The sequence below is a fragment of the Sinohyriopsis cumingii genome, unplaced genomic scaffold (assembly GCF_028554795.1).
Source record: "Sinohyriopsis cumingii isolate HCF-2022 unplaced genomic scaffold, ASM2855479v2 utg000198l, whole genome shotgun sequence".
Classification (NCBI taxonomy): Eukaryota; Metazoa; Mollusca; class Bivalvia; order Unionida; family Unionidae; genus Sinohyriopsis; species Sinohyriopsis cumingii.
This window is the reverse complement of record NW_028315875.1, coordinates 4,861,676-4,986,717: the sequence shown is the minus strand read 5'-3', so window position 1 is coordinate 4,986,717 and position 125,042 is coordinate 4,861,676. Positions and strand designations below refer to the sequence as shown.

General features: G+C 34.9%; 1 protein-coding gene and 1 long non-coding RNA gene across 2 annotated transcripts; one reads left to right on the top strand and one right to left on the bottom strand.

The window, feature by feature from the left end:
- Positions 1 to 8,532: 8,532 nt before the first annotated feature.
- LOC149774607 (uncharacterized) lies at positions 8,533 to 86,753 on the bottom strand. The gene is made up of 15 exons (XM_089945065.1): positions 86,642 to 86,753; positions 76,340 to 77,001; positions 72,525 to 72,689; positions 63,590 to 65,083; positions 56,850 to 56,998; positions 51,698 to 51,931; positions 47,726 to 47,947; positions 36,738 to 36,822; positions 30,663 to 30,788; positions 29,912 to 29,977; positions 27,672 to 27,851; positions 20,750 to 20,929; positions 17,018 to 17,217; positions 14,666 to 14,810; positions 8,533 to 11,594 (listed from the first exon to the last, which is right to left on the bottom strand). Exons 1-15 carry the CDS (start codon positions 86,662 to 86,664, stop codon positions 11,569 to 11,571), a joined length of 3,957 nt encoding a protein of 1,318 aa, XP_089801191.1. The 5' UTR covers positions 86,665 to 86,753; the 3' UTR covers positions 8,533 to 11,568.
- A 3,085-nt stretch (positions 86,754 to 89,838) lies between these two features.
- LOC149774606 (uncharacterized) lies at positions 89,839 to 117,439 on the top strand. Its single transcript, XR_016416785.1, has 4 exons — positions 89,839 to 89,973; positions 111,013 to 112,269; positions 115,489 to 115,602; positions 116,860 to 117,439. It is a non-coding gene; the product is annotated as an uncharacterized LOC149774606 (long non-coding RNA).
- Positions 117,440 to 125,042: the final 7,603 nt, after the last annotated feature.

The following is a 125,042-nucleotide window of genomic DNA, read 5'->3' as shown; positions in this document are numbered from 1 at the left end:
GGAACATGCTATCTTACACCAATTCCAAGTTCAAGAAATTCACAATATTCTGTCTATATCATTATTGGCTATGTATGTATTTATGTAAGTGTGTTGTATCTGTGCATGGGAAAGTAATGTATGTGTGTATGTATGTATGTATGTGTGCATATGTATGTATGTATGTATGTATGTATGTATGTATGTATGTATGTATGTATGCAATTTCACCTAGTAAAGCAAGCTGTGGTGGCTCATTTGATAGGGAATCAGACATGTAATCCTAACATTCAAGCTTTGACAGGCTGCTTAGGCCAGCATTGGGCTAACTGTTTTGGTGTGTCCTTGGGAAAAGTATTTGGTCATAACAGTGCTGACAAAACCAACAAAAGCAAAACACAAAAAGTATCTAGTAAAATCCGGCCCTTTGGGTCAAGAATATAATAGCTAATGAAGCAGACTAAAGAACAAATACTTAAAATAACAAGGAAAACAAAATTAACCTCGGGGTTTTTATCAACTCATTATAATACCTACATTAATATCATATAAAAGAAAGTTATTTTTTGCCATGCCCTGTCTTATCACTGTGAAGAGCATTTCATTGTCTAGATAACTTGCATATGAATTTGTTTTCTACTTCATAATTTTTGTTCACAATTGCATCTAGAGAATACTTTTCTAAAAGATTTGCAGTGGTAGATATATTGATTATTCTCTGGCTACTTATGCCTGCATAAGTACATTTATGGTTGATGTGATGAGGTTGGGTCTCCTTTTTACCTTACTCTGTTATGACAATGAGCAAAGCCCAGAAGGGCCAATGGAATTGCCCCATAGTGGTCACATGGGTTTCATTGGCCAATCATTTGGCAGGGCTTGCAACTGCGCACAGTTACTTGAATTGTAATTAGTGTCACTTTCAAATGAACTGCAGAAGAGCAGAGACTCAATCCTGGTTTCAGTAACATATTTTGTGTGGAATTTTAATCCCACCTCCACCCCTACACAGCTTCCCTTTTTATCTTTAAATAATAATTACATGTATTTCTATGTTTGTGTTCATATGGATATGAATACTACACACACACACACACACACACACACACACACACACACACACATATATATATATATATATTGGATTGTAGTGCATTCAATTTTTATGATGTGAATATATATATATATATATAAATATATATTTATAGAGAGAGATACAGTGACATCGTATGCTTCAAATTTCATGAACAATAATGAATTTTGTTACTGTTGATTAATGTAAACTCTTGACTTAATAGTCAATCGTTCTTCCTCATTGTGTATTTCATTATTGATATTTCATGGGGATATTTATATTGTGTGGCAGCCGGAGCCCAAAATTTCAAGCACTTGAGCTTCATTATGTATGTAAAGTAAGGCTAAAGAATGTATGAAGTGTGCATAGAGAAGCTATGCCGTCATAGCAGTAACTTTGATATGTACTTGTATATCTTTTGACTTATGTTTTATTTCTATATATAACCTATACTGAAGTCACTAAAAGTGACCTGCAGCAACAATCATGGTGTATGTTATTATTTCTTCCCTGATGCCTAACTCTAAACACACTCACCTTGCAGTATCATTCCTGATTCAATTTCTGTCTCCTCAGTCTTGCTGTCCCTCGGGCTATAAACAAACACCTAACCATAAAATGTCATTCCAATGATGTATTGAATTATGTCTTAGGCTACACACATAAAATGTGATTCCAATGATGTACTGAATTATGTCTTAGGCTACACACATATAATGTGATTGCAATGATGTACTGTACTGAATTATGTCTTAGGCTACACACAGATTTAATGTGATTCCAATGATGTACTGAATTATGTCTTAGGCTACACACATATAATGTGATTGCAATGATGTACTGTACTGAATTATGTCTTAGGCTACACACAGATTTAATGTGATTCCAATGATGTACTGAATTATGTCTTAGGCTGCACAGATATAATGTGATTCCAATGATGTACTGAATTATGTCTCAGGCTACACACATATAATGTGATTCCAATGATGTACTGAATTATGTCTTAGGCTACACACATATAATGTGATTCCAAATATGTACTGAATTATGTCTTAGGCTACACACATATAATGTGATTCCAAATATGTACTGAATTATGTCTTAGGCTACACACATATAATGTGATTCCAAATATGTACTGAATTATGTCTTAGGCTACACACATATAATGTGATTCCAATGATGTACTGAATTATGTCTTAGGCTACATACATATAATGTGATTCCAATGATGTACTGATTTATGTCTCAAGGTACACATACACATATACACTGCAATTCTAATGATACACTGAATTATGAAAAGTAATATAAAGAACCTTTCCAGAGTGACCTGTAAATTGTAGCAAGGTATCTTTGCTGACTTTGTAAATAGTTCCCAAAGCTAGCCTGTTAAGTGATAGAGATCACACTAGGTCAGTGTGTTTGTCTAATGGTGCCATAAAATTGAGAAACGATCTGATAAGGACAGAGGCTGGCTGGTACGTGTTCTTTAGGCAGTGATATTGTTATAGGCTTTAGATGTAAGGTTAATGACCTTGTGATCTTAGAAAAGATTGTAATATGTCACTGTCAGGAAAAGGTATAGGGAGGATAGAAAAATCTGAGAAAATCTAGACGTTAGATTAGTATAAGAGAGTCCATTGTAAGATCTAGACCAGGTTGCATGCTACACAATTTGGTGGCAGCAATGGGATTTTTTTTCTTGCAAAGTAGCTGCAAACCTTGGAAAATCTTAAGAATAAATGAAAATGGTGCAATCAAAGACAGTCTAGTCAATGATGGATGCACAAGAAAGAATTAATCATGAAATTCAGCAACTGGAACATGAAGTAGAAGAAAGTACATGCAGGACTATCGGAATTGAACATCAAATGATGTAATCAAAACCCCAGGAAAGAAATCAAGCTCCCCAAAGAAGATTAGAATTTTTGAAACAAAATAAACTGAAATGACCACTTGTAACACCACAAACATATGATGCTGGTACCACACCGCTGATGGACGTTCAAGTGCATTTTAGTATGTGTGCCGAGATAAACAAATGGACTCAAGAAGAGAAAGGGATTTATCTAGCAGTGAGTCTCAGGGGTCAGGCCCAACAGCTACTTGGGGCTGGAACTCCAGATTATGACAGGCTGATGGATTTGCTAGAAAGAAGGTTCGCGCCATAAAACCAAACAGAAATTTACAGAGTACAACTAAAAAGCCACCTGAGAAGGGAACATGAAACACTCCCAGAATTGGGACAAGCAATACACCGACTCGCTTCCCAAGCATATCCAAAAGCGCCAGAAGAATTACTCGAAACATTGTCGAAGAAGCAATTTATCGATTCTTTAACTGACAGTGACCTTAGGTTAAGAACACAACAGGCACGCCCTAAAACCCTTGATGAAGCAATTCAGATTGGAGTAGAACTCGAAGCCTTTAACAGAAATGAACTTCTGTGAAAGGATTTGGGAAGACATGCACAAACTGTGACAATGTCTGATGCAGGGTTAATTGATATCCAGGAACCAACTGTATACAACACCAACTGCACTGTGATGACTTCAACACCAACTGCATTCTGTTGACTTCAATACCAATTGCATTCTGTCGACTTCAATACCAATTGTACAACACCAACTGCACTGTGTTGACTTCAATACCAATTGCATTCTGTTGACTTCAATACCAATTGTACAACACCAACTGCACTGTGATGACTTCAACACCAACTGCATTCTGTTGACTTCAATACCAATTGCATTCTGTCGACTTCAATACCAATTGTACAACACCAACTGCACTGTGTTGACTTCAATACCAATTGCATTCTGTTGACTTCAATACCAATTGTACAACACCAACTGCAGTGTTCACTTCAACACCAACTGTATACTGTTGACTTCAATACCAATTGTACAACACCAACTGCACTGTGTTGACTTCAACACCAACTGCATTCTGTTGACTTCAATACCAATTGCATTCTGTTGACTTCAATACCAATTGTACAACACCAACTGCACTGTGTTCACTTCAATACCAATTGCATTCTGTTGACTTCAATACCAATTGTACAACACCAACTGCACTGTGTTGACTCCAACACCAACTGCATTCTGTTGACTTCAATACCAATTGCATTCTGTTGACTTCAATACCAATTGTACAACACCAACTGCACTGTGTTCACTTCAACACCAACTGCATACTGTTGACTTCAATACCAATTGTACAACACCAACTGCACTGTGTTGACTTCAACACCAACTGCATTCTGTTGATTTCAACACCAACTGCATACTGTTGACTTCAATACCAATTGTACAACACCAACTGCACTGTGTTGACTTCAATACCAATTGCATTCTGTTGACTTCAATACCAATTGTACAACACCAACTGCACTGTGTTCACTTCAACACCAACTGCATTCTGTTGACTTCAATACCAATTGTACAACACCAACTGCACTGTGTTGACTCCAACACCAACTGCATTCTGTTGACTTCAATACCAATTGCATTCTGTTGACTTCAATACCAATTGTACAACACCAACTGCACTGTGTTCACTTCAACACCAACTGCATACTGTTGACTTCAATACCAATTGTACAACACCAACTGCACTGTGTTGACTTCAATACCAATTGCATACTGTTGACTTCAATACCAATTGTACAACACCAACTGCATTCTGTTGACTTCAATACCAATTGCATTCTGTTGACTTCAATAACAATTGCATTCTGTTGACTTCAATACCAATTGTACAACACCAACTGCATTCTGTTGATTTCAACACCAACTGCATACTGTTGACTTCAATACCAATTGTACAACACCAACTGCACTGTGTTGACTTCAATACCAATTGCATTCTGTTGACTTCAATACCAATTGTACAACACCAACTGCATTCTGTTGACTTCAATACCAATTGCATTCTGTTGACTCCAATACCAATTGTACAACACCAACTGCACTGTGTTCACTTCAACACCAACTGCATTCTGTTGACTTCAATACCAATTGTACAACACCAACTGCACTGTGTTGACTCCAACACCAACTGCATTCTGTTGACTTCAATACCAATTGCATTCTGTTGACTTCAATACCAATTGTACAACACCAACTGCACTGTGTTCACTTCAACACCAACTGCTTACTGTTGACTTCAATACCAATTGTACAACACCAACTGCACTGTGTTGACTTCAACACCAACTGCATTCTGTTGATTTCAACACCAACTGCATACTGTTGACTTCAATACCAATTGTACAACACCAACTGCACTGTGTTGACTTCAATACCAATTGCATACTGTTGACTTCAATACCAATTGTACAACACCAACTGCACTGTGTTGACTACAACACCAACTGCATTCTGTTGACTTCAATACCAATTGTACAACACCAACTGCATTCTGTTGACTTCAATACCAATTGTACAACACCAACTGCACTGTGTTGACTTCAACACCAACTGCATTCTGTTGACTTCAATACCAATTGCATTCTGTCGACTTCAATACCAATTGTACAACACCAACTGCACTGTGTTGACTTCAACACCAATTGCACTGTGTTGACTTCAATACCAATTGCATTCTGTTGACTTCAATACCAATTGTACAACACCAACTGCACTGTGTTCACTTCAACACCAACTGCTTACTGTTGACTTCAATACCAATTGTACAACACCAACTGCACTGTGTTGACTTCAACACCAACTGCATTCTGTTGATTTCAACACCAACTGCATTCTGTCGACTTCAATACCAATTGTACAACACCAACTGCACTGTGTTCACTTCAACACCAACTGCATACTGTTGACTTCAATACCAATTGTACAACACCAACTGCACTGTGTTGACTTCAATACCAATTGCATACTGTTGACTTCAATACCAATTGTACAACACCAACTGCACTGTGTTGACTTCAACACCAACTGCATTCTGTTGACTTCAATACCAACTGCATTCTGTTGACTTCAATACCAATTGTACAACACCAACTGCACTGTGCTGACTTCAACACCAACTGCACTGTGTTGACTTCAATACCAATTGCATTCTGTTGACTTCAATACCAATTGTACAACACCAACTGCACTGTGTTGACTCCAACACCAACTGCATTCTGTCGACTTCAATACCAATTGCATTCTGTTGACTTCAGTACCAATTGTAGAACACCAACTGCACTGTGTTAACTTCAACACCAACTGCATTATGTTGACTTCAATACCAATTGCATTCTGTCGACTTCAATACCAATTGTATAACACCAACTGCACTGTGTTGACTTCAATACCAATTGCATTCTGTTGACTTCAATACCAATTGTACAACACCAACTGCACTGTGTTGACTTCAACACCAATTGCATTCTGTTGACTTCAATACCAATTGTACAACACCAATTGCACTGTGTTGACCTCAACACCAACTGCATTCTGTTGACTTCAATACCAACTGCATTCTGTTGACTTCAATACCAATTGTACAACACCAACTGCACTGTGTTGACTTCAACACCAACTGCATTCTGTTGACTTCAATACCAACTGCATTCTGTTGACTTCAGTACCAATTGTACAACACCAAATGCACTGTGTTGACTTCAACACCAACTGCATTCTGTTGACTTCAATACCAACTGCATTCTGTTGACTTCAATACCAATTGTACAGCACCAACTGCATTCTGTTGACTTCAACACCAATTGTACAACACCAACTGCACTGTGTTGACTTGAACACCAACTGCATTCTGTTGACTTCAATACCAACTGCATTCTGTTGACTTCAGTATCAATTGTACAATGCCAACTGCATTCTGTTGACTTCAATACCAATTGTACAACACCAACTGCACTGTGTTAACTTCAACACCAACTGCATTCTGTTGACTTCAATACCAACTGCATTCTGTTGACTTCAGTACCAATTGTACAACACCAACTGCACTGTGTTGACTTCAACACCAACTGCATTCTGTTGACTTCAATACCAACTGCATTCTGTTGACTTCAATACCAATTGTACAACACCAACTGCACTGTGTTGACTTCAACACCAACTGCACTGTGTTGACTTCAATACCAATTGCATTCTGTTGACTTCAATACCAATTGTACAACACCAACTGCACTGTGTTGACTCCAACACCAACTGCATTCTGTCGACTTCAATACCAATTGCATTCTGTTGACTTCAGTACCAATTGTACAACACCAACTGCACTGTGTTAACTTCAACACCAACTGCATTATGTTGACTTCAATACCAATTGCATTCTGTCGACTTCAATACCAATTGTACAACACCAACTGCACTGTGTTGACTTCAATACCAATTGCATTCTGTTGACTTCAATACCAATTGTACAACACCAACTGCACTGTGTTGACTTCAACACCAATTGCATTCTGTTGTCTTCAATACCAATTGTACAACACCAATTGCACTGTGTTGACCTCAACACCAACTGCATTCTGTTGACTTCAATACCAACTGCATTCTGTTGACTTCAATACCAATTGTACAACACCAACTGCACTGTGTTGACTTCAACACCAACTGCATTCTGTTGACTTCAATACCAACTGCATTCTGTTGACTTCAGTACCAATTGTACAACACCAACTGCACTGTGTTGACTTCAACACCAACTGCATTCTGTTGACTTCAATACCAACTGCATTCTGTTGACTTCAATACCAATTGTACAGCACCAACTGCATTCTGTTGACTTCAACACCAATTGTACAACACCAACTGCACTGTGTTGACTTGAACACCAACTGCATTCTGTTGACTTCAATACCAACTGCATTCTGTTGACTTCAGTATCAATTGTACAATGCCAACTGCATTCTGTTGACTTCAATACCAATTGTACAACACCAACTGCACTGTGTTGACTTCAACACCAACTGCATTCTGTTGATTTCAATACCAACTGCATTCTGTTGACTTCAGTACCAATTGTACAACACCAACTGCACTGTGTTGACTTCAACACCAACTGCATTCTGTTGACTTCAATACCAACTGCATTCTGTTGACTTCAATACCAATTGTACAACACCAACTGCATTCTGTTGACTTCAACACCAACTGCATACTGTTGACTTCAATACCAATTGTATTCTGTTGACTTCAATACCAATTGTACAACACCAACTGCACTGTGCTGACTTCAACACCAACTGCATACAGTATCCAAAAATTATAGCTAAATATACAAGAGAGATACCTCTTTCTCTCATTATGGTTTTGGTGAGACAAAGCAGATTAATTTTGTAATAAATATTGGCTTGTAGATTTAAAACAAAATATGGTGACTGACAAATTAAATGAATTGGTACTCAATTCACTAATTATTTCTTCATCAGAATATCTGCATTTAATCTTTACACATATTTAATATTACTATAAAATAATTCATAAAATTCATCAAAATGAGGCATCTGTTTTAAAAGATAAAAGTTTTCAATGTCATAATCACAATCACAATTTTAAATAATATCTGAGTACCCATTCCCTTTTAAAGTCATTATTTCAACTCTAACACAAAGATGAAATAAAATTTGGATTGTGTATGCTGATAGCAGCATTTACCTCATAATTCAGCATGGAAATGTCTTCCTTAACCACTGAATGCACATTCCTATGATGATGTCACGCTGTTATGTGTCACTGAATGTTAATTTTTTTTATATGCGTATCCAAAAATTATAACTAAATATACAAAATAAATACCTCTTTCTCACCACAGACAAGATAAATAAATCTTTTGAACTATGTACAAGATAAATACAACTTTTGAACTATGTACAAAATTAATACATCTTTTGAACTATGTGCAAGATAAATACATCTTTTGAACTATGTACAAGATAAATGTACAAGATAAATACATCTTTTGAACTACATGCAAGATAAATACATCTTTTGAACTACATACCAGAGAAATACATCTTTTAAACCACGTACAACATGAATACATCTTTTGAACTACACACAAGGTAATACATCTTTTAAACTACGTACAAGATAATACATCTTTTGAACTACACACAAGGTAATACCTCTTTTGAACTACACACAAGGTAATACATCTTTTGAACTACACAAAATGTAATACATCTTTTGAACTACACACTAGGTAATACATCTTTTGAACTACACACAAGGTATACCTCTTTTAAACTATGTACAAGAATGAATACATCTTTTGAACTACACACAAGGTAATACCTCTTTTAAACTATGTACAAGAATGAATACATCTTTTGAACTACACACAAGGTAATACCTCTTTTAAACTACGTACAAGATGAATACATCTTTTGAACTATACACAAGGTAATACCTCTTCTGAACTACACACAAGGTAATACATCTTTTGAACTACACACAAGGTAATACCTCTTTTGAACTACACACAAGGTAATACCTCTTTTGAACTACACACAAGGTAATACCTCTTTTGAACTACACACAAGATAATACATCTTTCTCACTCTGTTAAAATTGGAGATAAAGCAGATTCATATTAGGATATATCTTTCCAGTCTGTAGTGTTCTAAATTTGTTTGAAGAAAAAAAACTGAATCAGAGATGATAAGTTTTTAACAGACTGCAACATGGTATGAAGGATAGACCTTGAAATATGACAAATATTTGGGTATTAGTTGTATTCTCTGTCACAGAGTCATAAGTGCATATTAATATTTATTTAACAGAATGAATATGGTATCAAGGATAGGCCTGCATATCATAAAAGATGACAAACATTTGGGGATTGGTTGTAGTGTCCATGGTAGAGCCATAAATGATGTATGGGTAACGAGGATCCATGGGAGGAAGAACAAGGGTCCCAGGAACTATGCCATCCCCTATCTAAACATTGGCCAGGTAAAAATGATAATGACTGCTTTTATCAGGAGGACAGTAACCAAGGACAGAGTGAGGCGTTAATGGCATAGTCGGTACCAGCACCATGGATACATGACCAAAGGGAGTGTAGTGTGAGAGAAAAAAATCCTCCATTTAGTAAGGATAAAGAAATCATATTTTGTAGGTAAGGGAAGTAGGTGTTGGTATGTGATATATATATATATATATATATATATATATATATATATGCAGAGGAAGGATAGGAGCAGTGAAATAAGAGAACATATTAGAGTGGAGAGAGACATAACAGAAAAATACATAAATAAAAGTGTTTGTAGAAAATTGGAGAGGTGGACAGAACCTTATTATGCATATATATAGGTATAAATAGTAATTATCCAAAATGTCCTAACAATTTAGTATACACCTCTGAAGTCCCCCAACCCCTCATCCACATAAGGTTATATGGACAAGATGAAATCCTGGGTCAGACAATGAGAAACCATTTGGGTCAGAGATACCTAAATAAGGAGAAAAAAGGTCAAAAACTCTGTACATTATCTACAAAATTACAAAAACATACATATTCACTTAAATGCACAAAGATTAACAAAATCTTCCATAAATATAATATTGTAATCTAATTCAATATAGAATAGCAATGAAATGAAGGCATATACACACAATTAAAAAAAGTAAATACAGTATACACAATGGTTTTTAAATGTTGCAGTGGTATTGGCAATTTTCATTAATGTTTACTATTTTAAATTATGCTCTTAGACTGTCCTATTTGTAAGTTTCATATAAAACCTATTATACACTTCACACTGTGCATAGAAAACCTATTATACACTTCACACTGTTCATAGAAAACCTATTATACACTTCACACTGTACATAGAAAAACTATTATACACTTCACACTGTACATAGAAAACCTATTATACACTTCACACTGTTCATAGAAAACCTATTATACACTTCACACTCTACAAAGAAAACATATTATACACTTCACACTGTACATAGAAAACCTATTATACACTTCACACTGTTCATATAAAACCTATTATACACTTCACACTGTTCATAGAAAACCTATTATACACTTCACACTGTACATAGAAAAACTATTATATGCTTCACACTGTACATATAAAACCTACTATACCTTCACACTGTACACAGAACACCTATTATATACTTCACACTGTACATATAAAAGCTAACAATAATCCATTGCTATGTGGCTCCATATAACACTGAAAATTGCTTAATTTTGCCAAAATTTAAGATCACAAGAATAGAAATGTTTTCATTTACATTCAATGAGTCAGAATGAGAAGACTTTCATTCTAAACCCCGCCCATCAATCTCACCTAATATAAAATAAAGGATACAGCTTTAAAGGAATTTAAATTATGAAACTGAATGCTGGTTGGAGAGTTAAGTCATCCAGGACAATTACAGCTTCCAGATATTGCTGAATCCACTGTTATTCATATTTATAATACTGACTTCAGGAGTTCCATTCTACACTTCCCTCTCATTTGGCACTTGATTTTTATGTTGTTCCATGGGTCTCTGACCTCATTTTTCTGGTACATGAACCTGTTCTGCACTCACAACAAATGAAATTAAGTAAGTCTATCAAGTGTCATTTAGTTATTGTGAATGGATTTGAAGTTGTGCAGTATAAGAGAAAATGTGTCTGGTACTTAAAACATTGACATGTGATAATATATAATTATACTATGGAAATGTGTTCAATACTTAAAATATTGACATGTGATAATATATAAGTACAGTGTGACCCCGCTATTATGCGCTCTGTTGTAATGCGAATTCGACTATAACGCGGTCGTGGTATGGCTCCCGAAATTTCATATACATGTATTTTTCTTGTGCACAAATTTTTTTCTTAAAAAGTACGAAAAAAAACTGTAAAAAGTTGCTTATCATTTTGGGACAGAGATCATGTATGAATAAAAAAAAATGCAAGATGATCATGGCTTGGCTCCTGAAATTTTACATGTATTTTTCTCGTACATGAAAAAGTACTTTTTCTTTCTTCTTAAAAGTAAGAAGAAGAAAAAGACGCATAAAAAGTTTATTCTGGGATCGTGTAGGTCTTCGCCAATGTTGCAAACTTGGATTGTTTTTCTTTATTGGCTGCAAAACATACCATGTGGCTTTTTTTATTTGTTGGTGACATTGTTGGCTGTTTAAACTTTTATATACAACCATTGGTTTGTAGTGCAGAAATTCAGAGGCCCCATGAAAGGAAGCCGCAAACTAGATATAAAATGCACTGAAATTTATCTATTGTTACATAAACAAATTCTTTGTCTATACTGACAAACCATCTAAACAGTGCATTGTTATATCATAATCTGCTTATCCTGACATCTAGCATGAGTTCTGTATGTTGTGAAATATCCAATTTTTTGTTGTTGACATTTCTGGTAATGGAGATCAACTGGATGAGGCATTCTCTCGTAATCTCTCTTTCATCGGATTTTCGGCCGCTTGCTAGTAATTAATATATTTACAAAGACTGGCATTTGTGTGTGGATGGTAAGTAAAATTCCTCTACTTTTCACTCACAATTAAATCCTTCAGAACACTCACGTTTTCTGTTATAATCCATGTTATCAGAACACCTGCGTCTCTGTCTTTTGACCCTTTGTTAATATTCAGACACATACATAGAAGGCAGCATCACGCTGCTACCACAAACAAATGTAAAAAAAAAAAAAAAAAAATCTTATTGGTTTATTCAGTAGGCATGGAGGGACAATAACTAGAATAGTCTAAATGATGGCCAATTCCTTTTAAAAGTGTATCCGGATAAAACAGTTTGCTGAAATTTCAAAGGAAACAGATTACCATTGAAGCACCGACTGTTATGAAAACATACTCAGCAAATGGAAAAAAATCCCCGTCTCAATCATGCAATACAATTATTTGATGTTGCTGCCACAATAAGAAATGGGCATTCGTTTGGTTCTCCAAAGCTGTTCTTTAGTGGTGACTTCAAAAGCGCATGCACCCTTCATCAAAGAAAGCCGACTACAATCTTTCAATAACAGCAAAGAAGTTTTCTTCAAAGGAAGTCAGTAACAAACTTAAATAAAAGTGATGGAATCTGATGGATTTTTGCATTTTCCAATGTGACTGGAACACTTTAACTGTGCTGTGAAAGTTTACTTTTTGTAGGGGAAAAGTTTATGCCAACGGCGGCTTAAAACGCAAACTAACTTTTACCAACTTCGAACGTACTTCAAAGTAAATGTGCTTTGTCATTCGTTACATGATTGTGCCATGTTTTTCCACTGAATTCAGACCAATATGACCTGTTACAAAATTAATGAATATTTTAAAGCTGTGTATGCATATTTTCGATGGAATCACTTGTATTGTGAATTCAATGTATATGATGAGGTTCGCAGGTGAGTACACTGCATTGATACTCCGATCATGCTATACATTAGACATTTATATATAAACAGTATTCACGTATATGTACCAATTCATGGTTCTCTAAATAAAGTAAACTATTATATGACGTCTTCTCTCTTTTCACTACAGGTGTATTTCTCATTTAATATGCATTAATTCAAGATAGCAACTGTGCTGATGAAGCACGTATTTTACCGCCTGCATTTATTACCCACCCCCACAATATTTTTTTTTTGGGGGGTGTACATTTTCTTCAGCTAACTGACTTGGTTGCATATAACATGGTTCGGTTCATAACACGGTTGGATTCTATGGCTCCCAACTACCGTGTTATAGCGGGTTCCCACTGTATACTAAGGAAATGTGTCCAATACTTAAAATATTGACACATAATAATATATAAATATACTAAGGGAATGTGTCCAATACTTAAAATACTGACACATGATAAGTATACTAAGGAAATATGTCCAATACTGAAAATATTGACACATGATAATATATAAGTATACTAACGGAATGCGTCTGATACTTAAAATATTGACACGTGATAATATATAAGGATAACAAAGAAATGTGTCTAATACTTAAAATATTGACACGTGATAATATATAAGGATAACAAAGAAATGTGTCTAATACTTAAAATATTGACACGTGATAATATATAAGAATACTAAGTAAATGTGTCCAATACTTAAAATATTGACACGTGATAAGTATACTAAGTAAATGTGTCCAATACTTAAAATATTGACATGTGATAAGTATACTAAGTAAATGTGTCCAATACTTAAAATATTGACACGTGATAAGTATACTAAGTAAATGTGTCCAATACTTAAAATATTGACACGTGATAAGTATACTAAGTAAATGTGTCCAATACTTAAAATACCTAATTGCCATCATCCTTAAAAATGTGTCCATTACTTGTCTTAATGTCACTAGGGCCATAAACAAATTCATTATTTCTATTTTATTCAAAGAGAAACTGTTCTGAATTTCTTTACAACACAAAATTAATATTTACATGAAATATGACAGAGTAATTACAAAATGAGAAACCTATTAAAACATTAGGAAGGATCTACTGACGAAAACAAATACAGGGATGTGAATACATCACTGCACATGCAGAAATTCTGTGCCATAAAATTTCTCAAAGGTTTTGAAATGAAAGACTTCTTTACTTTCTGTATCTTATGACCTCCCTTCATCTTACCTCGCTCAATCTTATGCAGATATTTCAGGAGGTTGTCATAGGTATCTAACACCTCTCTGTGAGTTCCAGACACCTTGATAACACCTTTCTTCCTGTTTATAGACACCATGGCACTTCCCTGACCCATTCCCTCCATCTGTGTGACCTAAAATATTATGGATTTATCAGACTGATGTACAATGAGGCAACTTTATAGTCGATGATGATCCGAGAGAATTCATATTTGAAAAGCATAGATGAAATAGTGGATTGTTGCAATGCAAAAGAAATTTTCAGCAACATAAACTAAATTGTTTCCATTTGAAGAATGGATAGACCAGTTATAATAAACATTACAGTTGCAATCAAATGAACCAATTACAAGCAACTACCTGCAATTATAATTGTGGCAAAAATTCCTACTGTAATCTGGGGTGTGTGTGTCTTTTTTTGTGCAAAAAACCTGTTTAGATACTACACTGTCTCTTGGCAGCCTGAAAATCTTTATAAGTTTACAAAGCATAACTTTATTTAATTGAAAAGTATTTATTGCTTCAGAAAAATTGTTATGAGAACAATATTCAGCAAAAGTGAAAAACATTACTAGATCTCAGATCCTCCAATTTAATGAATGATCTCAGGATGAGGGTTTGTTTTTAAATACTGCCAGCCAAATCCATCAATAAGTAAAACATTCATTTGCTGATCCATGCAACTCAAAATCCTACTGTTAGGGCTATACTTACAGTCCTACACTTAGGGCTATAGATACAGTCCTACACTTAGGGCTATACTTACAGTCCTACACTTAGGGCTATACTTACAGTCCTCCACTTAGGGGTATACTTACAGTCCTACTGTTAGGGCTATACTCACAGTCCTACACTTAGGGCTATACTTACAGTCCTACACTTAGGGCTTTACTTACAGTCCTACACTTAGGGCTATACTCAAAGTCCTACTGTTAGGGCTATACTTACAGTCCTACACTTAGGGCTATACTCAAAGTCCTACTGTTAAGGCTATACTTACAGTCCTACACTTAGGGCTATACTCAAAGTCCTACTGTTAGGGCTATACTTACAGTCCTACACTTAGGGCTATACTCACAGCCCTACACTTAGGGTTATACACACAATCCTACCATTAGAGTTATTCTCAGTCCTACCATTAGGACCATATTCACAGTCCTATCATTAGGCAGTACTCACAGTCCTGCCCTTAACAATGAACTAACTGCCATACCCTTAGGGATATACTCACTGAATCCTATCATTAGAGTTATCCTTATAATCCTACTCTCAGGGCTATACTCACAGTCCTACACTTAGGTTTATGCTCACAGTCCAACCATTACAGCCATACTCACAGTCCTACCCTTAGGGCTATGCTCACAGTCCTACCCTTAGGGCTATCTTCAAAGTCCTACCCTTAGGGCTATACTCACAGTCCTACCCTTAGGGCTATGCTCATGATCATATCATTAGGGATATACTCACAGTCCTATCATTAGGTGTACTCAGTCTTATTCCTAGGGCTATGCTCACAGTCCTACCATTATGGCTATGTCCTACCCTTAGGGCTATACTCACAGTGCTACCCTTAGGTCTATGATCACAGTCCTACCCTTAGGGCTAATACTCACAGTCCTATTTTTAGGTCTATGCTCACAGTCTTACTATCAGGATAATAACTCTTATGAAAATAAAAAGATATTCAATAATTTACTTTTATTTCAAAAAGGCCTAATAATTACTTCAGTATTCTTAGAATGCTGAAATGTTTTGTGACTTAAGTAACGTGTAATTTCCAGGAATGAGACATTTTAATTTACTTTACCATTTCTAAGTCTGTACAAGAAGGAACATGGTTTATTTCTAATCAGTGTAAGACCAGAAAAGGTCTTTATACTTGCTTTAGGAAAAAGCAGGTATATTTTGGAAAAGCTAGTGTATTTCTTGCCTCTCTGTTTCCATCTATCTGTTTGTCTGTATTTATGTATGTCAGTTATGTTATAAATTCAAAAGCATTTAACTATCTATGATACAGTGGTCAAACTTGATGTTCCTACTGTATATGCATTTGAAGCAAGGTTTAGTCATTTCTCTGCAACCAAACAAGGTCCCTTGGGGAGGTACAGCAGGGATGAATAGAATATTCCATATTTATAATTCACATGGCAATCAAAGAAATGTGCTATCTTTTTCATCAGTTGTTTTTTCTTTGTTTAGAAAATCTGGGATTCTACATGTACCTAGAAACAGAGGAATATATTGTATTCCTACCAAAACACTGAAACCTAATTACTATGGGTGTATAGAGTAAGAATAATTTGCATGAGTAAGAACAAAGTACTTATAAAAACACACCTACCTGCAAATCAAGCAGTTTTGAAATTATTTCTCCAGGAGAATTAATTTCTTTCTCTGTGAGTTCATTCTTTATAAAGCCCTCAAGGTCTCTGACTGCTGCTTTGAAATTCAACTCTGAATCTATGGTTATACAAAACACCAAATTGTTTTGTCTGGTCCTCTCCTTGACTAATGTCCCAGCCACTGTAAGTTTTTCGCTCACTGGAAACACAGAGAGAATTTTTTACAGGACAAAAATATGTGCATCATATACCTTTGACAAAATGCAGCCTGAAGAACTGTTGATAGTGATACCAAATTCTAAGTAATGAGAGCCAGTGATTGCAAACACATTGCTCTCATCAGACAGTGACTTTTACACTGGATCAGATTTTCTTTTCTGACAAATATACTAGACATTATCAGTATATCAGGCTGTATTTTCAACTTAGTCTTATCATTATTTACCTTCCTATGAAAGAACTGCAACATTTCAATAATAAATTTCAAGAACCATAAAAAAGGTACAGTACATTTTGAGTGCAAAACAACATACTAAACATTCAAACTCTATTGCAGCATTGGAAAAATTAGGAAAACTCAAAAAATATTGCCAGTGAAACAAGAGGCCCAATTTGGCATGAGATCACTCAAGTCACCTTGTGGACATTGGCATCATGGCCAAATGCAAGAGCCGTTGGCCAAGGTGTGTTTTGGTAGAATGCTGAAGAAGTTTCCTTTAAACACTGGTGACTGCATATATTAGGAAAACAACTGTTCCATGTTAATTTTTTAAAATATTTTTATCCAAATATTATGGTACACCAGCATAATTTGTTCAATAATGAAAGGCCTTTCTACCAGTCTTCTGTCTCAGTTGGTCAAATTCTGTTTAGTAAATTGTTTTAGATAAAGTTTACTTTGCATTTTTCTTATTAGTAATGCAGCCATATTTAGTAGGAGATGGGCATCATTTGCAAAAATTTGAAATGTCTTCAAGCTAGGATGCATAATGTTAAATTTAGAAATATTCTGTTGGACTATTCCTTTGAAAAGTTTTTAAAATTTTTTCCTATTTTTAGCAACAGCAGCCATACTGTACAGTATATAGGCATCACTTGTATAACTTTGAAAACCTTTCATGTCAACATGATTTATGTTAAATTTGATAAAATTCTGTAAGTCTGTCCTGAGAATAAGTAATAAATTTTATCTTTGGCAATGGTAGCAAAGTGTAATGCAGATCTCCACCTTTTACATAATGTCAAAACTCTTTACACTAGAGTACCTTTGTAAAATTTTGTCAAATTATGTTCATCAATAATATTTTCGAAGAAGGTATTTGAGTGTTTTCTTTATCTACTTTTAGCACCTTGAAAGCTGACCAGTACCATTTGATCATTTGTATAAATTTTACACTCTTTCATGTAATCTGCCATGTGTCAGAGATGCTAAACTTCTGCCTTTTTCTTTTAAACAATATGTCAAATAATATCTTTTCAGAAATTATTTTTTTCATTATCATTATTTTAAGAAAAATCAGTATCCTTTGCTAAACATAAAGCCCATTATGATGTGATGCTGACTCAAATTTAGTCAAGTTCTGTTGAGCAAAATCTGAAAATAAATAATATGATAAATTTCTACTTTTAATAATGGTGGCTGTATATGATACAAATAATACAGTGCTGAGGACCCTCTTTATAATAATTTTCAGTGAAATAAAAGGAATAACTTGCATTAGAAGTGAGGAACCTTATAATGAGGGATGTCCAAATAAAGTGATTGGCATAATAAGTGAGGGATTCATAATAATGCACTAAAACATTAGTGAAAAGGACTATTAAATGATGGGAAATTACATTATACTTGGTTGGTTTTTATTATCCAAAGATTAAAGTCAAGTGAAATAATTCCAGCAGCACAGTGAATTCCACATTTATTACATGAGAATGGTGAGCAATTTGTCCAGGTAAATATACACCTGCCTCTCCTGCATCCCACCCATACCTCATGATGAAAAAGAATCTCCAGTAACAAATGTGAATACCTCTTCTGAAATCAAAACAAGTGCAATGAATTGCTAGCATACAAATTATTTTGATAATGACCATGATATCTACTAAGTGTCACAGCATTCCTGAAATCTGTAAGAGTAGGTGGTGGCCATAATATTTAACAAGTTTCAGGACTAACTATCAACAACTGCAGGACAAGCATGTGCCATACACTAAAATAATAATGAAGGGTCAAAGGCAACAACTCTAAAATAAATAGCACATTCAAAATGATTTGTTGAGGTGTGCATCTGCAGGTAATGAATTATGGTAATCCATCAACAACTGCAGGACTAGCTGTACTAGCAAACTGTGTCATACACTACATTCAGCTATGAGACATGAATATAATTAAATCACATAAAATTTGCTGCAGTAAAGTAATTATTCAATATATACTTGTTCAGGTGATAACCTTAATATAGACCTAGTATCATTGTAAACCATTCAAAACTGGGGACTAGTTGTGCTAAGGTCATGTACTGCTACAGAATGGCAAGTCTTATCAAAAACTGTGGAAGCCAAGAGACAGGTCAAAATATGTATGCAAGGCTAGTTGTATTCACAAGTGCCAGTGGTCCCAAAAACTAAGATGTTGGCCCTCATGTGCATGATATGGAAGCTCTGACATTTTACTATTTGAACTATTGGTGACATGTAGTGCATTCTGGGTCAGTCAACCCTGGAACTAGAGGCTTTCTGTAATGCCTCTTTCCTTACAGAAGTATACTTGAGCACAATCAAGCGACGCTGGGTTTTTCAAACTTTACTGGGTGCCATTTCAGTTGGTTGAAGAGTTATGGTACCCAAGAAATGGTAAAGTCAGTAACTTAATGGTTTCTTTTCTTTAACAAAATGAACATGGATAATCATATTTTGCCAAATGCTCTCAAATATATTCACTTCATCAGAAAATACATACCACACAGTAAGTAATGACAAAGTCATTAAAGTAAGTGCAACTCTTTGAGATATTCTTGCAAATCTGGCCCCATTAAATGTTAGACTGCAAAACATGCTTGATAAAACCAATTGAAGGCATCAACCCTCCCCCATCATGCATGGCAAGGTCAACCCTCCCCATCATGCATATTGGCAAGGTCAACCCTCCCCCATCATGCATGGCAAGGTCAACCTTCCCCATCATTCATATTGGCAAGGTCAACCCTCCCCCATCATGCATGGCAAGGTCAACCCTCCCCCATCATGTATATTGGCAAGGTCAACCCTCCCCCATCATGCATGGCAAGGTCAACCCTCCCCCATCATGCATATAAAGTCAATTCTTTACATTGTGTAACTAAAGTGATGGATGGATGGATGAACACAAAGATTACCATATACCTCTGCCTCAGTAGGGGTTGGAATATAACAATTAAATGGGATCCATCATGAGCATATCCGTGCTATAGGTTGGATAGTTATATATCGAGGAACTGTATATTGAGGAACTGTATATTAAGGGATTGTGCTGTGAATATATTGCTTTGCATGGAGTTTCTATCTTCTTCAATTATTTCACTGCAACAAACCACAATTTTTGACTCAATAAGTAATTATAATCCTTCTGTGGAAAGAGAAACTTCTTCCCCACTCCACCAATTTCAGTATCAATGAAAATGCTATTTTTGAAATAAATACAGAAACTGATACCCATGTCAGAAACAAATTCACGAAAACTAATTAACATGTCGTACATCTGGATTCCCGTTGACCAGGGCTGTAATCTTTGATAGCTTGAACAAATGCCGTGAACATTGTCTTTTTGAACACGACCACACGAATCTTCTTCAGACAAACTGGCTGAGAACTGGTAAAGTCTGTGCATGCAGAATAAATGGCTTGTGCAATCTTCTTGGGTGAAAGGCCTTTGCCACCTGAAATCAAGGTAATACATTTTTACCAAAACAAGTCAGATTTTCTGATAAGTCTATTTTAAATCAATTTAATTAAGTATCATATATATTACCACAAGTTTAAATTTTGTTTTCAAACATTGCAAAAGAGATGAGTAATAAAAGATTTTAATCTAATAGTTGGACATGATTAATAATCTGTCACATTAAAACACAACTTGAAACAACTGTTATGTATGTCTAAATTTTGTGTCATTTTTGTTCTTTGGAATTACAAAGCACTCATTTGACTAAAATATTATTCTTGGACTATTATGAATTTATTTAAATGAATTCTGGACAATGTCATTTTGATCCATCAGAACTGTTGGTAGACCAGTACACTGGAGGATCTGGAATTTATTTGGAACATTTGATTCTTTAGAACTTGTGACAGAACTTTTTCAGGATTAATTTGATTGTAATTCATAATAATGTAAGTTCCTCTTAAATTTTCATTTCATAACTTTTATAACTAAAATATTTTGTTAAGTTTCACAAAACTTGTTGGTTTTGCTCCTTGCATTTATGTGTCATAAGGCAACCAACACAGGCAATCGATATTAACTGTGGCAAATGTTGGATTTTCCTGTCAAAAATAATTTTTACAAAAGCCATAGAATTGTTGTCTTAGGCACTTATCTATTTGACATTTTCTGTTGTTCTTTCTGCTTGTATCTGTAACAACTATATACAGGGAAGAAACACCATTAAGTATGTCATGAATTCTGTATGTTCAAGATGAACTTTAACTGGTTTTAATCACAATTCTTGATGTGATTTTTTTCTTCCATAAAATGTATTTTTAAGTCTAAAACAATTCCTATTTTAATGATAAGTATCATACATAAGAGCATGTAGAAAACCATTCCTTAAAGTCTCAAAGCAAACTAAATAAAGTGAGTATCTTTCATGATCTAAAGCCCAACACTGCATTACTGTTTCCTTTGATTTGTCAAGATATATTCCTTTTGATGTTTGAAAGGATATTTATCCACAAATAATCCAATTATGACCAGGTATGACTCTAATGTAATGCTGACCTGAATGATTATACTCCATTGTAATGCTGACCTGAGTGATTCCACTGTAATGCTGACCTGAGTGACTATATTCCATTGTAATGCTGACCGGAATGACTCCATTGTAATGCTGACCTGAATGACTCCATTGTAATGCTGAATTGAATGATTCCACTGTAATGCTGACCTGAATGATCATACTCCATTGTAATGCCAACCTGAATGACTCCATTGTAATGCTGACTTGAGGGACTTCATTATATAATGCTGACCTGACAGACTTCATTGTAATGCTGACCTGAGTGACTCCATTGTAATACTAACCTGAGTGACTATACTTCACTGTAATGCTAACCTGAGGGACTCCATTGTAATACATGTACTGACTTGAGGGACTTCATTGTTTTGCTGACCTGAGGGACTACATTGTAATGCTAACCTGTGTGACTATAATCCACTGTAATGCTAACCTGACTCCACTGCAATCCTGACCTGAGAGACTACACTCCATTGTAATGCTGACCTGAGTGACTCCATTGTAATGTTGACCTGAGTGACTCCATTGTAATGCTGACCTGAGGGACTCCATTGTAATGCTGACCTGAGGGACTCCATTGTAATACTGACTTGAGGGACTTCATTGTTTTGCTGACCTGAGGGACTCCATTGTAATGCTAACTTGAGGGACTTCATTGTAATGCTGACCTGAGGGACTCCATTGTAAAGCTGACCTGAGGGACTCCATCGTAATGCTGACCTGAGGGACTCCATTGTAATGCTGACCTGAGGGACTCCATTGTAAAGCTGACCTGAGGGACTCCATCGTAATGCTGACCTGAGGGACTCCATTGTAATGCTGACCTGAGGGACTACATTGTAATGCTAACCTGTGTGACTATAATCCACTGTAATGCTAACCTGACTCCACTGCAATCTTGACCTGAGGGACTACACTCCATTGTAATGCTGACCTGAGTGACTCCATTGTAATGCTGACATGAGTGATTATACTCCATTGTAATGCTGACCTGAGTAACTATACTCCATTAAATTGCTGACTTGAGTGACTCCACTGTAATGCTGACCTGAGTAACTATACTTCATCACTATATTTAGATTAATAATTATACTTTAATATGAGACTTAAAGAAATGCATAAAGGCTTCTTGACAGGAATTCTATATATCTGTTTAATATCAAGGAAGCATTCAACCTGGTAGACTATGAAATTCTTCTGCAAGAGTTTCAAAACAAAATGTTCAGCCACCTTTCATTAACATGGTTCAGATGACACCTAGCCCAAAGGTCTCAACAGGTTTTTATTGGCAGAATGAAACCAGAAAATATGTTTAAATTATGCTTTGTCTGATTACTTTTCTTGTGCTGTTAGTATACAAGAAGCCAAGAATCTCTCCCAACTGTTGTTTTCTGTCTGGTCTAAAGAAATGTTAAAAAGCAAATGGTATCTATGTTATAAAATATAATGCCAACAATGTAGAAATTACTAAGATGATGCAGATGACATGTGAAGGTGCAGAGGATATAAAGAAAATTTTAACAGTTTGGGAAACACAGTTTGTAAGCTTACAGCTCACGCTGATCAGAGAAGATTTGGTCTTTATAGGCACACAAAAAAAGGTAAACATTACACTTTTAGTTATATGACTGCCAAATTAGAAATAGTACATAAATATATCTCTGCATATATTTTAGTTAAAGTGGATTGTTTTCTACTGCTAAAAAGCACTTCTATGTACAAGATACAATGCCAGGTCAAAGGTAAGTATCCACCTGAACAAGAAACGTCAACATCATTTAGCAAAATGTGATTTCAAATGCCCAATTTGTGGATATTAATTATTCTTGAAGTTTAATTTTATCTGTGTGTGCTAGTGAACATTTTGATTGAAGTCTGAAGCTGCAAATTTGTAGCAAGTACTATGTAAGTACCAATCTCAAGTCATAAACAAACCATAATACATCATGGTATGGAAATGTCAGGAAGTCCAAACCATACTGTCTCATGGGAAGGAATTGACAGGAAGTCTGAACCATGCTGTCTCATGGGAAGGAATTGACTTGAAGTCAAAATCATTGTGCCTTATGGGAAGGAATTGAGAGGAAGTCCGAACCATGGTGCCTCATGGTAAGGAATTGACAGGAAGTCAGAACCATGGTGCCTCATGGTAAGGAATTGACAGGAAGTCCGAACCATGGTGCCTCAGACATGGTAAGGAGCTCTCAGGAAGTCAGAACCATGGTGCCTCAGACATGGTAAGGAACTGACAGGAAGTCAGAACCATGCTGCCTCATGATTTAAGAACTGACAGGAAGTTAAAACCATGGCGCAATAGTTAGTAAGATACAACAGGGAAAGAGCATTTGAGTTAGCAGGATGCAAAGGTAAAATAGTATTGGAGATAGTTAAGAGTCAATGGTAAAATAGTATTGGAGTTAGTAAGAGGCAATAGTAAAATAGTATTTGAGTATTTGAGTTAGTAAGAGGCAATAATAAAAGAGTATTGGCATTAGTAAGAGGCAATAGTAAAATATTATTGGAGTTAGTAAAAGGCAATAGTAAAATTAGTATTGGAGTTAATAACAGGCAATAGTAAAAGATAGTGTCTGAGTAGAATACTGTTATTTCAAGATTATGTTTCAATGATGATTTGGAAAACTGGCACAATAATATAAAAAATATAGTAATTAGATGGAATTTGATAGCGGAAAGCAAGTATGCAAATATGGTAAACACATGGTTGTAAAGGGGCCAAGCAGCTGTGATTCTCAAAAAATATATTTTGAATAATGTTCTGAAAATAGCCTGCAAAGGAATAAATTTGTGTTGGAATTTTCAGAGAGAAATTAATCAATATGTCATATGCCAGACTGATTTACTAAATGCATCATTTGTCAATTCTAAATAGTACTGTCATATTTTAACACAAAGTGTTTTGAATCTGAGTAAAAACGGTGGCATTTCAGTAATGCTTTTTTATATACAGATATCCAAAAAAGCTGGAAAACAAGAAATATAAGAGTCATAGCAGTCTACCAATCAAGCTACTATTTCAGTATGCAGGAACTTGATGTGCTATTGGAAAGAAAACAAAAGGAATTGAGTTGGTTACTCAAAGTCTGTTGCTTTATCAAGCATGATTTGATCACGCTACTGGCAGTATCAGACTGGCTGCTCAAAACAATGTTTAACCAATCAGAATTTGAGTGTGCAGGAAAAGAGCAAGGAAGTGAGTTAGAAGTTCAAATTTGTGAAAAGGAGTTTCTGAGCAAGCTTTTGACATGGAAATTGTAAGGAAAGAGTTGGCTGCTCCGTAACTCTAAGGAGAATTTCTCAACTGCTTAAACTCTAAAATTTTATCATATAGGATATGAACATGTATTACATTCAAAGGGCTTACACTCTTTAACAAGAAAAGGTAAACCCATCAAGCCATTAATTTTTCCAAGATATAAATCTATTTCCCTAAAATTTATAATCAAACAAGAAGTGAAAGAATTTTTATAAAAACTTACAGCATGGTATGAATTCCAACAATATTTCCTAAATTTATTGTCAATTTCACAGTAATCCAGAAACAATACAAAAAGTTTTTGAAATGAATGTTCTAATTAATATGCTAATGTGTTATCACCACAGAGGATAACAGTTCTAATATCCCAATCAAGGTAACTCCAATGAAATAGAATATCAAAAATGTCCTTGAATGTTTCATGTCATCCAAAAAAATTATTAAATATCCAAGTCCTTAAATGTTTCACAGTAATCCAGCAAAGTACTGTCTGTTTAGAATAAATGATTTTCCTCTCTGCAATTTCAACATTCAATAAATAAATAAACATGAATCCTCTCGTAACTCTAACAAAACAAAACCATAACTAAAGAATGAAATGCTGCATATTCAGTTCCTTTACACATTTATATATGCATCAAATCAGCAATTCTGAATCACTAGAAAAGATTTCATGTATTTAAATTATTCTGTACTATGATATATCTTTAACAGTCTTTGTCTGACTTTTATTATTATTGAGCCAATCAGCAACTCGGCATGCATAATAGCTATAGGGTACAGATGTTCTCCTATTATCAGATGATGTTGACATGACCCCCATTCAACTATTTTAAGGCAAAATTTGATTGAATTAGTTGTTGACATGAACTTGGCAATACCTTTGATTCATGAAAGAAGAAAATACATACATACACTCTTCTTATAGTACAGGCCAGCCACAGAATTAAAGAATTAAATAGAAAAATGTCATTAACCAAACAACTCAAATAAAACTTTATATATATACATGATGTGGATATCCATAATACATGATATTGGCAGAAATAAAGAATAGAACGAGTTGGCTGGCTTATTAAAATATGTTATTTTAACAATCAACAGTTGATCACACTATTACTAGTAACACTGTAGAGAATGAGTCTGCTGATTATAACTACTGTTTTACCAAGTAGGATTTGAGTGCTTTTGGCATACACATGGTAAGGAAAGAATTGTCTACTTAAAATCTATTTTTTTGTCAAGCAAATTTTCAACATGGTATTGGTAGGTCAACAATAGGAAATGAATCACTGTTCAAAAGTCTACTGCTGTAGGAAGTGAGATTTGGTTACCTTGTTAGCTGTATTACTGTAGAGACTGAGTGGCCTACTTGGTTACCTTGTTAGCTGTATTACTGTAGAGACTGAGTGGCCTACTTGGTTACCTTGTTAGCTGTGTTACTGTACAGATTGAGTGGCCTACTTGGTCACCTTGTTAGCTGTATTACTGTAGAGACTGAGTGGCCTACTTGGTCACCTTGTTAGCTGTATTACTGTAGAGATTGAGCGGCCTACTTGGTTACCTTGTTAGCTGTATTACTGTAGAGATTGAGTGGCCTACTTGGTCACCTTGTTAGCTGTATTACTGTAGAGACTGAGTGGCCTACTTGGTCACCTTGTTAGCTGTATTACTGTAGAGATTGAGTGGCCTACTTGGTCACCTTGTTAGCTGTATTACTGTAGAGACTGAGTGGCCTACTTGGTCACCTTGTTAGCTGTATTACTGTAGAGACTGAGTGGCCTACTTGGTCACCTTGTTAGCTGTATTACTGTAGAGATTGAGCAGCCTACTCAGGCAGGATCTGCTGGATAATTTAGTACAGGAAAGTTTTAAATCTATTCTTTATCAACCAAGAAGACATTTCTGTCAGAGACAGATGAAGGAACAAGAACTCATTAAAGGGAAAAAAATACTTTGAAGAGGCAATCTGTGATCTTTTGTAGTACCATGAAATCTATCCTTTAAGCCATATATTTCACTTTAAAATGCAGACCCAAAACATGATGAATAAGCAATATTCATTAAAATGACACATTAAACTAAACAAACCATTATTAATGAAAAACTACTATAATAACTGCATTTTATTAGCTAAGCTATCTAACTACATATTCTTGCTTCATACAATAATGCAGGTGCTATGGTATCTTGGCATTCAAAGTTTTCAGCAGTTTTCTACAGAATGCCATCTATCTTTTGCTTATCTTTTATATACTGCATTACCATTTGATTTCAGGAAATGTTTAGGATTGCTGCTGAGTACACTATTTTAAAAATGCACCTATGAATATTATTGTTTCCAGACATGGTCTTAACCTCTGTATTTTTTAGTTTTTGAATATTACAAACCTGTGCCAAGGGCAGGAAAAGAGATGGACTCGCATTTTAATTGGTCAGCATGATGGAGAACTTGTCCAATCATATCTTCCCACTCTTTTTTTTTATTTTGGGCTGCCATATGAATTATCATTTTGCATAGCAAATTTCCAGCCTTTGTGACCACAAATCCATCCTTCTTCAAATCTGTAACTACAAAACATTGAACAAAATACCAGTAATGTATACTTTGTTGTTGAAAAGGAAAATAGGCCAACTTGATAAGTATATAAGAAACAGTCTCATATCTTTATTTAAAAGAAGTAAGGTCTATTTGTAATTACATGAAATCAAAACATTAGTTTTTAACATTAGTTCAAGAAAGCAACTTGATCTTTAAAACTATAGCTATTAGTCTTCAAGGGTCTTAACCAAAATCCTAGATGAAATTAACCCTAAAAATAAATAAAAATAGGTACTTACCAAGTACTGGACATGTCATAAGGCAATTTTAAATATGAAATAATTCAGCTGCTATGACTGCAGTCACAAAAATACACAATAACGGTATCTTGAGATGAAGATTGTCAGAAAACTGTAAGTACCTTGTTGCATAAAGGTTTATGTCTGATTTGCAGCCTGAAAAGCATGCATTGTATAATGGTACAATAGCTGCCAATCAGAATGCATGTCCCAATCAGTTTTGATACAGTAGCTATTAATTATAATGCTAGGCCTAAATCACATTTAGTACAGTAGTTACCAATAATAATGCATGCCCTTAATCACACTTGGTACAGTAGTTACCAATAATAATGCATGCCCTAAATCACATTTGGTACAGTAGTTACCAATAATAATGCATGCCTTAATCAGGTTTTAGGAATCTATTTGGAAATGTGAACCCAGACACAAGTTGTATATACCAGCCATATTTCTGGATAGTCCTAAGTGGGTTTTCAGAACCTAATGGGAGATATTTGTAATAACATGTGTGTGGGTCAGTGGGGAGTGAGTATCATAGCATATCATGTCATTCACTTTTCAAAATGAGCTGAAGTAGCTAATTTAATTATTTATATTTAAGTATAATATAATAATATACAAAGAAGATAGTTTACCATGATAAATTTGAAATGGCTATTACTTCTGTTTGTATTACTTTATGTTTATATCAATATCATTTCTATCATATTTTATTCTATATTCCTGTAAGAGAAAGAACCAGTTTTAGTGTAAATGTATTGTTCAGTTTCTTCTGTCATTCTTTTTAAGTGTTTCAACCTGTATTGTTTGCAATAATAATCCCACCAGTTACCTCCCCTAGCTTCCATTCATTGTTAAATGGATATAACCTGAACAGCAACATCTCTGTATTCTGCTGAGTAAAGTGTGCAATGAAAAATGGCTCTATGCTTGGTAATACCTTGCAAAATGTATGAATAATGGCCCAAACCTTTCAAAGTTGAAAGTAGATACCCTTTAGGAGGAAATTCAATTAATAGTGATGGACTTTAAATCATCACGATTTCATTAAATCTGCAATTTTAATAAAAGAATTTTAAAAAATGTTAAGTGTGTCCCTTCGTCGAAAACCATGTTTTCCATGTGACACACACAGAATTGGCAAGTATGATGGGAAAGAATAAAAAAATTGCCATCAATAATTAAAATTTTATAAAGTCACAGTGAGTGTGTATAGAGTATTTTCTTATTCTGCTATTTAGACATGCTATACAAACATATATCATCACAAAAATATTTTTGTTTTAATTATTCTTGTTTTCTCAGCACTGTTGTTGGATGGAATTTACTTCCGACTAATGCAATGCTATCTTTTTTAACCATTGTCACTTGTGACTTCCCCCACATGTACAATGTGAAACTGGTATTTATTTTTATTGTAATGAAGGGTTACATTATAAAACAAAAAGATAAAGATGAAAAGAAAAGAATGAGTTTATGATAGAAAATTTATGAAGCTGAGTTTTCTCTAAACGATTAGTTCCAATCTGTGCTAAAGCTCTGATTCATTCTAAAAATTAACATAACTATTACTATCCTTACAAAGTTTGTACAAACAAAATTGTGTATCACTAAATATCAACACAACTAACTGGTAATGTAGATTTACTTTGGAAACTGAAAATGTTAGAACATACTATAAAGAGATTTCTTATTTCATGCATATATTATTTATTGTCAAGTGAATGTTTAAAAATAATCAAATCAATTAGGACTACTGTATATCCAACTGAAATGTTCTCTCTTACCCTTCTCCAAACATTCTTGTTGGATGGAAATGCCACCAGCTTTAAGAATGGCTTTGGACACATTCCCTTTAAAGCAAAGAATTTCAGTTTAATTTGCTTTTAATACTAAAATTATACAATGATATTCATTTAGTATATACACCTTGAAAGCTATAAAACTTAAGTTGTTTTCGTATTATGAAATTTACTTTGAAAAATTCCTCTCTCACTATCAGTGTTTAAAACATAGAAAGTACTAAAGATAATCCCAACTTCACCATTGTACAATCTCTTAATGCAAGGATTTCATGTAATTAAAACATAATGCTATTATTCTTATTCTTTACTTTTGCTAGTAAAATATTGAAATTTAATACTGAACTTAGAAAAAATATGTGCGAAGTCCTATCATGGATTTGTGAATACTTTTGCCAAAATCATTAAAATCTGCTACAGATAATTTTCATTCATTTTCCATGTAATGGACCTTACTCTTAAAAAAATATATAACCAGCCTAGTGTAACAAAATGCAAGTAACATATGAACTTCTTGCTGTTAGATTGCTGTCAATGGCACTTAAATTTATGAAAATGTCAGTCTCTGATGATGTTAAATACTACACTGGTCACATACAGCACTAATCTTTGCATGGAACAATTTTCATATAAATTCATTTATTGGAAACCATTATAGATGGGTTAATATTTGCACATCAAGGAAACAGTAATATTTGATTCTAAGAATCTGATCAAGTAAAAGACATATAGTGACCTTGATTGAGATTCAAGTCTGACAGGACACTGTTTACAATAACATCTGTAATCTCCTTGGTGATATCCCCCTCAATCATCTCCAGGACAACCGAATAAGGAAAGGTGCACTTGCACATACCATGATCTGCAAATATAAAAAACAATATCTTTCAATGTGTTTTATCAGGATCAATCTGCTGAAAATATGAAATATAAAAATAATAATCATCTAGGGATGATGTGTGCATGTAATTTGATCTTTCAATGTAGCTTTAACAATTTTAGTCATATTGCTATGATGTCTGCAGTGTGGCAGTTTATAGTGAATGTCTAGCACTAGAGCACCATGCTGCAGACATGTAGTATCATGTTCCACCCAGTCACATTATTCTAAGACCAGGCCAACCAGTCCAAATACCAACTACCTAATGAAGAGCTCCAAGTGATGCAGCAACTAGTACCATTTTTAGGTGTTCATATGAGATGGCCAGGGTCTAGAGATGACATATTGTCAGGGTCCCCAGACTATGTAAAGATTCCTGTTCTCACATTATGTAGTTATATGCTATACCTTTTGCTTTCAAAGTACCATAAAACATATTAAATGTTCAAAATTTTAAGTGTTGAAGGGCACCTATATACAACATGCTTGACAGTTGGTTGAAATACTGTTAAAATATGATTGAAACCAAAGTAATCATGAAAAGGTTCTATTCAGATCAACGAAAAGTTCCATATACATTTAAAAATATAAAAATATACAACAGTCCTGATGTGTCAAAATGTCAATTGCCAGAATTTCTTTTAATAATATACAATAATCCTAGAATAATATTAGAGTAGAAAAGGAGGATCACAGTGATCAATACCTTTTGATTGATCATTACTAGAAGCATAAATGAATTTATCAAAAACTTGATCAACATATCTGTCAGCCAAAGGAATAATTTCCTGATCAACTTCATTTTCATGAGCTCTTTTCACCATAACTATATTAAATGCACCAGCTGGGTACAAATCAGGGATTTCATTTTCAGTAGGATCAACCTTTTGATCCAAACAAGGCTTGCCAGTTACAAGTGGATTAATCTTATCTTCAGCTAGGTCAATGCTTTAGTAATAAACGATTACCCTCGATGGGTAAAGATTCACTGTTCTGACTGTCATGGGTCATGAGACTGTCTGATGACAAATTTAAACAGTGAAGAGGAACATTAACAAAGCTGCGATCTACACCCTGAATAGGAACACTTTCATCAGAAGAAGACAAGAAGCTTCTGTGACCCATAACATTTTAATAGGGATAGGTTTGGCAGAATCACTAATAAGTGATATATATAGAACCTTTTGACATAAATGGTTAATAATTCTCCATAATAAGATCAGACTGGGGTTTGTTTGACCAAACAAATGTACTGTTTCCAATATATGACCTTGATCTTGACCTCTGAGAAACAATAGCATTTGGTAAGCTGTTTTAAATTGTCTAAACAAATCTGTCATTCTTTAAATAAATCAAAATGTAAACATTTTTCTTTGTGAAAATTCATTTTAAATATGTCAATATTCAGTTTATATTGATAGCTTGTTACATTTTCAAGACATAAGATCTAAACGTTACTGATAACAGTTAATTTAAATTGCATTGAACCATCCACAGTAAAGCTAATAACTCTTCTTTGTATTCATCATGAAAGTATTGTGTACGACTATTGTTCACTCCTCATACCATTGCATAAAACAAATGCTGCAGCTAAGTATAACAAAGATTAAAAAACAAGAAACACTTCCATAAACATTTTGCTTGGTCATGTCTTCAGCCTAACTGCCTTCATGAACACATCACTTGGATGTGTCTTCAGCCTAACTGCATTCATGAACACATGACTTGGTTGTGTCGTCAGCCTAACTGCCTTCATGAACACATGACTTGGTTGTGTCTTTAGTCCAACTGCATTCAGGAACATATGACTTGGTCGTGTCTTTAGCCTAAATATATTTATGAATATTTGGCTTGGCAGTGTCTTTATCCTGTCTTCATGTGCATAAAGTTTGGTTGTCTTTAGCCTAAGTGCCTTCATGAACATATGTCTTGGATGTGTCTTCAGCCTAACTGCCTTCATGACCATATCACTTGATTGTGTCTTCAGCCTAACTGCCTTCAAGAACATATGGTTTGGTTGTGTCTTCAACCTAACTACCTTCATGGACATATGGCTAGGTTGTGTCTTCAACCTAACTACCTTCATGGACATATGGCTTGGTTGTGTCTTCAACCTAAATACTTTCATAAACATGTGGCTTGTTTTTTTTCAGCCTAATTACCCTGAAGAACATTTGTCTTGGTTGTGTCTTCAACCAAGGATCAAGATATGAACTGAACAGTAGCTAAGTATCAGTATGTTCTTTGCAAAACATAGCAACTCTACTATCGATGACTATCCACAAATAAGTAGTAAGAGATATATTGTGAATGTATATAGTATATTGTAAGTAGCAGTAAGAGATATATTGTGTATGTATATAGTATATTGTAAGTAGCAGTAAGAGATATATTGTGTATTTATATAGTATATCGTAAGTAGTAGTAAGATATATATTGTGAATGTATATAGTATATTGTAAGTAGCAGTAAGAGATGTATTGTGTATGTATATAGTATATCGTAAGTAGTAGTAAGATATATATTGTGAATGTATATAGTATATTGTAAGTAGCAGTAAGAGATATATTGTGTATGTATATAGTATATCATAAGTAGTAGTAAGATATATATTGTGAATGTATATAGTATATCGTAAGTTTGTTAGTGTTTACCAGCACAATAGGTTTCATAACACAATGGAACCATTTGAACCGCTGAGTGGCAGATCCAATATATTTGTTTTATTTGTCATATGATTGGCTTTGGTATTGCAAACCAAGAAAGGTAAAACCTTATTTTCTTTTATTCATATTCCATGAAAGCTCAAAACTGTATTCATTTTCTTTTAGGGGTATATATTGTCATGGAATAAGGCAAGAAAATAATTTGGTATGCCTTAAGAACAATTTGGTTTATTAACTTTATTGATGCATACAGTGTTACCTTGGGTGGTTCATTTGTTTTTGTTTTGCATGACTGAACAATCGTGCATCTCACCGTAGGTCACTTGCAGTGAGATACTCATATATTACGGTATGCACGGGTACTTCACCCTTGGTTGTGTGCATTTTTTGTTCTCATGTATTTATAGAAGGCTTATTGTTATATGCAATACAGTGATCACTCTGATCTTGTCAGTGAGTATCAATACTCTTACTTCAAACTAGAGCCATAGCGGTAAGTGTTAAATTTTATACAAATCCAGTTTATAAATGTATTTTTATAGTTTAAATGCCTTTCTTCAATTTACTGCTCTATGTTACAGTTTATCTCTATGGTCTTTATTTGACATAAAACAATTCAGTAACCAATATTTATGGATCTCTCTTCTGTACTTTGTTTATTCCTTGTTATGACCAGCTTAATCTGTTTATAGTTGTCTGTCTGTATGTATGGATGGACGGATAGATGGATTGACTGACTAGCAGAACCAGGATGGTGAATCTAGTATCTGTAGTGTGGCAGTGAAGACATTTTTAACTGATGGTGTATCTGTTTCGTGGTGGGAATTGATGAATATGGACATGTAATTGTGGAGAAGGACAATGACTTGTGATGTAAATTCTCTACTCCTGGATAAGGACCATTACAATGTGTAATGTATACAAGGACACATGGTTGTGAACCATATTTAATTTGCTTTGTAACACATGGTTATTTGAGCCATACTCAATTTTCTTTGTAACACATGGTTATTTGAGCCATACTCAATTTATTTGTAACACATGGTTATTTGAGCCATATTTTTCATTGTTAGCATTATGGTTGTGTGAACCTTACATATTTTTCTGTTGTTATCATATGGTAGTGTGAACCACTTTTTTTTCTCCATTATCATATGGTTGTGAGAACCATACTTATTTTTCATTGGTATTACACCTCACCCTTAATAACTCACACACAATGGGGCCCACAAATATAGACCACACTATAAGTGAGGTGTGAGTTACTGAGGGACCTCAACAAATTGGGAAAAAATTGCTTTGACATCGAGAAACCGTGGAGGGGGGGGCAGGGAAGCATTGTTAGGGAACTGGGCTGTTTATAGACTGAATCCTCATTTTACATCCACGTCGATAATAATTTTTAATAACGCACTCTTTCTAATGAAGTTGTTCATTATTCTGTTTAAATAACTTTTATTTATAAAATGTATAACATATGAAAGATCGTTCCAACTAGTTTAAACAACCAACACGTGTGCGTAAAAAAAATCTGTGTATTACATCACTGCTTTTTGTTTTCTTGATGAGTCTGGTTCCCATAGTGGTGTTTAATATTATCCTGCTAAATCGGGAGTCCCAAGAGCAGGGAACTAGACTAACTGTTGATACACTGTCAAACAAGATTCCTTTTTTTTCTTCAAAAACATGCAACATTTATTTCGTGTGACAATTGTCTGTGTCAAAACTCAATTTTTGTATTGTTCTATTAGTACAATACTGATGTCATGATTTTATTGGAAATAATAATGAAACTTATTATCATCCTTGAGGATATCTCAAGGATGATCATAAGTTTCAGTTCAAGAATTCTCCAAAACTCGCTTGCCAACAATGGAACGTATCTGTGAAATCAAGCTCTTTATTTTACGAAGTATTCATTTCGCTTGGCTGCCTTGTTATCTTTGATCACAGTAATGAAAGAGTCGGTTAATTTAAGGCAGTTTATGTAACATACACAATAACATTTATAAGTGTTTGATTGATCAAATGAAGCGAGTTCATCCAACTTATGACCGGGGCCGCTAGATTTTATGTTTGTTGGATTTTTATTCCTTTTAACTTTTCTTTTATCCCACCTACTTTATTTGATTCAAAACATATAATTAACGTGATAATACAGAGGAGGCCAGTTTTTAATTCAGTGCAACAATACAATAAATACTTCCAGATGTCTGTTATCAAAACAAGGTTGGCACCTTTAGGTTCTCAGAGAAACGCTCGCAGACATAGCTGTTATGGTTGATTGATGCATTTTACGTTTCATTTCAAGAGAACACATTGCATTTATGACGATTACACTTAAAAGAAACTAAAAGATAGAACTAGAACACAATTTCAATGGATACAACAAAATATTTAGTTTATATTTTTTAAAGAACTGCCTCCACTCAGTGCATTTGACATTTTCATTGATCTAAATTTCCTTGCATATCGTTAATTACGGTGTACTAGGAATGTCGTTTTGGAAAGAAAATGTCCTATCTACCATTTTCGATGATAAAATGAGATACATCAAAATTTCCGTTACCAATTTTGATAGCGATTTTCCTCAAGTTCAACAAATAGGGATCAATTTTTGGGATATTTTCTGGTTTTAAAAAATGGGAGAGACACCTGACCCACGTTATAAGCAGGTTTACGAGTTATCAGGGCGCGAGTTATCGAGGGAGTGGTGTATATGGTTGTGTGAACCATACTTATTTTTCATTGGTATTATATGGTTATGTGAACCATACTTAGTTTTCATTGGCATTATATGGTTGTGTAAAACATACTTATTTTATTTTGCATCCTACGATTCCATGAATCATACTCAAGTCTGTTCATTTTACTCTATGAAACATATTACTTTCATTGTGCATGTTGTGAATGTAAGAACCATACTCATATTCCTGTTACACATACGGGTATCTGTAACATGTTCAGTATAGTACAATTCTATTATTTGTAGTGGGTGTGTGTGTGTGTTTATTTATTCATCTTTTGTTTGTTTCATAAACTTTCATACCCTCACATTGTGTTGCGTTGTCATTTAATCCAATCATCCAATCAGTTTCAGTCTTGTTACACCATCATATTATAGCAGGTTTCCATGGTAAAAATTGTATACATAAAACACAGATAAGAGGTATTTCCTCCTTAAATGTGCATGAGGTTCCAGTACATTTGACATATTATTCAAAGTATTTAGAAATAAGAATAAAGTTTCACAATAACAAATTACCCATGGATATGTCTGAAGGCAATGTGACACTCCTTATCTTGCTGGCAGAGGGTACTGCAGCTCCAACAAACAGAGCAGTAAAAGCCTGAAAAATATGCAGACATGTGAAATGTTTGTATGCTTGTTCTCTTTCTGGCACATTGTCATGTAAAGGCATATATCAGATGCAAATTAAGAAAATACCATATGGCCTGGAATGTTTCATATCCTAATAATAATTTATTCTACACCATCAACCCTTAACAATTCCTTTCATTTTCATACAGAGATTATCATATTCTAATTAGAATTTTGCAAATAGTTGTACTTCAAAGAGACATCTAAAGTTATCGCCACTTTTTAATTTCTATCTTTAGCTTATTCATATTGTACAAAACAGTACTAAATTAAAAAATACAGCCCAGTGTGTACCAAACCCATGATCAAATACACTACCTTGACCACAAGGTCAAATTTAGACTAAGTGCTGCAAGATGAATTGTTTTGGCTTCATAATGATTCAGGCTGACTTTATAGAAAATTCATCAAAAGAGTTTAGGAAAGAGTTTACACATGAAGAAACTAAACCAAAACATGACACAAGTTTTCCAATAATGTGACGTTGACCACACTGTGAAAGGGGGCCCAGCATGTCACAGAACGATCTGTCCTATGTTGATACTGATGCAACCTGTGTATGAAGAAAATGCTTCTAGTTGTTTTTTCATCAAACATACCATTACAAGATTTTAAATAGAAGGTGAATACAAATTGAATCTGACTATAATTTTGTCTCCCAGGTCAAAGGAGTGAGCAAGCATGGTATAGGATGAAATTCACTTTTCCATAATCATTCATTCCAAGTATGAAATTATCCTTAAATTGTTTTAGGATATATAAGAAAATAAAAATCTATAATCAAACCTTAATGCATTAATTTCCTGTGACATCAATCTCAAGGACAAAGAAGTATGTTGTCGAATGAATTGTCTTAGCTTCATAATGATTCATGTCAAATATAATGAAAGTCTATGAAGGGTAGTTTAGGAAAAATATTCAAATGAAAAACTTAAGTCAAAACCTTAACAAACTGTTGGCAATGACAACAGTGCTAACATCTGAAAACCAACTGCTATATATTGCTTTCCACTAATGTGGGCTTCATAAAAATGCATACAAAAATGACAGGCAAAACAAACTATTGATAGAAGATGGGAAAATAACAAATATGTTATCCGTTGCATATGATACATTTTGCAAGATTTAGCTACAAATTATTAATGTATCATGATTAAACAATCACCAATTTATTACTCAGTTTTTATTTCCACCAGTGGAAAAAAAATGCAAAGAATTTGTTTAAATAGTGTTTCTAGGTAAACAGTTACGATGTGTGATGTGATATATCATCTTAGAAATAAAAACATTCACCAAATGTACCAGCACACTCAACTTGAAACCTATCATCTAAGACTGTCTCTGAATCCATCATGATTTTCTATTTCATTAATTTCTGTAATGTGATTGTTGTATTGTTGCAAAAAGTGAAGCATTAGGCTGATTAAAGAGCAGGTTATAATTTACATATAAATCATAATGGGTCTCACTAATTGCAACTTCCTCAAGAGGGCTTTAAATAGAAAAAAAATTATCCTGAGAAACAATGTTAGAGAAATAGAAATGCAGGTGCGATAACTCCTCTAAATCATCATATGAAAATACTGAATGAAATCCAACCAATCGCAGGCCTTATTAACATAAAACAGGTCAGATGGTTAAAATTGAACATTCCTTAGATTAGTATAGTTACAGAGGCCCCCCAAAAAGGGGACGGACAACATAACTATTGTGAATGATGTAATGGAGTGAAATTAAAGTTCTTCATAGTTCCATCAACATAATCCCACATTTGGTTGAAACTGCCCAATCCTTTTATAAATATAGAAATCTATTTCATGAGGATGGACAACCAGGGGACATAGCTACTGTAAATGATCTCATGGAGGGAAATTAAACTTCAGAGTTTCGTCAAGATAAAGCTATATTTGGTTGAAATCCAGAATCCTTGCTAAAGTTCTGCTGCATAAATCAATTTCAGGAGGATGAGCAATCAGGGGGGATAACTCCTGTACAGTTTGCTAAGGAACACTGGACACTGAAGTCATTCAAGGTCAACATAAGACCAAAAAGCAAATTTGTTTTAAATTTTGGATCTTCTCAAAAACGTAAATATCATCAAGTATGAGTTCTTCAAATGGATCAAATCTCTACTGACAAAAACAACTTCCAGATCCCTACTGGAGCATAAGGTATGCACTCTATGTATATAATTGGTGGGACGCTGGGAGGGTACATGTGTATTATGATTGGGAAAGCATCCACGAAGAAAGATATTTTACTAGAAAAAGGTTAGTTTCTTTTTATACATTTCCCAATCATAATAAATTTGGATATAGGTAGGAGGTGGAGAAAGTACATCTGTTTACATGGAGATGAAAACTTTGGTACCCTAAGGTATGTGAGACAGCCTCAAGGTAACCTGACTGGAGAAGACTCCATCTGTTGGGGAGCGGCTTCCAAAAGGGAAAATGTATTCTTCCCACAAATCCTGCAGAAGTTGTGAAGCTTCATCTTAGTATACAGAGTGAATAATTAACTTAATCCAGGATGAGAGGGTCTGTGCTGTTATATCATCCTAAGAAGTAAAAATTGGTGTGATCTCCATCCGCACAATGGCTGTCTTTTTAAGGTACCACTACAAGGCTTTACTGGATTCTGTAGGTGGTTTTGAGTGGAATAGACAATGATTTCAGTACAAAAGTCTGGTTGCCCATGAATGGAAGTCTGTTCTTGGCAATGAAGGAAGGAATAGGCATAAATAAAACTGAACATATTTCCGGAACTACATATAATTCAGGTTCCATGATAGGGTATGTATCTCACTGATACTGCTTGCTGTTGCTAAAGTGGTAAGGAAGCAGGTCTTGTATGAAAGGTGAGCCGAAGGTGCCTCTGAAAGTAGTTAAAATGATATTTTGTTCAAACAGGTTAGTACCCAAGATAGGTTCCAATTTGGGCACAAGGCCAATGTTTTTGGCCATGTATAATCAAAGTTGGAGAGAAGGTCAGATAAGTCTTTGTTTTATCTGATATCTTTTCTTCCATGTTCAGCTATTATGGGGCAGTTAACTTTGGTTGTGCTTGGTGTTAGCTTTTTTGTATCTGAGAGCCAGATGAGGAAGTCATCTATTTCATATATAGATGCCTGTAGTGGTAGAATGTGTCCTTGTGTACACTGCTGTGTAAAAACTTGCTTCTGCCTGCATACACTTTGAGAGTGGAGGACCTTCTTGCTTGAACAATTCTCTCCATGACTGGTTGTGAGAACTGTGTCTGAGGACCTGTTTAATATGATCCAGACATGCAGGTTTAGTAGCTCTGGGCTGGAGTGAAAGAACTGTCATCATGATTGTTTGAGTAGATTAGGGAATATTTGCTGTTATTCAGGAAATTTCCATAGTGAGATTGAGGAGGTTATTGATTCACAATTTCTGCCATCTGAGTGATGCAATAAGAATGAGGCAACACTTCACTGCTCTTCCTTTTTGTATCATCTTTGGAATCAGAGTTGCTGGAGGGCAGGCATATGTGTCCACGCCATTCTAATCTATGGATAGAGCATCAATTGCCCAAGCTTTGAGTTCTGGAACTGGTGAGACAAAGGACGGGAGCTTGGTATTCCACCTTGTTGTAAACAGGTCCACCAATTTATCAGTTCCATTTGGGTCATACATGAATGAAAACTGAGGAATGGAGAGACCATTCCGTCTGTGTCAGCTGATTGTTCCAGGACAAAGGATCTGCTTTTAAATTTAAGGTGTCCAGGAAAATGACAAACTTGGATGTGGATTTGTTGTTAACAACACCACTTTAGAAAGTCCCACACCAGTATGCCAAGATCAGGAGACTTGCTTCTGCTTTGCCATTTAAGATAGGTCACCATCGTAGAGTTGTTGGACAAAATGAGGACTCACTTGCCAGTCCTGGAGCACCCAACCAAAAGTGGCTTCCTGAAAAGACAGTTGTAGATGTGCCCTCCAGCCATATGTACTTGCCTCTGTACAGATTGTGATCTCTGGCAGTTGTATTTGTAGAGGTATTCTCACTGTGAGCCAAGTTAAGTTGCTCCAAGTCTGCAGATGATACCTCACATTTGTGCAATTATGGAGAACAGTTGGTCCAGTGGGCACACTTTTGGCCGCCACTGGGATAAAAGTATCATCTGTAATAGAAGCATACAATGGCAACCTAGGATGATGAAGTCCACTGCCATGTTGAGCAAGCCTAGAAGGTGAAGGAATTCCCATGAGGGAGAGAATTATTTTCAATGCCTGCTCCTGAGAGACGTACTCTGTTTACCTGTGTGTTAAATTCCATACCTAGATGAACAAATCATTGATAGGGCACTAGACTGGATTTGTCCTTATTAGTAAGCAAACCCAGATTTGTAAGCAGTATGACAAGGGTTATCATATTGTGTTTTAACATACAGCTCACCAAACAATTTTGCAGGATGTCATCTGTAAACATGATGTTGCCACATTTGGAGATGGTCTGAACATGAACGGTGAAGACCCAGGGACTGATGTTGAGTCAAAATGGGAGTGCTTGGAATTGGTAAACAACATCATTGTAGGTGAAACACAGAAACTTACTGGAAGCCTTGTGAATCAGGGCATGAAGATAAGGTTCTTTTAAGTCCATGCTGACCATTAAGTCTACCTCTTGAACAGCATTCAAAATGTGTCATAGTGTTTCCATCGAGAACCAATGAGCATAAATGAATTAACTGAGATTGCTTGGGACAATAACAGGGTGCAGAATGATGTTTGTCTTTGGGACTAAGAAAAGTCTTGGGATAGAATCCTGGGGAATTTATAATTTACACGATTTCTACTGCCCTTTTCTAGAGAATTTCTTGCTGCAAGGTGGTGGCTTTCAGTGGGTCTGTTGGAATGTTTGTAGCTGATGGGACTCTGGATGGAGGAGCAGATGTTTTGAAACTGATGCAGAGTCCTTTGGAAACCACCTGTTTTGAGTCTTGTGATCATCATGGCAAATCTTGTCCCATTCAGCAGCAAAGGACTGAAACCTTCCTTCTACCAGGATCTGTGGGAAGGGCGACGTGGAGACGACGTAAATTTTTGTGAGATGGAGGTGGACATGTAGAGGAGCAGGCATAAGCAATCACTACTTTTCTGTCTTCTGTTGGTCATGAGAATGGTAGTTTTCAAAGTGAGTGACTATGACTGGATGTCTTGCCAGTGGTTTGTGTTTGAGTTGTGTCCCTTGGATCCTTTTGTTGATTTTCTGAAACGTCCCTGTATTAATGTTGTGGTTGCGGGTAGGAAAATGCATCTCCTTAGTGGCTTGTTTGTGAACTTCATCAATCTGGCCATTAAAAAAGTTGGTTAGAGGATAACAGCTATGATCATAGTTTGGCCTTATGATGATCTTTAAGGAAGGTGGAGGTGGAGAGCAGTGAATCTTGTTCTGCCAGTCATAAATCTGCAGCTGCTGTGATGGCATTGGCTACGGTATGTTTAGCAGCTACGTTCAAGACCCATACCATTCTGGAGACTGACTCCCATGCATGTAACATGGAATTCAGAGTAAGAAATCATGCACTCTGTTCTTCCTGTTGAAAGACAGCCATCAATACCATGTCCAACATAGATCCCACTGCAGCTGTGAGTGTCATTGAAAGATGTTTGATCCATATGAATAGGTTATGGTTTTGCCATCCCCAAAGCTACAATGTCCCTGTCAAAAGGTGGGGCTTCTAAATGAAAAACAGGTGTATGGCAAGAAAAGAACCACTGATGAAAAGTTGAAAGAAGGCATCTTTGTTAGAAAAAGAGACAGTTGATGCTAAGGTCTTTCAATTGATGATATGAACAGTTCAAAATGTCTGTGATTCTGCCAGACTGCTTAAGTAATTTGAAGTTGGATTCTTCACTTTTCATGACAAGATCAACAGATGCTGGAGCTCTTGTCCAGGTGGTTGATAAGGTAGGAGGAGGAGAGCAGAACTCTGGAGGTAAAAGAAGTTAAACTTCTTCAATGGAGCTCTGAAGGCTGAGTCTTCTCATGACATAGTGAGATCGAGATGTGAAGAGCAAGCATCATTGTCTCTACTTGCAAGAAGTGAGGCTGACGTCTCTTGAGTTGCCACTGAACAAACTTGTGGAGCACTCAAATTAGAAACAATGATTAGCAGATGGTCATCAAGTAACGAGTCCCTTCTACTGACCAAGGATTGAGAGAAATGAAAGGTGGCATCTGTCTGAGGCTGAGATACTAAGCTTGGCATCATAGATAGAGAGTGCAGTGAGGCCATATGTGAGTTAGAGACTGGTCTCCATAATTTCCTTTATACACCAGGTTTGACAATTACCGATGATAGACTGATTTCCAGGAACTCATTGGGTTGAGGACTTTGTCACTGAAGATCCTCTGTAGTGGGCCTAGGCCAGTCACAGTGGAAATAGGCCAAGTTTGGAGGGAGGATGTGATCTGAGTCATAATGTTGGGATGGGTTATGGGATGTCTGATCCTCGGAATCAGTCCATGTAATGGAAAAGCAAAACAATGCTTTATTTCGTTCATTTTCTCATTGTTTATCATCAGGAACTGTAGAGTGGAACCCTGAAGAGGCAAGGCCTAAAGGTATAGCCAGCAATGAGGTGTCCTGTGGTGGTGACATAGGTACCAGGGCTGTCTCTGACCTAGAGTTTTGTAACTGGAGAATCCTTTGATGACTTATCTCCCTTATCTGCCAACAATTCCTGCCCTGAGGCCATGTCAGCATGAAGGCTTTTAGTATCTTCATCCTTAGTCATGCATTTCTGTGCTTTGCTCAGGGTCTGATCTGTCAGAGTAGAATGAATAAACCTGTTGTAGCTCTGTATCTGTCTCTTGCTGAACAGAAAGCAGGTGCAAAGCTATGCTACACCTGGACAAGAGTAGACAAATTTTGCCCATATAATTCACCATACTGCCTGTAAGTGGTTCAAGGTTGACCTGTACTGGTAAATTCAATAAAGTATGGCATCCAGACATTACATGTTATAGCAGAGAATACACACCTCTCTTTATCCCATCATTGTGGAATTAAACATATATTAAGAGTTTTCTATAGGTCTCAGGGACGTTAGCATAATACAACTATAGCCCAAATTTATTTGCATTGTTGTGCAGGCTATCCATGCAAGTACCCAAGTACAATAAAATGCATAAAAACAACAAAGTGTGGCTAAAATTGTAAAGGTAGAACTTTGTTGAGATAGAAAGAGAGACAAATTGGAAAAATAGATGGAGTAAACTTTACTTGTGAAAAGTGAGAACTCCAACTAGTATCCAGACTGATTCTGGCTATTGTGAGGCATCTTGTGTTGAAAATGGGCTTCTCAGTACAAGTGGAAGTAGTGACTGAGATATTCAAGGGTATCGCCAACAATCCCTATATCAAGGGGAGGTAACTCTGCTTGACCCCACCTTTGCAGACAGATAACTTTTAGCTCTTTTAGATAGTGGATATGGTGCCATCTTGATGGTCAGATAAATATTGTTTCCATTCAGATCTAGTTACATATTGCTATAGTTTTTTAGTGAAAGCCCTATAATGATAATCATCTATTAAGGATAAGATGCCATAAAATGATTTTTTTAAGATGACTGTCAAGACAGTCATTTTGAAGGCTGCTTCATTTTAATATATGAAACAGCTAAATATCATAAAAAGTTAATTTTTATGTGTTTTATTTCCTTTTTATAAATATTGGTGTAGACACCCGATGACAAGAAAGAGCTGTTACAAAATTGGTCATATTTTGGGAAGTTGCACTGGCATCATTGTTATTTGGGACCAATTTACATACAGTAAAGAAGTGTTTTAGTGGAAACCTAAAGTCAATACGTCCATCCCATTAAGACGAGATTTTCAACATAGCCATCAATAATCAGCATTAGTTTTTTTAGTATCAACAAGATACCCCTAAGTGGCCAGCCTTGATTGGCTGTCTTTTGGAAAGGCACTTAGCTTCCATTTCCTCTGCATGATATAGCTAATAGTGGTCCAACGTCTTCAACACTGTGGGCCACATGGACCAAAAATGTTAAGTTTGTGGGCCATACAGATATACATTATACTATAATTATAGAATTAACTTTTTGCATGGTCATGAAGCACAAAAAATGACCCATGATTCTATCATGTATCATTTCTAGACATATTAGATTTTCATCTAAGGCTAACTAGACATAATAAAAGGATTATAGATTAATACAAGTCTGTAAAATATATTATTATATGTTCATTTTTTCTCCATTAACTTACATTGTCAGAATCGTGCAATAATACCCATTACTGAACTTGCATGCAAATACACATATTGCACTTGCATGCATAAAGGAATTGCTTTCTATTGTCACAAACAATGGATGTAGATGCCAGCACTTTTGATTTTTTTATTTGTCTGTGGATGAAGTAAACCAACTGTTTGAGTGATTTTAAAGTAGAGATGCCAAAGTTGACAATGTGGATGAATTCATAGAATCACAAAAGAAACTTTCAACAAAGCAGGTGACTGAACGTGATATCAGAAATGTGCAGCGATGGCTTTATCATTTAAACACGTATTTAGCCGAAATGTTTATAACGATTCGCAAAGCCAATGGTTCTGAGTATGAGCCATGCTCTTTAGATTCTATAAGAAACAGCATAGAACGACATCTTAAGGCTAAAGGGTATCACATCTATCTTAGAGACTGTCCATTTCAGAAATCAACCAAAGCACTAAATTCTAAAAAAATGCAAATGAAGAAAGCTGGTTTTTGAAGAAAAGCAAGAGCAACAGAGCCAATAAGCCACAATGATAAAGAAGCTTTATAATCAGCCAGTGAAATGGGCTCTCACACGCCAGCTGCTTTGCAATTTTCCCTGTTCTATGTTTTTGGAAAAATGATTGGATTTAGAGGCCGAGACAAGCACAGAAAATTAAAGTTTGGAGATGTATCAGTTCTTACAGATTCAACTGGTACAAAATATCTTTAATATGCTGAGAGGGATAGCAAAACCTTTGATGGTACTGGGAAGGATGACTACAGATCAACAATACCTCACATCTTTTCTACTGGAACAACAATGGAGCAAGACCCTGTTCATCTTTACCTGCAATATTTGAAATGAAGACCCTTGGAAATGATGGATGCCGACAGCCCCTTTTATTTGACATCAATTCCAGTGCAGAAACTAACAGAAACTTCCCAGATATGGTAATTATATTTCTAAAGATTCAGTTAATGTCCTTATTTATAAATAAAAAAAAGTAAAGAAAAAATATTCGTATATTTTTTTTCTGAAAATAAAAAGAAAATAAATAAAATTATATCAAAGTAAACAAAAAATATGGGAAAAATCTGAAATAAATTGTGTACTCTGCAAATACCAAACAATTTTTACAATGAAATGCATCAACTAACCTTGTGAAATATAAGAAAACTGATTTTTATGATGTTGTTGTTGTTGTTGTTGTAGGGTTTAACGCCATTTTTCAGCACACGATAGGCTATACATGGCAGCCAGTATTAATGGTGGAGGAAGAACCCGGGAAAACCCAGGAAAGAATCACCAACCCATGAGAAGCCACTGACAAGCTTTCTCACATACCCACATTAGCCGAATCCGAGACTCGAACCCATGCAGACAGAGGTGAGATGGCAGTGATCCGTAATGGAGAGCACTTTAGACCACTCGGCGATTTTTATGAACATGTGCATTAAAAAAAAATATAACAAATATATTTTACTGGACAAAATATTAAAAGTTGCAGGCATTATCTGAGACCAACTGGGAACTGACGAAACAAGCCACAGAAAGGGCAGAATCCAGGGGAGAATTAGCAACCAGTTAGTAAGGAAGACTACTGTAACAACCCTGTTGAAAGCTGGTGTCCCTCCAACAAAGATCATGCAAGTGACTCGGCATAAAATTATGTTATATATAACTGGTAATATTAATGAGAATAAATCTACTTGCCTTTGTACATCTTTAATCTCCTCAAAATGTACTTTGTGGGCTCTTTCTGGCAATAAGAATTAAGTTGTTTTCCAAATACTGATCCACATCACGGAAATGTACTGTAATATGTAGGTCTATAATCCAGACTACATTTTTGAAATCGAAATATTACATTACAAAGTAGACTTTACTGCACTCCAAAACGAAAAGAATTTGTTGTTCTCTAAAAAGCAATGTTGAATCCAGCATCTTTTTGAGAATTTAGATTTAAAATATTTCATATTTTTCCAGCTTATGATTCCAAATTATCCATGGCATAACAGAAACAGCTATGCAGCTTGTTGTCAATGCCAGTCCCTCAAGTCACAAAAACATTGTGCAGAAAACTCCCAGAAGGAGATAATCAGAATTAGCTGGATTGACAGAACAACTAAATTCCTGAATTTCCTGACCAGCTGGGAACTTTGTTCAGTGGTGCAGTAACTTCATAATATGACTTTAAATTTAAATTTTAGAAAGAGCAAAATGGGACTTCTTTTTCAAATGAAAGACTGAGTGCATGGTACGTTATGAAGTTAAAAGGTTGGCAGGCGGAGCTATGTGCTCATGAAATACTGTTATTGTGTATTGAAGAATCTATGGTTGTGAATTTATTTTGGAATAGAGCATAAATCAAATACATATTTCTTGTAATGTATTTTATTATTAAGCCTTAGGTAGTTAAATAAAAATGAGCATATAATAAGAAGGTTACTGCCTTTGTATGGGAAAATATGAACTCACTTTGTCGGATGGATATACTACACTCCCAAGGTTGTGCAGTATTCCATCCGAAAAAACTCATTCATAATTTCCCATAAAAATGCATTAACCTATAAAGACACAACTGTAATCATTATGACATCATACAGTAACTTTGATGACCAACCTTAATAGTATCTATATCTAAAGGGAACACCACCAAGGTAATTTCTTTCAGACTTGTTTTTGGTGTTTTCTTCCCAAAATTCTCAATACACTGCAATATTAGCTTCCCAACTTCATCAGCAGGAAATCCGAGTTTTCCGGTCCCAAGGGCTGGAAAGGCCATGGACTGGAAGCCAGTCTTATCTGCTTGTTTAAGGCAATTTTTGATAAAAGTCTTCATCACCTGAAACAAAACAAATTATAATATCTTAGTTCTAATAATAGTTCCTAATTTCTATATACTGTACCAAAGACTAATACATTAATTAATTAATCCATGATGACATAGAACATTTTATGGAACTTGAAAGGAAGAGAGTGAAGACTAGCTTAAATTTATACATGTTATGTATATATCAACACTAGCCAAAGGGACAGACCACCAGTTAATGAGGCAAATTTTATAGTCTGATAAACTCAAAATCACAGATATTATTATGTAATAAATCAAACAGAATCCACCTTAACACTAGTCACTGATCAATTGGAATGGTGACTCAGCAATGCTGCACCAACAATTGGTGACAGGTAAGTGAAGCTTGTGAATTTGTCAACAGATCTGATTTTAATCTTCATAGTTTGGAGATTATTATTTTCATCCAGTAGATATCTCTGCATCCTTTTAGTATACTGTAATGTTATTTCTTATGTCAAATCTATCATACACTTAAATGTGTTTTTTCATGGAAGATGTCTAACTTATTCTCTCAATATGCTGTTGGTACAGGATAATGAAACTTTACCTGGCATTTATGGTTTCCTACAAATGGCATAGCTCCAAAGTGAAGAAACAAAATGTTATCATCAGTCGATGTAATGTAAATGTCAAAAGCCTTATGAGTACTTTCTCTGATTACCTCCCTTAATCAGAGTTATGGTTCTTGCTCTTAATATTTTACATGTTAGGTCTTTTTTAAAATTGATGTAGCTCAGCAAATATTAGATATATTGACTTCCATCTTCTATGATGATGAAATGGGAAAGTGAAGCATATGGTTGATGCAGAGGAAAGTTGCTTGCTCTACAATTCTAACAACAGCTCAACTGAATCTGCAGATAAAAGCTGGATTCACAAGCTTTTTAGCTCCATCTCGGGATCTTTGGATTGGTGAAATATTATTTGGGCATATGTTAAACATATGACTTATCATCAAGTTTTTGAGCACTTAGCCAAAAGCAGGAATCCAAAACATAGCCTGGATTTATTAATTTGATTGGATTAAAGTATTTTCATCAACCAATCTTCACCACAGACAGATATCTGGATGATATTTTGGATCTACTGTGCACACAATCAGCCATTTCTTTTATTGCTAAAAATCAAAACAACAAATAGTTATACTTGATTTGTCAGCATATCGTGCAGGCCATTGGGCTTTTTATTTGTCAAGGAAAAGCCAAAGGCTCAATTGCATCAACGATGCAGTATTGGAAAGGAGTAAGTGTCTTTGACAGTCATTTTTTTTATGATTTATATTGTTTGTACAGGTGGAATACAACATCACTGATACATTACAGTAAACATATATAATAGAAATGAGCGAAAGCGATACTTCTGAAAATGCATGTGAACCAGATAAATGACCGTTGAAAGAGAGCATTTGTTTTAAGAGCCCACCTCTTGCCTTTCACAACACGGATTTCAGACCAGGACAACATCTTTTCACTAACCACACCTACCACTGTCATAACATCAAGCAATGATAATTCATTTTCTGCAAGATGTTGACATTTCCTTCTTGCAAATAAACATGCCTACCAAATCTCCAGACAAAAGACAGATACTAAAAAATCACAGGATTTCTGGCGGAAAAGTTTCATCAGGCTTGTAAGAGTGTAAGGAAAGTTGATATCTATTATGTCTTTCACCTATATTTACTTTAACTAACATTTACTTCTAATCAATATTAGGAATACTATGTGCTGGCTGAAGCACAAAACTGATAAAAAACGATTGTGGATGGTTAATACAGGTAAACTCTAAGGTTATGGGTTTAAGTCATAATGGCAGAGATATGTTTATTTTCATGCCTTAGTTAAAGCAGGGTTCTAAGATCCTTGGCAACAACAAGAAGAAGGCAATGTTTTTACAAATATGAATGGCCAATTTCAAAAGCCATCAGAAGACAGCATTAATCACATATACACCAACATTTGAAAAATACCAAATTGACAGACAATTACTTTTCAAAATTCTTTCATGAAAAAATGGTTTGACATTACAAAGCCCTGTTGACATCATAGCTTGTCTTTTGGGGAAAGAATAACTAGGCATTTTGTATTCAAATTTCAGAAAATAGCAAAATCATGTGAATGGACAAATAATGTATTAATACAGCATTCACCAACTAGAACATATCTGATTTCTACTCGCCATGATGCATAGATTGACATACACACAGTCATATACCTGTAGAGTGAACCATGCACAACATACTGATCCCAACAATTTGGCAAAAAGACAGCAAAGTGTCAAATATAGGTCGCAGTGGTGTAAATTTGGAATGATGGTGTTATACCAACCACAAAAGGATCCACACAAAGATAAAGACCCACACCACTAAGAATGCTTGAAAAATTCACCTAACAGAATCGCTCATAACCTAAATGGGTGAAATACTGGCTATAGTGGCCTAGTTTATCTGTGTGGACATTTAGATAAAAGTCACATGACTGTACACTCAAAACTGTATTTCAATATCCAGCACATGTTTACCTCATCCAGTGTATTAGCAGATTTGTTATCTCAACAAAAAAATATAAGAAGTGGTTCAATTTTGCATTATGTAAACAAAGATTTTTTTTTTCAAATTTGATAAGCAAAATATTAAAGTTTATCTTTTTAAAAAAATTGTACATTTTTTAACAACAGGCAATAGTGACCCATTTGAAGAGAGTAACTTTGGTGACAGACACATTTATTTTGTAAAATCCTTGAAATATGTATCTTTGATAGTTGAAAATAAGTGATATGGACAGACATAAATGGGAAGACACCAATGAACAAACTGATGCACAGACTGAAAAAATATTTTATGATTGATTAGAAAATGCTTGGCTGTTCTGAATTGATGATTTAGAAAATGATTTAGGAAATTGTCCAGTGAGCTGATATAGTTTCCTCAAGACAGCTTGTTTCAATTTGACACTGAACAAAACTTAGAGAAAAATCTGTGTAATAATTATACATAATTTTGCAACTGCAGCAATATTTGATAGTAGATGGGTAATACTTTTCTCAATTAAATGAGGTCTAATTTTGATGAGCTGTTGTTGAGAGAAGAAAATTGTGTGCAACTCACTATATATTTAATAAACAGTGGCAACATTTTTAATAAATCTGGGGGGATTTGATGCCAGTCCAGCCCTTGGTCCAATATGGTCAACTTCTGTTTATGATATGAATCAGAAGATGCTGAAAGATTTTACTATTAATAGTAACATAAAATTTTCTATAGTGTATAAGCATTATTCATAAAATGAGAAAGTCCTTGATGGTATCTGTCAAATTTGATCAAGTTCTGTTGAGTTGTTTTTAAGAAGCCATTTAAATGTGTTACGATTTTTGAAGTGATGGGGTCTATCAATTTTAAATTAATATTTAGAGGCTAACAAGGATTGGATTAAAAAGTGGAATCTCTCTGTAGACAAGCCTCTCATTTGATCCTTTCAATATGAGACCACTTCAGAGGAATATTGATATTACCTGGTACCCACTCAAAGGCATACTGGTATTAAATGGTACCCACTCAAAGGCATATTGATATTACCTGGTACCCACTTAAAGGCATACTGGTATTAAATGGTATCCACTCAAAGGCATATTGATATTACCTGATACCCACTTAAAGGCATACTGTTATTATTTAGTACCCACTCAAAAAGATATATTTGATGGTAACTGAATTTGTGCTCAAACGTTTAAACTATTTACCTGTAAGGAATTGCCTTTGCCGCCATCATACACTCTTAAGCAGCCATGATAGACTTTTGTACAATTAAGCAAGCCTCCATTTGTGACAGCAACTTTTCCATGACTGATTCCACTGGAATACTGTTGCCAACACTCTCTCTGGATGCCATCACCACCATATTTCAGGATTGTCTTTGAAACTGCCCCAATGCTGAGGTCTAATTTCTGATTGGTTGAATTAACAATTACATCCACCTAGATGTAAAATAACAAACATATTTATTTATTTACTTATCTTACAATATTCTCAATAATCCATTCATTTATTCATGTGTTCATCCATCTTTCCATTGACGCTTTCAGCCACCATTATATCCATCTTCAAACAAAATACTTTAAATTCTTCATTGTTCATATGGTACCAAATTTAAGTACTGATAAAAACGTATTTTGTTTTGCAAAATCATAAAAACTTGTATCCACATAAATACACTAATTGATCATACAATTAATGCACTTATAAGATCATTGAACACATAAATACAAATATGATGGAATAACCCATGGAATAACCCAGATTTTAACTGTATAGAAAGCACACTGAATCAGGAAGCCTTCCCCATTACATTCATGCTTTCTCAGTTAAAGACTTTGTTGAGTCTATTTGAAAAGTCAAAGTCACGTGGGACAAGTAAAGTAGAAACAGAATAGTATGGTGTTTAAGGACATAACAAATAAAATATACTTTCTTGGCATGCCTTCTTCTTCATATTGAATGATGCTAATATAATTCGGTAGGTTTGAGGGTTATGATTCCCCCTTCTAAGCAAGAACCTAACATATGCCATAAATAATGGCATCTATCTCGTGCACCCACTTGGCCATGTACACATCCTCTAGAAGGGTGAAACAAGGTAGAAGGAAAGGGCTCAAGAATATACCTGGTAGGCTGCAAGGAGAATTAAAAACTCATCTAAAAGCCCACTGGATTTTGTCTTAATATAGACAGGTGCTCTCTGAATGCAGGTTCAGCTCTCAAACTAATGGTTCATGACAAATTTATTTACTATATGAATTAGCATTAATATCAGTAGTATCATCATTATTATTATTTCACAAGTATTATTATTATTAGCAGTAAGAAAAATAACAACATTTAATAAAACAAGTGTTCACACTTCAAACAATTGATCGATAACCATAGAGAATATGATGCAGTGTGTGTGTGTGTGTGTGTGTGTGTGTGTGTGTGTGTATATATATATATATATATATCCAAGTGTTATACAATTTGATTTTTACTTGTAACCATGTTGTAGTAATATTTTAAAGGACTCGTTTCCCATTTCAAACAATGCACTAAGTTCAAAACAGTAAATGAGTCTAATGTTGATTATATCATAAGTTATATTTTAAATTTCAGCTAAATTTTTCGAAGTTTAAGGATAATATAATAACAGGAAGACAAGATCAAAATAATAAATCAGCATCTTCAGTTTAATAACTTACTAATTTACGAAGAGTGGCAATGTTGTTGTGATTACTAAATTTTAAACTGTCACAGGTATAATTTTAGAATATGAACTTCTACAGCGCAGAATATCAACGTCATTAATATTAAAGTAAGAGTGAGAAAACTTTTGTGAACTAGTATTTATAGGTTACTGCCTTTGTATGGGAAAATATAAACAAGTTTTTTGGATGGAATACTGCATGACCTTGGGAGTACAGTATATCCATCTAACAAAACGAGTTCATATTTTCCCATACAAATGCAGTAACCTTTTTATTACATGCTCATCTTTTTATTCTAACTAAGGCTTAATTATATAAACAAAATACACTACAAGAAACAACGTATATGAATGTATGCCATATTCCAAAAAACTAAATACACAAGCGCATATTCATCATTACACAACAACAACATTATTACTGCGCACATAACTCCGCCCAGATAAATCTGAACTTAGTCATGTGCTCAGCATAGCTTTCGAAAGACAATGGCGTGTCTAGTTAAAATTGAAATTTGGAGTCATATTATGAATGAATGTGCATTGCAACAACTTTTCCATTTGATCTGGAATGAATAGATTTTGGTATATTTTCGATTCTACAAAATTTCATGATTATGGACTGGATTTGTATGTGACATTTCCACAAGAAAAACATTGGATTGAAGAAGCTAGGGAGAAGTGTGCTGATATCTACAAATGTGTTTCTGTTTCTGTCATTGAATGTTTGAAATCATAATGTGGGGAAAATATAAAGTCTTTCAATTGCAATTATCAAAAAGATGCTATGGAATTTAATGCTTATTTCATTTTGAGTGCAGTAAGGAGGATGTAATTGCACTTGTCATTGAAATTACAGTACAATTTCGAAATGTGTAATCAAGATTGAGAACCTATGACATGGCTCATGTAATTCAGATTTGCAGAACTAAGAAAGTTTATTTTGAGGAAATTCAGGATTATAAAACTGTAAGTAAATTTTTTTTGCCATTCTTATCACCAGCTAAAGAAGACAGTATATGACTTGTCACTTGTATGTTATTTGTAATGACCTTTTCTTGCATCTGTTGTATACTGAAGCAAGCCTAAATCCAAAACATTGTATCAGCGTGGAATGTGTCAAAGCAGCTGGTATGTGGCAGTCCACAAAACATCTGTTATAGTTCATTCAGAAACAAATTTAAACAACCACAACGTAAAGCACCTCTTACGTGAGTGTACATGATTTGTTTACAAATCAAAAGTGCTAGTGTCTGCGTCCATTGTTTGTTTACAACAGAAAGTAGTTCCTTTATGCAAGTGAATGCTATATGTGTATTGGAACATGGGTTCAGTATCAGGTAATACTGCACGATTCTGACAATGTAAAGTTAACGGGGACAAAAAAATGAGCATATAATAATTCAGTATACTGTCTGTCTTGAAAGACATTCATAATGTTGGCTAGGATTTCAGTATACGGTCTGTCTTGAAAGACATTCATAATCTCGGCTAGGATTTCAGTACACTGTCTTTCTTGAAAGACATTCATAATCTAAGCTAGGATTTCAGTATACTGTCTGACTTGAAAGACATTCATAATCTTGGCTAGGATTTCAGTATACTGTCTGTCTTGAAAGACATTCATAATCTCAGCTAGGATTTCAGTATACTGTCTGTCTTGCAAGACATTCATAATCTCGGCTAGAATTTCAGTATACTGTCTGTCTTGAAAGACATTCATAATCTCAGCTAGGTGTGCTTCATTGACAGTTGAGACCTCTGATGCTGTGCCTAATTTGCTGCCATATTCAGGTTCAAAGCTAGTCAAGTCAACACAGTTGAGACCTCTGATGATGTGCTTGATTTGCTGTCATATTCAGGTTCAAAGTAAGTCAAGTAGTAGCCAGTGTTACTCTTGCCGAAGCTGCCATACCCTAATTCATTACCTTGTTTATTGTAAAATCAGAAGGTGTGCAGTCCATGTTATCTGGTGATTATTTACAAGCAGATGATTATTATATTGATTTTGAATTAATGGGTATAGGCACAGAATTGTTCTTGTGTTTAACAAAGAAAGTGTGTGTGTGTATGTGATTAGGGTTTTTTAACGTAGCTTAAACAATTTTCAGTCATATCGCTACAATGTCTGCAGCGTAGCAGTTTATAATGTTGTCCAGTACTGGGGCATCATGCCACAGACATGTAAGATGATGTCCCACCCAGTCACATTATCTTGATACCAGGCCAAACAGTCCTAACACAAACCTCTTAATGCTGAGGACCAAGTGAGGCAGATGTTAGTACCATTTTTGTAAGTCTTCGGTATGACTCAGCCGGGGACAAAACCCACAAGCTACTGCATCTGAGATGGATGCTCTTACCACTAGGCCACTGGAGCAGTAACAAAGAAAGCACACTGCATTATCATGGAATGATTGAGACAGCTCAAGGACAGGAAACTAATTTTGAATTTAACCTGTTTGGTTGAAATGGCTTGGCTGCACTATGTCATTTTATCAAGCGGAGTACGTGGAATTTTAATTTAGACAGTTTATGGACTCAATGGTAAACAGAAAGGATATTCACCATACCCTGTATTTTATACTTTGTTTATAATGAAAAGAATCCAATACAAATTTTGGTCATTTATTATTCTTTACGATATGTGGACTATGTATGTCCATGGGTAATTTTTTTGCACACAATAGAAAAATTGCAGGTAATACATGACTGCATGTTATACTTGAATGCCTTTTATATTCGTTAATTTACAGTAAGCAGTTGCTCAAACTCACAGAAATCAAAGGATAGTCAACTTTTGTTTTGGGAACTTTGAGGATTAAGGAATCAAAACAAGCTTCCTTGGGCTATTGTTAGTAGGGCCTACATCATATGGATATCACTAGTGTAGTGTACTTGGGCTATTGTTAGAAGGGCCTAAATCATATGGATATCACTAGTGCAGTGTACTTAGGCTATTGTTAGTAGGGCCTAAATCATATGGATATCACTAGTGCAGTGCACTTGGGCTATTGTTAGAAGGGCCTAAATCATATGGATATCACTAGTGCAGTGTACTTGGGCTATTGTTAGTAGGGCCCAAATCATATGGATATCACTAGTGCAGTGTACTTGGGCTATTTTTAGTAGGGCCTAAATCATATGGATATCACTAGAGCAGTGTACCTCTAATTGGAGATTTTTTCATTTTTTTTCTAGAGATACCTTTGATTCAAAAACTTAAAATAACATTACAATTCTCAAAATTGACCCTAATATCTTGCTTATGCTTAAATCTCCCTTGGATCTGATTTCTCCAGACTCCCATTTCTGCTGCGACTATATATAAACTACTGTTTTTACTACCCAGCAAATGAATTTCTTTGAGCCTCTCCTCTAAGGATAAAAACTTGCTTTGCTTTGAAGCTGACATGTTGGCACCTTTCAGTTTCACTGGATTATGGTAAGTACAATCAAACAATGAAATAATATTTAAACATCGATTACTGTATATATATATATATATATATATATATATATATATATATATATATATATATATATATAATTGGGATGCTGCCACAACTTTTGAACTTGTGAACTCTTGTTTGGCAGATGAGACACAGAAAGACAATAATGGCTGTTTATATATAAGATATATCGTGTGTATTGCCTACCCTCTGTAGTGCAAGTTCCCCTTGAACAAAAGAAACCTTGATCCCACAAACATCAATACTTGTACCACCACTGCCTGATGAGGGGTGCCTGTCAGTTGGCTCATTAGTTTCATCAGCATCTTCTTCACTTCTGTAGCCACCACTGGCCCCTATTATGGAAAAATATTAAGTATTCTGCAAGTACAGTGTGTGTGTGTGTGTACAATAATTTCTTTCAAAATTCTTGTATATGCCAAACATGACTAATTGGACTGGTTTTTGACCATCTAGAAAATGCCCCAAATTTGACACTGGGAGTTTTAGATAAAGGAAACTTGTAATCATGTTTTACTTAACTCATATGCATGTTTTAGCTTCATATTAATATTTAAAATATATACTACAACAGGTCTGATGAAACGCAGCCTTAGGGCTTCTGTAAAGACTCAGCCTGAATGACAGTACAATATAATCTCTACCTGGTGATTAGATCTCTGCTTCAACCAATTTGGGAGTAGATCATTTAGTGAAGTAGTATCAACAGAAAATGGTTGAGCTATTTTCTGTAAAGATGATGAACAGTCTTGATACAAACCGATAAACTATTTTTGTAAAACAACTGAAAGTAATAAGTGTAATTATATAACAGTAGACCCTTCCAGTCAAAGAACCTAAATGGTTCAGTTCCAAATGACGACCCTGACTGAAATTTTAGGAAAACGGAAAGGATTGTGATGGCCTGGCCTAAAGCATGTTGAGATTTTAGGAAATTAGAAAGGACTGTGAGCATACTCAGATTTAAGACAACAATAAGGACTGTGATGGACTTTAAGTATATTGACATTTTAGGAAAACAGAAAGGACTGTGATGGACTTCAGCATATTGATAATTCCATACAGTCATATATAAAGTACATGAAAGATGAAAATGTGGATGTATACCCATCATTAAGGGTGCCTCTGGAGATTAATAACCAAAGGGTTTCAATGACCTGGATTTGTGATCAAGGTATGCAGTCTCAAAACTTAATTGTATTGTGCAGAAAACATTATTTTCGTATAAGGATTATCATGACCATGACCCCTGACATACAGACTGTTGAATCTATAGATGTATCTTTATTACCCATGGTACAAGTCATTCATAAATCTTAGCAAACTTTATCCATAATTACACAGATGTTTCTTTGAGCTACTTTGACCATCATTTCTGACCCTCTGACCCCTTAATGAAAGGACTTTTTCCATGTTGTAAATACAAGCCTTCCACAAACATTGATCAAAGTAAATGGACTAGAACTAAAGTTATGATGCAAAAATCTTTATTGTCTGTCACACTGACCTTCACCTTTAAAAGTCTGACCCCAAAATCTACATGCTTCTTGAGTCCTACTAAACATGTGAGTCATTCATAAACTTTTATAGAAGGTACATGGCTAAGAACTAAAATTTTCATGTAAAATCATTTTTCTTGTTTCAATCACTACATCCTCAATTTTGACAGATGAACCCAAAATAAAGAGGCTTCTTCATTTTCTCAAGTACAAGAAAATTGATCTGGGTACATCATGTAGATCTAATACTATTCTGCAGAAGTTATATTTCTTTCAGTCAAAGTGACCTCAATCTTCTGCTTTTACCCTTAAGTTGACAGGTTTCTTCCTTACACCAAGTGCAAGGTACCCAAACAACTTAGTCCAAGTCTAAATTGTTATTGCATTATTCAATGCCCAATCAGTAGAACCACCAAAAAAGCGCACAAAAATAGTTAATTTTATCAACTATCAGATTATCAACATCTTTTCCTGACAGAAACATGGCTAAAAACATCAGGCAATGAGCCAAAGTGTGCAGATGTAACACCCACCAGTTCTCCATCAAGTCATTCCCCCGCCACTCTCATGGAGGTGGAATTGCTGTCATCACAAATTATAACTCCATGATCAAACATCTTAACCACACTACAACCTTCAATTTCTACCCCACATCATTTGAACTAGTCCAAACCACACTCACACTGGAACAAAGGTCAGTCCATTTTTTCTGCCTCTACCACCCTCCTCCTAGTAGAAAAAACAAGCTGACTAATCTCTCTTTTTGGAGCAGTTTCCGAATCTTCTGGAGCATGGAAATATGATAGGTGGCAACCTAATTATTCTTGGAGATTTCAATATTAAATTTGACTGTCCTGGAAACTGACACACATAAAAAATTCCTAGATTCCATTAATGTTTTCGACTCAAACAGTCAGTTAACCAACCCACCCATAAACATAGTCACATTTTGACTGGATTCTTCACAGACCTGATGATAATATTCTACGGTCCTTCCTGGTATCCCACGAACTTGCACGATCACATCTGCATTTTATACCATCTTGATGTATCAGTCCCTAGCCCTCCACCTTTATTTGCTATTAACAGAAACCTCTGTATCATAAATGGTACCAAACTTAAATACATGACATCCAAGCAATTTACCTTACAACTTGCTTACCTCCTACAGCTGAACAACTCGATAACTGCCTGCGTTCATTGCTTGACACACATGCCCCACCCACCAAGTGCAGAGTATCAATTCAAAAGTGTTCTCCGTGGTATAGCAGTGTTAGTGACCAGCTTCACACTGCTAAAAGAGACCACCGTAAAGCTGAGAAGCTTTAGTTTTACAACAAACTCACTATTCATAAGCAAATCTATGAAGCTGCTAAGAAGAACATCAAATTGTCCATGCAGCAAAATCAGCCCACTAGAGTACTAAGATCATAGAAAGTTCCAGCTGCAAAGAGCTCTCTGAGATTACTAACAAGCTAAAGTCAAGGAACAAATGTATACTACTTGCAACTCACCTTCTATCCAGTCGACATTCTGGACCTGTTTGCAAATTTCTTTAATGACAAAGTACAAATCATTAGAGATAAGCTTGACAACACAATTTCAATTGACTTGTCATGACATACAGTTGGAATACAGAATTGCAGTGGCAACCATTAGCAGTATTTGAATCTGTCTCTATGGATTTAGCACGTACAGTCGTGATGAAGAGTGTACCAAAGTCATGTGAAGTTGATCCAATTCCAACATCACTTCTGCTTGAGTGCTTAGATCCCATATTGCTTTCACTAACTGCAGATGTTCTTAATACCTCTCTCTCATCTGGGCAATTCCCATCATTTTTCAAAACTGCCATTGTAAAGCCTCTGCTGAAGAAACCAGTACTTAGCCATTATAATTTAAAGAACTACCACCCAGTTTCTAATCTCCCATTCAAGAGTGCTCTTAAAACTCACCTATTTTCACTGCAAGGATAAGTTTAAAGATCTAATAATGTTTTCTACCTTAAATATTTTCAGCAGGTTTTTATGTTTTCTAATTTCATGTTTTTTTTTGTAATCATATCAATATATGTTTTTTATGTTATAAGTTTTGTCTAATGTTGTAAAGTGCTTAGAGCTTCTGAAGATTAGGCGCTATACAAAGTCCTCATTATTATTATTACTGTCTATAAACTATTTTTCTTCTTTCAGTGACCTTGACCTTTTGACCATTTGACTTGAATTGATTGGCTCTTTTATTCAAACCTCTATATAGTTTGATAACTGAAGATGGAAATAAATTTAGTAGCAGATGGCTTAATGGACAACCACCTAATGGCAGATATATAAATTTAGTTCTTTTTTAGCGAACTTCAAGATACAGTCTAATATGTTATTGGGTGTCTATGTGGCATTGCTACTGATCAATGTCTGACCAGACCTCATGAAATTTCCAGTCACATATATATATGTATGTATGTATGTACGTATGTATGTCTGTCTGTCTGTATGCATGTATGTTATGGGGTGTCTATGTGGGATTGCTACTGATTAATGTCTGACCAAAGCTCATGAAATTTCCAGTCACATATGTCTGTCTGTCTGTGTCTGTCTGTCTGTCTGTATGTATGTATGTATGTATGCATGTATGTATGTATGTATGTATGTATGTATGTATGTATGTATGTATGTATGTATGTATACATTCCTGATAAAAAGTAAACAAAAATCTGAAATCAAATTTAACCCATCAAAGACATTACACTATTCTGAGTGTCTGCCTCAGATGCGGGAGGTCATGGGTTTGATCCCCGGCCGAGTCATACCAAGACTTACAAAAATGGTACTAACAGCTGCCTCGCTTGGCACTCAGCATTAAGAGGTTAGTGTTAGGACTGGTCAGCCTGGTGACAGGATAATGTGACTGGGTGGGACATCATGCTACATGCCTGCGGCATGATGCCCCAGTGCTAGAAATCACTTTAAACTGCCACACTGCAGACATCTTAGCGATATGACTGAAAAATTGTTAAAGCTATGTTAAAAATCCAAATCACACACACACACATTACACTATTCCCTCAATTTAACATAACATGATAATTCATGGACACATGTATGACTCAGAGGCAGGTGTGAATCCCATTTTTCATCAGAAATAAGTTAAACATTATATTCCTATTTACTTTAAAGTTTGATTTATTGTTCATTTTATCATTGAAAGAAGTCCACATTAATGTGTGCCAACAATGTAAAAGTCTCTGTAAAAAGAGTTAATAATTTTTGCTATATACCATGTCATTATGAGCTCCATAGCATAAGCCTATTTATCTCATTTAGGTAATACAGCAGCTGGTATGCCACCTCTCCCGTGCTTGTAAGGAATTTGGACTGACCATCAGTTTGAAGAAAATGAACATCATGGCGCAGGACACAGACTCCCCTCCCTCTGTCACCATCGATGGGTACAACTTGGAAGTTGTCAAGAACTTCACATACCTTGGGTCTAACATCTCCAGCTTACTCTCCATTGATTCTGAGGTGAACGGCAGGATTGCCAAGGCAGCAGCAGTGATGGCCAGACTTAACCAGAGTCTGGAACAACCCCAACCTCACAGAGAAGACCAAACTGCGTGTCTACCAAGCCTGCGTACTCAGCTTACTTCTCTACAGCAGTGAAACATGGACCACCTATGCAAGACACGGGAGGAAAATCAACTGTGCTTCCACCTGAGATGTCTGCTACGCATTCTGCACATCCAGTGGCAGGACAAAGTACCCAACACAGAGGTTCTAGAATGCGCCAACATGAACAGCATGTTCTCCATTCTCAGCAAGAGGTGCCTTTGCTGGCTTGGCCAATTGTCAAGAGAATGGACCCAGGTTGCATTCCCAAGAACCTGTTATATGGGGAGTTAGCAGAAGGTGCACGACCAACTGGATGACCACATCTGCGCTACAAAGATGTCTGCAAGAAGGATATGAAGACAGCAAACATCAATGTCAACGACTGGGAGAGCTGTGCAAACAACCGTTCCAGCTGGCATCATTAGTCGTCAGGCAGGGAGTTCAAAACGCAGAGGAAGAGAGAAGAATAAAACAGGCTGAAAAGAGAGCTAGAAAGAAAGATAAATAAAAGCTTTCTTTGGAGCTACACTATCGTCTCCCATAGACGGACGGATGCCAAGAGTTTACAGCTTATACAACAGTTAACATACACACAAGAAATCCCTCTATTGTAAGGTACTGGCCATTTAATTTTCAGTGTTGGGAAGTGGGACTGCGATTTTCTTTTGAAATGAAATATTTTCTTTTTTTTATCTTAATTAATGTTTTTTTCCAAATATTATAATGGGTAAAAAAATGGTATCATTTTGCTATAAATCAAAGCAAAATATCTGACTAACTTTTAGTAACTACAGACAGCAGAATTTTTTTTTTAAATGAGCAGGCCCCTGAATTGTTGGTCCCTAATAGAAATATGGTATACCATGGTATGGATTGTGGAATATTCAGAAATATCACGGCATACCGCTGTGCAAACTTTTTCATGGCACCCAGCTCTAGTATGTACACAGATGCCAATGATATAGCCACCCAGCTCTAGTATAATCTAGTATGGCACCCAGCTCTAGTATAATCCGCCTAGTAGGCGGAATAAATAAATTCCACCTACTAATAGACAGACTAATTAGCATATTTCGGGCTGTATTCCACCCTGAATCCGCCCTGAACCCACCTAAAATTTATAATAAGTGGAATCTAGCTTTAAGGGAAATCCGCTTTAAAATTCCACCTGGAATCTGGTTAAAGTCTGGGCGGAAGTTTTTGTAGTAACACAGATGTCCATGATATTGCATTTGTTATTAGTCTTGCACATTAGTTTTGAAAGCAGACTGCAAAATGTGGGATAGATTTATTGGTTGGGTTCATAATAATTTAAACTGACCTTCTGCTCCCATTTTATATTACAATATGCCATTGCTCACCCCCACTCCACCCCACCCGATGAAAGATATTTTAGACTTTCTTTAGCAGTTTTGAACACGATTTTTAAGTGCTAAGCGTTTTCTGCAAGAAAAAGATCGGACCCATGCCTGCCTCCATAATATAAGTGTATTCATGAGTTACCAGCCTTGAGTACACTAAAATCAAGGAGTGGTATAATACCAGGTTTTCTTCATTAACATACAAGTAAAATGTGATTACTACATTACATAACGTGAAGCCTGATATCATACACATGGTATGGATGTAATGCTCAACTAACACCTGGGTCTGGATTTTTCTTGCTTGTTTGGATAATTAATGAATTATTTCTGTAATTTACAGAGAGCAAATTATTTTTGCTGACCAAACAGAAAATACACTAAATTTAAGAAATTCATTACGAATATCTGAAGTAATATGGAAAACTGTATGACATATAAAAATTGAAACTTGATACCTTCTAGTTGCAAGTTAACTGATGTGCCTGAATCTTTCATCTCAATCAAACATTTCCACCTGACCTCAATTAAACTGAGTTCATCTTGCCCTCTAGAAAACTGGAAGAGCTCTTTAAGTCCAACTCTGCTGACCACTGCATGCTCCTTGGTAATGACATTTTTTGCCATTTCTGCCAATGCAGTTTTGAGTGTGTTGCATACATCATTTGTGCCATTTATTTTGATGCCTTGTTGATCCCCATTATCAATAATAAAAAGCTTCACATGTGATTTTTCAAATTTTTTCTCCAAAGCTTTTATATCTTCCATTTTGTATCTTTTGATAAACTTCATCTTCACTAGATCAAATACCAAAACAAACTCTTTGACAGAATGTTCCTCAAGGTAGTCTTTTATTTTATTAAAGACATCTTGAAATATGTCATCCTCAGCAACAACCAAGATGCTCTTCATGCTGGTTTCTATGGCAACCTTTTGTTTGTGCTTTTCCTGTATCCTCTCAACCAGTTGCAACCACTGTTGCCTTTTAATGTTCTCTGCCATGGCATCATCTAGTGGTATTTCCTTCTCAACAAGGCAATCCCTGACAAGTTGGATTGCCTTCTGTACCTCTCCCTCATCCAATGCAAACATTCGAACCTCCTCTTTACAAACTACATCCCAAATTCCAATGACCTTCTGAGACTTCATCTTCTGCTTGATGTACTCTGTAATTTCTTTGGTAAATAGTAGATATCTGGCTGGTTTAGACATCTGCATACTCCTGCTTACAAAACTCTGAAGCTTTGCATGCATTTGTACAACTGCTTTCTGTACAATATCAGCCGGACCAACAAATATTACATTCTTTTCTTTCTGGTTCAGATCAAATTGTAAACCAGGATACATCTTTTTAATTTCTTGCTTAAAATCTGATTCTCCAAGCAAAATTATTGCATATGCCTTCATTTGCTTTGTTTCTGTAACTCTCTGCTTCTCATGCTTTATTTGAGTTATGACCATAGCAATGATGTCCAAGACACTTGTCTTTAACTTTTCCATAGTACCTCTTGGACCAGCCAGTGTGATGCTGTATTTGTCTTGCTCTATAAACACCCCCACATCTTCAGGATTGTCAACACGAATGGTTTGCAGTTCCTTTAACACTCTAGACCATGCTATCTGTATCATGTTAAACTCAGCTATTTCAATACCAGCTGCAATACTGTCCACCTTGTCCACAACTCTTATACTCCAGTCCTTTAAAAGAGAGCTGGCATTTTTGCCCTCCACCTTCACATTGCACTCAATTATGACATAGTCATCTAAAGATGAAGGCCATTTAGCAACACCATGTATATCGGACAGATTCTTCTCAAACATCTGTCTGTGCTTCTCATTTTTAACTAAAAACCTTATGATCAGAGGGTTCAAATCTTTCAACTCAACTGGATCTGGCAACTTCAACTTGCCGACCGCATCCTTTGTTTCATGGGTTAACTTGGAAAATATCTCTGTAAGAAGAAGAGCTTGAAAACATCCTTTGCCATAATTGCTTTCAAATTGTGACAGGCAATGTAATTATAATTAAAGGAGACAAAATTTATCATATCTGAAGACCACAATAATATTTTCTTGCACAAAGTAAAATGCTACTGATATTGGAGTCAAGAGGGTCAATGACCTTTCTTCTGTAAATATTTTTACCTTTGCAATTTAATTTCTTCTTCATAAATGCAATTCTTAAGAATACATTAAACAATATATATGTGTGTGTGTGTGTGTGTGTGTGTGTGTGCGTGTGTGATTCATAAATAGTAAAATCATATGGATATTTAAGTCATTAAGCTACTTCTTATGGTCCATGTTTCTCACACTAGTCTGATTATGTTTCTCACACTAGTCTGATTATGTTTCTCACACTAGTCTGATTATGTTTCTCACACTAGTCTGATTATGTTTCTCACACTAGTCTGATTATGTCAAATCAAATTACACTAAAAATAATTTTAATGTACATACATATGGAATGTTTATGTAATAGCATGGCTTTCAATGTCGCTACGGTAGGATGTCCTATTAGAGATCATGTTCTCAAATGATAAATTGCCAAGGCAGATGCAACCACCATGCTTACTAATCAGCAAGGCATTTTGTTTTTCCAAAAATGATTTTAAAAAAAACAAACAAGTTGTGTTGCTATATTTGATATAAATTCTTCGTTCATACGGGACCATTTTAAAACATTTCAGTGAAAGATAGTAATATTTCCACAGTTTGAATTTAAACAAATTAGATCATAAAAATGGCCAAAGTGATGTCCATTAATTAACTAAACTACTATGTAGTCTGATAAACTTAGCAACATAAATCAAACAGAATCCACCTTGACAGTGGTTGCTGACCAACTGGAATGCTGAATCAACAATGCTTGACTGACAGCTGGTGAAAAGGAGGTTATATCTGGGAATTTTTCAAACATTCTGTTTTTAGGCTACATGTTGTAATGTACTGTTCTCATCCAGCAAATATCTCTACATCCCTTTCATATTCTGATACGTTATTTCTTATAAAATCTATCATATACTTAAATGTGCTTTTTCATGGAAGATGTCTAACTTATTCTCTCAGTCAGGGTTATGGTCCAGGATAGTGAAACTTTTATCTGACATTTCTAAATTCCTGCAAACGGCATGCTCCAAAATAAGGAAATGAAATGCTATCATCTGTTAATCTAGTGTAAATGTCAGAAACCTTGAGAGTATTTTCTCTGTTCACCTCCCTTTATCAGAGTTATCATTCTTGCTCTTAACAGTTTAGACCATTTTTCAAATGACATTGCTCAGCAAATGTAGGAAATATTACCTTCCAACTTCTATGGTTCTGATATGGGATTAGGGAATAAAGGACATATGAAAGGTGCAGGGAAATGTTGTTTGTTCTACAGCAGTGACAGAGTACAGAATGTCGACATAGAGTTATATATACTTTAGTTGACATGTAGTTATACATACTTTAGTTGACATACAGTTATACATACTTTAGTTGACATACAATTATACATACTTTAGTTGGCATACAGTTATATATATATATATATATATATATATATATATATATATATATATATATATATATATATATATATATATTAGTTGACATACAGTTATATATACTTTAGTTGGCATACACTTATATAAACTTTAGTTGACACAGAGTTATATATACTTTAGTTGACACAGAGTTATATATGCTTTAGTTGACATACATTTATATATACTTTAGTTGACATACAGTTATATATACTTTAGTTGACAGAGAGTTTTATATACTTTAGTTGACATAGTTATATATACTTTAGTTGGCATACAGTTATATATACTTTAGTTGATGTAGTTATCTATACTTTATTTGACATAGTTATATATACTCTAGGTGACATACAGTCATGTATACTTTAGCTGACATATAGTTATATATACTTTAGTTGGCATACAGTTATATATACTTTAGTTGACATAAAGTAATATATACTTTAGTTGACATAAAGTTATATATACTTTAGTTGATATAAAGTAATATATACTTTAGTTGGCATACAGTTATATATACTATAGTTGACATAGTTATATATACTTTAGTTGACATAAAGTTATATATACTTTGGTTGATATAAAGTAATATATACTTTAGTTGACATACAGTTATATATACTATAGTTGACATAGTTATATATACTTTAGTTGACATAAAGTTATATATACTTTAGTTGACGTAGTTATCTATACTTTAGTTGACACACAGTTATATATACTCTAGTTGACATAGTCATTTATACTTTAGTTGACATACATTTATATATACTTTAGTTGAAACAGAGTTATATATACTTTTGTTGACAAAGAGTTATATATACTTGAATTGACATAGAGTTATATATCCTTTAGCTGACATACAGTTGTATATACTTTAGTTGACATAGTTATATATACTTTAGTTTACATAGTTATATATACTTTAGTTGACAGAGAGTTTTATAAACTTTAGTTGGCATACAGTTTTATATATATATATATATATATATATATATTTTAGATGACATACAGTTATATATGGTTTAGTTGACAGAGTTTTGTATACTTTAGTTGACACCGAGTTATATCTACTTTAGTTGACATACATTTATATATACTTTAGTTGACATACATTTATATATACTTTAGTTGACATAGTTATATATACTTTAGTTGGCATACAGTTATATATACTTTAGTTGACATAGTTATCTATACTTTATTTCACATAAAGTTATATACTTTAGTTGACATAGAGTTTTATATACATTAGTTGGTATCAGTTATATATACTTTAGTTGACATACAGTTATATATACTTTAGCTGACATACAGTTAAATATACTTTAGTTGACATACAGTTATATATACTTTAGTTGTCATACAGTCATATATGATTTAGCTGACATAGTTATATATACTTTAGTAGATATAGGGTTATATATACTTTAGTTGACATACAGTCGTATATGGTTTAGTCGACATATAGTTATACAGTGGAACCTGTCTTGAAAGACCACCTCTTCTGCCAAAACATAATGGTCTCTCATGACAGGTGGTCTCTCATAACAGGTTATAACACTATATAATCTCTAAATCTGTACATGGAGAACCTGGTCTCTCAAGACAGGTGGTCTCTCATAGCAGTGGTCTCTCAAGACAGGTTTTACTGTATATACTTTAGTTGGCATACAGTTATATATACTTTAGTTGACAGAGAGTTATATATACTTTAGCTGACATACAGTCATATATGGCTTAGTTAACATATAGTTATATATACTTTAGTAGATATAGGGTTATATATACTTTAGTTGACATACAGTCGTATATGGTTTAGTCGACATATAGTTATATATACTTTAGTTGGCATACAGTTATATATACTTTAGTTGACAGAGAGTTATATATACTTTAGCTGACATACAGTCATATATGGCTTAGTTAACATATAGTTATATATACTTTAGTTGACACAGAGTTATATATACTTTAGTTGACATACAGTTATATATACTTTAGTTGACATAGTCATATATGTTTTTGTTGACATAGTTATATATACTTTAATTGATATAGAGTTATATATACTTTAGTTGACCTACCGTTATATATACTTTAGCTGACATACAGTCAAATATGGTTTAGTTGACATATAGTTATTAGGGCCTAACTGGAAATCGCCTCGGACATTCGCCTCGGCTGACTACCCCATTTTTCGGTACTATTCGAAAGTATTCGCCTCGGCAAATAATACGCACACAAATGGTTACAAGTAAAATAATTCAATAAATATTGAACTTTTAAAAAAAAGGTTTTTAATACATAATAATTTAGTTAAAAATAAATTATAATTACACAAACAGTTAACATTTAAAGTTTAAGCTTCACATATGATAATGAAACAAACATTACTCTCCGGAGTCGCACCTACTACTCGGTTCATGCCTGGATGTGGCAAATAATACATCCAAATACTCAGATTCGGTACTCGGTGAAAATTATCTACTAGGTTAGGCCCTAATAGTTTTATATACTTTAGTTGACATACAGTTATATATACTTTAGTTGACATACAGTTATATATACTATAGTTGACATAGTTATATATACTTTAGTTGACATAAAGTTATATATACTTTAGTTGACGTAGTTATCTATACTTTAGTTGACACACAGTTATATATACTCTAGTTGACATAGTCATTTATACTTTAGTTGACATACATTTATATATACTTTAGTTGAAACAGAGTTATATATACTTTTGTTGACAAAGAGTTATATATACTTGAATTGACATAGAGTTATATATCCTTTAGCTGACATACAGTTGTATATACTTTAGTTGACATAGTTATATATACTTTAGTTTACATAGTTATATATACTTTAGTTGACAGAGAGTTTTATAAACTTTAGTTGGCATACAGTTTTATATATATATATATATATATATATATATATATATATATATATATATTTTAGATGACATACAGTTATATATGGTTTAGTTGACAGAGTTTTGTATACTTTAGTTGACACCGAGTTATATCTACTTTAGTTGACATACATTTATATATACTTTAGTTGACATACATTTATATATACTTTAGTTGACATAGTTATATATACTTTAGTTGGCATACAGTTATATATACTTTAGTTGACATAGTTATCTATACTTTATTTCACATAAAGTTATATACTTTAGTTGACATAGAGTTTTATATACATTAGTTGGTATCAGTTATATATACTTTAGTTGACATACAGTTATATATACTTTAGCTGACATACAGTTAAATATACTTTAGTTGACATACAGTTATATATACTTTAGTTGTCATACAGTCATATATGATTTAGCTGACATAGTTATATATACTTTAGTAGATATAGGGTTATATATACTTTAGTTGACATACAGTCGTATATGGTTTAGTCGACATATAGTTATATATACTTTAGTTGGCATACAGTTATATATACTTTAGTTGACAGAGAGTTATATATACTTTAGCTGACATACAGTCATATATGGCTTAGTTAACATATAGTTATATATACTTTAGTAGATATAGGGTTATATATACTTTAGTTGACATACAGTCGTATATGGTTTAGTCGACATATAGTTATATATACTTTAGTTGGCATACAGTTATATATACTTTAGTTGACAGAGAGTTATATATACTTTAGCTGACATACAGTCATATATGGCTTAGTTAACATATAGTTATATATACTTTAGTTGACACAGAGTTATATATACTTTAGTTGACATACAGTTATATATACTTTAGTTGACATAGTCATATATGTTTTTGTTGACATAGTTATATATACTTTAATTGATATAGAGTTATATATACTTTAGTTGACCTACCGTTATATATACTTTAGCTGACATACAGTCAAATATGGTTTAGTTGACATATAGTTATTAGGGCCTAACTGGAAATCGCCTCGGACATTCGCCTCGGCTGACTACCCCATTTTTCGGTACTATTCGAAAGTATTCGCCTCGGCAAATAATACGCACACAAATGGTTACAAGTAAAATAATTCAATAAATATTGAACTTTTAAAAAAAAGGTTTTTAATACATAATAATTTAGTTAAAAATAAATTATAATTACACAAACAGTTAACATTTAAAGTTTAAGCTTCACATATGATAATGAAACAAACATTACTCTCCGGAGTCGCACCTACTACTCGGTTCATGCCTGGATGTGGCAAATAATACATCCAAATACTCAGATTCGGTACTCGGTGAAAATTATCTACTAGGTTAGGCCCTAATAGTTTTATATACTTTAGTTGACATACAGTTATATATACTTTAGTTGACATACAGTTATATATACTTTAGTGCACACAGAGTTATATATACTTTAGTTGACATACAGTTATATATACTTTAGTTGACATACAGTTATATATACTTTAGTTGACAGAGAGATACATATACTTTAGTTGACATACAGCTATACATAAAAAAATTGTTGTTTCATGTCCCAAGATTTGCAGCCATTACGGTTATCACCAAAAAGACCTATAAACCATCAAGTTTAGACACTGGCTCATGGATAAGCCAACCACCCTTCTTCCAGGCCTTTATTTTTTCCTAAATTATTCGGCTTATATGTGAGTATTTACGGTAATTTTCCTTTAGGACAAACTAGTGGAAATCAAACTCATTTAAGGTCATGTCAGTATACAGGTGTATGCCACATCTGGTTTATATGCGAGTATATACGGTAATTTTCCTTTAGGACAAACTAGTGGAAATCAAACTCATTTAAGGTCATGTCAGTATACAGCTGTATGCCACATTTGGTTTATATGCGAGTATATATGGTAATTTTCCTTTAGGACAAACTCATTTAAGGTCATGTCAATATACAGGTGTATGCCACATTTGGTTTAATCCGTGGTAAAATTAAGCCAAATAAATGAAAGATAGCACAGGCAATCATGGCACATAACTCTTGTACATGATATCAATTAGGTAAAGATAGCACAGGCAATCATGGCACATAACTCTTGTACATGATATCAATTAGGTAAAGATAGCACAGGCAATCATGGCACATAACTCTTGTACATGATATCAATTAGGTAAAGATAGCACAGGCAATCATTGCACATAACTCCTGTACATGATATCAATTAAGGCTGGAAATCAAATTCTTTACAGGTTTTATCAATGTATAGTTACACAAAGTTTGCTTAAAATCCAACAGTTCCCACTAGTGTTATCTTGTGGAAACCAAATTGTCATTGTATGGACTGCCAGTAAAGTTATCTTGTGGAAACCAGACTGTTATTGTATGGACTACCAGAAAAATTATCTTGTGGAAACCTGAGATTTTCTTCACATGGACTGCCAGTAAAGTTAACTTGTGGAAACTAAACTGTTATTGAATGGGCTACCAGTAAAGTTATTGTGTGGAATGCTCTATCAGTTTCATCGAGAATGGTCCTAATTCTATTATTCTAAATGTTTACTCATACTAATGCAAGAATTTTGGAAAATTCTGGCATAGTTATTCTCACCACTCGCAAAAAGTAAATTTTTAAAGAAATATATTTAGTACAATTGTATAACCTAGCATTTTTTACAGGTGTGCAAGAAGAAACTGTTCATAGTTGTTATCCAGTAACTTAAATTGTTTCATAACCATGATGCTTTGTGCATCACATTCCAAGAAAAAAAAGAACTGGACCTCAATACATGTTTGAACTGAAAAGTTAACTGTATGCCAAAACAATTAAACAAGTATTGCTGTTTTACTTTTTTAAGTTTTAATTTCATGGACAAATTGGTTTCTGAAATACAAGGAGAAGAAGAACTACAAATGTTGTTTACCATAGGGCCGTCCTGTCTTCCATTGTTTATCAACATCACCGTCACTAAATGGTCTCTTTTCAACTTCAGGGGTTGGAGGTAAGGGAAATTCAGCTGAGTTAAATGGGCGTGGTTTCAAAGGTTGAAAATTGTGTGTTGTCTCTCTAGAAACTGCAGCCAAGTCATCTAGAAACATATATAATACAGCAGATCAAATTTACAAGCACAGTATCAAGACCATCTGAGCACTGTAACCATGTAACATAAATGAGAAAAGGTAAAAATTAAATAAATTAAGCGAAGTGAGGGGGAGGGAATTAGAGATAGGGAGAGGAGGATTGGAATCTGCTAGACAGTTCATTATCTCAACTGTGAATTTGATAATCATAAATTATTAGATTTGCTACAAATTATATTGTAACCTTAATTAGAATGGCTTCACTAATTGAAATGTATAATCAGGTTTGATTTCAGATCTTATTTTATAGTTCTTAAATTATTCCAAAAGTCTTCATTTATTCTGTATAAAATGTCCTATAAGAACTAATTCCGTGTGTACTATAGTGTTTGCATGAGTATGGGTACTGATTCCCTGTGTAATAGATTCGGCAAGAGTATAAGTACTGATTTCTGTGCACTAGTTCTGGCAAGCATATAGGTACTGATTCCCTGTGTTCTAGTTGTGGCAAGTATACAGGTATTGATTCCCTGTGTACTAGTTTTGACAAGCATACTGATTCACTTTGTACTAGTTGTGGCAAGCATACAGGTACTGATTCCCTGTGTACTAGTTGAGGCAAGCATACAGGTACTGATTACCTGTGTACTAGTTTTGACAAGCAAATAAGTACTGATTCCCTGTGTACTAGTTTTGACAAGCATATAAGTACTGATTTCCTGAGTACTAGTTGAGGCAAGCATATAAGTACTGACTCCCTGTGTACTAGTTTTGGCAAGCACACACTGATTCCCTCACAGTGTACTAGCTGTGGAAAGCATACAGGTACTGATTCCCTGTGTTCTAGTTGTGGCAAGTATACAGGTATTGATTCCCTGTGTACTAGTTTTGACAAGCATATTGATTCACTTTGTACTAGTTGTGGCAAGCATACAGGTACTGATTCCCTGTGTACTAGTTGAGGCAAGCATACAGGTACTGATTCCCTGTGTACTAGTTTCGACAAGCATATAAGTACTGATTCCCTGTGTACTAGCTGAGGCAAGCATAAAGGTACTGATTCCCTGTGTACTAGTTTTGACAAGCATATAAGTACTGATTCCCTGTGTACTAGTTTTGGCAAGCAAACTGATTCACTGTGTACTAGTTGTGGCAAGCATACAGGTACTGATTCCCTGTGTACTAGTTTTGACAAGCATATAGGTACTGACTCCCTGTGTACTAGTTGTGGCAAGCATACAGGTACTGATTCCTGTGTACTAGTTTTGGCAAGTGTATATGTACTGATTGCCTGTGTACAGTGGCCCCCCTCATGAACGCCCCCCCGCCCAACTGCCACCCACTCTTTGCAGCCAGAATCCCTTGGCACCAACAAGTTTATATTCAAAAGTACCCCTCAAGAAAGGCCACCCCTCTAACATCACCAGCGGCCAACATATTAGTGCACAAATGTAAAATTTACCCCTCACAAGCGGACACATTTTATAATTAATATGTGTCCAGAACCAATATTTAATTACGGTATGGTAAGTAATCCGATTATCTTTCATGATGTCCGTTTCCGGATGTCAGGTTTTCGTTACTAAAAGAAGTGTTGGCTAAATTACATGCGCTACTAAGGTTATTATTATATCGTTAACACCAACGTTTGCAGGAAATGGTGTCAGCAATGTTTTGATAGTGCTTTGGCCTTCACACAGCGTTTTTGTTTTGTTTGTTTATTTGTTGTTGTTGGGGGTGGGGTAATCGCTGATTACGACCGGACATGGCTGTCAAGATCTTAACATGGGCAGATAGAAATGGGGTCAGCAATGTTTCAATATAGCTTTGGCCTTCACACAGTGGTTTCAATTTTTGTTTTCAATTGACAATTATGACCAACGTAATTGTCAAGATCACAACAGGGTCAGATGGAAATGAGGTCAGCACTGTTTTGATAGAGCTTTGGGCTTCACACATGGATTTATATAAATAAATTTAAAAAAACTGACGATTACGACCGATGTAATTGTCTAAACCACAAATGGTCAGATAGGCTAAAACTATATTGTGAATTAACACACACACACACACACACACACACACACATGCACACAGACAGAGCACAGCTGCTCGACACGAGCTTGATGTTGAGAAAAAAATAATCTGAAAGGAAAAAAATCATAAAGAGTGACAAAACTACCTTAGATTACCCCCATGACCCGTTCTGACATTGGACCCTCTCTATCAATATATATATATTATGATAGAGAGGGTCCTATGTCAGAACAGGTCATTGGGGTAATCTAAGGTAGTTTTATTACTCTGTATGATTTTTTCTCTTCAGGTTATTATTTTTTTTCTTAACATCAAGCTCGCATCGAGCACCTGTGCAAAAGAGGGTACCAAACAAGACTGAAAAATCACGTGACAGTACATGTATCATTTCCTTTATAACAAGGTTTGTCGTTTACAACAGTTTCGTCTGCAAATTAAATTGCAGTATTGTACAAACAGCAACATAGGAATAAACCATTATAAAACTTTAACATGTCATCAGGTAAATGAAGAAATAATACTTTAGAAGGAAAAGTAAGTTATTCGACTTGACGACAATGGGGAGAGTTCACTTGCCGAAAGATCTTATGTTGGCAAGATTCAAATAAACAAGATCGTAAAAGATAGGAGAATATTCTGTAGCAGTGGGATAATGGAGTAAATGGAAAGAGACCTTTTTAAATATGAAACAACATATATACCAAGATTTAACTAGCATTTTTGAATGGTTTTGTTATGTGCATGCCAACTATATTCGACTCGCATTCCACGCCTAAGAATACGAACTATTAATTTATGTTACCTTGAAATAACTGTTTTTAAGACAAGAAGAACATTTTAATAAGTAATGCTACTTTTAAATGAACATATTAGCTGCTTTAAGTTATATGTAGCTTTCCTACTATATACACATATACATACAAATCTCACAAATATAGTCCCCCACTGGAAAGGCCACCCATTTTATAAGGCTACTTTCCCAGTGCAGAAGGGGTGGCTGTATAAGAGAGGGACCACTGTACTAGGTTTGGCAATCATATAGGTACTGATTCCCTGTGTACTGGTTTTGACAAGCATATAAGTACTGTTTCCCTGTGTACTGGTTTTGGCAAGCATATAGGTATTGATTCGCTGTGTAATAATTTTGGCAAGCATATCGGTACTGATTCTTTGTGTACTAGTTTTGACATGTGTATATGTACTGATTCCCTGTGTACTAGTTTTGACATGTGTATATGTACTGATTCCATCTGTACTACTTTCGGCAAGCATATAGGTACTGATTCCCTGTGTACTAGTTTTGACCTGTATATGTACTGATTCCCTGTGTACTAATTTGGCAAGCATATAGGTACTGATTCCCTGTGTACTAGTTTTGGCATGTGTATATGTACTGATTCCCTGTGTACTAGTTTTGGCATGTGTATATGTACCAATTCCCTGTGTACTAGTTTTGGCATGTGAATATGTACTGATTCCATCTGTACTACTTTTGGCAAGCATATAGGTACTGATTTCCTGTGTACTAGTTTTGGCATGGTATGAGTAATGATTCCCTGTGCAATAACTTTTCATGACTATGAGGATGGAGAGAAGGACCTAACAATGCACTGTAACTCACCTATTTCCTTAATCCTTGCATAGCCATCACTATCCAATGAGAAAAACCTCTCAGCATCATCCTCTGTCTTGTGAGAACTTGTGCTCATACAGCTTTCTGTGGAATCCTCTTGGGTACTGGATGAGGCTTCCTTCTCACTTTTAAATCCCTCTTTTTCATCAAGTCTGCTGTCATGGGAAATTCTTTCAGATTCCTGGGGGTTCTTTTTGTCAGGATCATTGATGTTTTCCTTAGAGTTTTTATCTTCAGTTTGGAATTTATCTTCAGTTAGTATGGGGTAGATCTGAGACTGAGGTCTATCTTCCTTCATGTCAGAGTCCTCTATAGTTGTCATTTTCGGATCTTGTTCAACTGTCACTCTTTCATGCTCATCTGTTGTTTTATCTTCTTCAAAACTTTCTGTATTGCTACAACTTTGTGGCTTTCCAGTCATTTTCACATAATCTCTATCTTCTTCTATTTGACCAGTTCCTAATGCTGATATCCTATCCCCAGTTACATTTCTTAATGGTGTTTCAAACACAGAGAAAACTCCTTGAGGAGGATGGGAACCAACTGTGGGAGTTATACTGTCTGTTAACGATAACTGTGGTGGTGGAGAGGTTGGCTCTGAAGATGTTGGTATATGCTGCCCAGGCACAAATGGAGGGTAAAGGGAAACACTGTACATACATACATACATACATACATACATATATACATACATATATATGCATATGGGTTAAAAAGTGATAACCTGGATAAGATTACAGATCACTGACTGAAATTGTCCCTTGTTATGACCTAGGACGTTGATGCATGAAGCATGAGTGTGAATACACACAACAAAGTCACCTCCAAATATATAAAATATTTTCATTGGTTATTAAGTTACAGACATATATGGATAGAGACCCCTGATGTATATAGTCAATGGTTTGACCTTGATTCAGGAAGGCATGGCTATGGTATGTGACACACTGACTTGCCATGACATATAGCTGATCAAAGTTTCATTAAATATCTTTAGTGATTCAAATGTTATCCTCCATACAAAGATGCAAATAATGTTTTCCATTACTGTGCCTTTCATCTTGAGGCAGGGGGATAGCTTTGGTATGTGACACATTGTTCATATTAACTGGCTAAATATTCATGTAATTAGCTGCAGTGGTTCAAAAACAGTTCTGCTCTAGACAATGACAAATCAGTCAATGAACAAAAATTTTGCCCTGCCATGACCTTGACCTTGCAGCACAAAGCCTGTCTGGTATCCAACACACCTAGTCACAATATACACTTGGTAAGAAAATTTCATGAAATCTCTCCAACCATTAATTACAAAGTCATGGGCCGGACACTGTTAGCACAAGTTAAAAGGTTGACATATTGAATGACAGATGCAATGGTCAGACTGATGACTGGATGACAGAATGTGCCATATCATACCTTACTTAAGACAAATTAGTGTATAGAATTAAACATTTTGATTGAAAACCTGGATCTTTGTTTGTAATAATAACTTTGTGAAGTAGGTGATGATTAATAAGCATCTGCTATTCAGAACTTTCCAAGGCTACTGCAGAAAAGATACTATTTAATTCATGCATCCATCTTTCTAGTAATATACTTTCCAATTTTTCGTGATGCTTTTCAAACTAGCAGGTAATGCAGTTCTGTCTGACCACAAATTTGTGCATGTATCCTTCCATGTATCAATCAAGACAGAAAATTCAAGTTAACTTGGATATGATAAGAGTGGTCTGTGGGTATGTACATCTGTCATAACTCAATCAACCTATAATGGGAAGTGGGGGTGGGGGTAGGTAGGTGGAAGAAGTGGGAGAAATATAGGGGAAGTACAGTCCTACTTGCAATTTTACTTGTGTAATATTACTTATCAATCATTGCAGGTCTGGACTCTGAGGTTAAGCTTTAACTTTGTTCTTGTGTAATGTTACTTATCAATCATTGCAGGTCTGGACTGTAAACTTTGTTCTTGTAAAGAATGGTTAGATTAACATTGGTATGTAAGATATCTTGGTATGTAATTAATTACATTCTGCTCCATCCTGTATTTATTAATTTCTCAGACATTTTGGTATGTTGTTACTGATTCTGTTTCATCCAATATTAAACAGTTTGTGAGATATCTTAGTATGTAATTAGATTCTGATCCATCCAATATTAATCAGTTTGTAATATATCTTGGTACATAATTCAATTCTTTTCCAGCCAGTGTTAATAGTTTGTAAGACATCTTGGTATATAATTAGATTCTGTTTCTGCCAACCAACCCAATCAGAAAGCATTTGACTGAACGATGGTAATTTTCTGTATTAATTTCGTCACACAACAGGGGGTGGTATTTGCATATAACCAAATTGATAAGATGACTTTTAAGTGTCAGCAGATAAAGTAGATGGCTGATGTCAGCAGATACAGATGACTGTGTCGACAGTACAGTAGACGAAAATAGATATGGTAGATTTTTTTTATTTTTTTATTAACCCCGTAATAGGTTGACCAATGGGTCGGGGAACCATCTCAAGGTCACCTTACAATCAAACATTTCTGGTTATCAGATAATCTAGGGATAATAAATATAATCCACAGAGAAAGAAAACACATACACACGCATACACACATGCATATGGCACACAATCTAGGTGACATGGACTTTGTGATATTAAGTATTTTGTTCCTGTTTACCATCAAGTCAGAGACAAGTTACATGTTCATTATTGAGGTCCATTTTTGAAGAAATTGGTCCTCTTTTTTATTTACCTTAGCAGTGTATTTTTCAATGTCCTTATGCATTGCAACTATTTGCTTAAAAGCAAAAATAGAAGGATTTTTCATATTGAATCTGCAAGTATAAATATAATATTTTGCCAAAATAAGCAGGAAATTACCCAAACTGTCCAGTTGTTACACTTCCTAAGAATGTTTCTTTTTTGGACAAATGTACATTATTTGGGCAAAAAGGTGCAAAAACTTCAATAAAACGGTACCTAAACTGTGAAGTAATACTGCAGTCATAAAAGAAATGCTCAATACTTTCATTTTCACTCTTACGGAAAGTACATTTGTTGTCATCTAATATGTAAACTCTTTTAAGAAAATCATTAGTAGCGATTATTCTATGGATTAATTTAAAGTTAAAAGAGATCAACTTGGTATCCTTGGTACAGCATTTCGCCCCGCTATAAATCTTAGACCACTACTCACTACTTATATTTTTATTAAATACTTGCATCCAAGTTTTTTGCTTTGCCTTTTAACTTCCCGTAAAAGATCTTTGTAAACAAACTTGAGTGAATCTTGTTTTTGCAAGTTCATTATTTTATCCTCCTGCTTATCAAAATTATTATGTACTAAATGATTTTTTTATGGCATCTTTCAATGCTTTTGGAATTTTGGATATTAAGGAGAAGTATTTAAAGAAATCATCGCTTCTAGTTTTTTGTTTTATTATTTCAAAAGGTATTAAATTACGATGATCATCTACTAGATCATTCAGAATTTCAAAACCAGCTTCTGTCCAGGATTTGTATTGATAGATCATTTTAGGGGGGACAAAATTTAAAATACTCATGGATAGATACTCGTTAGGACTTTGCGGTTCTTCTTTCCAATTAGATACTGCCAAAATTACATCTCTCCAAAAACTGTTTTTGACGAACTTACTAAATTCTTCTAATTTCCTTCTCCCTAAATTCCAAATATCCTTTTTATTTCTGAGTATAGTTGTATTGACTAAGTTCTGCCATGTTCCATTTTCCTTTTCCAGCAATCTTTTAACCCATCTTATCTTAATATGCCTAATGAATGAAAATATGTGTATCATATTTAGTCCTCCCTCGTTTTCTGGGGAAACTAGTATATCACATTTTATTCTCTCTACTTTTCCACCCCATACAAATTTAAATATGTGCGATTTAGTTCTGCTTCAACTTTTGCTGATGGGTTTGGAAGTGCTGGAAAAAGATGTATGAATATGGGTAGAACAAGAAGTTTTACAACAATTACTTTACCAATTATTGACAGATGTCTTTGACTCCAGCTTGCCAGTAGTCATTTTGCTTTTGTTAGTTTCTACATATAATTAATTTCCACCATCTATTGTAAATCTGGAGAAAATTCTATGCCAAGGAGTCTAAAGTTAGAAAGGACCAAATTAGGCCCATTTCGGGACATATTCTTTCATTAGAAAATTTCCTGTTTCCAATTCAAATAGCTTTTGTTTTTGTTATGTTACATTTAAGTCCAGATAATAGAAAAATAACTTGTAAGATATTCATAGTTGCTTCAAGAGAAAAACGAGATCCATCAAGAAGAATAAAAGCGTCATCGGCATACTGACCCAATTTATATTCACTGGCGTCAAAGATTACTCCCCATACATCCACATTTTGCTTTAGAGTTATAGCTAAAATCTCAACCCCAATGATAAAGAAATAAGGTGCAAGGGGATCTCCTTGAGAACATCCTCTTTCAAGTCTATAAAAAGATGACATATGGCCATTATTTATAACACAACTATTAGAGTTATTAAAAAACAGTTTAAACCACTTACAAATGGAATCACCAAAATTAAAAGATTATAGAGCTTCTTCCACAAAGATCCAGTTAATTGAGTCAAAGGCTTTTTCAAAGTCTATTAACAATAATACACCATATCTGTTTTCATTCTCAAGTTGGTCCATGATATCATATAATAATCTGGTGTTTTCTCCAATGAATCTACACTTCATATATCCTTTTTGAGTATCACTGATTATTGATGGAAGAACCTTTTTAACCCTAGCTGCAATTGCTCCCGAAGCAATCATATAGTCAATATTTAAAAGTGATATAGGTCTCCAGTTTTTTAAATATCTTCTGTCTTTTCTTCCTTTGGTAGACATGTGATGACTCCTTGAATCTGAAAATCTGAAAGTTTTCCTACAGTATATCCGTAATTTATTGATCTACATATAAATCCCCCAAGAGACTTCCAAAAGAATTTATAGAATTCTACAGTGAATCCATCCGAGCCAAGACTTTTTCCATTTTCCATCCGTTTTAGAGACAATTCAAATTCATTGATTGTAAGCAGACCCTCGCATGATTCTCTTTCCTCTTGACTAAGTTTAATATTGTGATTAAAAAATCTATTTCGAGTTTCTTGAGTAGGCTCGACATCAAGATGAGCAATTCTACTTTTGAACAATTCCATTTAAAACTGTTTTTGAGCTTCTAAAATAGCTATTATTTCAGATATATTTGTCCCATCATCTAAAATAATTTCCTTTATTGTCTTATTGACATAGTTTCTTTTTTCAAGATTTAAAAAGTAGTTTGTGCTTTTTTCTCCGAATTCATACCATCTAGCTTTAGATCTTAATATAACACCTTCTATGTATTTTTTCTAGATTCCTCTAATTCTGCCGTTTTTCTCTCGAAAGTTTCCCCATTTATGTTATTCGACAGTCCCCCATGAATTTCTATTATTTTCTGCTCAATTTTCTTTAATTTTTCCCGTTTCTCTTTTGTTTTCCTAATAGAATAACATATAGTTTCAGATCTTATTTTCCTTTTCAAAATTTCAAAGAACATTTGGTCATTGGAGGAAAGAGAAACATGGAGAGAGTCATCTTTATTTCTCATTACATAATATTCATTTACAATGTCAGTCATACACTTGTTGACCAAATCAGTATACCCAATGTTCCTCAACAGTTGGGTATTAAATTTCCAATATCCTTTTCCCCTTGGAAACGTTGAAAATGCCACACTCAAAACAATAGCTGAATGATCAGTCTTATACCCTGGTAAGATACACGCATCAGCTGTATTCATATGAACGTCATCCGATACAAGAAATTAATCTAATCTACTTTGTTTCAAGGCAGATTTTTGCCTCCAGGTATACATCTTTAAGTTTTTATTGGAATTTCTCCAGGGATCAATTAATTCCAATTCGTTTTTCAGGTTTTGAATCGCTGCCCTAGACTGTTGGTGTTTGTCATGTGAAATATTATAAGTATCCAAGTCTAAGTCTTCAACAGTGTTCCAGTCTCCGCACATTATAATTGATGAGTTCTCAAAAAATAAAATCTCCTCCTTTAACTTTCTAAAAAAGCTAGGATTCTCATCATTATAACCATACAAATTCACGAGGGTTATTATGTTGCCATTAATTGTAATATCTAAAATAATCAATCTCTCTTGACTGTCACATCTTTCTCTATGAATTATAAATTCAAAAGTATTTCTAAAAGATATTGCAACCCCAGCACTATTACTAGAGCAGTGGCTAAATATACATTTGTATCCCCATTCAGCTGCCCAATATATTTCATCGTTCTTTGTACTCTGAGTTACATATGGTAGATGAGTAAGTGCCAACAGATAAAGTAGGAATGTATTTTTAAAGCATAACTGAGGCAGCAAACCATTTATTCTACAGTACAATAAGCCTGGTTTGCATGGTTTGGTTTGGTTTTGTGGATTTAATGCCATTTTTCAGAACACCATAGGAGAGAGAACATCCAGGAAGAACCACATATTCACAGGAATTTGCTATTAGTTTCCTCACATACCCACATTGACTTAGTCAGTACTCAATCCTATGCTGAATAAAGTGATCTATCAAGGCATTGTGCCTTAGACCATTTGGCCACAAATGGCCCTGTTTCGCATGGTGAAATGAACAAAGGGTGAAATGAATAAAATAGATTTGTCAAAGTCAAGAAAAATATAATATGGAGTAGGATTTAGGGGATTACTCTGCATATCATGTAAACGAACTAGGACGATTTCCACTATGAATTTCTTAACACAACAGTGGGTGGTATTATGATGAAACCAAATTGATAAAATGACTAGTGTCATCATATATAATAGGGATGGCTCTTAAAGCATCATTAAGGCACCAAAATATTTATTCTACACTACAATAAGCTATTTCACATGGTGAAATGAACAAAGAGTGAAATGAACAATACAAGGTGCCTGACAAATCAAAGGTTAATGTCGCAATTTACTTTCAGTACAACTTTAAAAGGACCAGTCATAAGTGACAGTGATGCATGAAGCTACATGATTAAAAGTCATGGTATTATGAGTCTATTTACATACTATTCAGAATGGGTGAAATAAACCGGAACAATGTAGATGGATATGTGCTAAAATTATAATTTTAAATAGTGATGAAATACAAAAAAATGTTTGTTATATCAGTTAAAAAGTGGTTTGGGGGCATGGTGTCTTACAACTCTGTGCTCTTAAACTAATTAACAGAAAAGACGAGCTTTGTAAAATTTAACAAATAATTGATTTGCCTAGAATGCAAAGAACTTAAGTATTTTCAGTTAAACTCCAAACAGTCCTCAAAGTTCTATCACAAGTCCAAACGTATAAGTTCCAACTGAATTTCAGTAGTGTTCCAAAAATAAACTCCAATATTGAATGTGCCAATGTGCCTGTACTCTTGAATATGCTAATGTGCCAATGGCCTGGAATTTGGTGAAGTGTTAACAGTCTCTTGATGTATCACAGTAATATAATCCAAAATGTCCTTAACTGAATTCACTAAAATTCCAAGTTAATGATTTAGTCCAAGAAGTATTAATGAGCACATTGTAATTCCAGTGAATAATTTAAATAAATAAATTGTCTCAAGCTAAAACCTGAACACAAAATTAAGACTGATTCCATTTCAGATGTTAAGGTAGGAATGAGTACTTTTTCAAGTAAACAACATTGATATAAAAAAGTTAAGACACAATAATATAGCCATGATGTAAGTTAGTTTCCTTCATAAAACATTCAAAGTTGTCAACTAGTTTAGGAATTTTTCAAATGGAAAATTAATATCCTAGACTCAGATTCAAATGAACATATTTACCTCCAATAATAACAATCTGAATATTTATTCTATATTAATAGAGAAATATTAGCTATGTTTTATATTGTTCACAAAGTCAATGTCACTAGTCAGGTAGACCATAACTCGATATTGGACTAAGGTCAATTACAAAATACACACATACACAACATATAATCATGGTAAAAAATCATCAAATAATACAAATTGAATATACATAACTGTGAGAAATGCAGCTTTGACGTTACTGGAGTAATATTATTAATGTCAAAGCAAATGGGGTTCCAATTACATAAAACATTACTTCCTTAATGTAGTTAAGTTGAGTGAACAGAACAAAAATGGTGTGTATTGCAGAACTGGAGTGAAATGAATTGTGTTTTGCTATTAATTGGGTCCAAATGACCATTGATAACAGGTTTTCTCTTAAATAGGTCCAAAAGACTATTACTAACAGGTTAAGAACAGGTTCTTCTCTGAAACTATAAGCTTTTGGCACATTATTAATTGTCCCACTCTGTCAGTGTTTCTGTAGTAGGGGTTATTCATTCACATTATTAATTGTCCCACTCGTCCAGTCTTTCTACAGTATTTGCAATACATTTACAGTATTAGTTGTCCCACTCTTTCAGTCTTTATATAGTAGGGAGCATCCATTCACAGCATTAATTGTCCCACTCTTTCAGACTTTCAGTTGTAATGGTCATTCATTTACAATGTTAATTGTCCCACTCTTTCAGAATTCTATAGTAGAGGTCATTCATTTAGTGTTTAAACTGTCCTGCTCTTTCAGCCTTTCTATGATAGAGGTCATTTATCTACAGTATTGATTGTCTCACACTTGCAGTCTTTCTGTAGTAGAGGACATTCATTTATAATATTAATTGTCCCTCAATTTCATTCTTTCTATGGTAGAGACCATTCATTTACAGTGTGCTAATTGTCCCACTCTTTAAGTCTTTCTGCATTAGAGACCATTCATTTACAGTATTAATTGTCCCACTCTTTAGTTTTTCTATAGTAGAGGTCACTCATTTACAATGTTAATTGTCCCACTCTTTCAGTCTTTCTATATTAGAGGCCACTCATTTACAGTATTAATTGTGCCACTCTTTCATTCTTTATATGGTAGAGGCCATTCATTTACTGTGTTAATTTTTCCACTCTTTCAGTCTTTCTGCATTAGAGGCCATTCATTTACAGTGTTAATTATGCCACTCTTTCAGTCTTTCTGTATTAGAGGTCATTCATTTGCAGTGTTAATTATGCCACTCTTTCAGTCTTTCTATATTAGAGGCCCTTCATTTGCAGTGTTAACTGTGCCACTCTTTTAGTCTTTCTGTATTAGAGGCTATTCATTTACAGTGTTAACTGTGCCACTCTTTCAGTCTTTCTGTATTAGAGGCTATTCATTTACAGTGTTAATTGTGCCACTCTTTCAGTCTTTCTATGGTAGAGGCCATTCATTTACAGGATTAATCGTCCCACTCTTTCAGTCTCTCTATGGTTGAGGCCATTCATTAACAATGTTAATTGTCTCACTCTTTCAGTCTTTCTATGATTGAGGCCATTCATTTACAGTGTTAATTGTGCCACTCCTTCAGTCTTTCTAGGTAGAGGCCATTCATTTACAGTGTTGTACATAGGATCCCAAGGACTGGGGGCACTGTCCTCTTTCTTCCAGATTTGGGAAGAAGGAGGAATGAAAATAATTGTAAATAACGCACTAATAAAACTATAACAATAAGATAAACTTGGTTGTTTCAACAGTTTTGTCATCATAACTTTATGGTCTGCACTATACTATCAAATGTTTCTTGTATGCATATATTATTGCAGTAATCATTTTATCCTGTACTCAAGTAGCACCTGAAAACATTTTCTGGTTAACTCAAAATGAGCTACAAGCATGGAATTTTTAAATCAGATCTTGCTGTCTAATTTAACTTTAGCATTCACTCATTATTGACCTGCTTTTCTTACAATAAATACTAATGTTTTTTAATTTCAATTCTTTCCAAACAAACAAATTATTAATTACATGACAAATTCTGTGTTTGCATAAATTTGCTGAATATTTACGATTTTACTGAAAATATTAACAATGGAAATAATTTCTAATGAAAAAGTGCAACCTGGTGGGTGCAGAGTCAAGATTTGGGGAACATGGGACAAAAACTGCAGTAAACCTGTGTACTCACACTTAAAGTGCCACACATCGTTTATCATGTAAAGGTAACCTTTTGTGGAAAGTGTCTTGACTGAAACAATATTAATGAAATCACACAACAGGTGCAATTTTCAGCAGGTAAATGTCATAAAATTTTTAAAAAATTGACTGTTATTTCATTATTTCATCAACACATGGAACAAACTTAAGTACTAACTTTTAGTGACAATGGCATATGCCAAAGAAAGGGTTCTTTTGAAATATTAATAATAAAACTTACCTTCTCTTCCTGTGTTGAATCATTAGGTACCCTATGCTCAGTGCAGTAGTCTTCAGTCAAAGTTATCCCCCCTGGTGGCAGGTCAATTCTGCAGCTTTCTTATTAGTCCCTTGCAGCTAGAGTTTGAAGGAAAAAATATACAAAAGAAACTAAATCTGAATGACTTTATCTCTTAAAAAGGAACTGACACTTATCTGCTGTTATTTCAAAAACTATAAGACATAGACCTGTATGATAACTTACACAAATGTCAGTATATTATAACAAAGTACGGTAAGAAATTGGTTCTGCCTTTTTTCTGTGCATACAATAGATAATTAACAATTATAGAATTAATCATGTCAGTTGAAATTCATGTTAGCTAACAGAAATATATGTGTAATATAACAAATTACATTAGCAAAAACATTCTGCACTTACTTATAGCATGTGCATAGGAAACAATAATTATAAAACCAAACATGTATAATATATGTCCATTTATAAACAACATACACAAGTCCTTAAGCTTAGAGTACAGAATGCTGTCACATGTGGGTAAAAGTTAGGTTAAACATTAATTTTGGAAATTCTCAATCTTCTAATTTAACAAATAAACCACTTCAGAAAATTGTTGTTCAGTATCTTGCACCACTAATCATCAATACATTTCAGTGACAACATTCAGGGAATCATCAATACATTTCAATGACAACATTCAGGGAATCATCAATACATTTCAATGACAACATTCAGGGAATCATCAATACATTTCAGTGATAACATTCAGGGAATCATCAATACATTTCAATGACAACATTCAGTGAATCATCAATACATTTCAGTGATAACATTCAGGGAATCATCAATACATTTCAATGACAACATTCAGGGAATCATCAATACATTTCAATGACAACATTCAGGTAATCATCAATACATTTCAATGACAACATTCAGGTAATCATCAATACATTTCAATGACAACATTCAGGGAATCATCGATACATTTCAGTGACAACATTCAGGGAATGAACATTAGACAGATTACATAATTGTTCAAAGATAAAAGATACGATTTTTGAGACTTAAAATTATAGGATATGATTGGGACTGACCCATAGAAGACTTTCCATCAGGATGGTTTTTTTTGGGGGGAGGGGGACATTTTGGGATCGATGTATATATAAAGAGAGAGAACAATTAAAAAAGAATCGAAATAATGGAGAAAATAGAGAAAACTGTCAAATAACGTGGGGATAATGGTGCTTTGCCCTTAGGGATGGACGGATTAGGACACTTCTGTGTATATTTATAACAGAAAGATTCAGATGTAAAAAAAACATGGGAATAATGCTGGTTTGCCCTTAGTGATGGAGAGAATGGAGACATTCCTGTACATGTGTACAAAGGCAGCGTATAGAGAAAACTGCAAAAAGTATGGGAATATGCTGCCTTGCCTTTTAAGGATGGAGGGTTGAGGAACACTTCTGTGTATATTAATAAAGGCAGGCTATAACTGTAAAAGCAATGGGAATAATGCCTCTTTACCATTAGAAGTGGAGGGGAGGGACATTCCTGTATATATGTATGCATAATGAGGATATAGAGACAACTGCAAGTATGGCTACCTTGTCCTTAAAGATGAAGAGGTATGGGAGACTTCTTTATATATTTATAAACGGTGGGTGGGTACAACTGTCAAATCCATGGGGATAATGCTTTTCGTTAGCTATGGAGGTAGGTGGACATTCCTGTGCATATGTGTAAAGGGAGGTATAGGAGTGACTGCAAAAGGCAAAGGAATAATGCTGCTTGTAGCGGGAGGGTATATGGACAAATGAAAAAGGCAATGGAATAATGCTGCCATGTCCCGGTTACCTTTTTTTTAAACCACCCTGTATCCCTGTTTGTCACCTACTTTGGCATCTCACCCTCCAACTTTGAAATTTAATGGAAAGCCATGGCTAATGCTAATTAACTTTCACTGATGCCAGCACTGTCATATTTCTCCAAATACAAAGCAGGAAATGCACATCACATCTTTTCTATGTCATTTTCAGCAAGTCCTGCTCATTTCCTCTGGATTTCTTGCACTTTCTCATATGTATAGATGCACCCCTATTGTCATAATCAAATTTCAGACATTTCATTGGTGGCTGATCACCTTGTAAGGCCTTCCATACCCTTCCAATTATCACTTCGCAATGCAGGCAACGTTTATCAGCAACCTAACTTAAAATTAAACCTGTTAATTCGTATAATGCTGCTTTATTCATTGTATCAGATAACACAAACTCTTCTGATTTATCCCAAGTTTGGGTTCCCAGCCTGATACTTTGCATCGTTTTACAACATAAATATTGAAATACAGTAAGTGCATTGGACCTGGAAGACAGGCCAGTTTTGTAAGTGTGGTGACTGTTTCAACAGCTGCCATCCATATTTACTTGTTCTTCCATGGATATTCACCATGCCTTGTCAAATGCTGGGTCTTGGCAACCACTCATTTAACACAATACACAGATCAATTAACCATGAAAGAGAATGCCATCCGGTGGTTTATTAGATACATCCAACACAACACCATTTGCTAACCACAGGGGCTCATATGGTTGCTCACAATTCACCGATAAATTATATATATATATATATATATATATATATATATATAGAGAGAGAGAGAGAGAGAGAGAGAGAGAGAGAGACAGACAGACAGACAGACAGAGACAGACAGACAGACAGACTTACAAGTATGCACAAATATTCACCAAACAGAATGGAAAGTTTAATCCCTGGATTCTAAACATTAATGTTTAATAATACTGGGCAAAATTAATATTTATTGTAAAAAATACTATCCACGCACCAGTCAATATTCCATAACGACTAAGCTCACATCGCTAAAAAAGCACCAAAAGGTCAGTGTTATATGCACTCGCGCGTAGCAGACACACTTGCATGGCGACCTACAAAGTAATTTTCATCTATCTACAGTCATTCCGGATTCCTACGAATGAAACCAAGGTATACACACGATTAATCACAGAGAAATACAAATATACCCACCATGTCGGCCAATTCTGCGTAACGAAACTACATTCCTGTAAACACATTGGATCATTGGGTAGAAATGTGAGCTGTTTTTATACACTTTATGAATATCACTTCCTTAATTAAAGCACATCATTTAGGGTAGAAATGTGGGCTATTTTTATACACTTTATGATTATCACTTCCTTAATTAAAGGACGATCGTTCTTTCTTGATACAAACTGGATATTCGACCAAAAACAACATGTGATCCAATGCTTACAGGAATGTCGTTTCGTTGCGCAGAATTGGCCGACATGGTGGGTATATTTTTATTTCTCTATGACTAATCGTGTATACCTTGATTTCTTTCAACCTGAAGACCCGCTCCATGACCTTCTTGAACTTGTAACCCAGAAAATCCTATTTACTATGTACCTTTTAGAATCATACAAATAACTACATTATTTAAAAGATGGAAATGTATACCATAGAACAGTACTGCATTTTAATCCAAGTTTCCAATTTTGCAAGTAGTTGTCCCACACATACAAAATCGTCTACTATCCAAAATGTCAACTTGCCGCTAGAACGGAATTCTTAAGAAATTCCCCGGCTATAGTATGGTTTTAAATTCTTTAGTAATCTTTTTTACTCATAAACGAGGCATTGCAAACATATTACGCCATATTATTTCTTCTTTCTCTTCAACATAATAGCTTATTTTTATATATAAATGTTGAAATTTACTAGACATTTACAAGATCGGTTTAGTTTGCTTAATGTCTCTTGGCATTTATATGCATTGTTATATTGAATTTTGTAAAACCATCTACAAAGCTGACCTAATTGCTCGACTGAAATGCTGATAGAAACAGTCCAAAGTAATGTATTTCCATTTCCATAGCCCAATGGATAAACATTAGATGTTTTCAAAGTTATGCGCAGAATAGGCCGACATATCGCGAGTCATGAAAACACTGGGGTGGTATCCCGTGTGTCCAAAATTAATATTATTTTGAAGAGAATATTCTGGTGACAACCGCCTCTTTTTAAATGGTATTTTATTTTCGTCAATCGGTCGAAATCGGTATGCGTTGTACTTCAGTATTGGTGATGGAAATCTTACGTGCGCAGAAATGCCCAACAGCAGTGTACATCAAACAGAATGAAAAGTGCCGTCCCTGGGTTCTATGGGGGATGCTTGATAATACTAGGCAGAATTAATATTTAACTGAAATGATACCATCATACCGGTTAAAATTTTTAAGATTCATACCCTATGGAGATTCGAACCCAGGTCTGCGGTAAAAAGGAACCCATCGCCTTCCCTGCACGCACCAGTCCATATTCTATCACGACTATATCCGCCTTTTTTCTTCTTTTTTATAGTTTTTTTTTTATATATATATAACTACTTGCGATGTGTTCTTATGATAGCAGCAGCAGAGAAGGCAAACAGACCAAATGATTCCGACAAACAAATAAAACAAAACAAAAAAAAATAAAATCTGTAGAAAGGTCCAGATTTTCACAAATAAACGTTTCCTGGGAGGTTTTTATTTTTTCTTGAAACCAACCCCATCAATAAAACCCTATCGAAAAGGTAGCTGAAAAATAAAGTACTCTACGTGTTTATTTATTTTTTTGTTTGATTACTGGACGACCAACATTGGTAGGCGCCCTCTCTGCTGCTATTAATTAAAAAATTGTTATATTAAAAATAATGGTACATCCAGAATCTCATACTGCAAGAACAGCACGAGAACGATTAGAAGCAATTAAAAAATTTCTTCCCGTGCGAGATTCATTTAGAAAAAATCTACAAGCGCAACAAGAAGCACAAGTTGAGTACGAAGAAGACACTAAAAAACTGTTTAAGCCCGTCACTGCAGCTACTGAACAAGTTACAACAGTCATCAAAGAGGATCTTCTTCCGGTATCAAAACAAACAGCAGAACAAGCTGAAAAAATAGCAAGAAGAACTAAACAGACAAAGAAGATTTTACGAGATCTTCCACCTGGCATAGCCAGGGAAATAGCTGCGGCTCAACCTCCACCTGTTGGTGAGGAAATACTTGAAAGTATTGGAAAACTTCGTGCTGAAGTCGCCGACGTGCAAAAAAAACATACACCTGAACCAAAACCAAAAAAAAGAAAACGTAGAATTGATTGCAAAATTTAAGGAAGGTTTTATCGAAGATATTAGAAATACTGAAAGAGAAAAACTACCTGAAAAAATATTAATTAGTATATTTAATAAATCTATAATTTTAAAACCTAGTTATGAAAAAGTAAGTGATGATGATCTTATTAAATGGATATATCGTGTATATAGAAAAAAAACAAGTTAGATATGATGATTTTAAATATAGAAATCTTCATCAAGAAGTAAGAAGACTTTATGGAGAGCAAATAAAACAACTAGAACAAGGAGAACTCTTCCAGTATCAACTTCCTCCACCTCTGCAACATATAGAACAACAGCAATCTTCTTCACCGCAAAAACCATCTGGAGAGAAAAGGAAGCAGATGGCAAAAGAAATGAAGCGAAAAGCAGAAGAAAAATGGAAACAAGTAGAAGAAATATTAAAAAATATAGAAACTAAACAACGGGAGAAATTACGTTCCCTGGGTAAAGAAAGAGATCCTGGTGATGATACTCCGAGCGCTGTAGGAAGTGGTTTTCTGACTACGTCGGGAGAAAACAATTTTATTTGTCCTGATAATATCATTAATGATGTGTCACGGTTAGAGGTTCTCATAGGAGGAAAACGTGCCGGAAATAATTCACCAGAAATAATTAATGAAGCATCTGATATTTGTCGGCGATTATTTCAGGGTGGTATCATGGATATCGGCGTTTACCGAGAACTTATCGATGAACTTGCTGATGACTAGTTGTTAAATAAATGGTAAATAAAAATAAGATGATCATACATAATAATCATCGTAAACCAATGCAGGTCAGAGCGGTAAACTCACGATTACCAATCTACAGAGCTACTTACGGAGATGGACTTGGTGATGTTATTCAGGGATTATTTACAAGGATAGCCCCAAAAGTAGCACCTATTGCAAAACAATTATCGATGAAAGCTATTGATATTGTTCGTGATAAAGCGCCTGGTGCAATTGTCAATGTTGCTGGTAAGGCGTTCTCGGCAATCAAAGAAAGATTAGCACGATTATTGCGACGAAAACAACAACCGGTGAAACTGGCAAGTACTGAGGTGATGCCAGCAGACGTAAGTAAAATAATAAATCAGGCTGCAAATCAAAAACTAGCGGCGATATCTGAAGAAGCAGAAAGAAATTTGATAGCAGATAAGACTCAGTGAACCAGGGAATAATATTTCAAGCATGATATCAGGTAGTGGAATTTCTAAACCCGGTTTTCGTGTCAGACGAAAATAATTATAATAAAATGTTTAAGCGTGAATCAGACACAGCATTTGACATGGAAGCACCTGTCCTTAAAGATGAATCGGTACGTGATTATCAGTTTTATTCTTATGAAGCACGAATACCAAATCAACGTGGAAGAATTGAACTACAAGTTCATGATACAAGTAGATACTTTTTACCCGCTGAGGCTTTTCTCGAGGTAGAAGGTACAATTATAAAAACGGATGACACTACTTATGCAGATGCAGTAAAAATTGGTTTTGTCAACAACGGGATCATGGCACTGTTTGATAGCGCCACTTATATGATCGATGGAAAAAATATCGAATCGATCCAGAAAGATGTCGACGTTGCTACAACAATAATAGGATTAGCAAGATATTCTGATGATTATACAAGATCAGCAGGCCCTGCAATGATGTTTGTGAAAGATAACTCCAATAACCCTGAAAGCGATCCGTATAATATAAGACGACCAAGAAATTTTGCCGATAACGCTGATGCTGATGTGTGGCCAGTGGTTCATGGTGCTAGCGAAAATTTCAACCTGGGATTTGCAGCACGTAGAAATATGTTGTCTACTGGCAATAGAAGATTCTCATGTGCAATTCCACTATCTCATATTTTTGGATTTTGTAGAAAGTTTAGGAAGGTTATTTTTGGAGCTAGACACACGGTTGTTCTTGTGCGAAAAGGTGATGATAACGATGCTCTGTGGAGACCTGCTGGTGATGCTGGTAAAGTAATATTGTCTAAACTTTCATTATGGATGCCGGTAATGACTCCAACGATCGCAGTAGAACAAAAATTAATTTCTTTCATGGACGCTGGTGGTAAATCCTTGTTGTCATGGTTAACAACAAGCACAGACAGTATGCAAACTAACGTTAACGGTCAGTTTACATGGCATATAGCATCACAACAGGGTGTTTTTGCACCGCGACATATTTTTATTGCGTTTCAGGAAACTAATCGATTAGGTTCACAAGTTCGCTCTCATATGATATTTGATAAATTAGGTGTCACAGATATTTCTTTACGGATAAACGGACAACAAGAACCAACGGAGAATATACAACTAAATTATGAACAAAATCACATAGCGCGTGCATATCATCGTTTAATGTCGTTCATGGGACGTGATCAAAATATAGATACTGGGTTGCAAATATCACAATTAGATTTCAGAACTTTATATCCGATTTATTATTTTTCATTGGAGCATCTTGATCTATCAAAACAATCTGTCGTTGATATACATCTTAAAGCAACGCTGAATACAGGTGGTGTTGATTATAGAGCAATCGCGGTCATACTTAGCGATAAGGCCATGTTACTTGAAGGCGGTAGTGGTCGAATGAGGGTCATTGATGCACCGGTGGAAAATCTTTAATCGTGTTATTTAGAAAAATATATTTTAAATAAAAATGTCGTATGGTCATGTTAATGTTACTCTGACTCCTGGTCAGGTCAAAAAGCTTCAATCAAAAACCGCCAACAAATGCGGAACTAAAATATCACTAAAACGAGATCAGATTGGTGGTGGTCCAAACAAATTATCGTTGACAAATAATCAGATTAAACATTTCAATAAAGCCCTGGAATCAAAAACTGGAGTTCAATTTCATCTTTCCCCGAACGCCATCAAAGACATGTTTAAAACCGGTGGTATATTTCCACTTCTTGCGGCTATTCCATCGTTAATAGCTGCTGCCGCTCCAGCCGTAGCAAAAGCAGCCGCGTTAGGTGCTGTTGGGACAGCTGCTGGAATGGCTCTAAAGAAAGCAACTGGAAGTGGATACAAAAAAAAGGACGCGGTCTAAGATTACCGGGATCTCGCTGGGGAAGAGGTCTGAGGCTTCCACGTTAGATACTCCAGCATCAAATTTTGATTTACTTGATGCTGCTAAAAAATTAAAAATAAAAGCCTTTAGAGGTGTTTTTATGCGAGATCAATTACCAAAACAACCGAATAAACTCGAAACAGGTATTATTAATCTCGATGAACGTTCTGGACCCGGTACTCATTGGGTATCATACGCGGTTGATCCACGTGGAATTGTTTATTTTGATTCGTACGGGTTAGCTCCACCTGCTGAATTTATCAAGTATGTCGCACCACTCCACGCTAGAACCAGAGGTTCCAAAGTTTGGTATTCAACACTACCCACACAAACAATGACAGATCCGCCAATATGCGGCCGTGAAGTAATTAATGTACTCGACGCTATATCAAAATCATCCAAACCACCACATAAAGTCGTGCATGATTATACAAGTAACAGATTCGTTTCGCGTAAAGCGTTTTAAACAACATGTCTTGTTATAATGGTTGATATTTACGGAAGAAGATTCTCGCGTGCTAGGAGAACATACGGCGATGTTGATCTGTCGAAGTATGCGACTAAGGATGACCTCGCTGATATTATGAACCTGGCTGGAGTTGACCCAGATGAAGTTGCTATTTTTCAAGATCGATATGGTAAACTAAAAACGAGCAATATTAAATGGAATGATATAGTTCGACGAGTACTCGGTGCGGTTACAGATAATATTCCTGTGTTCACTGACGGCGCCAGAATCAGAGATTCAAGTGTATCATTTACATCCATCAGAGATGAAATTGGAAGAAGCGTTGCTAATCGTGTGAGAAACACCGGCGACACAATGACGGGTGAACTCAGCATGAACGGAAACAAAATAGTGGTTTTAAGAGATCCAACATCCGACGAAGATGCTGCAACGAAAAAGTATGTTGACGTTAGCTATGGTACCGCAGATAATAAATTATCCACGTTACGGGCTGAGTATGATGTTCACGTGGGCGCTTTTGGAAGATTTCGCAGAAACCATCAAAAAACCGCTGAAGAATTCTTCGGCACTCCGCTTGTCGTTGACATAAAACTCGTTGATATCAAAACCAACATTGACACGATCAAACAAACACAGCAAGATATCAAGACCAACATTGACACGATTAAACAAACACAGCAAAACATCGTAGCGGGAATTCCTGAGATCGTTAACAAAACCGGTCTGATTAAAATTCCAACCGGAAAAACTCCCGGACATATCACAAACATCGTATACACAGTATCATCGGGATTTGCAACGTGGTCGCATCAAAATAATACTATCAAATATACAGCAACAGTCACTGGCGTGTACAGGCTGTCCGTGTTCAGTGCTGCGCGATTTGAGATCTTCACAACGTTTCCATGGCGTCATTCCACCGACAGGTTTTCCGGGGTTGTATCTGTTATATTAAATAACGGAACTGAAGAAATATTTATTCTGGAAGCAGCTGATAAGAAATTAACCGCAACATCTTACTGGTGGTGTTTGGAATTTGTAGCTGAAACACCTCAATTGTTTACTGCATAAAAATATATGGACGGTGCACAATACAGGTACAATCAAGCGCGTGAATGGCAGGCGGCGCTAAAAGATCAAGTCGAACAATATACAGTAAAAGTAAAAAAATATCGACGACGATTAGTTATCGTTGATGTAATTGTTTATTCAGTATCCGCTGCTGTTGCTGGAACGGGTGTTATATTATCAGCGGTGACAGTGATGGCACCAGTAGCTGTAACTATTTGTATTTCAGCGGCAACAACGATTGCAGGTGTGCTCAATATCATCGCAAAAAAAATATGTACTTGCACGAACGAAAAATTATCCGATTACATAATAAAATTACACATAACGACGGTGGCATACTCGAAATTATCCTCGTTGTTATCGGCGAGCCTCGGTGATGGAATTATATCTGATTTCGAGTTTTCAATGATGACTAAAATATACGACGAAGGTATCGGTATTAAGAATACAAATATTAATAATGACAGAATTACTCCAGCAGATCGTGACTAACACAACTCCGCCAAAGATAACGATGATCTCGGTAAGTTCATCTAATCCTGAATTTAGTATTAATTTTCCTACTGCAATTCCAGTAAAAGAAATAGCGTTAGCTCAATTACGGGTATATTACAGCTGGCCAAATATCAGATCAAAATCATTTCATGGTACACCAGCAAATAATTTGCTCGTATTTGCCAACAAGAACAAACCAGATGGTACTCCTGACTGGATAGATGTTGGAATACCCCCTGGTAGCTATGAGATTGAAGATATCAATGAGGAATTTCAACGTAGAATAAAATCAATAACCGGAAAAGAAGCAAAAATATCAATTAACGTTCATGAACCGACGCTATCTTCGACGGTTGAGATACATTCTCCTGATTACGTCGTTGATATTTATCAATCCACGATAAGATCCGTACTAGGTTGGCTGGATGTTCCTCCGGTGTATGAAGGACCACCAGAACCAAAACGAGCTGATTTTACGTCAACAAATAGTTCTCGTCACGATATTGAAATGAATTCAATTTGGTTAGATTACACAGAATTAAAACCGGTGGTGATAGGTGGAGACCTTTATTATGATCATGTACTTATTTCTCATAATCTTAGTAGACGTATTATTGCTTCGAATATTGATTCTATATTTTCTTCAATAAACTCAGACCATAAAATACAGTTAAATAGTTTACGTGATAGTTTTCGGGAGTATTTATCTGATTTGACATCTGCGCGCGATAATATCATCAGGTACATAGAAGTTTTAAATTTTATAGTTAATTCTTCTGAAAATATTTATAATAGAATTAGAGATATAGTTCTTAAGTCATCAGGCGATTATAAAAAATCCTTCACAGCCAAATACAAAATATCCGAAGCTGATATTGCAACATTTAAGTTCCCTGATTATAATCAGGATAAATTAAGAAAATCCGTCAATGATGTCATCGATGAGAACTTTTCTAAAATACTCGATGCGTGGAGAAAACTAGCACCACCTCCAACTGTTTTAAGATATAATAATGATCCACATGCCGGCGGCAGACACGTTTCTCCGGGAATCGTTAATATAACCAGCACTATCGTGGTCAATCTGGTTTGTGACGTAGTCGATGGCAGCTATCAAATAGACCTCGGAAGATCAAATCAGGCTCAACAAGGATATATTTTATATACATTTACACCACAAGTTTCCCCCGGAAGTTTAATCGTGCAAGAACCAACTAATCCTGTTTATCTGCGGTGTCACATAAATATGTTAACACGAATAAATTATAAACTCACAGACCACCTTAATCGCTTAATTGACATACGTGGAGAAGAGCTCGTGATAAATCTGTATGTGAAATTGTAGATCTTTGATCTCGAATTAATCAAGTAAATATTATATAATGTACCAGCACGTGAGGGTTTTTATACATGACAAAGAAGTACTTGAAAACGCCATCAGAACAGCGTTTTCACAAAACATGGAGCAATTTAACGTTAATATAGTTATTGATGAATACGGAGGTGAGGATTTCTTATTAACACAAAAACAGTTAGATGAGCTCCGTCAAAAACATATTATCGAGATCATTTGTAGCAGAGATCAGATTCTAAATTATGCACATTCCTGCATTAAAGTCGATCAACTTAAAAAAATAATATTCCAGAATGAATAAAATAAGGAGCGGATTAAGAAATATTTTATTTTATTTTATTTTTATCAGAAATATTTTATTTTATTTAATTTTATTTTATTTAATTTTATTAGAAATATTTTATTTTATCAGAAATATTTTATTTTATCAGAAATATTTTATTTTATTTAATTTTATTTTATTTTTATTTTATTAGAAATATTTTTTTTATTAGAAATATTTTATTTTATCAGAAATATTTTATTTTATCAGAAATATTTTATTTTTTCTGAATTTCAGTGAAAAATCAACAAATTTCGTGTTTTTGATGGGTATTTTACCCACTGGGTGATTTTGTCCATTAGATCGTCGGGGTAAGTTGCTTGATTCTCTAATTGATTTCAATTGAATAAAATATCAAAACCAGTAAAAAACAATAAATCAGTAAAAAATTATATATTTTTTGAGATAATTTTACTGATATTTGAGCTAATTTTACTGATATTTGAGCTAATTTTACTGATTTTTTCTAATTTTTGTTGGTTTTGGTATTTTATTCAATTGAAATCAATTAGAGAATCAAGCAACTTACCCCTACATCTGATGGATAATTCAGAAAATAAAATGAATAATAAATCTGAGTACCAACTAACCCATCAAAATTACGAAATTGATCATTTTACATAAATCTGAGTACCAACTAACCCATCAAAATTATGAAATTGATCATTTTACATAAATATGAGTACCAACTAACCCATCAATTTCAGAAAAAAATAAAATATTTCAGAATAAATATAATATTTCAGAATATAATGCCAGAATAAATATAATATTTCAGAATAAATACAATATTTCAGAATAAATAAAATATTTCAGAATAAATATAATATTTCAGAATAAATATAATATTTCAGAATAAATACAATATTTCAGAATAAATACAATATTTCAGAATATAATGCCAGAATAAATACAATATTTCAGAATATAATGCCAGAATAAATACAATATTTCAGAATATAATGCCAGAATAAATGTAATATTTCAGAATATAATCTCAGAATAAATATAATCTCAGAATAAATAAATAATAATTTAGAATTAATAAATAATAATTCAGAAATAAATAAAATATTTCAGAATAAATATAATCCCAGAATAAATAAATAATTAATTCAGACAGGGGTGCTTTGGTCGTTACGCGCTGACATAATTTTTCTTAAGTATCTTATGCGGGTACTGATTGTTTTATTCGTTTCGTACTCGTGTGATAACAGCGATCTGACCTTTTCTACTGCGACAGAAAGAGGAACAAATTTATTTACTTGATCATCGCTCACCATAGCCAGTGACTGAAACATAGCTGACTGAATCCGCTTTATGAACTTATACTGAGATGATAGAACGTACTTATTTTCGTTCTTAAGCTCTTCTAATGTTTCAAAATCAGATATTATTTTTTCAGGATTTAGTTCATCAGATATATTAATTCTGTTTTCTTCTAGTTTTTTGATAGCAGAAATAATGTCATCGATATTTTCATGGTTCATTATATAATATATAAATCTTTAAAATAAAAAAAAAAATTATCCCTAGAACCCCTATCGAGTCTTTAGCGAGTTCGTCGGGATGTTTCAAGGACAGTACAGCCAAGAACTCGCAGATTGCCATCGCATTCTACCAAGTTCACCAGGCACACAGAACATTTAATGAATGAAGAGCCCCTATCGAGTCTTTAGCGAGCTCAAATTATGCATGGACGGCACATATATTATGAAATGGAACCTCTATTCGAGTCTTTTAGCAGGTTCATTATGCAATGAATGAATGAATGACGACACGAACATATATTATGAAATGGAACCTCAATTCGAGTCTTTTAGCAGGTTCATTATGCAATGAATGACGACACGAACATATATTATGAAATGGAACCTCTATTCGAGTCTTTTAGCAGGTTCATTAAGTATGTGATGAAATATATATAATGAGATGAAATATATGTAATGAGATGTAATGAGATGTAATGAATGAATGAATGAAATGAGATGTAATGAATGAAATGAGGCCATTTTCTCCGCGAGAACACCCACCCACAATAATCAACCCGTGGGAAATACAAAAACATGTATCTACCACGTTTGACATGATAGGATGGTGTTCTCGCGGAGAGGGGCTGGCGGTGCCCCAATTAATTATAAAAATCGCTAATATGCGTAACCACCCGACCAATTGTCAGTCATGGGATTCGATCCTGGACCGCGAGCGTCACAGTCCAATACGATACTGATTGAGCTATCAAATCTTGTTAGAAACATATGTTTCGAAAGTTAATATATAACTAAGGAACTAATTTCAAATATATTTACACTAAAATAGCGGTTTCTGAATAATAATAATAATTTCTACATTTAAATAACTACCCTGTATTAAAATAACGGTTTCTGAATTATAACAGCGGTTTCTGAATATATCTGTATTATGCAGACTGCAAATACCTGCGAAATCAATAACGGATTGTGAAATGCACCTGTACACTAACAACGGTTTCTAAGCTGATTGTATACAGCTACCTGCGGATCAATAACAGCGGTTGTAAAATTGCCCTGATTTCTCGTAATGTTGTATGATGGGAAATATTTAAAAACCATAAATATGCTTCTACGAGTAATTAATTACGACGTAATTAGTTAAACTGACTAATTACGATCATAAAAATAAAAAATCTACGAAGAAAACTATATATTACAAAGTAATCTCCCTTTTGCATAATCAAAAATTCAGTAGTATACGATTATACAGTACTGGGTCTCCTCAAATAATAATGTAATTCAACGTGGTGATGATAATTATTGATACTGAAAGGTGATTCTCTGTTTATATTTTTTTGAGAAAGCAGATCTGGTTATATTTTCTGCGATAAATTGTACCAAACGCGGATTAATATTAAAGTATTTCGCAGCTGCGTTCATAGACTGAAATGTAATTTCTTCACCGGTTTCTGTTTGTAGACTTTACTACCCTTCTAGAAACTGTCTTACATCTTCCAGTATTACCACGTGTATTATTCTCGCTGTGTGAGATAGCTTGTAAATTGGATAAATTATTGTTTTGAGTGTTCCCGACAATGTGATCGATCACAAGACCGTCTTTGATCACTCCGAAGAAACATTCGTACGTAAATCTATGACACTGATAATGTTTCTTTCCTCCCTCGCATGTGAACCTTAGATAGCCAGTATTAGAAACATTACCAACCGGTCTCTTCAACCTGCAATTTCTGATGACACCATTACGATCTGATTCATAGTTTGTTATTGTGGGATGTGGGACAAATTTATTTTGCTCCATTATAATAATATTATTTGTTTAAATCATTGTTTGTCTGAAATCTTGATATATAATCCTCCACGGATTTTATAGCGTTTTCACCATTATTATTTTTTTTGTCATAATCTTTTAAGCTCTCTGAACCGTTTTCCCCCGCACTTTCCACATAATTTTGTTTTTCATCGCACTCCAGCACCACACCGCAGACACGGTATTGGTCCTAGACTTCCTCGCCGTATACCCTGTAAGTGCATCCAACAAAATTCACCTCTACAGGATTTATTGCATCTATTTACTGAACCGATCATCAACCATCTGCATTGAGACATTGTATATATAATATTTTTATTTAAATATTTGTTTTAATTATATGAACGAGTTTGAGAAATTATCCCAAGCTAGGCCTGTTAAGTATAAATTCAACCTCGACAGATTATCTTCTGACTTGCCAGTACGAGATCTGGTTGATCCGAAAAATAAAAGTCTGATCTCGAAAATTCACGACGCCAAGAAGGAATTTTACACAGATGGTGCATCTCACACATGGTCAACGTTCAAGATTATGACTCCGTCAAGGAAGCTGTCAAGGACGCCACAATGAATGACAAGCGAGCGGCAACTATCATTAACTACATCACTGAATACGAGGGCAATCACAAATATTTCCTCAAAGTAAAAATTTATTGTATTAACAGAAACAGGTAGTTGGATTATCCGTGACAAATATGATCCTGTCCTTGGTAATAATAAAACTGTTATATTAAGTAAAAATTCCAGACCGGGTCTATTGACGGGTATTGACAAACCGTATTATGAGCGAGCGTATCCTGTAACAGCGGTTATTTATGGAATTTATGAGATAAATAAAAAACCCAACGTTGATAAACTAGCGCCGATGAAATTTTCAAGGTTAAATTGCGTAGCCGAACGAGTAATAGAACACTTTACAAACGCGATGCGTGGAAACGGATTAACTGATTTAAGACGTAAAAAAATAAACTCGTGGGCCGATTCAGTTAAGGATACCGGCGCTACAATAAAAGATGTTGCTGAACTAGGAAAACTATTAAAATTTCCAATAACTGTAGCGACAATAACGGGGGAGGTACTGTACGAATCCAAATATAAATCAAAAGGAGCTTCAATGAATATTATTGATCACAACGCGCATGCATGGGCCAGCGCAGTAACAATATTTCCACGTGATCGAACTGTTAGATTTTACCCCACCCCACCCAGATAATTCTGGGGCAGACAGTATGTTTGATTTTATCAACGAAATAAGTAAAAACGATCCTGTATCGGTATGGTTATTTAAAAGTAATGAGGAAGGTGAATTTGATCAGTTTGTCAGACCAGATGGTGAAATATATCGAACAGAATCTCTCCATGACGAGATGAAAAATCTCGCGGATAAGTTTTTAGAGTGCAAACACGCGGAAAATACCGACAAATTACTAACTAATTGTTTTACCGTTCCATCTGTTGCGGCTCATTTCGCCAGAGAACGAAATTCATGGAAACCAACACGATTTGATTTACTCGAGGACGTACGCGCAAGTTCCATCGAATACGGACATGGCGGATTATGGAATACCAAGTATAATTACAATGATGTTATTTCGGTTGATATGGTTGCATGTTATCCAGGAAGTTTCCTAGGATACGGAGATTGTTCCGTATACTTTAAAAGATTCGGTCACCCTACAAACGAGATGACTCGAGTGGCAATTAATGGACCATTACCTGATTTTGATCTGACTGGATTTGCTTGTGTTGAATCATTCGAGTTTAACGAAAATCTTCACAAGATTTGTTATGTTTGGCTTGGCAGACATTTTTGTGAAAAACGTTGGGCACCTATAGTTTTGTTACGATATATGCTAGATTGTGCGATACTGACATCGTTGGTGGTCAGTGAGGCAATTATATCATATCATGCACAGACCGAAGTTTGGTTGCCCATGCCAGATTATATTAATCACGATGAAGTTATTAGGGAGTTTAAGGAAAAATATCCTGATGTTTCCGAAGATGATATTATCAAAGAAGCTCCTAAAATTCTCGAGATTAAACTCAAAACCGCGAAAGACCTCGGTAGAAAAATTATAGGTAAATTTACTCAAGGTGGTGCATATGATCATAAAAGACATCACGCACGATTAATTCTAGATGATGCCGAGTACGATTTTATAATCGCTGATACAACAGCGAGAAATATATTTGTAAATCGAGAAAGTGTTTATTTATCCGACGGAACAAAATTGGGTACGATCGTTAGTTACATAAATGACGTCTCCCCACAGTATACTCATCTAAGATCTTCCATGTTGGCTTATGTTTCTATAAATTTATTATCGATGATTAATAGATTTCCCAAGACCGCAGTCAGAGTCGCAACAGATTCGTTTTATATTTCGAGTAAATATTTAGAATCCGTTATGAAATTCACAAGTAATGATGAACGATGGGGTTCGTGGCGGATAAAAAAAGAAATATTACACAATTACACAGAATCAGCAGATGTTCCAATGAGAGATTTTTATCGTGAGGGTAATAAAATATCAGAAATGTCGAAAGCGCCGCCGGTGAGTGATCCAATAACCAGATATAAGACAGTATATCTCAATGGACCTGGTGGATGCGGCAAAACGACTCGAGCAATTAATGTTTTTAGAAATTCGGATATGATCGTGCTGACACCCACACATAGACTTGCACGCGAGATGAAACAACGGCAAGTACAATCTTGCACGTATCATAGTTTCTTTCGGTGGCGCGGGGATACATGGACTCCTGAACGAATGGGAGAAAAATATATACCTAAAATAATTATTTGGGATGAGATATGTACGGTGTCATTGGATACATTAAAAACGTTTCTTGATTGGTTGCTGACGAAATATACCGCTATAATAATGTGTGGCGATCATGGTCAGCCGCCGCCTTTTGTTGGACCATCTCCACAAGATTGGTTAAAAAATTTCGTTGATTATTACGAAGAAATAGATGATGATCATAGAGCTCTCGATGCAAATTTGAAGGAGTTTAAAAAATTAATCAGATTACAATCAAACAAAATTCAGTGTGAAATATTACGCGGAGTGATCCCAGAGACATCAATGGGTGATTTTTTAAATTTATGGAGACCCACCGATTTGATAGTAGCAAGCAGAAAAATAATCAGAGACGATTTACAACAGTAGTTATTTCAACTACATAAAGAAAAATATTCAGAATTACCCGTACCGCTGTGTTATAGACCATCAGATACACGAAAACAAAATATTAATGTTGATATTCCAGGGCAGACTGAAAAACAGAATCTCGTATTAAATGATATTGTCGCCGTTGATATCAGTGTGGTCGAAGATGCAATACACGCTGACAAATCTCCATGGGTGTTGGGATACGCTATGACGATCCACTCGTCTCAGGGATTAACTATTTCTGACACACGAGTCTGGATTGTAGACGATCACATCGAGTGGTCAAATTTAGTTTATTTAGCGGTATCGAGGGTCAGAAAAATATCTCAATTACGTAGAATTATAATTCCTGAATTCGTTGATAAATTTAACATCATCGATGATGATATAATAAGAAAAAAATTAATCGGATATAAACAATCTGATAAAAAAAATAAACGCGACTTTGATCTTGATGTTGAATTTATTATTGAGTTAAAACAGCAGCAGAATAATCATTGCACAAGTTGCAATTGTATAATGCTGTGGAGGTATTCGAGTAATGATTCAAGACAATTTACCGTAGATAGAAAAGATAATAGTCGCGGTCATACACGAGAAAATACCATGCTGACCTGTTTCGAGTGTAATCGACGTCGGGGTGCAGGCACCCTTGGCGCTAGTTAAGTGATCGCGGTGGTAGTTGTGTATCCGTGGGGATTATTTGTAGTTGTTCACGTACAAATCCGCGTTGAGGAGCGGCCGAATCTAATCTGTAGATTGCAGGTCTACCTGACGATCTTGTCACGGTGGATATTTTGTGTGTGGTAACACTCCAAATAGGATCAGTCGCTCTCGCGCTACCACCTTCAAGTTCACCAGGCTCATATAAATATCTGACTGTGACATCACCCAATATTTTCTGTTTTTCAACATCTTTTCGTTGTGTTGGTATATTTTTTTTCGTAATTGCGCTAGTGGGTTTCATGTTGGTTGTTCGTGTGATCTCATTATTTAATGCAGCTATCACATTTGGTAATCTTGCAACCCATTCGCGAGATCTTTTATCCTGAATAAATTCCCTCGCGTATTGATATCCAAATAACCGCTCGGCAAGTGTTCGATTAAATCGCTCAACAATTGCCTGATCACGGTGAATTGCAGTATGCCCTCGTCGTATTTTGGTATTATGTTGTTTCATCAACGATGATACTGGACCAAGAAATTCCTTACCAGGATCAACCTGTAGTAGCTGTGGCCATCGCAGACCACCTCGTGGTTCACCACCTCGTTGATAAATTCGTTCAAACGCATCGGCTACTTCAGATGATGTTTTCGTCGATAACGGTTCTGCTTCTTTATATCTACTTGCAACATCAACTACGGTTAACGCGTACTTGTACGTTTTTCCACGCACAGTATCATGCGGTAAAAACAGAATATCAGCTTGATGAACTTCATTGGGAACATTGACATCGAAATACGCGTACTGAATTTGTTTAGGACGTGGTAGATAAATTTGCCATATTGCTTGTCTGGATAACCACGTTTTAGCAGTAGGATGTTTAACCGCTGCTGCATCAGCAAGTTTACCAATTGCTGCTTTCCCTCTCCAGTATCCTCTCGGTGAATAATAAATCGATTCCATTTATATATTACCAGCCCCAAGCGCTAATTTACTTTTCATCGCGGATCTTACTAACCAAATTAGCTAATTTTTCTTTGATATTTTTATTTTTTATGGAATCTAGCGCGTGAATTAATTTCACATCCGCAATATGTCTATCTTGTAGATTTTTACTTTTATACGCAACATCATGAGCGTGACAAGCTCGATCAATAGCGTTTATTGGTTTCTCGCCTGGTTTTGGTTGATCTTGATTATCGAGCCTGATATCAAGTCTTGTACCAGGACCGCAATAATTATATCCTGGTAGATGTTTTTCTCCGCTGTATTTAGCCCATGGAGCACCTGGAAACTTTGACATCAAATTAGCAACATCACCACCGCGCTTATTAGGTAAAAACGAAAATTTCTTCCTACCGCACACAGAACATTTTCCACCATACGCTATTTTTTTATTTTTTGTTGTAACCGTAACTAAATCAACAGTTGGAGTTTTAAATCTACAGCGTAAACAATATAAACTCATGACATAATATATATGGATATAATTGATTTCTCAGCAACAAGAAAACGAGAGCCAGTTAAACATCATCCTGCGCTACCGAACTCCATCAGAATGATTATCATAGGACCATCTGGATCGGGTAAGACGCAGTTATTACTTAATCTGATAATGAGATGGTTGAAATGGGATAAATTATATTTAGTAGCACCATCCGCTGATGATCAACGATGTTATGATGTACTTAAAGATTTTAGTGAAAACGCGCGATTACTGGACGAGGGTAATGATGTTATAGAGTTTATAACCGATATTGATGAAGCACGGTCCGTATATGTTTTAGACGGATTTATTAATAATTTAGTTGTATACGACGATGTGATGCTAGATAAACAATCAAATCCAGCCAGAATATTTTCCCGAGGTAGACATAAAAATACAGATGTGATCTATGTTACTCAACGATATACACAAATACCAAAAGTGATCAGGGACAACTGCAACATTTTAGTTGTGTTTAATGGTGTAGACACACACACGCTGCGAAATATTCATCAAACTTGTTGTGGTGGTGACATGGATATAATTAAATTCAGAAATTTCTTCTCACGAGCGCAAGCTACTCCGCATGGATTTATAACAATAAATTTACATGATCCAAGAACAAGATATCGTGTGGGTCTTGATAAAATCTTTTAATTAATAGCAGCAGAGAGGGCGCCTACCAATGTTGGTCGTCCAGTAATTAAAAAAAAAAAAAATAAACACGTAGAGTACTTTATTTTTCAGCTACCTTTTCGATAGGGTTTTATTGATGGGGTTAGTTTCAACAAAAAATAAAAACCTCCCAGGAAACGTTTATTTGTGAAAATCTGGACCTTTCTACAGATTTTATTTTTTTTTTGTTTTGTTTTATTTGTTTGTCGGAATCATTTGGTCTGTTTCCCCTCTCTGCTGCTATAGCAAACAGCAAAAATTAATAGTGGTTCAACGGATTTGCAGGGCTGGTGTAGTAATCCACAGGCATTTCTATTCATCTTAGTGTAGAAAAAGGCTGTGTTAATTTCATACCCTAAATCAAATTACCTGTGTACGACAGCATAGATGAAAAGTCTGCAGCGGATAATCTTTTCATTAAAACACGGCGACTTTATAATCTGCCATCTTCAACTATAGCTCTGCTTTTCTAAACCCGATCTTGGTTTCACCTGTATCGAAAATGATCGTGTACATTCCAATAGTCAGCTTCGGTCCTACTTTGAAATTCTAGGGATAGTATTGGCCTGGTTTACTCATGCTTATTTTTCATTCGAATTCAAACTTAATACAGGAACAATTTATCACAACCAGTCTCGCAAATCCAGTACCCAAAAGAGATTCTTGGAAACCTCAATACACAAAACGTCACCAAACAAAAGAAGGACTCGATATAAATAGAATGCATTACCTATGAGCTTTTAATATATCCATGTCTAATTTTATCTTGGTACTTGTTCAAGCAAGCAAATATGTAGGTACGACTGATTTAAGGATTCTGTTTCCTCTTAAAAGAGACTAAATCAGGCTTATAGAACTCAGGAAAATACATGAGCTAGAAACAAAATACAGAATAAAATTATGAAATAAATGAGTTAACTAAGAGTATGTAATACAAAAAATTGTGTACAAACATCTATATGTGTCTAAGTATATCAAAACTGATATTGTTTAGCATGTTACAAGACCGGCATTATATAAACATTCGCTTAATGCTAGTAATGATACAACGAATGGAAGCACGTGAGGTTTCTTCTTTAAAATGTTTAACATCATCTATGAGATTGTAAAGTCACGGATTATTACATATGTTTTTGGAATGTTTTTAAGATGACTGATTTAGTTTTTCCTACTGCGGGTTACCGATATCAAGAAGCAATACCTAGCAGTATTAAATAAAACTATGACAACACACACACACACACACACACAGACACACACACGTTTATCAGCCAATCAGAATTATCTTCTCTAACCAGAAGATATTCAACACTCCCATCTAAGTCAGAATAATCCACTCTTGTCCGCTTTTATTAATATTTATTCTGGAAAATATAATTTTATGACACCTGTTTCAAAAGGCCGAAGATTTCCCAAAATGTTTGCTCTGGTTTGTTTTAAGTCAGTCATTTTGAGCAACATGACCTTACACTGACATACCTGTTGGACGGTTATCGAACGGACTTAAAGAAAACTTCACTTATGCCTTCAGCTAAATAGGTTAACTATTCAAGCTGTCAAGTTATTGCGAACCTTGCCAAGACGTCAAACTTAATGGTTACGTGTCACACTGACCACGACAGAATGTACTGTGAAGATTTCTCTTCAAAGCTGTGCACCATTACACACACACACTCTGCAGAAACCGTAATTATAGCCGTAATGGGGCATGTGTCAGCAAGAACCGGCGATGGATTTTTTGTAGTGCAGCCGCCAAAAAGGCGGTGCAGGAACCTGCCCAAGATGCTGTATCGATGCATGGTGCTATCCAACCGAGCAAACAAGGCGAACTACGTTGCATGGTAAGCCTACATGAAAATTGGGAGCATTGTCGAGATTCGCGTATCGCCGACCCAGACAGCTGAAAACAACTACGACCGGTGGAAAATATCCATTCTATGGGCCATTCCAAGTTTTGGTTTCGCGGATGCCCGATATTTTTCACAGAGATCCAACGTATGGTAGACTCGTGTAACTTGGGGATAAACAATGCACCCCTACGGCGCTATGCTAAAGAGCCCGACGCTGACACTGTCCTGGTAGTACAGAGCAGACCACTTCAGATACAGGATGCACCTTGAACATACTCAATCCTACCGGATACCACGTAAGTTGTTGAGTATGATGAGAGAAGTGACCTAAAATGGCATCTGACACATGTGCCGACGGACCGCAAGATTTTTGCCCTGTCTACCAAGGAGCAGAAACAACAATAGCACAAAGACGATCGACATTGCGTCAGGGAAATACTTATTCATCCATCATTTGGAAACATAATAACGTAAAAATATATATATCTACCTCTTTCAATAACAGTGCGGTGAATATAGGGAGCGCATGACGGACGAAGAGACGCGCGTCTGTGGATACTTTAATCTGTAGCAACAATTCGAAGTGTAAGATACATTGGTCTAGGGCAGTGCTGTCCAACCTTTTTGACACCATGGGCCACTGAAAAATGTTTTTCCTGAAGCCGAGGGACGCAGCAGAAAAAAAGAACAGAAAACTGAAAAGCAACGACTATATAGCTGTTAGAGCTAAGGCGGGCCATTTAAAATCAGCCCGTGGACTGCATGCGGCCCGCGGCCTCGGGTTGGACAGCACTGTCTAGGTCCAAACCCCTCAAAGGTACCTCATGGGGGACATTTGCACGATAGTCAACAAGCAGTAGGATTAGCTGGCAAACATAGCGACACCATAGACTTAAAGGCGCTAGAACGTAGGAGCTCCCAAGACAGCACATACCCACGCGCATAGGAACAGGCTGCAACAATATATATAGGTCTAAGATGTACTACTGACTCCATCGCCTCCACATTCACCACTGTTTTATCTACAGCTCTATCTCTAGCACGTCAACTTGATCCTCCAGGCTTTTCTACGTATCGGGAGTCACTACGTGTCGATATTACTCTTATTCATGGGTATTGGCCCGCCCATGCATCGACTACCGCTTCTCGTTCAGCGCCATTTCTTGCAGCTCTGTCACTTTTGACACTTTAATATATTTACCCCATTATTTTATGGCATCGTATTTTCTGTCTGTTTTTCAGCGGCACGACAAACGACACCTCCACGTTTTCTCACGACCGCCTGTGCCATCTACTTCGACCGCCATATCTTGTAGAGACTCTGGTGAAAATGCCGAAAAGTTGATTGGATTCCGCCATGGAGACCTTTCAGTCGCTGTTTTTTTCCCTCCTGTCCCGAGAAAAGGACACGCTATACAGGCATGCAATTGTCCTTGCCAGATTTTGGTATATTTTTTCAATATTTAATTTGGATTGTTTGTGAGGTATTTTTTAAAACTTTTTTATTTCAGTATATGCTGAAGGTTATGTAAATTTTAAATTTGTAGCTGACCTTGTCCGCAATCAAGTTAATTTTGTACCTGACATTTATCATTAATTTTTTTAAAGAATTATGTAAACAACTAATACAAAGCTATTTGTTCTCTATGAGTATGGGTTATCTATTAGGATTATTATTTTTGCCTGAGTCAATTACATTGTCTTTACAATTCTTTTTAATATAATTTTATTAATAGACTTTAAATTATAGTTAAAATATTATCTTCTGAATGAACGTTACCATTAGACAATAGTTATTTTTGTGTAAATGCTTATTTTTGTGTAAATGCTAACTGTAACCTGATGTCAGGTAGAGGACTATATAATCATGATACTGGAAAAATTCTCTATTCTTGCTGTAAGATCTTAGCAGCTGTATTATTGTTGTGTCCAGGATTTCGTTTGTGCTGGAATTTGTTTACTAAAATTATTTAATTCAAGTGATTCTTCTCTAGAAATAAAAGTGCTCCAAAATTACATTCTTGGAAATAGAGACTTGGATTTATAGTGAAATTTCTAATAAGGATATATTCTTGGATTGTATTATTGTGTTGATTTTACAAAACCTGTTGCTTTTCTCACTCATCTCTAGTACTTATTTTAAGACCATAGAGTCTAGATATATAGCGGTATATACCTGGGATATATACATGTCTATTAGACCTAGCTCAACCGTGGCTGTCCTGGGAACTGCGGCTGCATACATAGATGTTGAGACGCCCGATGTCGATGTCGTTTATCGGTTCAGCAACACACCACAATGACATTGTGGCTCACAAGCATATGCCCCATCCTGCTTCCCAACGTGGAACTGCATTGCTTGTTCCTATGGGTTATTGCTGCGTGCGGAGATGGGTGTTAGTGGGTGCCGACCATCAGGCAGCGGATATCCCTACTTACTATGCGGTGGAGAACTGTAGCGAGTACCGTATATTGTTGAAATACTTCTGTACCTAAACGGTATGTACCTAACTATCTACCTTCCTGCCCTTTTGTTACAGAGTTCATTGGGTATGCTTGTAAGTTGCTGCTCGTTTATCAACCGCTAGATTTCTTGTAGGATGTGTGATCATATAAATATAAAAAGACAGGCTTTTTTTCTGGCAGGACATCACACATGCATACTTTAACTATGGAATGGTACAAATTGACTTTAGTTCTTTACAAACGGTGGATGGGACTCCATTGTTGGTTTTATAAAAGCGTACTTCTCACTTACCCCCTAATCTTAACCTAACAGAGATATCACACTTTAAATATGAGTTCCACTAGCTGATGGCGCGAATATAGTGGTATGGGCAATTATTTCAACGTCTTCATTTGTTTCCCAAATTTCTTTAGACGAGACTGCCAAAACCTACTGAGATAGATTTCAAGAATGTAATCCAAACAGAAGAAAAATTATCAGCAGCAGCTACAAAGTCGACTGAGCAGCCACGGGATGGAAGAGAAGGAGAAAGAAGAAAGGTTTCAAGAATTTCAAACCCCACCTATTAAATTCTAAGTTGACAATTACATCAATAATTTGTAGGATCAAACATAACATATAAAAAGGGCAGTATTTCTCAACCCAGTCTTTCAAAGAGAATGGGAAAAATTACATAGTCAATTTTTTCACCACTGAGAATCCCTGAAACAAAATCCAGTCTTGTGGAACGTTTCTAACCAGAGCTTACTTTGAAATTTTACAAGTAACACACTCGAGAATAGGTCAACATTTTACCACATCTGGTGAAAGCTTACATTCGATTTCACTACCATAGCAGTATCAAATGTGTTTCATCAGAAGTGATACCTTCGTGTTTATCGATTGTTTTGAGCGTCATAACACAATGAAAGAAGTGTTCCACAAAGTTACTAGATTCGCATCGAAAAACAAAATGCACTTCTCACAGAAGTCATTTCCCAAACTGGACTACAGACTAGTCTCATGTCACAGAACAGGTGCATGGAACTAACTATCCTGTATATAAATTGGAAGGTATGAACGGATACGTATTAGGAAGAAGGTTTTGCTAAACTGACTTACAACAAGAAACTGAGGAAGAAGACGACGTGTACACTATCGAAAGTATTCCTGAGCAACGAACACATAAAATGGTGAAATATGTCAAAGAAGTCTAATTCACCTGGAAAGCATATCCACATGGATTTTACTTGTGGATTTCAGATTTACAAATCGTTGACCATGAAAAGAAGTAAAAGTCACGAATATGACACATTCAGAATTGGACAAACTACAAGAACTACAAACGGTGGCGCTCTACAGTTTTGTATTTTGCATACGACTTCAAAGAAAAGGAATTTCCTCCGTTTTCCTCGCTGGTTACGCTGGCTTTTTAAAATGACCATGTATATATTAGGCATTGTCAAACGAACTTTTAATTCCCTGGTATCTGATTAATGGTGTAATTTGGGTTATATAATATACAGCGCCTTGCTTCGGATATACCTCTTTCTAAAACTGCTAGCTCTGCTTGCTCTTTTTCACATCCTGAACTTCAGAGGTAAATTATAAAAAAGGAACCTATATCTTTGTTTTACATTGTATATATTTTGTAATTCATTCATTGCACTTTTAGAAACTGGTCCCGTCTAGTCTGGCCAAGTCCATTTTCCCTCTTTCAATAATTGGTAAAGATAGCGTACTTGAGATTAATTCAGGTTGCTTGTTTGAGTATGTGGGAGCAGTCCTTTTGGTAAGCTGGATGCTTAGATCATGTGCAGTTTTTACAAGTACCATACAAAAAGGACACGTATCAAGCATATGATTCAAGGTTGATAGTTATCATATTCGAAATTAATTTGTGTCAAATGCAATATTTTGTATCATTAATACTAATTTTGGAATTACTTTGTTATGAAGATTGAAAACGATACTTTGAAGACTATTAAATTCGAGACAAGCTTACTCGCGAATTCTGTACCAACGGACGGAAGCTACCGAAGTACCGGTACAGTGAAAAAGTGCCATAGTACCTACCACCGGAAACAAATGTCGCAGTAAAATGGAATACCGGTAATACCGTGCACCTAAGAAATCACTAAAATTAGCGCATACTCACGTGAGTGTGGGAATTCTATGCTTAATCACAGAACGGTAGTTGGATTCGTGTGCGGAGTTTACATTAGTCTAGTTACACGTCTATGTTGAGCTAAGCGAGTTGTGTATATACGACACATGACACGATAGCATAGTCATTGAGGAGTATGCAGCTGTGTTCGGTGTTCCCAGTGTTTTGTTCTTTATCTACATTATGAAACATACCCTGCTATAGGGCAAGGTGGACGAGGGAGCCGCCTTGGGTCCCGCACTTTCAGGAAATAACTCCACGATGCCATTTTTTTTTTGTTGTTGCTTGGGGCCCCGCGCTCATCGCTTGCTGCCTTGGGCCCCGCACATCCTAGGGCCGGGCCTGTTATCAAATATTGTATATAAGCTTCAGTCAAGTCCTACACAGGGTAGGCCAGGATGATGCATCTATTTATAAGTAGATGATTTGGGTTTTCCAGGCGACTGAGTAGTAGTAGTAGTAGTAGTAGTAATAATAATAATAATAATAATAACAATAATAATAATAATAAGTAGTAGTAGTAGTTATGGCCATAGAGCGATCACGTGCCCTGGGGTAAGAAACACCCGGGCCTCTCATAGTTCTTGTTCAAACAAAAAATTTCTTTTATAAATTTAAAAGGTGTTGTTCGGCCCGGGCCCCCTTACTGGCCCGGACCCCGGGGATATAAGATCTGAATGATATAAAAGAGACGAAATTTTTATCAAATACATTTCCTTGCTGTCAATTTCAAACACAATTTTATGTGCTATTTGAATTGTCAAAACTTGTTGCAAGTTGATGTTTAGACGCAAAATATACGATATTTACCGACTGCTGTTGTATACAACAAATATAAAACTCGACTGCATAACATAACAGACGAATACTTTTATTTTGCTGATATCTGGTTGTCATATGGGCACCATATAGCTAGTACTGTGCTGACATGCCGTTAAACTCGAATTGGTACTTTAATTCCAATTTAAATGAAATAAATGTTCTTCTTAATTTCTATAAGATCATGTTTAGTTGGGGTGGCGTATTGACGGCAGGGTATTTTTTTAGGGAGTGCATAATCGTATGTGTCTCTATAAATATCTCTGGTGTTTTCATTCATTTAAAGGTGAGGGCTATTTTCAATGCGAGGGTTCCCAACACTGCCATCAGGAGTGTTCTTTTTAACGAAATGATGACGTGGATTCCAAATTTGACCCATTCAAGACAAGAATGACAGTAGGTGTGTGTATATATATATATATATATATATATATATATATATATATATATATATATATATATATAAAGAACTTTATCAAGATATCGAAATTCGTTCGTGACATATGAAATCACTCAAATATGAATACAAATGAATACAAATGTAACCTGATAATCTGGAACAATGGCGCTGTACTTATGTATCGTGAATACATTTTTATGTTATCTTGGTGTGCTTTATATTTCATTTCTTTGAAGGGTTTATCTGTGTTAAGTTTCTGGTAATATTTAAATTTTTGAATATTTAGGTTTATTTGCTATCATATTCCTGTCAAGTCACAGGACAGGTGCATGGAACTAACTCTCCTGTATATAAATTGGAAGGTATGAACGGAGAAGTATTAGGAAGAACGTTTTGCTAAACTCACTTACAACACCCTCACCCCAACATTATACGATGGCTGTTCATAATGTTCGTAGACACAAGTATTCACACGAATAGCAAGCACTAAAAATACCAAAGATAAGTACGTAATGATATAATCCATTGATCTTTGTTCTGTTTGACTAAGATGACACCTTACGATTCGAAACCTATGTGAAAATTTGAATCAATACATACTTACATACAGTAAAACGAGTAACATGACATCGCAACGTTAGACTGAATTAGATATGAGTCATAAATGAGGGTTTTTACATTCTTTCTAACAACAAATCTAGACAAGCCCGCTAAATTTACAAAAATAGTACTAACAACTGCTTCGCTTGGCGCTCAGCATTAAGAGTTAAGCGTTAAAACTGGTCGGCCTGGTGTCAGGATAATATGACCCAGTGGAACTATGGAGGTGGATTATCGTCATAATTCTATGCGTGTATTTCCTAATCTTCCACGATGCATTTTCAATAATGCACCAAGGAAGATTAGAAAATACATGCATACAATTATGACAGTAATCCCCCTCAATATGGGACATCATGCTACATGTCTGCGACATGATACTCCAGTGCTAGGCATCACTATAACCTGCCATACTGCAGACATCGAAGCCGATATGACTGAAAAATCCAAAATAACACACACACACACACACACACACACTTGCCGTTAAACTCTAATTGGTACATTAATTCCAATTTAAATGAAATAAATTTTCTTTTTAATTGTTATAAGATCATGTTTAGTTGGGGTCACGTATTGATGGCAGGGTATTATTTTAGGGAGTGCATAATCGTATGTGTCTCTATTAATATCTCTGGTGTTTTCAATCATTTAAAGGTGAGGGCTATTTTCAATGCGAGGGTTCCCAACACCTATCATCTGGAGTGTTCATTTTAACGATATAATGACGTGGATTCCAAATTTGACCGATTCAAAAGAAGAATGACAGTAGTTCTACATGTGTTATGATACGGTTTGCATTATAACCTTCTTCTCATCTCTTGCTATGAGAAGGGATTACTCATAGGTTAAGAAATGTCTTTGCCCATGGTTAGAGAGAGAGAGAAAAGAAGTAATTCAGGCTCTCTAACAAGGGTGTCACCAGTAACCGTGAAGATATGACTACATCTTGGGAAACGAGGTACGGAATCGCTGTAAGGAAAAGACAGAGCTATTCTGACTGGAGCAACGAATTATATATATATATATATATATATATATATATATATATATATATATATATATATATATATAATGCTAAATTCTAAAGATACATTTATAAACCCTTTATATTTAAAATACAAGAAATACATATAAACTAACACTTTCCCATCGTGCTTACCAGCTTCATTGTATATATTGATTGGTAACTTTTAGAATGTAATATAGACAGTTAAATTTCGATTAACTGTATGATATCCAACGAGTATTTTTGTACATTTTCACGTTGTATTCAAGGGAAATAAATTATTTGTTGAATTTTACAAAGCTTGTTGCTTTTCACTCGTTTCTGTTATTTTGTTTTAGGAGAAGAGACTCCTAACACCGTATAACACACTGGTTGTAGAAAAGCCAGATCTCACCAATGTATTATCAAAACCAGAAGTCAAAATATGACGACTCAGCGACTGGATTAAAATTTTCACTTGGAGATATATTAGATAATGATTGGCACCACTGACAGCATCGGATACATTAGAATTTAAATCTTAGAATGTTAACCAAAGTGATAGGACTAATTTCTTGCCTCACTTTCCTTATCAGTCAGTTAGCTACATGCAAACTTTTTTAGCCACCGCCGTTAGCATATAAATTATACGTGTCTTCTAGCCGTTCAATTTTTACTTTCATTTGAATCTTTTAATTGCACCCGAAATGTGTCCACTTCACATGCGCCTATGTAACGACTAGAGGCACGCTTCTCAGAGCGTATACCCTTCTGAACATATTGCTGCCATGAGACTGTTGAAACTATTGAGTAATCTAAATATTAGCCCATCGTCTCCTCGCATTAGACGACGATCTCTTGACATGATGCGCTCAGATTAAAATACATTCAAAAATGAGTTATAAGAAACAAGCTTATGTTTGTCGGCTAATGTGCACTTCATTGTCACGACTGTGATGTTTACCATGAGATACCTCTGCAAGTAATGAATTACTGACATTCTCCTCGTATACATTGGGTAAATATTAACATTCAGCACTAAAGTCGTCGTTGAAAAAAAACAAAAATCACTTCCAAAGAGAAATAGCTCATTATGTGAGGTAACGACTAGAGGTACTTCGATCATTGTCAAGTGTCAAGTCTTGGAAGTTAAAATGCTAATGTCTAGTTACCCGTGTGATCGAACTGGTATCTGAAGGTTTTAATGGAGATATATACTAATGTGTTATATATGTCTCAGAGACTTACACTTGGCTGTCTTTAATCACATCAGATTGGAGGAGTCGTGAGGTTCTTTTGAAAATAATATTCCTCTATAGATGGAAAAATAACAAAACTCTTTAAAATGAAGTTGAATTCATAGTGCAAGTGGTTTGCATAACAGTTACAGATTTACATCGTCTGAAATTGCTTCTCGAAAACGTCTTATACCGTAAAGTTTCTGGTGACTTGAAAATTGAAATTTATTCCATGCTAAATATATTTTCATATAATGAGTAAGAGCTGGCTAACTTAATATGCTGTGTTACTTCCAATTTTTTTTTTGTTGTTTTGTTACATCTTATTTTAATTTGAGTGTTCAAAGAGTTGCAAAAAGCAAAAAATACCCCACCCCCATCCCATTCCGGCAATGATACGTTATATTCGGAACAAGAGAAACTGTCCGATAAATCCGCACCATCTTAGCTAAGCAATCGCTATCTGGTCATTTACTATACAAGAAAAGGGAGGTACGTTCAGATTGACGATTAACACTCGTATTAATATTTATCGCACCGGGTAGTAAGGCCAATTGAGCTTTTTGTATTCTCTGCATTGTGTTTCATCCATCGTTACATGTAGGTCGACCGTCCTTCAATAATTGATTGTTACCCCAGTAGAGTCCATATTTGTGATCCGATTTTCTTAAAACTAGGATATGTATTTGCATCATCAACATTATTATAATGCAATTAAAGGCTGAAATGCTTTACCATAAGATATTACATTTTTTTATAAACATGCATATTTAAACCTGAGGGAAGATATTTTCTCTACAATTTGGTTCAGGTAATTGATCTTTGTTTCAATAAATACTTCCATTTCCCCAAACATATAATGAATTTATGACATAAATTGTTATCCACTTTTCATCCACTTATTTTTCATCTTTCCATCTAGGTAAACTGTGTGCTGTGTTCTTTGATTGAAACACACAGAATCTCCTGTATGTAAAAAAGAAAACAACAAAGGCAACAATAACAAAACCAATTGACACATTATTAGAACAAAATTAAAAGTATACCGATCAAGTGTGATCAGATATGACACAGGTTCTGGCGTGTGCAAACATAGGAGAACAACTATCGATAGAAGTAATAATATCTGCAATATGAAATGTGAACTTTTCCCGTGGGCGTTAAGTAGTTTGTATCCTGTGTACAATCGTAAAGGGTAGAGCCTTTCGCCACTGAGGTGAACATCTTGCAAAACTTTATGATTAACTTTTTTTAAAAAAGAACATGTGTAAACCACCAAGGTAGTTCCATGGTAACATTTCACCGGAAATTAAAGAAATCAAAATTACTAGGGTATACTGAAATTTCAGGCCTAGAGACAAAACAAAAGTTATTTATTAAATGAGGCCTAATTAGTTTTATTGCACATTATCTATGCCTAAACTATGCATCATGTACTCATTGAATAAACCAGATACATTTGTATATACTGATGGTTGTGTAGGAGTTTAAAATCCATCAAATTTAAATTATTTACATTATGTTCGCTAGCTACTCCAGCATTATAATTTGCTTTATAATTTGCATTATAATTTGCATTATTGCATTATAATTTGCATTCAATATACCAACTTCATCGTTGGTGGATTTCACTCTTCTAGCTTCTGTTTACTATTTAGAAAGAATACAAACAAGTCCCAAAGGACTTTTTTCCTAAATATTAATAAGGTTAGAGAATAAGCCACAAGTTCTAACTAATTAGTTCTAGAATAAACAAAGTTCTATCTAATTAGTTCTAGACTAAACATAAGCATACAGACAGGTATTTAAAATTAATATCGCAAATTGAGTATACAAAACATAGCTGGTAAACATTTAACAGAAAAGGATTTAGACAAAAGAGATTGAAAAGAAGTATTTAAAAAAACATACCAAGTTTATATAAATGCTAGTTACATGAAAACTATCAAAATCATTGTCAGACGTAATAATATTAAAGTCATTGTCAAACATAATAACATAGACGTTATAATATAAATCATTGTCAGAAGAATTACCGTCAATGACATTGTCAGACTTAAGAACTCTAAAGTCATTGTCAGATGCAATAATATCAAAGTCATTGTCAGACGTAATATCAAAGTCATTGCCAGACGTAATAATATCAAAGTCATTGTCAGACGTAATAATATCAAAGTCATTGTCAGACGTAATAATGTCAGTCATTGTCAGAGGTAATAATATCAGTCATTGTCAGACGTAATAATATCAAAGTCATTGTCAGACGTAATAATATCAGTCATTGTCAGACGTAATAATATTTTGGCAGTACTCAGATTAGGGCTGTTTTATTCCGTCCTGTGTGCAAATTTAACAACATTTAGACATAATCTTCTTTAAAAAGAGTGAGCGAGATGGAGCAAAGAAAACAACCTGCTAAAAAAAGTTAAATTGAAATTAGTGAAATTGAAATTTCTCATAAATCTTTATGTACTTGATGTCTTATAATACACACATATTTTCCAATGACATCTGGTTTAACGTTTATAACAAGTTTTATATATCTTGTATTTAAAATATTTCCAGTATAAGAACAGAAAGATTGAACCAGTTTAAATAAGTGAAAGAGTTCGTAAGTCAATGATTATAGAAAAAGAATCTAAGCAAGTTCTAAGGACTTGTTAGTAAATTAGGTCAAGATGAATGTTCGTAAATTATTTAAATTTCCAGTTAAATAATGTAACAAATAATCTTTGTTTATATATAACTAGCCTTAAAATAAGATTTATTTTTCTAATCGATTTGTAGCAAACTGAACGGAAGACAGTAAGTGAAAAAATGGAAAATAATTGTAAGGATAGAAAACGAATTAATAAAGTAACTCGAACAAATAAAGATCCAAATAAAGATGAAATTGAAAGATAAACTGGAAAACTCTAGAATGAATATTAAAAAAGCCAAAGCAGGAAAAAGCTACGTTTGTAAGATAAGTGACCTAACAAGGTCGAACAATTTCGAAGCTGAACAATCTAATAAATAAACTTAAAACATCGGTCTATTACTTGTTTTATTAAAATGTCTTGCATGATTTATTCGAAACACCGTTATAATAAAACTGACATGAGAAAAGAGAAAGAAAAAATGACTACGTTTAAAAATCAGAAACCGTTGTACTGGTGAATCATGTCGACAAATGCATGATTTCGAACAACTTCCTTATGTTTATTTAATTTGTTCAATTTTGTATAAATCAATGAAGAACGTAATAATTGACACATTTTACCATGCATCATTAAACTCAATTCTTTTAAGTGATTATAGAATGATTTTAATGAGTCTGTTTAAAATATCAGTAGATTCACCATCAAACATGAACGTTGAAGATGTCGTAAAATTATTATTCCAGTTTCGTTAAGTCAATTTATGATCGATAATCTGATATTATATGGCGTAATAGTAGGTCAAGTAATCGACTAAATAAATATCTAGCCCTCATGGATAAAAAATAAGCAAAATAAGGATGAGAACAGTGAGAAAATGAGAACAAGTTCAGGTGAAAGAGAGCAAGTGATCATATTTAAATTTCAATGAGCAAAGAAACCGGCTAGCAAGCAAATAATACAAAGACAAACGTTGAAATTACAGAACCTACGAAAACAAAACAAGATAAATACAAAGCAGTGAGAGAACAAAATCGAACAAGATCTGAATTTTTGTATATTTAAATCGATTATGAGGATCAATTTAGCAGTGAGAGAATCGAATAAAGGTCCAGTTACCAAGACGCTAGTCCTGGCTAGAAAGTGGTTAAGCTCTCTGGCAAAGCAAAGAATAAAAATCGTAGACAATGTTAATAACTTGGGGTTGCAAGAAAACACCCATAAATGTAATCATAATTAGATTAAGGAGATGGAACAGCGTAGTGTTGTTAGAAGAATATATGAACAGGATAATAAGATTTTTAATTGGGTGAGGTTAGAATGGAAGCAGCGTTTTGCGGTATGGGTATAGTAACTGCTAGTTTCTAATTTGTAGAATTAGCAACACCATTCATAATGCCAATAGCTTTTAGTTAGTTTCACTAAACATTACTGCGGTTGACTGCTTAGACTTTCAAGAAGAATTTGATTTCATAATTAAAGAGTATAGCATATAGTGCGAGATGAAAATTGCTTTTAGGAAAAAGGGACGCAATTTTAAAATCCAAAATATTGATAAACTGAAGAATTATATTTTAAAATGAGTGTAAAAATTAAAGAGAAAGATATTTTGGAAAATATCAGATATCGTTAAAGCTGTTTTATCAAAGGAAAAGTGAGATAACTCTGTTTTATTAATTTTTGTTTAATCTAGCTAATGATAGAATGTTTATAGAATATAAGTTATTTTAAAAAACCAGTAGAAAACAGAGATGGTAAATTACCAATGATAATTTTTTTTATTGGTTATCATAATATTTCAATATTTCAAATGAAAAAAGCAAGCAAGCGTATTTTGTAATGTTAAAGATAAAAGGAAACAATTTATTTTATTTCAAGTTGGATAATATGAGGTATAGTTCCGAATAGCGATACTAAGATGCATTAATAACGCGTGTTGAATACAAGATTCTAACGTTTTAGTAGCTCTTACTAATAATTACACCGCGTATATAACAACCACATCTCTGAATAATCAGGTTTGATAGTCAGAGATTTACACAGAAATATATTGTACCCGATACAGTCTGTTATTTTATAAAATAACAAATGCATATATTTTCCTAGATCAGATCAATAATATAAACCAACTACTCTAACGGCGATTATTCATCCTTTCTAGAATCTCTACTTGTTAAAGATATTTTTCACGGTAACTTTACTTCATGTAGCGTTGATGGAAATTACAGGCACTTAAAACGATATAACAGCTAGATTAAATATAAGCATTCGACATGAAGACTTGAAAGGTATAGTTTTTCATGCAATGCGTATAACGTATTGTTTTCACATTATGTTAAATGGGTTCCGGAAGTATCATAAGGGGTCTGATTAATTTTAGAGACGTTTATGAGTCACTGGAGATTGAGTTTAAATAGCGAGGTAAACTTAAACAATCATCGCGTTACAAATTTAGTCGGCCTAATATTGTGACTAATGCAGTTAATCGTCGATTTTTACACACACACAAATGTTGACTAAAAGTATTTAAGACTTAGTTTTAGAGATTAACAACATAGCAAGAACAAATTGATACTAAATTAACAATCGCTGATAAGAGTATCAAAGTAAAATCTACTAAAACTAAAGAGTTGCAAAGAGTTGATGAAAATGAAAAACATACAGATAGATATATAAATATATAGATGCATAGGAGTTAATCAAACAGAGATATACTATCTGTTATATTTCCATAAGAACTTTTCAAACTGTTTGAGAGCAAGTTAGAAAACAAACTTGAACAGGTACTAGATGATCACAGGATAAACCCACAGAAAGGTGCACTGAAAGGTGATATGGAAACAATAAAGCCATTTCTATTAGAGTTAACTAAGTTCACAATCAACTTTAGAAAGGTAGAGACAGAATTAAATAATTAGAACAAAAACGTAAACATAGCTTACAATTTTCAAAGTGTTGTATTATAATGAGAGGATACTGAAAGTGCTAATACTAAATACTTAGAGTAGTTGCCAAAAAAAAAAAAACGAATTATTTAACATCAATTATAACATTATTTATAATAAAAATAACTATCGATGACAATTTCATTAAATGCACGAGAACTGCTTATTATTTATCGATATTGCCGACTAAAGTGATAAAAAAGTCGACAAATAATCCGATATTTAAAACGTTACTTACGGTTGGAAAAGAACAAGTTTGAACAAATTCTAAAGTGAAAACTAAGAGGGGATTCTTGGTAATATTGATGCTGTATTGGGAACGATTGGCAAATCAGAAAAAAAAACCAATTGAAACGATTAAGAAAGTTTTTAATGATATTGAAAAATCTAACAACACAAGGAGAAAACGTACTCAAATAAATAAAAAGACTTTAGCATCAAGTGAAAAACGTTGATAGATAAAACAGGAATATAGAGAAACATAGAGAATTTAAAACTGAATTAAGTGCAGAAAATGGAATAAATGGTAATGAAATAGATAAGACAATTTAAAAGCAACTTCGTGATTTTTTCAAATTAAAAGCAAATTTACTTGATGCGTAAGTAACACCTGGTTATGTTTAAGTTTATGCTGATAGAAAAATGTATTGGTACTGTAACCCTTGTGTCACAGAATAAGACAGCAAATAACATGGTTTCGCTTTAGAACGATTTGATCATTTTCGTCGTACATGCGTACAACTTTGCCTAGGGTGAATAATTGTTTTTTAGGTAAGGAACTGAACTAGTATGTACCTCGTCGTAGATCGCTTGCGGCGAGAGTTACTAAAAGGACGGTATGCACGGGTATTTTACCCTGACTAGTACTCAGTCTCCTGTGGATTTATGGCAAGTTCCGTTTCTAACTGACACACTCGTCTATGGATCTTGTCAAGGAGTGAACGTTCTCCATTTGTATTTTCCAGTCATTGGGGTAAGTGTTACATTTGTATTTTATTTGATATGTGAAGCGTATTCAGTTTTTAATGTT

Excerpts from the sequence above, each read along its gene's own strand:
- LOC149774607 (XM_089945065.1), bottom strand. The coding sequence starts at position 86,664 with ATGATTCAACACAGGAAGAGAAG. Across the intron at positions 56,999-63,589 it reads AGTTAACTTGCAACTAGAAG|GGGCCAGTGGTGGCTACAGA; the intron begins GTATCAAGTTTC and ends TTTCCATAATAG. Across the intron at positions 20,930-27,671 it reads TTTTCCTGCCCTTGGCACAG|GTGGCAAAGGCCTTTCACCC; the intron begins GTTTGTAATATT and ends CCTTGATTTCAG.